General features: G+C 39.1%; 1 protein-coding gene across 1 annotated transcript; it reads left to right on the top strand.

Moving 5' to 3' along the window:
- Window positions 1–33,153: 33,153 nt before the first annotated feature.
- Window positions 33,154–126,073, top strand: DPY19L1 (dpy-19 like C-mannosyltransferase 1). Its single transcript, XM_027539509.1, has 23 exons — window positions 33,154–33,532; window positions 51,114–51,138; window positions 51,761–51,848; window positions 54,569–54,706; window positions 57,552–57,672; window positions 58,355–58,448; window positions 72,142–72,199; window positions 84,416–84,507; window positions 86,725–86,824; window positions 89,057–89,134; window positions 94,673–94,759; window positions 96,886–96,945; window positions 97,486–97,566; window positions 100,829–100,930; window positions 104,728–104,799; window positions 106,157–106,206; window positions 110,602–110,626; window positions 111,454–111,573; window positions 112,257–112,431; window positions 113,231–113,330; window positions 114,701–114,826; window positions 123,279–123,460; window positions 124,803–126,073. Exons 1-22 carry the CDS (start codon window positions 33,235–33,237, stop codon window positions 123,433–123,435), a joined length of 2,247 nt encoding a protein of 748 aa, XP_027395310.1. The 5' UTR covers window positions 33,154–33,234; the 3' UTR covers window positions 123,436–123,460; window positions 124,803–126,073.
- Window positions 126,074–135,718: the final 9,645 nt, after the last annotated feature.

Genomic DNA, 135,718 nt, shown 5'->3' with positions numbered 1-135,718 from the left:
TTTAAAAAAAAAATGTTATTCTTTAGTTGGAGGGAAATTGCTTTACAGTATTATGATAGTTTCTGCCATACAACAATGCAAATCAGCCATAATTATACATATATCACCTCCCTCTTGAGCCTCCTTCCTGAGCCTCCCTCCCATCCCCAACTCCCACCCCTCTAGGTCGTTACAGAGTGCCTGGCTGGGCTTCCTGTATTATACAGGAACTTAGCACCAGCCATCTGTGCTACACATGCCAGTGTATATGTGTCGATGCTACTTTCTCCACTCACCCCACTCTCTCCTCCCCGCACTGTGGCCACAAGTCTGTTCTTTACATCTGTGTCTCCATTCCTTCCCAGTAAATAGGTTCATATACTAATGCAAATAGTCCTACTTTTCTTTAGTGTCTGTAAGTAAGAATACTGGACCACTGCTTACTTTTTTAATATAAATTAGGTCATTACATTCTTGTCTGTGTACATTTTATTATCTGTTCTTTGGAAATCTAAAAAAAATATGCATGAATGCTGTTCGTTGAGTAATGGGTAGATTTTTCCTCAGTGCAAGGAAGCATTTTCCTTAGTTTCCTATGGTCATAGTTTTGCACACTTACTTGAAACCATGATAAAAGTGAGTTGTGCACAAGTTCAGCAATTCCCTCCACCATCAAGTTGTCAGAAGCTGATATACAGCTTCAGTGAATAATATGTGTGTTATATGCTAGTCTTTTGCTGCTAAGAACACTACATCAAAAATCATTGAATACTTTTCATGGGGGATTCCCTGGTAGCTCAGCTGGTAAAGAATCCACCTGCAATGCAGGAGACCTGGGTTCAACCCCTGGGTTGGGAAGATCTCCTGGAGAAGGAAATGTGTACCCACTCCAGTATTCTGGCCTGGGAAATTCCATGGACTATATATCAAAAAGAGTTGGACATGACTGAGTGACTTTCACTTCACTTTTCATGTTAATTTTAATAATAAAACTATGCTTATATTTTATATGTTTGTATTATACAAGCCATACAAACTCATTATGGAAAATTAGTTTTGAAAAAAACAAAATTTAAAAGGGGAAAATGTTCACCAAGACATTATTAATATCTCATTGTTTTCTTCCAGCCTTTAGGCATAAGTTTTTGTTGTTTTAATGTAAACAGTTTTATCTTTTGTTCTTCATGTAATAAATATGGAAGTGTTACATACAAACTGTTTTTAATGGCTCCATAATGCCCTATTTTGTATATAAATATATGCACAGATATTTGTATCTTAACCATTATTTAGCTGTTTCCACTTTTGCGACTACGTGGATATCATAGTACAATATATAAGATATGTATAGAACACTGCCATGAATTCTTTTTTTAATTTTCAAATTATTTCTTTAGGGTACATTCCCATAAATTTCTTTCAATAAAACACTATGGATACTGTCAATGCAGTTTGCCTCAAATTACCTCTGCAAAAGTATTGTATGCATCACCAAAAATCAGTGTGTGATAATGCTCATCTCACAACACTCGTTAGCACTGGGTTTTTTATTAGTACTTTTTTGCTAATTTGTGACACCCAAAATGGTATTAATTATCATTTTAATTTGCATTTATCCCATGGTTGGTGTGATTGGGCCACCTATTGATGTTTGTAAATGGTTCCATTTCCTCTTGTACATTGTCTGTTTCCATTTGTCTGCATATATTTTATGAAAGCCCAGCCTGGCCCTGAGACCAGCCGTGTTACAGATCCTCACTGTTGGGGATTCTGTCTTGTCATTAACTATTCCATGAAGTCGATAAAAATGCCGTATTAGTTTACCTACTCCTCAATAAGCTGGGCGTGATGCTTCAGCCTGTCTAAAATAGTTTATAATTTATACTATATACTTTATACTATATATATACTTTATAGTATACCCAGGATGTCATATTTAATATTAAATGCCACGTTTAAAAATCTCAGTGCTTCCACTGCTTTTAAATAAGGATTCAATGATCATAATTTCATGCTTGGACACCATTGACTTTGTAAATTGTGTTTTATGTATGAAATTTCTTAAACCATTATTATTGATCTCATCTGAGCTGCTTTTTATAGGTTATAGAAGGCAGAATTATTAAATTTTCAAACCCAAGAATGTTCATGGAAGCCTTATTTGTACCTGGTGGAGGGAGCTGGAAGCAACCTAAAGGCAAAAATAGAGTGAGTGAGTAAAACAAAACAGTTCCATATAATGGAATATTATACAGGGGTAAATCATCTATTCACATGTCAATAGGAATGAATCTCAAATATAAGGTTAAGAATAAAAAGCTTGGAATTTTCCTGGTGGCCCAGTCATTAAGAATCTGCCTGCCAATGCAGGGAACGTGGGTTCAATCCCTGGTCTGGAAAGATCCCACATGCTACAACTACTGAAACCTGCCTAGAACCTGTGCTCTGCAGCTGGAGAAGCCACCACGGTAAGAAGCCCGCTCACCACACAGAGCAGCCCCTGCTCACAGCAAACTAGAGAAAGCCCATGCTGCAATGAAGACCCACGGCATCCAAAAACAGATACATAAATTTTTGAAAAAAGAATAAAAAAGTTAGCAATGGTTGTATGTGTATGCATGTGTAAGTATATGTGGTATTTGTATATAGCCTAAAAGCAAAACAAGAATATTAGGAGATACATGTGTAGCAAAACAATAAAAGCATAGGCAGAATTCACACAAGAGTTAGGCCAGCAATCACTTCTAAGAGAGAGTGCAATCCAGAGGAACCCTGGGTGCTTAAATGTCCCTGTTCTAACTGGGTGTTAAGTATGTAAGTTTTCATTTTGTAATTAAGATGTGTGTATACTTGATAACGTTTGATATATTTTACACCCTTCAAAGTAAGGCATTGATACCACATCAGTGGTTCTTAAGCCTCAGATTTTCTTTTAGTGGTTCTAGGGTGCTTAACGGAGAAGGCAGTGGCACCCCACTCCAGTACTCTTGCCTGGAAGATCCCATGGACGGAGGAGCCTGGTGGGCTGCAGTCCATGGGGTCGCTGAGGGTCGGACACGACTGAGCGACTTCACTTTCACTTTTCACTTTCATGCATTGGAGAAGGAAATGGCAACCCACTCCAGTGTTCTTGCCTGGAGAATCCCAGGGGCAGGGGAGCCTGGTGGGCTGCTGTCTATGGGGTCTCACGGAGTCGGACGTGACTGAAGTGACTTAGCAGCAGCAGGGTGCTTAAACAAGCATCATCAGACTGGAGTACAACTTGTCTAATTCTCAAATTGTAGATGAGCGTACATTTGTGTGATGTATTACTTAGTTTCTTTAAATGGCAGATGATATGACAGTGCCTGTATTGAACAACCAAACTGGATAGAAAGTGATTATTTAAAATTTTTTTTCTATAGAAGTAATTCATGTTCATAAAGGGAAAGTTGGAAAATCCATAATAGTAGTAAAGTGCATGATCTTTCAGGAGTGGTAATAACTTTTTAAAAATTACATTATAGACTGAAGAAAGACATTCGTAGAAATTTTGTTACAATTCAGAATATATATATATATATATTTTTTTTGGAAGAAACCAAAATATTTTATTATAAGGTAGTCACACCTTATAACAACAATAACACCAATAACAAAGAGCAGTTGCCCTAGAGTTTTCAATATACATTTACAACTTATCTACATCCACTTTCTTTTTTTTTTAATTTTATTTTATTTTTAAACTTTACAATATTGTATTAGTTTTGCCAAATATCGAAATGAATCCGCCACAGGTATACCTGCGTTCCCCATCCTGAACCCTTCTCCCTCCTCCCTCCCCATACCCTCCCTCTGGGTCGTCCCAGTGCACCAGCCCCAAGCATCCAGTATCGTGCATCGAACCTGGACTGGCGACTCGTTTCATACATGATATTGTACATGTTTCACTGCTATTCTCCCAAATCTCCCCACCCTCTCCCTCTCCCACAGAGTCCATAAGACTGATCTATACATCAGTGTCTCTTTTGCTGTCTCTACACAGGGTTATTGTTACCATCTTTCTAAATTCCATATATATGCGTTAGTATACTGTATTGGTGTTTTTCTTTCTGGCTTACTTCACTCTGTATAATAGGTTCCAGTTTCATCCACCTCATTAGAACTGATTCAAATGTATTCTTTTTAATGGCTGCGTAAAACTATAAGCAAGGTGAAAAGACAGCCTTCAGAATGGGAGAAAATAATAGCAAATGAAGCAACTGACAAACAACTAATCTCAAAAATACACAAGCAACTCCTACAGCTCAACTCCAGAAAAATAAATGACCCAATCAAAAAATGGGCCAAAGAACTAAATAGACATTTCTCCAAAGAAGACATACAGATGGCTAACAAACACATGAAAAGATGCTCAACATCACTCATTATCAGAGAAATGAAAATCAAAACCACTATGAGGTACCATTTCACGCCAGTCAGAATGGCTGCGATCCATAAGTCTACAAGCAATAAATGCTGGAGAGGATGTGGAGAAAAGGGAACCCTCTTACACTGTTGGTGGGAATGCAAACTAGTACAGCCACTATGGAGAACAGTGTGGAGATTCCTTAAAAAACTGGAAATAGAACTGCCTTATGATCCAGCAATCCCACTGCTGGGCATACACACTGAGGAAACCAGAAGGGAAAGAGACCCGTGTACCCCAATGTTCATCGCAGCACTGTTTATAATAGCCAGGACATGGACGCAACCTAGATGCCCATCAGCAGATGAATGGATAAGAAAGCTGTGGTACATATACACAATGGAGTATTACTCAGCCATTGAAATGAATATATTTTAAAAATGTGCAATATAAAGTGGCTTCTTCATGTCCTTAAGATAGCCTCCATGTGATGAGAATTCTGTTTTTGCAGCCCATCAGAGTATTTGACAGCCTCTGCATATCAAATATTCATGTTGTTTAATAGTTAGGATAAATGCAAATTTGTTTTTGTTTTTTCAAAGGTCAAGATTTTTATTACTCAGCAGTACCTTGTTTAGAACTTAAAATTGGCCTCCCTGTTTCTCTTGTATCGTGCTAAATTACCTCGTTTTCTCCTCCTGTTGTCAACTACAAAGATTAGAAAAAATACAAAATGTACACAGTTAATAGAATACTGTATATATCCATTAGATATTTTTTCAAAAGCAAAATTTCTATCATGTTTCACTAATATTAATAGGGTACACTGCTTTTCTTTGAAATAAGATCTAATCAAGTATTAATATTTGCTATCTAATACTCTTGGTATGCTCTGTAGCTCTTAGAGTCCTGTCTTTGATCTTTTCAAAGTACATTGTCTGCCAACTGTACAGATACAATATACAAGAGTCTGTTCAGATAGCAGGTGATAATCATCGCACTGTGATCAGTGCTGGAGCGCAATGGAAGGAAAGACGACTGGGTCCTTTCATAAAAGATATCCTAGCAGACGTGCTGCTTGATTTGATCTAAAAGGGAAAACAGGAAGTAACCAAGGGGGACTGCAGTGGTGGTGGGGGTCTTTCCAGGTAAAGGAGGCAGCATGGCATCATTAGAGGACATGACTCAATCTGGGCACTGCACTTTAGTTCAGTGAGAGCACCCGGGTGTTGAGATATTTACCGTAAGTTGGAGAGATGGGGAGATCCTGAAAGCAGCAGGGTCTTAAGGAAAGTTAGGCCTCTGGAGTGGTAAGAATATGCATGCCTTACTTTCCAGTCTGTTACCTCTCAGGCTCTGTTTCTTCATCTGTAAATTGGTTATAACACCTTCCTCACCTAAATACTTTGAATTGTGTGCATAAATAAGATATTCCATGTGGAAGTGTGTTAGAAAGCACCACCCATGAGATTCAGACACTGAGTCAACACTCACCTAGATGTTAATAAGAAAGATCTAAGAATTATTAATCCAAAAGAGCAAATATGTAACAAAATCACTTATATTGACTTTGTCTTATGTTAGAGGAGCAGATGGTGATTGCAGCCATGAAATTAAAAGATGCTTACTCCTTGGAAGGAAATTTATGACCAACCTAGATAGAATATTCAAAAGCAGAGACTTTACTTTGCCAACAAAGGTCCGTCTAGTCAAGGCTATGGTTTTTCCTGTGGTCATGTATGGATGTGAGAGTTGGACTGTGAAGAAGGCTGAGCGCCAAAGAATTGATGCTTTTGAACTGTGGTGTTGGAGAAGACTCTTGAGAGTCCCTTGGACTGCAAGGAGATCCAACCAGTTCATTCTAAAGATCAATCCTGGGTGTTCTTTTGAAGGACTGATGCTAAAGCTGAAACTCCAATACTTTGGCCACCTCATGACTCATTGGAAAAGACTCTGATGCTGGGAGGGATTGGGGGCAGGAGGAGAAGGGGACGACAGAGGATGAGATGGCTGGATGGCATCACCGACTCGATGGACGTGAGTTTGAGTGAACTCCGGGAGTTGGTGATGCCCAGTATGCTGCAATTCATGGGGTCGCAAAGAGTCGGACACGACTGAGTGACTGAACTGAACTGAGAGGAGCCTTTGCAGATACTGACTTCCTTATTATGCTTGCCTGATACTAAAATTCATCTGTAACTTTTAAACACAGACAGTCTATTTTTTTTTTTAATTCCATAAAAGAGGTACGTATGATTCACGTATAGACATTGAGATTTTTCAAATGAAGCTGAAGGGCCCTTCATGGAATACTCTGGATTGAATCATAACCCAAGAATGTAGGAGTTAACATCGTACAGAAATAGCACCTCAACTACTGGAAAAGAAACAGCCTGTTCACATGCCTTCATCTGCGAGAGACCTAAAGAATACAAAGGGAATCTTCACATGAATGGAGTTTGTTTTAACTAGGTTAGTGTGGCAGCCTCAAAGGTACACCAGCGCTCAGACCTTCTTCTGGGAAAAAACTAACTGTCCACCTACAGTTTACTGACGGCCTCCTCCTGCAGCCCCTTCTGCATCTGCCACTACTGTTCAAGGAAGGGTCACACTCTCCCGGGAAGTCCTCAGCCAGTGACAAGGCATAGCAGGGTACCAGGGCCTGGCCGTCTCTGCCCAGTGCTGGACTTTGGAACTCCCTGCTGAGTAAGCCAAGACCTGGTTGGATCCCCCTGGCTCTCCTTTCTTGCTCCTTTTGTTGTAGGTATCAGATCCACCTCATTCCTAAAATCTTCCCTAACCAATCCAGCTCCCTCCTCTAACAGCTGATCCCCCCTTCCAATAAGCCTCTTGTCCTCTCTCAGCATCTGTTTCCTGGAGAATCTGAACTAACCTAGGTGGATGCCAGCCCGAATCCCAAGCAGAGCAAGTTCAGGGTTTTTGTCTCAGTCTGCCGGGGATTCTGGAGAGTTGTGCTGTTCTGTGTGTGTGCAGGGCTTATAAATACAAAACAAAACAACTCTGTAGGTAAGTCAAGTTTTCCATGAATTTTCCTGACCACTCAGAGATGGTGCCTCCAATGAAACTTCTTTTTAGAAGTTCACTGAGGCCCTGAAGGTAATCCCTTTTCTGGCTATATCGTGGTAGCTGTTGTCAGGAGAGGGGGACTGCATGACTGTGAGATGCCCATGCTTCTCACACCCTGGACCTTAGTCAAACCTCAGAGTTTCCAGAATAAAGTGCTATGTGAACCATAGAAGCCAGGCATTCAAACCATCAAAGCTTAGTAAATACACATGCACGCTTCTTTGAGGATTTAGACACTGAAATTTGATCACAAATTACTCTAGCCAAGTCCAGTTATCTTAAATGTAACAGCTGGGCTTTATTAGACACTCTCTGCTGCTGCTGCTGCTAAGTCATGTCAGTCGTATCCAACTCTGTGCGACCCCATAGACGGCAGCCCAACCAACAGGCCTCTGTCCCTGGGATTCTCCAGGCAAGAACACTGGAGTGGGTTGCCATTTCCTTCTCCAATCATGAAAGTGAAAAGTGAAAGTGAAGTCGCTCAGTCGTGTCTGACTCTTGGCAACCCCATGGACTGCAGCCTACCAGGCTCCTCCATCCGTGGGATTTTCTAGGCGAGAGTACTGCAGTGGGTTGCCATTGCCTTCTCTCTAGTATACTGAAAAGCAAAGCTACCATAATCTGAAACATAGTTCATGTTTATTCCCCATACATACAAAGATAATTTGCTGTATTATAAAAACAATTTCTTTTTGTAATAACTAGGAGGGAATGTCCACTAAAGTTATAGTGCACAAAATGTTTATTTTATATATGCCTAGTGCCATCTGCTGGCTGTGACATATTATAACATTTGTCATGAAATTGTGTCCTACTCTTAGTGACTCCAAGGGCTGTATTCCCCAGGCTTCTCTGTCCATGGAATTCTCCAGTCAAGAATACTGGAGTGGGTTGCTATGCAAACTGGTTCCTTGGCACTTTTATAGGTATGTTATTTCAGCAAACTGATTCCTTACCACTTTTTGTAGGTCTTGTTATTTTGTGAATGAAATGTGTTTCATGTTTGCATGTGTTTTAATAGAAAATAGAGGGCGTCCCTGGTAAAGAGTAAGAGTCTGTCTGCAATGCAGGAGACCTGGGTTTGATCCCTGGGTTGCGAAGATTCCCTGGAGAAAAGAATGGCAACCTACTCCAGTATTCTTGCCTGGAAAATTCCATGGAGGAGCCTGGCAGGCTACAGTCCATGGGGTCTCAAAGAGTCCAACATGATTGAGTGACTAACACTTTCACTTTCACTTTAATAGAAAATAGGAAAAATCCAAAGGAGAAATGAAGAGAACTCAAGGACATGAACTGCACTCTTTTTTTTTTTTTACATTGTGATTTACTCACAGTGATAGAAGCATAATTACTGCTTCCCTCCCTTGCCCCCACACCTCTGCTATTTCATTCATCCAACTCCCACCTCCCATGCCTTAGAAGGTTCTGTTTGATTTCGTCCCTCCCTCCCTGTCCAGGACCACGGATACACTGATACTCCCAACACAGCACTTTCACTGCAGCAGCAATGAACTGCTTGAAATGGCCATGTCCCTTTCTCTTGCCTGTGCTCACACTCTCCCCCAAGTCTGTCAAGGCCTTAACTGTTGTTCTCCTCTTGCTCATCTTTCACGTCTCTGCTCAGAAGCCCCCTCCTCCTGGAAGCTGGGGTCCTGCCAGCTCCTCTGTAGTCCACTAATGTCACTTCCCTTTGCCATGTTGTTTGACCATTTAAGTTGTCTGACTATCCTTGGGAGTCTTTAATTGAGCTGTGAGCTACTAAAATACAAGATTCATATTTATTTCTGTTTTCCACCCACCTCAGTACCTGGCACTGTACTAGATACACTAGGCAATCCCTAGTAAAATTTCAGTAAATACTGCGTTAAGGAATAATGTGGAAAATAACTAGAAAAATTGAGTGGTGAGTGATCCCTTTAGGTCTCTTTTCCTGTTTGCTGCTGTTGCTGCTGCTGCTAAGTTGCTTCAGCTGTGTCCGACTCTGTGCGACGCCATAGACGGCAGCCCACCAGGCTCCCCCGTCCCTGGGATTCTCCAGGCAAGAACACGAGTGGGTTGCCATTTCCTTCTCCAGTGCATGAAAGTGACAAGGGAAAGTGAAGTCGCTCAGTCATGTCCAGACTCTTAGTGACCCCATGGATTGTAGCCTACCAGGCTCCTCATTGCCTTCTCCACCTTTCCTGTTTACTGTCCCTCTTATACAGTTATTACTAGTTTGCTTGTGTGCCGTCATTTCCAACTCTTTGCAACCCCATGGACTGTAGCCCACTAGACTCCTCTGTCCATGGGATTCTCCAGGCAAGAATATTGGGGTGGGTTGCCATTTCCTTCTCCAGGGGATCTTCCCAATCTGGGGATCAAACCTGAGTCTCCTGCATTGCAGGCAGATTCTTCACCTGCTGAGTCAATTATCCCACAGATGGATCAACAAAGTCTTAATTATTTTCAAGTATCCAACACTGTATTAGGTGCTCTGAGGATCAAGTTCAAAATATCAGTATCTAAATTAAGACTGAGTTTGGATCCCTGCTCTGTCACTCACTAGCTGGGCACTTCATTTAACATTTTAAAATTTTACCATCTTCAAAATGGAGGTAATAAAGGTATATCCCTCAAAATGGCCTTTTGAAGAAAAAGAAGTAACACATGTAAAGAGTACGAAACAGACTTAAGAGTCCAGTTAAGCTGCTTGTTGTTGTTCTTTTGAAAGTCCAGGAACCGACTGAAGATCAGCACAGAGAACTGCTGCCTAGGTGGGGGTTCTTTATTCCTTAGGGACTCTCTGCCCCCTCTAGAGTCTATTGTCAGCATTTTGCTATGTCAGTTTGTAGAAGCTTTGCTACTGTGTTGTTTCTCTGATCAGGGCTAGCTAATTTCATATCTTTAATTTTAAAAAGCCATTCTGCTAAAAACAGAAATGTGCACAGCCTAAATATGTGACTGTATTTGGCTTCCCTTGTGGCTCAGCTGGTAAAGAATCTGCCTGCAAGGCAGGAGACCTGGGTTCAATCCCTGGGTTGGGAAGATCCCCTGGAGAAGGGAAAGGCTACCCACTCCACTATTCTGGCCTGGAGAATTCCATGGACTGTATAGTCCATGGGGTCGCAAAAAGTCATACACGACTGACCAACTCTCACTTAAGGCTTATTCTACAAAAGCTGGTAACTATAGTGTGGCCAGATCACGTTGCCTTTAAAATAACTTAGAATTTACTCAGTTGGCTTTCCCTTTAGGTATAAAATAAGAAACCCAACCATCTCAGGTCTCCAAAGTGTAGCTTCTGATTAACTTCTCACCAGTAAAGGCAAGGCAAATTAAAACAGAAAAATAACTGCTTTTAAAAAGGACATGAATACCATCAAGGGAGTTGATTTCCTGTGTACAAATTTTACCTAATGTCACAGGCTCATTGGGTAGAGGTTGGTGAAAGTGGCTGTCTCAGTTTACTTCTAGATGGAGTTTGCAAATATTTTTCTAAATTTCGGTTCTTATAGATGACTTAACCTTAAGAGAGTCAAATAGGAGAAAGGGTAAACAGAGGCAAGGGTTTGTGGCTTGGTTCTTTAACAAGTCATTCTCTCTCTTTTCTCTACCTCTCACTCCTGCTACTGGAAACAAGGTTCAGAGAAAGAAAGGGATGGTAGAAGAGGGGAAGATGTGGAGGGAAAGGAAGGAGGTGGCTGGTGGTTGAGGTAGATGATAGTAGCTATCTGGTTTGCCTGGAGCAGCTTCCCAGAAGCTCTTTTCCACATAATTGGATAAAGCCATGATGGTGGACAGCCATAGTATAAAACTTGTCTTGTAAGACCAGTCTCTCAGATTATCTACTTAGGCTGGGGACTCAATCTCAACCCAGCCGACTTTTCCACACTCTGCTCCCCTCAACAGGTGATTTATTTTTTTTCCCTAGGCACTATTTTCCTACTATTACTAGGACCCAAGAGAAAATAAACATTGATTTTACAACGTTTTAGCTAATGCCACTTTCTCAGCTTAGGTGGTTTTTAATTATGGATTCATACACACTTGTATGAAATTACTTTCATACTTAGAAATCTTCTGACATACACACAAAACCATCCTCATATTGGGTGTATCCACAGCCCTCCTGAGTCAGAAGCAAGGTCATAGAAAGTAGGAAGAGATCCTCGCTGAAGAAACATTGCTTTCTCTAGAACTACCCCCTCCTGTAGGAAAATGAATGTAGTTATTATTAAGGCAAGAAATTTTGGGCATAACAGTTTTCTTAACTGAGTCTATTTCAGAAGATAAATATGAGAGTTCGGTAAAAGTATACAAAGACTTTTCACAAGGTCACCTATTCTGTTCTCCAAAACAGAAAAATAGGAATGAAATTTCTGCTTCCTCCTTTATGCCTCCACCCTAGGATAAAGACTTCCATTGCAGGATCAACATTTCAGTGTCTTTCCCTCTATTAACCTTCATTTGGTTTCCAACCCTTTTGAGCTGGGGCCCAACAAGGATTCTCCTGCTCAGTGTTGCTTGCACCAATGGAATAAAACCAAGTTTGGTGCAGAAGCAAAGGAAAGCTTCATCCTTTGATCAGAGAATGGAGAGGTATGAGCTTGTGTTCTAGACTCATGCTTTCCCCAAAGGGCTGCTTTATAGAGTTTGGAGGTGAAGAGTAAGGGGCTCTCCGGGGCAGGCACAGTCGTGTTGCTCAGGGCTCCAGCTCGCAGCCAGGTGCAATGTCTCCGCAGGCAGCCCATCAAGTTGAGGTGTCAGTGCAGTGGCTCACACTGGGAACTCTAATCTGATGTGTTAGGTTCCAGGCCTCTGCATACACCCACCTAGGTAAGTGGAACTAAGCACAAAAGAGATTAGGCCTTATCACCTAGATTACATCTTACTAATATTTTTCCTGGGTATCCAGTAAGCTTTGCTGGTGACAATTTTCCCTATGAGTACAAAACAGGCCTTCATAGAAAAGCCTTCCTTTGCATGCCCAAGACCTAACTCAATGCCTGATTTTCATAAGTACTTGGTAAATATTTTCAGGATGAATTTATATATACAAACAGATTCTGTGTGCATGGTTTCCATGGAGAATCAGACAAGGCAAATTAGGGAAATCAATGGGTCTTGAAATTTAAAAAAATAACCAAGCATATTATAATATTGCTTAGATGAATTCTCCTCTTTTATGATGGATATCTGTCTTTCTGTTTGAAGCTACTCCTCGCTTGCCTGACCAGCAGAAGTCTCTTTTGCAGGCAACTCACTCTAGTTTGGCTTCCCAGGTGGCACTAGTGGTAAAGAATCTGCCTGCCAATGCAGGAGATACAAGAGACATGGGTTCAGTCCCTACGTTGAGAAGGTCCCTCGGAGGAGGAAATGGCATCCCACTCCAGTATTCTTGCCTGGAGAATTCCATGGTCAGAGAAGCCTGGCAGGTTACAGTCCATGGGGTTGCCAAAAGTCAGACATGACTGAACACATGCTTCTTATCCCCATTCCACTCTTAATTCAGATGATCTGTAAGGCCTTTGGCTCTTAAAAGCCCATTATTTGTGAAGACTCATTGCCACTGACACCTTAATTTCAGGAGGAGGGGAAGAGCAAAGCAGTTTACACCAAAATGTGAAAATGGCAGAAACTTTTAGATTCAGGTGAGAGAGATATAAACACTGGAGTTCTAGAGTTCTACCTTCACAAGAAATTTTAGAAATAGATGAAATAATTTAAATATTATTGTTGCAAAACAAAAGTGAAAATGGATAACAAATAGACTGTCTCACAGCATATGCTATCAGTCATTTGAAAGGTAAGGAAGTTTCCATTCAATATGTTTTCAAGAAAGGCCTTCCAAAAGTTTATGTTGATGATTTTTCTAGTAGCACACTTAGACCCTGAGTTCAATCCAGTTTAATTCAGTTAAGTACTTTGTAAGCATTTTTTCGTGGCTGGTGACAGAAGGAGCAGTGGTAGGGTTGGTATAGCCTGGGGGTGCAAGGCAAGGCTGAAACTGGGGGTGGGGAGCCAGCCTTGGCTGGTGCAGCAGTGGAGAGGGAAAGGGAGGCAGGCACACAGGTCCTTCTGTAAACCCAGGGACTCCAGCTCACAGCAGGACCCCTGCTCTTTCTATTCTCACAATAATAGGTCAATTATATCTCAATAAAAAAGGAAGAAAAAATTTTTAAAAAGTGATTCAGCGGGGAGCTACAGAGACACTGAGTTGCACAGCTGACTCAGCGCCAGGCTCACTGGGAGACTGAGGGACCCTGTTTGTTCTTGGGGAAGTTCAGGTTTCTGCTGTCCAGACTACAGGTTTCTCTGCTGAGTCAGCACATTAGCCTTGAACAAAAGACAAGGGCACAGGCCTTTGCAGCATTTCCTGTTTTGTTTTGTTGTTGTTTTTTTTAAATAGAGCCCATTTGCTGGAATTTAAAATGCTGTGGAGGAAATCAAATTCTCATCTGAGGCAACTTTGTGATGGTGTGAGTTGTGTGTGCAACTCCGTATAGCTCCTGAGGGTGTGGAGCTGTTCCCAATGATATGAATGGAGCATTCAGCCAGACAGGGTAGGCGCTCAATTTAGAACATGGAGGTGAATGGCTGATGTGACATCTTGCTGATCCCTCTCGAAGGCAAAGTTCCCCAAGTATGTAAAAGACTTGAAAAATAACATAAAATTGCCTTGCACTCATAAACCAGTAGATTGTAAATTAAAAAAAAATGAGAAAACATTTTTAAGGCTTTTGTTCCACGAGAAGAGGGAAATGATATGGTGGTGGGGGAGCACAAGGATGTGGGTGAAGCATGGCACGCTGCTGCATTTGGTTGTTCACGCAGCCAGATACAGAGGAAGTCAGAAAACCTATTAAGTGACGTCTTAATACAGGAGTAAAAATGAGTGTAAGTGTATATCGAGCTGCCAACTAGGCATCTGAGGGCAATTGAGATCAGAACTGCTACAATGAGTCTGGGTTGACCCAGATTCTCTATTTCAGCTTCTTCATGGTGATCAGTAACTTTAGGGTGAGTCCAAAGACACTTGGCTGTGCCATGGTTTAGTTACCTGTGCCTGAAGTAGAGCATATTCAGTGTGACCATGTCCGACAGCTGAGAACACGGGTGTTTGTGAAGTGTTGACCCTCTCTCAGGGAGCAGAGCCTGTGATCACAGGATAGCTCTCAGAGACGGGTGACGGGTTATCATCCTCAGACGTGGTTAACAGACAAGAAAAATGCCGGCACTCATGCCAAGAATGTCACTTTCAAGGCAAAATCAGACAATTTTTAACAAATGATCACCAGCCTGCCATGCCTCTGAAAAAATTCTCTGCCCTCGAGGACCCTCAGGAGGAGACAGACAAATAAACCGACAGTTACGCCCAGTATTACAGGCACCATATATTTCCAGAATGTGAAAATAAACACAGAAACACGTATGAACACTGCCTGGACACTGGATCATAATGGCTCATGGGAGGTTGAAGTTATCAGTTTGCGAAAGAGCTGCATATGGACTAACAGACACCCCCCTTCCCCGCTATGAAACGCTCAGCACTTCTCGGTGAAAGCAGAAGTCAGATTCCCACAGCATCTCCAAAATCCCCACAAATTCAGCATTTTAAAAAGCCTTCCCAGAAAGGGAAGGACAGGAAGATGCAAAATGTATATAGAATTCAATAATTGTTAGGTTTCTAATATTACTGCAACTGCTGTTGTTGGCCAAAATGAAGCCCTCTGTACCCTCTTTCTCTAACTAGGGCTAAAACTGACACAATGAAACTCAGATACTTAAGGAATCTGAAAAGTAAGCAGAGGAAAGTAAAAAATTGAAAAACCAGTATTTGGGGTCATTTTTCTTCCTTTATTTCACCCTTCTCTCAGGAAAGTGGCCCCAGTTATGGAACTGGACAGCAGTCAGAGACATCAGGACTCTGAACCTACCTTTGTCAACCAAAACAAGAAAGGGGGCCCCCTGCAACCTGAAAAGTGTGGGACACATCCCAATTTTTTCCTCTTCTTTTTTCTATTTGTAACACAAGGGTGGCCCCAGTCTGGAACTTCATGGCAGTGGTTGTGGTATGAATACCTAAAGCCCTGAGGGAAAAAAATTGAGTCTCTCTGGTCAGAGAATCAGGCAAAAAGCATTCTCTGTGTCCCAAAGATGATGGGGGAAAGCTCCATTATTGTTTCCTCTATTTTATCTCACCACTCTGCCCTGGATGTAGTGCCAGTCACATAGAACTGTAGAACAGATCCAAATAAACTCTACGAGGAGCCCATTTTTCTGGCCAGAGGAACCAGGTACCAGTGGCCCTGGGAACTGGAGAGTGTGTGGGAAACCCTGGAGAGGCCAGAACTGGAGAAACAAATGCTCTAAATTGTACAAACCAACACGGCTCTGGGCTCACTGCCCAGGCTGCACATGAATGAGTCAGACCTAAAGCTGTATCACAGTCACTTTGAGACCTGACCTGAGGTGAAACCAGTTCCACAGAATTTTTTATCTGTATCTAATGAGGTTAGTTGCTAAAGCAAACAAACAAAAATCAATATTATCCAGGAATTTGAGGAGAGAAAAACTCCAAAAATCTCCAGCAGATCTGAACAGATGACAATCTTCTCCAAAATAGCAAAAGTCACATTCTTTTAAAGTGCCTATGTGGGCATGTTCTGGGTCATTATATAAAACCTAAATAAAAAAAAAAATTGAAAGCACTCAGGTATGTAGACAGTAATAAATATGTATGACCATAAAAGAATTTTTAAAAAATCAAAAGCAGAAAGATAGCTAGAAAACATCCAAACATTTAGGAACTAAACAATATAAACTTACTATACAAATAGTCCATTGGTCAAAGAGGTAAGGGAAGTTTGAAGGGAAATAAGAAAATATTTTTAAATGAATAATAATAAAAGTATAACAATTGGAAGTGCTTTGAGAAAAAATTCATAACATTAAATGCTCATATTAAAAAAAGAAAGTCTCAAATCAATAGTCTAAGCTTCCACATTAAGAAATTGGAAAAGAAGAACAAATTCAATCTAACGTATGCAGAAGGAAGGAATAAATAGAGATAAGAGCAAAAATCAATGAAAGTGAAATCAGAAAAACAATAAACAAAGTCAATGAAAATATCAACAAAATGCATAAAACTCCAGTTAAATTAACAGACAGGGGTGGTGGGGGACCAAAAACTACCAGTATCAGTAATGAAAGAGGAGACATCACTAGGAATGCCACGAGGGGCCCCATGTTCTCAGGGGACCCAGGTCCCTTGGAGACACTGGAGGAAGATATCAATACTTCGGAGCTTAGGATGACTCTCAAGGAGGGGCTGTGGACAGTAACTGCAGACCCCAAGAAAGGTGCTAGCGTAACTAGTGATGGGGATTGGCCCAGGGCTAGTTTAGGGGCCATGTGGGAGGAACGTGGTGGTCAGAACTGTTACTCCGAGTCATGTTCAGCCTAGCTCTTGAGGGGCTTTTAATAACTCTCATGACACCATGAAGTGTGACCATTGACAGGCAAAGATTCCTTCAGGGGACGCAGAGACTGCCAAGTTCTGGGAAGCATGAACTTTTGATTCAGCCAGAGTTGGTTTCAAAGTCAGGCTCCTGGCTACGGCAAAGTAAGCTTCTCTCACTCATGCTGCAAAAGGGGAATCCTGGACAGCTAGGAAAGATGTGGCCAGACACCCTGACATTTAGTGGGGTGCTCAATGAATACTGGTTTCTTTCCATCCACCTGAGAGGCCAGGCTTCTCATTTGCCAGAATTGTCACTTTGGGACAGGAAGAGCCAAGTCCAATGGGAGCTGGACAGAACCTGTGGCAGCCACAGCGGCCATTCCTTGAGGAGGATGGAGATGCAGGAGGCAGTGCTCCACAGAGCAGGTGTGAAGCAGCGGTGGTGGGAGGCTAAGCGTGAATGACCAGCAGACGAGACGTGGACCTGCAGCAGCCTGTTTGCACAGGCAGAAGAGCATGCTGGAAGAAATGCTGGTTGGGCCCACCATGGGCTGACTCTGTAGGGAGCTGAACAGACCCCCAGCAGGGAAAAGACCTTCCAAGAGAAGAGGTTTGAGGGCAGTAAACTGGCCCTAACAGCACAGCCTTCAGTGCTGAAGAGAGTAAAGAATCCAAGTCTGGTGTAAAGGTAGCTATTTGTTCCCACCCAGCCCAGCCCCTGGGATGCAGGTGCTTGTCTGTTTCTTGGGGAAAGGAAAGAAAACATCAATGCCTATTTAAAAATGATCATTCTGTCTGTAAATTTCTAACACAGAAGGTCACAAGGCACCCTGCTCAGCATCCCTCCCACAGCTGTTAACACAGAGATGGTTCTCTCCCCACACTTTGCTGTCAGCTTTGCTCAGGTCATCAGAGCAGATAGGTGGCAGAGAAACTGGACCTCTCTTCTCCCATCAGGGGAAGCTTCCAGGCTGTGGCAACTGAAAGCAGGGTATGCTGGTGACAGGCAAGGCACAGGCAGATGTGCAGGGTAGTCAGCAGGCTAGTCCTCATACACCTGATGGACATGTCCAGAGAGTCCCAGAAATGATGGTGTGGAACTTACAGTGCAGGATGCTCAAAGGTCCCGCAGATGTGAGCCAGCCAAGCAGTAAAAGAAATTTAAATAGCCCTGTGAGTTTGACATCATTTGTATCTTCCTGGTGAAGAGGACTTGGAGAGACAAGGCAGAATAATAAAGATCTATAATCGCATTTATTGAGTATCTATCATAGGCCAGGCACTGTGCATAATATTCTAAACATAATATTTACTCCTTATCACAATGCTGAATTCTCCATCATTTTCTTCCCCTCCCCTTTCTTCTTCTTCTTTATGTTTAGGAATTCTTTGATTAAAGGAGACCTAGAAAGCCGCAATATAAATTTGGCAAATAAATTTTAATTGGGCTTTGATTGTATGACAGGCAAAAATAAGCTAGTTCTCATTTTTTAAACAAAACTGATTTGATATCTAATCACGTCAATACTTGATCAATATTTGTTGATTTCATTCATGAAACGTGAAGATTAAATGAAAATACACTACATATACCTCAGAAATGAAAAAGAGTACAGAATACCATAGGACTGCTGTACCCCAGGGTTGGGGCACCATTCCCTTGGTTTTCGCTGTAAATGCCTCCCCCTTGACTCACAGGACGACCTCAGGAGTCTGAGTGAGTGCTGGCCACCCAACAGCCCTGAGTTCATTACAAAATAAAAATGATTTTTATATATTTTATGCTTTTATACCAATCTATTTTGAAAAAGCAGTTGAAAGTTTATAATTTTAACAGAGAATGTTTATGTTAGAACAGAAGCTAGATTAAAAGATCAGCTGGGGCCCGGAACACACGTATTTTTCCTGCAGATCCAGCCAAATGTGAGACCAGGGACTGGACATAATTCATGAGAACCAAGCTACACTCTGCAGGCAGGCTGTGTGGTAACTACCTACCTTTGCAATGCTGTCTGCTTTCAATTGTAAACACAGCCAACCAGCTCATCAGAGTACGGCTGGAGGGAAAGCCAAGGCTGGTGGCAGGCTTGGCACCTCTTGGTGCCAGAAGCCACCTGTACACAGCATGCTGCAGAGAAACAGCCAGAATGCCCTGGAGCCAATTCCTTCTAGAAACCAGTGACAGTGGGGCTCACCCACTCCACCCACCTCCAGCATGGAGGAGCTGCCTTCAGGAGGAGGCGGAAATTGAGGCCCTGATTGCAGAGGGTTTGGGCAGTATCTTATTCTTGTCTGGCCCCCAGGGGCCACGCCTCTCTGGTTATTAAATACTGCATTGAATGGAATGATTCCAGCCTCAGCTCCATTGGGAAGTTCCTTAGTGATCTTGGAAAGTGACTTCTCTTAGAGCCTGCTGCACAGCAAATCATTCCTAACTTGGTGGCATAAAACAAATGAGCATGTATTCTCTTTCACTGTGTGGGGGTTGAAGGAGCCCAGTGAGGAACTTTTTGGTCCTTCTACAAAGTTGCACAGTGGCCGGGCTCCAGTTTTCTTGAACTCCACTCCATTCATTTGTCTGATCGCTGGCCTGGGGAGTCCTAGACAGCTAGGGACTAGAACATGTCATCTGGGGCTCCTCAGGATACTCTTCCCTAACAGTGTGATCTCGCCATATGGACTCCAGCAAGGTGGCTTCAGGGCAGCTAGACTTTTTATACCAAGGCCCAGGCTCCAAGGGGACTTGTCCCAGGAGAGTGGAAAGCAGAAGTCGAGGGCCTTTTGTGACCCAGCCTCACAGGTCACAGTTCATTGTTTTCAAGGAGGTGTGGAAAGTCATGCCTTTGTTCTAGGGGAGGGAATGAATATAGATGTCTCGTCTTCATGGCAAGAACGTCAAAGAATTTACAGTTTTGCATTGAAACCTCCACAGAGCTTGAGTTTCTCCTTACACTGAATGGGAATAATAATACTTCTTGGCTAGATTCTTTTTGGGGGAATGGAGGTTAAATGGGGCTAATGCAGATGAACTCATGACCAAAGTCACCTAACTGACCTGGTGTCAAGGGGCCAAAATGCCCAAATAGAAGCTTCCACATGTCTTGGGAGACATGCTTATTTTTCCCCCAATGCATGTGTGCTCAGTTGTGTCTGACTCTTTGTGACCCTATGGACTATAGGCCCCCAGGCTCCTCTATTCATGGGATTTTCCAGGCAAGAATACTGGAGTGGGTTGCCACTTCCTGCTCCAGGGGATCTTCCCAACCCAGGGATTGAACCAGGTCTCCTGAGTTGCAGGCAGATTCTTTACCAACTGAGCCACCAGGGAAGCCCCCCAGCATCTGTCACTTGCTGTGTCAAAGGGGAGAATTCTCAACCAGGAGTGATTGTATCTTAGACTATAAATACTGTGGCTTCTGGGGCTTCTGTCCTGTATTCTTGGCAGGCGGCAGGACGCCCCGAAGCTTATCTCTGCAGGCTCAGCTGCAACAATGTGATGTGTATGTTCCAAAGCCAGCTCCTTTACTTGCCCACTTTTCCAGAAAGCACTGTGCTGGGAGGCCTGACACAAACTGCTGATATCTAGTTTCACCCACCTTCCAGCTACCTTTTCCAACTCATTCATATAAACATCTTCCTCCTTAGGTCTATTTTCCAGGCTGGTGGTTCCCACAGTGGTGGTGTCACAACCCACTGGGGTGTTGCAGTAGGCTGTCAGCGATGGTGCAAGTCATCTGTTACTAACAATAGGGTTCCCAAGTCTGCCAATGACTTATATTGAAAACAATATACAAATTAAAGAGAGCTCAAGTTAATCCCCATGATCTGCCACACTCAGCTGCCCTGAACATTCTTTCTTGTGAAAGCCTGTAATTGTTGGATAGCCTTTATTTGGAAGGAAGCAATTTTTAGCTCTTAAAGGAAACCGCATTTCACAGTGTCTGTCTTTTAAGAATGTTCCACCACACAAGATTGCATGGACTCATGGGTGAGGCAGGGTGACCCCATGGGGTCCCTACCCCAGCTCCCTCTAACTAGCTCTGCCCCTGGGCAAGTTACTCAGCCTCTCTGTGATTGCTCCCCTTCAAAATGGGGATAATAAAAGCATGAACCCTGTAGGCTGCTGTGAGGAGGATTAAATGATGTATATAAAAGACACAGAACAGGGCCTGAAATCTAGCCAAGGCTAGTTTTATAGCAGCTACTATTATTTGTTATTGTGAGCTTTTTCCTTTTTTGAGGGTTTTCCTCAATGTTTTGTATGTCATATTGTTTTGGGATGTAAAGAACAAATATATCATTACTGTGTTGCTCTGTGCCTGAATATAAATACACTGGACATCTCAGCCTGGATTTCTTTTGTTTTCAAGATACTTAAAATTCCATGGGCCTCTTCTTTGGCTGGCTCCAGAAATATGTCTTGGGCTTGGGTAGCTCCAGGAAAAATTAGATTTGGCACAAGGAGCTTTCCTCCAAAATACTTCATGACTCTCTTCATTGGCTCTTCATACTTGTACCTTGATTCATTTCTCCTTCCCTACGTCCATCATTTTCAGGCTCTTTTGTTTCTGCCCAGTCCAGGGAGTGGGCAAGGAGAAGGGGAGATTCCTGGTCAAGGTTTCCAAACTGAAGTAAAGCCAAGGCTGGGCTGAGCAGAGGAGCAGGAGTTTAGCAGATGAATCCCTGGATTTCCAGGTTGAATTTCCAAAGAGTTTTCAAACCAGTGCTGTGTACTACTGTGCTCTGCAGATTAAATGAACATTTGTGAGCTGATCTAAGTGTTGAAGAGGGACTCAAGTAGAGACGAGTGCCGTGGACAAGATATGCCTCTGATGTGGGAAAGCCCCTTTGTTTTGATCAGAACAGCATCTTGCATTCCCTGAATGTCCGTGTTTTCTCCTTTAGTGCATAGACCCTGCAAAAAGATAAATTAATATATGCTAAAAATCTGTCATGCAGCTAAGGAATAAAAACCGAGATCAATTTCCTCTTTCCCTAAAGTTTTGGATCTCAGCCTCACTGTTTGGCAGAGTCACCAAGGAGCTTCTAAAAGATACAGATGCTCATCCTTTCTGATTTCATCGATCTGAGTCAGGTCTGGGCTTTGGCATCATTTCTTAAAGGCTCCCAGGTAACGTTAATGTTGCCAGAGCTCCAGGGTGCGACCTGGCAGGCCTGTGGATCCACACTGAGTGCCTGTGGGTATTCCCTGTACCTTCTTCCTCCGACCTCATGTTCCACGAAAAGGGTCAGGTGATATCATAGATGCTTCTGACAGGACTCAGAATAATATATTGTGTAATCTTTTAGCAAAGTTTTATTAATAGTACATAGCCTATTGTTACCTACTCATTTTCCAGGCAGTATTTTCAAGACTTATTTCCAAGATCCATCTTAAACTACTAAAGAAGAATTATTATGGACATTAATAGCTATTCATCCAAAATATAACCCCAAAAAGAAGGATGAAGAAAAAACTTTATGAAGATGAATCTCTATTGCTTTGTCCATTTTTTTTTTCTATAGGCACAATTTGTTTGCTTCTCCTTCTCAAATGTACAGATTATTAAATACTAATAGTAATACTATTAGACTAGTATTACTATTAATACTAAATACTACTACTAATAGATTATTAAATACTAATAATATAAATATTAATAGAGGGATTTGAGAAAAATCTTTGTCTTCAAAAAATGCAAAATAGAAGCAAAACAATCTTCATTTACTGGGAAGTGTGACCGCCAAACACTCAGAATGAACTCATATAAAGTAACTAAGTCTTATACTATCACCCAGGCCAGGTTTTATAAGATGTTGTCAGAAGCCTCCTGGCTAGACACACAGGCTACCTGTGGCTTCAACTCCAACTTCTCATTTTCTAGGGGCATGAGCCAGTCATCTGCATTTTAAACAAACTTCCAGGTTTCACTGGTGGCTCAGCGGTGAAGAATCTGCCTGCCAAGGCATGAGTCCTGGGTTCGATCCCTGGTCCAGGAGGATCCCACATGCCACAGAGCAACTAAGCCTATGGGTCGCAACTACTGAGCCTGTGCTCTGGAGCCCTGGAGCCACAACTACTGCGCCCATGGGCTGCAACTATTGAAGCCAGAGTGCTAGAGGGCTCTGCAAGAGGTCACCACAATGAGAAGCCCATGCATCACAACTAGAGTGTAATCCCTACTTGCTGCAACTAGAGAAAAGCCTGTGCAGCACCGAAGACCCATTATAGCCAAAAACAAAAACAGAAAACAAACTTCCTAAGTATTTTGCTTGACTCTACTTTTTAAGGCAGCAATGCTATCTCTAAAACAAAATTGTGCACTTAATTCCAGTAAATAAATTGGTAAAGGTTAACTCCTCCAGTGAAAGTATTGATGAGGCAGGTCTGGAGTTCAACAGCTGGCCTGTCCTGGGGGTTCAGGGCAGCTTCCCAGAGGTGCAGCATCCAGCTGCTTGAAGGGCCCCTAACATCAGCATTGTCTCTGTCTCTGTGCTTCTACTGAGCTGTCTGTTCCCTGACTTGTCGCTTTCTGCCTCTGCCTCCTCTCCATTCCAAGGATCATCCTCCTTAGAACAATTCTTGTCTCACCATACTCTTTATTCCTCAACCAACCAAATTCACTCAATGGCTTCTGAAATACATGCATTGGTCCAGATAGTCACAAAAGAAAAGAAATTTAGAACATGGTAAGGTATTAGTAAGATGAACTAATTTTTAAAAATATTTAATTTAACTTGCTGAATTGTAAAAGGTTTCTTTTTAATTGAGGTGTAATTGATATACAATATTATATTAGTTTCAGGTATATAACAGTGATTCGATATTTTTATAGATTATACTCCATTTGAAATTATTAAAAGAGATTGACTCTATTTCCTGTGCTATACAATGCATCCTTGTAGCTTATTTATCTTAGCTGTAAGGAATAATAAAGGTGTTTAACTTCCCAATGTTCTCATTTCATTGTGCATCTAGTCTGGCTGGAGTAGACTTCAAGTGTGCTCAAGCATTGCTCTGGTTGTCCATGACTGTTATGGAGAGCTGATCTTGTATGCTTTCATTCTCTGTGTTTTATCAGGTAACTTGTATCGGACTTACCATGCAAGTTTCACTCCCATGAACAAAATAATACTGCAGATTAGAAGTCTGAAGATGGCAACGAAGGAGTTAAGTACCTGCAGATAATCTTAAAGGACTGATTGTGTTAACTCATGTTGGGAAATAAAGAAAGACAAGCAAACATCTAGTCTAGTGTGTGAACCAACTGTGCTGAGACAAACTGCCAAAGGAACTGCAGAGTATGCCGTGCAAAACTGCTTACAGGGCTGTACTATACCCAAGGGTGATGAAACTCTGCACAAAGCAAGATGTGGCACTTGGGCCAAGCACTGGGTGGGTTGCTGTGGCATCTGTTCAGGGGAATCTGGACGCCCAGCTTAACCCTCTCTGACTTTCACATTTTGAACAGTGTCAGGAAAAGCACTGGCCCCAAAGCATCACGAACACCACTGCACCTGGTACCAGTCAATGCCCCTAACCCTAAATTGGAAACTCCTCAGATATGTATAAGAGTTCATGGAGTGTGCAGTCACAGGCCTGAGGATGGAATCTGGGGCTGTGTGCTCAGTCATTGCCACTTCTTGCTCCTTTGTCCGCTATACCCAGCAAATAGGCCATTTGGGACAGGTCAGTAAGGATTGGGATAAGCTCTTTCTCACTCTGCCCCTATTCTCTCGGTACCTTGGGGCCAATGACAACTGGATCTTGATTCCTCCTGAGGCTGCACAGAATCCATACTGCAGACCCTCCCAAAGCTTCCAGGAACCCAGCATGATGTGTACCACCTCTCCGGCAAGGTGCCAGGGCCAGTGCTCTACTTCACCAAACTTTGCACTTCAGCGCTCGCAAGAGCAGTCTTGAGTCCAGACACAACATTCCTTGTCTGGTTGCAAAATCAGGTGCTGGAACCCATGCCACTTTCCTCTGAAGAGCCAAAGGTTCCTTACCTGTTACTCCTCCCTAAACTGTTGCCTGGGACAAAATGGACACCATAGCAACATGCAGTTTCAGGTAGGAAAAAATAAGGAATTTCCAACATTGCTGAGTATTGTGGGCTTCAGGTCATTTTGAGATGGCTACAAACTGTCTACAGCTATTGCCTTTAATGTTAGTTTCTGAAAACAAGCCAGGATTAGTGGCAAGAGCTGAGATGACTTGAATTAATAGCTGCTCGGGAAGTAAAACAACTAAATATTTTAGTTTTTTAACATATCTACAAAATAGATCCAAAATTATAGTTTAGAAATGTACAGTGAATACCTTTGAAAGATAGACTTACATCCAATTTATAGTCCTGACATTTCAAATGGTGACTCTCTGCTTATAACTAATATATGAGATCAAGTATACCTAATACATGTGGTAACAGTGGAAACAGTGAGAGACTTTATTTTCTTGGGCTCCAAAATCACTGCAGATGGTGACTGCAGCCATGAAATTAAAAGATGCTTGCTTCTTGGAAGAAAAGCTATGACAAACCTAGACAGCATATTAAAAAGCAGAGACATTACTTTACCAACAAAGGTCTGTATAGTTAAGCTATGGTTTTTCTGGTAGTCATGTATGGATATGAGAGTTGGACTATAAAGAGAGCTGAGTGCCGAAGAATTGATGCTTTTGAACTGTGGTGTTGGAGAAGACTCTTGAGAGTCCCTTGGACTGCAAGGAGATCAAACCAGTCAACCCAAGGAAATCAGTCCTGAATATTCCTTGGAAGGACTGATGCTGAAGCTGAAGCTCCAATATTTTGGTCACCTGATGCCAAGAGCCAACTCAGAAAAGACCCTGATGCTGGGAAAGATTGAAGGCAAGAAGAGAAGGGGACAGAGGACAAGATGGATGGAAGGCATCACCGACTCAATGGACATGGGTTTGAGCAAGTTCCAGGAAATGGTGAAGGACAGGGAAGCCTGGTGTGCTGCAGTCCGTGGGGTTGCAAAGAGCTGGACATGACTGAGTGATTGAACAGCAACAACAAATCATAAATATCTTCTAAAGAGTTAGTGTAAGATTTTAGCTAGTCTCATATTTGCCCTGTTATGCTCTCAATATCCTCTTACAGCCCTTCTATACTTCACTGCCCTGGTTACAGGTGCAGAGTCTCAGGTCCTGGGTTTTGTCTTCTGTCCATCTTCCTACTATCTTCTCAGCCATCCCTACCATCCACACGCCACAAATCCGTATCTTCACAGCATGTCTGCTTGCTATTTTTTCAAATCTTATTTACAACCCATCAATCTTTTGAGCATTAGAGTTCACTGTTTTCAAATAGAAAATGTCCTTCTGTAAGGCTCTAATCTCAATTTATTTAATCTACTAACCTTGTTTTCTGCTAGTTTAATTAATTCATTTAATCATACATTTGATGATTTACCTACAATAAGAATGAGCACCTCTGGTGTGTCAGGCCTTGAGACAGCATACAGCAGAGGGGGCTTTGGTAGGCTACCCAAACTTCCCCAGAGTTAATGCCACTGGTGTAGGTCACTAAGAACTCACCATTGAATCCTTTTTGGGACTGGCTTTTAGTCATACAGATTCTATGGAGCTGCCTGCCCACATCTCTCTCACTCCTTGCAAGAGGCCACCACCAATAACCAACTGGTGTGGTGTCACAGACCTGGGACCCTTGCCACAATTCAGAATGGTTGTGAAGGGCCATCCTAGCTCCAGGGCTCCCTGTTGGATTGATTGAGGCTCCTGCTGCATTTGGTCTGCAGTTCAATTTCTCTTTGTCCAACTCCACTTTCTTGACTCCCTGAAAAGCTTTGTTCTTGAAAGTACCTCCCTGGACTCTGGAACCACCGCATACAAATTTTTATCTTAGAGATTCTTGGGGAATCTGACCTAATACAGATCTTGCCCTCAAGAAAATTACAGTCTAACAGAGACATCAGACAAATAAACAGGCAAATTGACAGCAGTTAGTGATATGACAAGGGAAAGTTGAGGTTATTAGATGTATGGCTAGGATGTGAGGGGAGAAAGGAGAGGAAAGTTCCTGCAGGAGATGATTTCTAAGTGAGGGGTTGAGAATGTCAGTTATCTAGAACTGCCAGGGGCTGGACGGAACAGAAGTGTGACAGTTTAAGAGAACAGTGTGTGAAGAAGTTCAGGGGGATAGAGGGCAGAGAGGACTGGGGAATGGAGAGAGATAAGGCTGGGAAGTCTAAGATCAAGGTGCTGGGAAATTCAGTGTCTGGTGAGGGCCTCCTTCCCCATTCAAAGATGGCCCTCTTTTCACTGTGTCCTCACGTGGTGGAAGGAGGAGAAGGAATTCTAAGTCTCTTTCATAGGCACTAATCCCTTTCCTGAGGGCTCTGCTTTCAGGTTCTAATTATATCCCCCCAGCTCCAAGTGCCATCACAATGGGGATTTGGTTCTAACCTATGAATCTGGGGAGCAGGGATTATACATTATACATAGAGCAGTGAACATTTGCTGTATCTGCTCTGGAGAATGGGACCAGGGGCATGTTGGAGGACTTCAGGGCAGCACTCAGGGCCAGTTGCCAATGGAAACTAAGAATTCACAGGAGTTCCTTCCAGGCTGTGGGATTTCACCAGCATTGCTCAGTAGCATGGGATCTGAAGTCAGACAGTGGGATTTTGCCAGGTGAGTGAGATGGAAGGACCATGCAGGGGGCAGGGGTGGGGATCTTGACAGAGAGAGTTGCAGTGATGCACTGGGGTGGAATAACAAGGAGACTTAGAGGCATTGGAGGTGGGTTGCTTGAATTTTAACTGCAGGAGTAAAGCCAGATTGGGGTGATGACAAAGAGCAGGGTGGGACTATAAGAGTGGGGGATCACATAGGAGTGCAGGTCACCAGAGACGAGAATATCAAGGAGCTGAGAGGTTCAGTGTTAGAAAGGTGCTCAAGTTAGTTGTAGCAATGGTAGGAATTAAGAGGACTGGGGACCAGGACTAGAGTAAATGGTGCTGCCTGAAGAGAGAAGCAATGATGAAAGGTAAAGATGGCAAGGGCCCCGGAGGAGCTTTCCAGAGGCAGAAAGGAGATCCAAGGAAAGAAGCGGGTAGAGTTAATGAGGGAATGAATCTGTCATAGGAGAAAGGACCTCTAGAAAGAGCCAAGATTTAGAGACTACTGAGATGAGCTGAATGTATGAGGGATGGATTGTTGGCCTCAAGGAGCACAAGAGAAGGTTGGGTCAAGGAAACAGTTTAGCAGGGAGCAGATAAGTTGTGTGATACATCCAGTTGCTTATCCTGGAGAATGGGCTCAAATACTGACCATTCAGTGTCCAAATGAAACCATCCCCCACCTTATCTGCATCCGGAGGCAGGTGAGCATGAGGCTCAGGCTATGAGTCATCAAAGTCCTGCTGGATACAAGCAAGTCTCTGCCCAAATTAGAGGCTAATGGTGGAATTCATTGGCTTCCAGTGTTTCTAAGTCCACCTGGGTGTGTTTGTGGGGCACTGGGGTGGTGGAGTGGAGGGTAGATGGGGGCAGGTATGCTCAGCATCCTTTAGCAAGTAGTCTGCTCAGTTGCAGAGAGATCTGGGGGCTATGAGACACAGAATCCATGTGTGAGCACTCTAAGCATTTCATGCTCCAGTCTTTTTAATCTATTTATTCCTTAAATTAGTTGTTTCTTCCCTTTCTCATTCTGAAAAGGATTTAAGGTGTTCCTATTAGCACTTACTATGGGCCAGGCACACAAGGGTTTCAGAAACATGCTGTTCCCTCTCTATAATGTGTTTTCCAAGCTTCCTTCTGTTTAAGAAAGATCTATTGTTCCAATAATGCCTAGACAAGTTTCATCTCCTCCCTGAAAACTCCTAAATTGTGAGAGATGTGGTCTCTCCTCTTTGTAACTCTTTCAGTACTTAGGCTCTGAAACACACATTCTCCTGCACAATCAAATGTGCTCCTAGCTTACCCTGCCTCTCCATCTAAACTGCAAGCCCTTTGGGGATGACGACTTTATCTGAATTTTTAATGTCTCTAAAATCCACTAAGACACCAAGGACACAGTAAGCCCTCAGTAACAGGAACTGCATTTTAGGGAGACATGCCCCTCTGTAATGGAGTGTTTCTTGATGATGCACTAGAACTAGGACTAATAATGAACTTTCCGAGTTTCTCAGGAACACTCATTGGAGTATGAACAGTTTAAATTACAAGGTCAGTTAACAGAAAGACAGAAGATAAAACTTGAAAACCAATAAAGCAGCAACTTACATTTGTTCTCACCAGAGCCTAAAGGAATACATTATAATACAGTGACAAGTTAATGTTGGAGCTTTGTAGAAAGTTGAATGTTATACAGATGTACTTTGTTGCACCCATTTAGGCTTCTGTAAAGTTCTGTAACCTTGGTTACACAGGTTCCTCTCTTTATATGAGCAACCACTGAGGGACACAGCTGTCAGAATCTAGAACTTGAGCCCCAGACACTTCTGCAAAAGATCAAGTGACTTGCTCTAAAGAAACGAGAAGTAAATGCCACACTCAAGATTCTCCTTTTGCTCTCTGCGGGTATGAGAGGGAGTGAGAGGAAAAGGGGGACATTTGGGACTTTTAAATAGGGCTTTGAAAATGTCAATGGAAACAAATAAGAAAATTGGTTCCCAGCAGCCTTCCTTTGGCCAAATTTTACTTTTTGTGGTTCTTTTAACAGTATTTCCCTGGTCTCTATAATATTGCTAAACTTTATTTGGGGGCATTTACTTGTCTTTATTATTCTATGCTCATTTCCTTCTTTTAATCTCTTATTTCTCCATCCCCAACATTTTTCACAAAATTACTTTTTTGATTAAAAGTTTTTATTTCAAATGTCCAAAATGTAGCTTTTAGTAAGAAAAGGATTGGGCTTGTACCTTGGTGACCAGATGAGGAATTCACGTGTGGTTGTTCTGTGGGGTTTCTTTTTCTTAAACAAGAACAAAAACTTATTTTTTATTCATTTGGCTGCATCAGGTGTTAGCAGCAGGACGTGGGATCTAGTTTTCTGACCAGGGATTGAACCCAGGCCCCCCTGCTACTAGACCACCAGGAAGTCCTGCTCTGTGGGGTTTCTCTCAGAATTGGTCTGCTTTGATCCAGTATTTCTATAAGGTCACATAAGGAAGCACTTTCCTGGTACATCTGGAACTCCTGGGGAAAAAGGCATTAAAGGTGGTCAGTAAGTGTAATACTTAATCTATATTCATTATAATCTTGAGTTAATTCATAGGATCATCTGCCCACAACACACTTTTTTCTTTTTAAGTGCAGCTTTCAGTTCTCTGTCTCTCTCTAGCATTCACCACTATGTGGCAGTCCTTAGCCTAAAGATATGAATACACTGCACTGCCTGCTCTTGTGCATCTCAACAAAATGAAATCTGGCACATAACCTTCACGACGATTCCATTTTCTGCTCTACCACCCTCCCTGTGTGAAGCAGCCTTCTTTCTTGGGGGAGGGGAGAGAGAAGTAAGAGGAGTTGCTTACCATTTTATATAAGCTTAACGATCCACCAGATGGTCCTTATTTTTAAAGATGGTCCTTATTTGTAAAGCATGTGTGGCAAGCAGGGAACTTCAAGGGGAGGAGCAACTGCTCAGGCAGCTGAGAAACTTGCAGCCCAGAGAGGGTGGGACTGGTTGGAAGATCACACAGCTGTCCCTGTTCAGCACTCTACTCCCCTGCATCTTCACATCCATTTTGGACTGTCAGCCTCAGGCTTTGGGAGGACAGAGGACTTACCATCCTCCATATACGGCATCCACTGCTTTGGACATTTACTGAGCAGTTACTGTGATGGAAGACGGTAAAGCGTTTGCCTACAATGCGAGAGACCGGGGTTCGATCCCTGGGTCGGGAAGTTCCCCTGGAGAAGGAAATGGCAACCCACTCCAGTATTCTTGCCTGGAAAATCCCATGGACAGACGAGCCTGGCAGGCTACAGTCCATGGGGTCGCAGAGTCGGACACGACTGAGCGACTTCACTTTACATACACTGTCATATTTATTTCTTTTTTACAGATCTGTAAGGTAGACATCTTTATTACTCTTAGGGATAAGGAGATGGAGACTCTAAAAGGTCTGGTAACTTAGCCAAGGTCACAGGGCTGGTACATGTCAGACCAGAGGCTGAAATATGGCCTATCATTAGCCTGTGTCTTGACTGATACACTAGACTGCTTTTCTCTGGGATTTTCCACTTGGCAAAGGGACTCAGCACTGGTGGAACTGCTCAAAACCCACTGCGTGTGTCTTAAACAACAGGTGTTTCTCTTTTAATTCAGTTTAACAAACTGTCACAGTCAGGCTCTGTGGGACAATATGAGGCTGATAAGTAGAGCTTCTTTGTCCTCTAGAAATTAAGAGACCAAGGGAGAGGAGGGCTGCTGCTGCTGCTGCTAAGTCGCTTCAGGCGTGTCCGACTCTGCGGCCCCATAGACGGCAGCCCACCAGGCTCCCCCGTCCCTGGGATTCTCCAGGCAAGAACACTGGAATGGGGTGCCATTGCCTTCTCTGAGAGGAGGGCTGGAACTAAGTAACTGTCAGGTGCACTGCAGAACACAGCATAATTCATCTTCATCTGGTTGTTATTCCCTGCATTCATTCCCTCAATCACTCATTTATTCATTCAACAAGTGTTTTCTCTGGCAAAAACGGTACCAGTTGAATCCAGAGGGTAACACACTGGATCATCTGACACATTATTTCAGAATCTAAGATTTCTGTAATATCACTTCAATAATTTTTTAAAAAAGAGTCTAAAAATAGTTGTTCCCTGCTTCGATGAAAGACAAGTGAAAATTTAAACTCAAAAAATATAGAATATGAGGGATTACTAATTAGCATGGTGATTTTTTTCCCTTTACAAAATAATTGCCCTTAAAAAGGCATAACAGTGAATGAATGCTGATATTAACTTCCTTAAATAACGAAATCACTGGACAAAAACACTTAAGGGCAAGGATCCATAGCCACGTGAAGCACCTGGAATTACAACGGAGATAATGATGTGGTTTCATTTACAAAACTGGAAATTGAGGACAATTTTTTGGAACAAGTCCACTGGACACTGCAAGGAAAGAAACTTATCCACGCGGCTGTAGGGTTTTGTGCAAAGAATGCAAACGTGGGGTGGCGGGAGAAGGGTGACTGGGATCTGCCTAGTTTTCCTAGTCTTCCTAGGCTCCCTTCAGTCATGCCTTCCGCTTGCGACGGGAAAGAAAAATGGGTTTTCGACTAGTTTTGTGTTTTAACGGCAAGTAAAGTTTTTCTGCTTTCTTTCAAGCCACAAGGTTACAGCATTTGAAACTAACAGAACACACTTGTTGATAACTTTTTCTTCTCTGTCCATTAAATTTTGTCACTTCCTACCCCGGTTCTTCAGTTTTAATGTCAGGCACACACTTGCGTCTCGATCCTTATCAGCTCCCCTGGAGGTACTCTGATGCCATTTTAAATCAGGGTGCCCTGCTTGTCGCATCCGTCAGCGCGGGAGCTGCTTTCAGCAGCATTCTAAACTGAGAGGCCACACGTCGTGGAGTAACGTGATCCAGTGGCTCTACTTTGTTAGGTTCTTTTTCCAGCGGCTGAGCCACCGAGGCGCCAGAGCGCTCGCACAGCGCCCCCGCGCGGTTATTCCCGAGCGTCTTCCCGCCCCCGCCCCCGCCCCCGCCCCACCCCGTCCAGCCGCTCCCGCTACGAGCTGCTGGGGCCACGCGGGCTTCCCCGGGCTCCACTTTCAGCCTTAATCGGGTCCGAAACTTCCACCAGCGGCCCCCTCCCCCAGAGGGCCCTTTCTTCTTCCCGGCCGTTCCCAATGGGAGGGACAGCTGCTCCCGGAAGGCGGTTCGTGCCCTCGCCTGGCCGAGCCCCGTGCGGGTCCGAAGAAGGGCACGGGTCGCAGGGCGGCCCCAGGTCGGCCCCCGCCCGCGCCGGAAGTCCGCGCGTGCGCGTTGGCCGGCCGGGAGCGCGCGTCCGGCGCGGAGGGGCGGCGGGAGCGGGGCCGCGGCAGCTCACAGTGTCCCCGCCCCCGCCCCCCGGCGTTCCGCGGTCGCCGTGACAACCGGAGCGGCGGCAACGGCGGCAGGCGCTCGAGTCCGGCGCCGCCTCCCGGCTGCACCGCCAGCAGGCAGCCGCCGCCCGGCCTTGCAGCTCTCCCCGCCTCCCCGCTCGCGGGGAGGGACCGGCCCGCCCTCCGCCCGCCCGCCTGCCGGAGAGTGAGCGGCGCCGGGGCCGCCCCGCCAGCCCGGCGTTTCCCGGCCGCCGTCCGGGCGCGCGCAGCGAGCGGGCGCGACTATGCCAAGATGGTCCTGCAGGCGCGGAACAAGCATCGGGAGGCGGCCCCTAAGCCGCCCCAGCCGCCCCGCGCCTCGCAGTCACCGCTGAGGGGGTCGCCAGATGTCGGCGCCGGGGAGCCCGGGCCCGAGCGCGCGCCCCCGTCCCCTAGGCGCAAGGGCGCCGCGGGCAGAAAGGGGCCCAGAGCCGAGTCCGCCGCGCCACCCGCCGGGGGCGGCCTCGGGGGGCGCTTGGCGGCCGGGCTGCGCGGGGCGCTGGGCCTGCGGCGCTCGGGGCGCGGCCGAACCTGGACCACGCTCCTGCTAGGTGAGCAGCCCAGCGCGCGGGCGCCGCCGGGACGCGGAACTTTGAGGCGCGGGCCCCCTCTACCCTTTCTCTCCGCTCTCCTCTCGCTTCCGCGCCGCCGAGCTCCGCCGGTCGGTCTCCGCCAGTTTGCAGCCCTCTTCGACTTTTCCTGGGACGTCCTTACCTCTTCTTTCACTCCCCCTCCCTCAGGCTCAGCCTTCCTCACTCCTTTTCTACTTGCTCTCTGTCTCTGCTTAAAAAAAAATGGCCCCGAGATCAACAGCTGCCCGGCCTGGCTGCGAACTGGCAGGTCTGCGCTAACCAGACTCAGGCGCTGTTGATTGGCGCGGACCGGCCGCCTTCCCGTTATCTCGGCCCCTGTCCGGGAGGACGGTTTGCTTTGGGTTGGAAGCGATTCTGCTGAGCTCAAAGCAAAAGCTCGTCCGCTGTTCTAGAAAGTTGCTAAACTTATCATTAAATTTTAGCGTGCCTTTTTCGTCTTGACTGCAAACACCGCCGATGGCACTTTGTGATTCCCCTCCGCAAGTACTTTTCAGGTCGCGTTGTGTTTGGGGCGCCCAAGCTGGGACCCTGCTGACCTAGCAATGATTGGTATGGAGGGCTCTCCTCCTCATCCACTACGTTGACCGAACGGATAATGTTGTAATGATGTGCTGAAAAAAATAAAGTTGAAACATTCGCGTGTTGTGGAACGACTTCAGGTTTCCTTTGTTTCCTGATTGACATTCTGATAAGGCAAGTTATAGCAGTTTGAATGATAGGCCTGATTTTTCTAAGTCGGCTAGTAAAAAGATGTAACACTGCCTTTCCTATATAATGTCATTAATGGACTTTGGCTACTGAATTATTTAATTCTTTGTCCTTTCTAATTCCCTTAGTGATATCAAAGAATTTGGAGTTCAGTATAGATCAGGGAATAAAATATAGCATATCAGCCTCCCCTGAGATCACAGGCACCACCAGAAGCCACTCAATTATAAAAAGCCACAGTCATCACACACACATTTTAATGGATGCAAATAGGTTGATATTACTATAGGGGTACTTTTTTTTTTCTATGATAGATTCAAGCTTAGAAAAATTCAGTATTTTCAGTATATTTCTCTCTTTTTTCAGTAGTGAGCGTGAAAAATCTTGTCAATGTGCAGGTTAGATAAATTCACCTTGGGGAGGCAGCATGGTACAGTGGATGAGACAGAGGCTCCTGATCCAGTTCAAGGTGTTTAAGTTTGGTTTAAGTTTGAAGTTATTTCCTTTGTGAGTGTTGCCTTCTCTATGACACAGGATTATCACCTGCCCTACTTACTCCAGGGCATGTCCTGAGGAGCAGAACCCAAAGGAGCTGGGGTACAGCATGGCTAGACAGTTTGTATCTAAGCATTTAATAATTTCAGTTGCTATTATAAAAGCACATGCATAATACTGATTTGATATCTGGTGACAGGATGAAGGGGGCTTCCCTGGTGGCTCAGTGGTAAAGAATCTGCCTGCAATGCAGGAGCCCCTGGAGACGTGGGATTCAATTGCTGGATCTGGAAGATCCCCTGGAGGAGGAAATGGCAACCCACTCCAGTATTCTTGCCTGGAGAATCCCATGGACAAAGGAGCCCGGTGGGCCACAGTTCATAGGGTCCCAAAGAGTAGGGCAGGACTGAAGCGACTTAGCATGCACCCAGGACAGGATGAAATTGCCCCCCCCTCCTCCCCCACTATCTGCTGTAAACATTAACCACTTTGTAGCAAAATATGGAATGGTATCACTCCTTCAGGGAGGTTACGGTAACAAACCATAGAATATCTGTTGCCATTTTTGTCCATATTTTCTTTGGTCCTAATTGCATTTCTTTTGAATCTTATATTGGATGGCTTATATTTGGATCTAGTAATGCCCAGACCTAAGTACAGTTTTGTATTACTATCGCAGTGTGGCACTTTGGGTATTAGAAGGAGGTACAGTGAAGGTCCCACAGTTTTGGATGTACTTTGGGCATTGCGGCCATCAGATGGATGGAGGTTGGATGACCAGATCAAGGTCTAGAGACTTTCTGTCCTTGATAGCTGTTTACGTGGGGCCATAAGGCAGCTTGAAAGATGGTTCTGGAGAATACTCAGACCTGGGATGTTTAGTTCTTTCTCTGGATCTGTACTTTCAGATCCATGAAAAGGAGCAGGGTTTGGACATTTTTGAAAGCTGCCTCATTTCACTCTTCTTTCCCCTCCACAAATCAGTGAGAGTTGAGCTGACATGGTGTGGTTTTTTACTACAGTATTTTGCTATGACAAAAATTGCTTCATTTATGTTTTGGAAGAAATTTTAACCATTTGGTTCTCCCTGACAGAAGCACGTCTTTTAAAGAGAGACTAACTTGGGGTTCCTAGTCTCTCATCTCCTCCACATGTGCAGAGCAGTGGTGGGAAACTCACTTCTTGTCAAAGTGGCCCTTTCCACTGTTTAGCAGTATAAGCTCTGTTAAAAAAAAAAATCCGTTTTATTAAACATGTCTTTCTTTTAGGTACTGTTTACTATTTAATGGTAACAGTCATAAGGTTTTTGAAATGTTTATTTTTAGAAGTTTCAACTCAGTAGCTCCCTTTATCATCCAGGGGAGGCAATGGTGTAGTAGAAAAAACGGAGTGTTTCTCCAACTTTTTTGACCACAACCTTCAGTAAGCAACATAATTTCCATTAAACCTGCTCACACTTGTGAAAATCCAACCCTGTACATTTATGCGTCTGTCTGTCAAGCTATTTGTGTATGTCAATGTCCTGGCAGGAAACGGATTTAATAAGTGGCCTGTTTTCAGAAGTATGAGCAGGTTTAAGAAACCCACAAAGGACACTGAAGCACCAGGGATTGTCACCAGTGGGAAGATGCTACCTCTTCTGGACTTGAAGTGGAAAGGGAGCTCCCTCCAGAGCTGAACCCAGGGAAACCTGTGCAGTGGGGGCAAGATCACCCAAGAGGAGGGATCCCAGACACTCCTGCCCACCCTCTGATCTCCCACTGGTGCCTCTCACTGGCTGACCTTTGGCAGGAGGCCCAGCTGAATCATTGTGTAAAGTCAGCCTCCTGGGGCTGGGAACAAGACAGAGAGGGAGGAGAATGAATCTGAAAAGGGAAATGGAGACTAAGGATCAGTATGTACACAATATTTAAAGTTAAAAGGTCATGTACTGTACTCACCCTGTAATATACGGTACACTGTGATTTTCTGTTCTGACCTTTTTCAAAAATGCTGTTTGTAAACAGCCTTAGAAGAACTATTTGCTGATTCTGTACCTGTTTCAAACTTGTTGGTGCCTGAGCTAAGCATACAGCTTCTCTGAGTCTCAGTCTGTACACTTATTAAAATGGGAGGCCTGGACTAGACTAGTTCTCAATCTTGCTTGTACACTAGTGTCACCTGGAAACTTAAAAAAAACCCTGACAGCTAAGCCACAGTTCAGACAAATCGGAATCGGGTGGGATGACGTGGAAGGAGGCATCAGTAGCTTTAAAATCTGATGTTCAGCTTCCCTTAAGGAACAGTCTGTCCCTCATCACAGGCTTCCCTGGACAGAAAAGCCTGGTGGACTATGGTCCATGGGGTCACAAAGAGTTGGGCATGACTGAGCATCTGGGTATCTATGTCCTTCATCACAGAACTGACATTCCTACTTGGCAGCAGTCCCCTGGAACTAGTGTAACTGCCCCTCCCCTCTTTTAAATGTGGACACAGACAACAAAGTTTGCCAAGGTTTCTTTTAATTTCTGTTGTTTTCCCAACATGGACTGTGGGCTGCCGTTTATCATCTGATATGTCTGTTGTGTTAACTGGAGATTCATGGAGATGGTGAAGACTAGGGATGTGGTGAGGGGACAGATTTAAGGGAGAAGGTCAAGAATTCATTCTATCTTGGACATGTTACCTTTGAGACATTGTGAGAAGTCCAAGTACAAATGTCAGGTAGGCGAGGGACATAAAAGGGCTGAGAGGGAACCTAAAATAGGGAGTCTTCAGTAAATGCTGCTACTGCTGCTAAGTCGCTTCAGTCGTGTCCAACTCTGTGCGACCCCCATGGACTGCAGCCCACCAGGCTCCCCCGTCCCTGGCATTCTCCAGGCAAGAACACTGGAGTAGGTTGCCATTGCCTTCTCCAATGCATGAAAGTGAAAAGTGAAAGTGAAGTCACTCAGTTGTGTCCAACTCTTAGTGACCCCATGGACTGCAGCCTACCAGGCTCCTCCGTCCATGGGGTTTTCCAGGCAAGAGTATTGGAGTGGGGTGCCATTGCCTTCTCTCTTCAGCAAATGGGTAATACTAAATTCTTGGAAATTGGTGATAGCATTTCTGCATATGTGTGGTTCACTGTGTACCAGGCATAGTTCTAGCTACTTTAGATTAACTGACTTATCTCAAACTCATTTAACTACTAACTCAGTCTTTACCATGACACTGATTGTCATACCCATTTTACCAAATGGGGGATGTGAGGCACACAGATGTTAAATAACTTGCCCAAGGTCACCCCTGCTGCTGCTAAGTTGCTTCAGTTGTGTCTGACTCTTAGCGACCCCATGGACTGCAGCCTACCAGGCTCCTCCGCCCATGGGATTCTCCAGGCAAGAATACTGGAGTGGGGTGCCATTGCCTTCTCCAGGTCACCCCTAGAACGTGGAAAGGTCAAGACTTGAATCCAAGCAGTATGGCTCCAGAGTTCATGCTCTTAAACACTACTTATAAACATTATAGTTAATCCCATAAAAAGCAGTCCTCTTTCATAGGAAAGATCAGTTCTCCATGGATGATCTTTCATTATTCAAGAATCATTAAGCAGGAACAAGTTTAAAAACCAGAAGAATTAATTTTTAGAGTACATAAATCTACAACTATTGTAAGTTTTATTTTTGGTTTAATACTAATTTTTATTTTCTTAGCATTATTACTATTTCCCCCCACCCCCCCTCGTAAGTGCATTTAAGAGCTCATATATCTTCATGTTGGCCTGGCATATTTCCTTATATTTGATTTCCTTTCCAAAGTAACAAATTTATCAAGTGTGTTTTTTAGTACTTTGACTACATGTAATTGATTCTTGGATGGCATTTTGTAATTTTAATCATAGCAGCAAATGTTAACCTACTAGCATAATCACCAAAATCAGTCACAGAAATTCTGAGTGATTCATTGTGGTGACCAAGGGTTTATCTTCTAGTTTACAGTAGCACCAACTATATCTTAAAATGAAGTTTATAAACCATTTGGCCAGTAACTTATGAAAACTTGCCATCTTGACAATCTTCTCAGATTTTTAATTTGAGAATATTGTTTTAATTGAGAAGAATGAGGATTTATTCTTATTTTCACACCAGCTCCAATTTGCCTAATAAGCTATTGCTCTACGTTGTGTTTTCCCGTTACTTCCTGCAGTAACCACTGCTTTTTGTTGTGCAGCCTTTCAGTGCTGCAAATGTCACAGATCAGACTCTTTTCCCCATGTTTTCATACTGATCATAAAGTACTTACATAACTAGCAGAGTGCCACTGTTTTCTAGTATGTTTAAAAGTTTTTTGTTTTTTTTTTAAATAAGACTGTTTTGCCAAAATTTTACTTTCATATTGGATTCAAAGGATTCATTAACAAAAGAAACCACTCGTTCCTCACAAATAAACAGTTTCAGTTTTTTTATAGAAGATTATTTGACTTAATTTAAATGTATAATCATTAAAAGAAAAATAGAAACAATAGAAAGAAGTAACAGCGTATACCTCACCAAATTGGGCCAACCTACAACCCAGGCTTGAACAGTGCTGGCAAGTCCCAAATGACAGCAATCTGGAGTCCCAGTTGGGAAAAGGTCCCAGGCAGTGTCCACTCCACCAGTGAGACTTCAAATTGCAGCTTTGGGAGCTCTTGCTTATAATCTCAGGCTGCACACTGATTTCATGCAAAAATGCAGCTCTGATTTAACTTTTACCATGCTGTTTTACCTTGTGAGTCATAGGATTTTGTTAGACAGTGAGGGGTTGGCCAGACCTCCAGGGGCTCAAGAGTTCTAAGACCTACTCCCTTTCTTATCTAAAGTGTTTCCTGACTCACTGTGCTTGCAGGCAGGCATGGAATCTGGGCAGTGTCCAGGGAGGTCAGAAGAAGGTCTGAGGCCTGGTCTCCTTCTGAAGCCTGAGCTTTTTAATGTCCTTCCTCCATTTTAATGTCCCTAACAAAAGACCTGATTTCTCACTCTTCTCATCTTTGATCTCCTTGGAAGTTTCATGAAAATCTAAAAAGTTAACTGCTGGAATTTTATATACGAGGAAACTTAAGTGAGACAGGTGAATGGCCTGACATCTCTTGTGAATTCACTGAGTGAAGTCAGAGATTAAAGTTAAGGTATGTTGGCTTCTTGGGGCTTCCTGGGTGGCTCAGTTATAAAGAATCTGCCTGCCAGGCAGGAGACTCAGGTTCAATCCCTGGGTCAGGAAGATCCCCTGGACAAGGAAATGGCAATCCATTCCCGTATTCTTGCCTGGGAAATCCCACAGAGTCATCTTGTGGGCTACAGTCCATGAGGTCACAAAGAGTCAGATGTGACTTAGCAGCTAAACAACAGTTATCTTGACTTGTTTGATACATCTGTCAAATTGTAGGTTTCAGATCTATAATCTAAGGCAACTGTCAAAGATACTGTAATGGGAACATATTTAGTAGTTCCAAGACCTAATCATATGTTCCAAGACCTAATCACTTTTTTAGCGAGAGTTCTACTTTGGTGGCTTATGCTCATTTAGGGAATTGCTCTGTTTGTTAAATCCTTATGGTCAACCTGTCAGCCTCTGTTTTGTCTTTGCATAACTATTTTTTTTTTTTGGAAACTACTAAATTTTGAATTGTTTTTGATTGGTTGGTTGGGATTGTCATTAAAGAAAGCAGAGCGAAATATTAAAAATCAGTGTCATAGTTTTCTTAATCGTTTAAGAGATAAGCAAAACGTGCTACCCAAGAGCAGTTTGAAATTTGGAGAGAATACATAGCCTTGAGAATCCATAGCTGTAACCTTAAAACTTAAGTGGCTTATTGATTAATGAACTTGTTAAAATCTCTTGCTTCATATGATGGGCCTGGGGGTGTACTGTGTATATATGGATCTTTTTTTTTTTTCTCTAGGGAAGAGATGCAGCTTCTACATTTTTTTCCTGTTAGATTTACTAAAGCTTTACAGTTTCACTCTGATTGCTGAGAAGCATTTAGTGAGCCTAGCATGTTATTTCAGGTGTATATTTTATCCTGCTACTTGTTCTTTAAAAACTGAAATGCATTTTTTTTCAGTCAAGAGAAAATTACTTTATTAAAATTGCTAATGTAAGTTACTGTTAGATTTCTGAAATATTTTTGTCCATGTTATATGAAGATATGATTTTAAAAGGAAGCTAGAATTTATTGCTTTAAAAACACATGTATTGGGTAGTTGTATTAAGATTGTCTACTTTAATATGTGTATATACATAAATATTTTTAATGTTTGGCTTCTTCCCTGGTGGCTCTGACAGTAAAGAATCTGCCTGCAATGCAGGAGACCCAGGTTCAATCACTGGGTTGGGAAGATCCCCCAGAGAAGGGAATGGTTACCCACTCCAGTATTCTTGCCTGGAGAATTCCATGGACAGAGGAGCCTGGTGGGCTATAGTCCATGGGGTCACAAAGAGTCAAACACAACTGAGCGACCAACACACTTTAATATATGTGTATACATAAAGATTGCCAGGAGAAATAGCAATAACCTCAGATATGCAGATGACACCACCCTTATGGCAGGAACTAAAAAGCCTCTTGATGAAAGTTAAGAGGAGAGTGAAAAAATTGGCTTAAAGCTCAACATTCAGAAAACGAAGATCATGGCATCTGGTCCCATCACTTCATGGCAAATACATGGGGAAACAGTGGAAACAGTGTCAGACTTTATTTTTTTGGGCTCTAAAATCATGGCAGATGGTGACTGCAGCCATGAAATTGAAAGATGCTTACTCTTTGGAAGAAAAATTATGACCAACCTAGATAGCATATTGAAAAGCAGAGACATTACTTTGCCAACAAAGGTCCATCTAGTCAAGGCTATGGTTTTTCCAGTGGTCATATATGGATGTGAGAGTTGGACTGTGAAGAAAGCTGAGCGCCAAAGAATTGATGCTTTTGAACTGTGGTGTTACAGAAGACTCTTGAGAGTCCCCTGGACTGCAAGGAGATCCAACCAGTCCATTCTAAAGAAGATCAGTCCTGGGTGTTCTTTGGAAGGAATGATGCTAAAGCTGAAACTCCAATACTTTGGCCACCTCATGCGAAGAGTTGACTCATTGGAAAAGACTGTGATGCTGGGAGGGATTGGGGGCAGGAGGAGAAGGGGACGACAGAGGATGAGATGGCTGGATGGCATCTTTGGACTTGGGTTTGGGTGAACTCCGGGAGTTGGTGATGGACAGGGAGGCCTGGCGTGCTGCGATTCATGGGGTCACAAAGAGTCGGACACGATTGAGCAACTGAACTGAATTGACTGAACTGATACATAAATATTTTTAAAGTGTGAAAATTTACATTGTATAATTCTCTGTTTAGAAGTCTAATTTTTATACTCTTTTGGAGGGGGTGGTATTTACTTTCCATGTTGTTTTCATTCACTTCAAAGTAAACCTTTGTCCTTGATTTTTAAATTATTTCTCAGGAGTTTTCTCCTTTATGCCAGTACATCCTTTTGGTTAAATGTGCTTATTAGCATTTTTATTCTGCTTGAGCTTCCAATGAGAAGAAAACCAGAGTCATGAAACTCAGGCTTTCCTGGAAGCCTTGGTTTATCCTAGTCATGCGACCTTGGGCCTCATGGGAAAATAAGAGCCATTTTTTGCCTCAAAAGGAAGTCTGGGTCTTTTTGCTTAATCTTTGAAAGTGCTCAGTGAACTACAACTGATAAATAGGTTTATTCATGATAATTGAAATTTCTTAATTTTTCCCTAACTGTTGTAAGATACTATTTTGCTCAGTGTCAGATATATGGAGGAGATTCAAATTAACTATGGTCAACCTTACAAGTATAATTACGTAGACCACTGTGAATTCTTGATCTTATCTAGGAGCTATATGGTTTTCTTCCAGTCATGACTGAATTTTAAAGTAATCCTGCTTCTCACTTTGGGAGTCAGTGTCTTATTAATCAATTGAGTATGTTTTTTGCCTACTGAAACAAGAAAACAAATTAAAAGGGTCAAACCTGCCAAGGCTTTTTTTAGTTTGGGGAGCAGAAATATCCAAAAGGAAAACAGAAAATAATCATGGAGGCCCTTTGGAGAATCTGAAGTCCTTATTAGTGTTAGTAGTTGTAGCTATTGTTGTTATTCAGTCGCTAAGTTGTGTCCGATTCTTTGCGACCCCATGCACTCTAGCCCACCAGGCTCCTCTGTCTGTGGGACTTCCCAGGCAAGAATATTGGAGTGGGTTGGCATTTCCTTGTTCAGTGGATTTTCCCAACCTAGGATTGAACCTGTGTCTCCTGCATTGGAAGGCAGGTTCTTTACCACTGTGCCACCAGGGACATCCCCAGTTGTAGCTATGTGGAGTTATTAAATGCTAGGAGTAGAGATAACCAAGTAAAAACCCTCATTTCACATTTGATGAAAATTAAACTGAGGCTAAATAAGTCATATGAAATCCCAGGAATATTTCTTCTTAGAATGTAAAGAAGAATTTGATTCTTAATTTTAATTCTTTCCCTTTCTTAATTATAATTCTCAGCTGTCAGGATTTTGACAATTTTTTCCTTCAGAATACCTTTTGAATTTGTTTCCCTTTTCATAACAAAAACTGTTAAAAATGTAGCTTTCTAAGCCCCAAGTGAGATCTATTGCATCAGGATCTCTGAGAGTGGGGGCTCAGGGATGCAGTCTTAACATGCCCCACCGCCATCAGTGTTTTCATCCGCGGCTGCACGTTAGAATCATCCCCAGTACCAGGTCTAGCAGTGTCCAAGCTCCGAGATGATTCCAGTGTGCTGTCAGTGTTGAGATATTGCCCTTAGAAGTGTTTATAAATCAGCTCAGGGGTCTGGGGATCTGGAATGGGACCTGAGAGTCTGAATTTCTGATAAGCTCCCAGGTGACCTAATTATTGCTAGAAAACATGTGGAATACAAAGCAGCCAATTCTTACATTTTGTGAACATGTATGAATATTTTGCTCCAGCCGTTTCTGTACCAGTGATCATTAACCTTGACTGTAGATTAGAATCATTCAAGTATTAAAATAAGAAAACCTGGAGTTTCAGATTTAGGCACCCTGGATTAATACTCAGACATCTCTAGTTTTATTTAGCAACACTGATGATTCTAATGCAATCCCAGGGTTTAGATCACTTTTGCTCTATGTTGCTGCTTTATGATGTTCTTTCTAAATCTTGCTCTGTTTCTTTACTGACTGAAAGTGCTTCTGAACCTTTTTTTGTACATCGTGGCGCACAGTAAAAAATGGTAATGTTTGTGTGGTGTGAGTGTGAGAGTAAATGGTCTCTTCAAAATGCAGATATTTCTGGCCCAGGGGGCACTCTGCTGGCTCCGGTTCTTGGTACCACTGGTTGAGGAGCTATGACAATACCCGCGCCCCCACCCCCTCATCCCCGGCGCCACTGGTGTTCATAGAGCTCTGAGAGCCAGACACGCTGTATATATAGTGAGTGAGCCTTCAGTTGACACCTCATTATTGTCAGTATCATGTGTATTCTGTATCGTCAATATTAGTGATGGGAATTCTTTTGCTATGTTGGATCAGAGTCCACATCCAGCTTTATTGTAGCTGTCTTTTGGCTACTCAACATAAATCCTTACCTAAGTTGTAATCATGTCCTGAAATCCAACCTCTCCCCCTCACTTCTGCCCACCCAGTCCCACTTTAATAAACCCTGCCCTGAGTGGCCATTATTGATCTGCCTTCTCAGATTTCTTACGGTTCATAGACTTTGTGCTATTTACTTGGGTGCGGGTGTTCTCTCATTATTTTATGTACCTAAATCTTATCTCTCAAAGATTTTATCTTTAAAGGTCCAGATGTTGGCTTATATTTCAGTCTCAAGTACTCCAGCATAGGGAACTGTGATAAAAGTAATTTTGGTGGAAAGTTTTTACTTTCGCTTTAGGTTTGAAGGATTCATGAACGAAAGAGTGCCTTACAAACACATAAACAATTTCAACCTTCTATAGATTATTTGACTTAATTTAAATATACAGTCATTAAAAGAAAAAAATTAGAAACAATGGAGAGAAGTAATAGCATTGTTGTTCAGTCGCTGTTGTGCTTGATTCTTTGAGTCCCCATGAAACGCAGCACACCAGACTTCCCTGTCCTTCATTATCATATATGTGAAACATACATGTGTAACAGCAATACATCACCAACATCCAGACTTGAACAGCGCTGGCGAGTCCTGAATGAGAGCAATCTGGAGTCCCAATTGGCCCAAGGTCCCAGGCAGTGGCCAGACCGTGGGTGAGACTTCAAATTGCAGCTTTGAGGGATCCCGCTTATAATTCCAACATACAAACTGATACCATCATTAGTTTGCATACAAAAAAGCAGCTCTGGTTTACTGTCTTTTACAATGCTGTTTGTTTCATCTTGTGAGTCATAAGACATCTTAGACCCTGGTAGCAGGGAAGAGGGGGTTGGCCAGACACTTAGGGGCTCAAGAAAATTCTAAGACTTACTCCCTTTCTTACCTAAAGTGCTTCCAGACTTGCTGTGCTTGCAGGCAGGCATGGATTCTGGGCAGTGTCCAGCAGGTTAGAAGCAGATCAGAGGCCTGCTCTCCTGCTTCTGAAGCCTGAACAAGACTTCCTCCATTTTAACTTCCCTAACAAGGTATAATGAATTTTCCTGGTGTCTCAGCGGTAAGGAATCTGCCTGCCAATGCAGGTGACACAGGTTCAATCCCTGGGTCGAAAAGATCTTCTGGAGGAGAAGATGGCAGCCCACTCCAGTATTCTTGCCTGGGAAATCCCATGGACAGAGGAGCCTGGCGGGCAATCTGTGGGGTCGCAAAGAGTCAGACACAACTTAGCGACTGAACAACAGCAATACAACAAGCAAGGTTTAATACCTATTGGCAGAACAGGCTTCTCAAAATACCACTTTTGAATTCCTTTAACTTTGAAGGATGAATTAAGAGTTTCAGGCATACTGCATAATTAAAGTGAAAGTTGCTCAGTCATGTCCGACTCTGCAACCCCATGGACAGTAGTCCATAGAATTCTTCAGGCCAGAATACTGGAGTGGGTAGCCTTTCCCTTCTCCAGGGGATCTTCCCAAATCAGGAATCGAACCAGGGTCTCTTGCATTGCTGGCGGATTCTTTACCAACTGAGCTATCAGGGAAGCTATCAGGAAGCATCATTAAAATACTAGGTGTTTCAGAGGATCGTTGCCCTATGCAGCCTATGTGAAGGGTGTGTGGTGGGATTAACCAGAAAAAGGCCAGAATGTGGGCTCCATGGTATGAGCCACGGAAAAGCCAGTGGGACTTCAGACATGGGGAGGAGATGCTTAAATCTTTATGTTTAGAAATCAACTTCCTTCTCTAGGAAAGACTGTTGGTGTGAAACAGGTAGACTACTTCCTAGTGACTTCAGCTTCTGAAAAGAAACTTTTAAACTCTGAATGGTCCCTTGAAAACAACTGTTATAACTAATTAGAAAGAGGTTGAATATGGAACTTGTCAAGATTGGTTTGAAAATCTTGTCCAGTGGATTTAAGAAGAGTTCTTAACTTCTTTTTATGTCATTTTGTCACTTGGGCATTAGGGAGGCCAAAACTGCAGAGTGCTTTAAGTACGGATTAACCTCAATTTAGGAATAAGTTGTATTTTTAAATTTTGCAAGTCATTTTGGACTTAGAATGTATTTCTCCATATAAATATTGTTACACGATGAAGTCATCAAGTGCATGAAGATTGAAAGGGAGGCAGCTCTGTCACTGGAGAGAAACTGAGGCTCTGGAGGGAGGCTGCGTTCAGGTTCTTGCTTGGAGGGAATACCCTTTCAGAGGCCCAGTTTTTCATCTGTAAAATGAGAATAAATACAGGATTGTTGTGATACTCAAGAGAGCTTGTGAAGGTATCTGAGAATTAAGGCAAGTCCTAGTTATGAAGCCCACGTGTAAGGGATTCAGTGTAGGGTAGGCGGGCAACCGTAGTTGTGGCTGGAGTTCTGTGGCCGGCAGGTTGTCACAGAGGGGTGAAGGGAGCCACAGCACCCTGGCTCACAGCTTTACAGTTCCTGCTCTCTGCCTTGAGAAGGAGGAAGAGAGAAAGGACGGTGGGTGTCCAACTTTAGTGTGCAGGAGACTCGGCTGAGGAACCTTAGGAAAGCGGGTCGCGGAGCTCTACTTCCGAGGAATCCTAACTGGGTGGGTGGGTGGGAGGGTCTGTGGAAGAGACCAGGACTTCTGAGTCACCTGCTGGGGCAAGGCGACCTGGAGGAAGGGAGAGACTGCCAGAGCTGGGGAGAGAGATCTGGGGGATCTGCTGGTTGGAGAGGGGATGGGATTTAGGAGCCCTCGAGGACTGAGTAGAACAGCATGGAATAACCTCCTGTCTGTTTCTTTCTCCATTCCTTCTGCCCTCTTCACAGCAGTGAAACGATACAGGCCATGCATGCGGTGGGGAGCAACGAGGGGCACCCCCTCCGCACTTTCTGAGCTGTGGCTGGACAGAGGAGTGTCAGTGGGAGCAGAGCTGGGGCAGGCCTCTGGAACTCCACTGTGCTGGGGTTCAGGACTGAGAACCTGGAGGCTTAGGCAGCAGGCTGCACCTAGGCAGAGGGTCTGATTTGCACTGATCACAGGGACTCCATTTTTGAAAACAAAACAATTACATGCACACTGTGTTTGTGTGTGTGTGTATAGCTAACTGTCAAAGTACATTCAACTTTGGTTTATTATGTGGACATGATTTAGGATTATTTAATTTTCCCCCTTAAATGCATTAATTCAGCATTTGAGTCGGCCTTTGTTTTCAGCTTCTTGCTAAGTACTACTATGGTAGAATTCAGTAAAACATTGTTTCTCCCCTCAGGGAATTGCATTCTATTTTGTTTAAACAAGATTCTAATAACTGGAGAAGAATAATTTTCAATGAAGAAGCAGCTCAAATCCTGTAAGGCTGAAAATTGATGTAATGTGACATATAATCTGGTACGAAATTTCTTTAATCATAAAGTGGAAGGAGTGGCCAGTTTAGTTTCAGAGTATTGGTAATTTGCGTGCTTCCAGCAAAACTTAAGAGCCTTACAGAATTCTCAGCCACAGGATTGCAGTCTTTTGAGTTAGATTACAAAGCAAACCTTCACTCTTTGAACACCATTTTTCTCATAGAATAGTTTTGGAATTTTTGAAAGCTTTTTTTTTTTATGTTCTGATTTTTAGAATGACAAAAATAACATACGAGTTAAACTGGAAAAATTGGTTATCAACTTTGTGACACTCCCAAAAGACTATACACAGGATTAATAATCACCAGAATATATTTAGAGAAAATCATAATCTTTTCTGTAGGCAAGAAGGCATGAAAAGCTCTTTGGGGATGTTTTAAGAAGTTTTTGTCATTGTATGTCTTTATGCTTAAATTATGTGCTCACAAGGCAGTATCTGCTTTACTTACTGGGGTTTTCATTTTCAGATGACATATACATAGAATTTACCTCAATTGAATAAATTAAAGCATAATTCTATACTTTTATATAAAAATAGCTTCTATAAAATACGCTGCCTGTATCAACAGATGAATTGTAGCCTTTTTTTTCTTTTTTCTTAAAATAATAAAAGAAAGATGGAAGGGGAATAAGATACTTTAGGGTAAGGAGGCCTTTGTTGCAGCCCTTCCGTCCTCCACAAGAGGCCACACAGAACAGGGGTCTTAGGTCAGAATTCCTGCTTCCAACTTCCCTTTCTCTGTTTATCCGCTTTGTTTCTTGGGCTAGTTTCTAAAGTTCCCTGAGAATCAACTTATTATCTATATGTGTGCTGGATGCTAAGTTGCTCAGTCCTGCCCACTTTCTGCAACCCCATGGGCTGCGACCCTATGGACTGTAGCCCTCCTCTGTCTGTGGGATTTCCCAGCAAGAATACTGGAGTGGGTTGCCATTTCCTCCAGGGGATCTTTACCATCGAACCTGCACCTCGTGAGTCTCCTGCATTGGCAGGTGGATTCTTTACCACTGAGCCACCTGAAGCCCTTATTATTTGTATACCAGGGAAGTGTTGGTACTTAACACGTAGGATGCTTGTGAGGACTTACTATGTTAGTTCAAGTAGAGCACTTAAAAATGCCTGGCAGGTAATAAGAATTCAAATGTTAGCTGCTTTATTACTACTACTGCTACTAATTAACTATTGTTATTGTTAAATTGAAATGAAAACAGAAATTTAAAACATTGGACAGTTTATGAATCAACATTGGAAACTGAAAGAGGGTCATTCAGATGCTGAGAAATCCAAGAATTGACTAGTGTTGCAAGGATTGAATTAAAGGAAGGCACCAAAAGGACTTTGTGTCTTCCTTCTGAGAAATTATAGTATTCTGAGGGAGCAGAGAGCTGATGATCTTGAAAAATCATATGTATTACTGCAGAATTGTGAAGGTCAGAGGCTAATTTAAAGGCATAATGTAAAATGCCTTTCTGTTAAAGTGCCCAGAATAGTTTGCCCTCTTTTGTCAGAATTACTTAGTATTATTCTAGAAGTTTATTATTATTGTCACATGGGAAGAATAAACTAAAATAGTAAAATTATTAAACAGGAACAAAATTATCTTTTAAAAATATTACTTAAAATGGAGAATTAGAGATGATTAGAAATAGAGATGAAAAAAACCCTAAAAGAATCAATTGTATAGCAAAGGAAATACATTACAAATAAATACACTTCAAAAATAAATACATTAACAATATCCAGTGAAGTATAATGAAAACAAAATTTCATATTTATTAGCAGGAGAAAAAGTGTTAAAACTCCCAGGAAAGACTTAATAAGAAATATGAGTTAAGTTTATATTATTAGCTCTACTGATAGGAGTTTTGTCAGGGGCAATTGAAAAGAGAGTTGGAATAATTGAATCTATATGTTTATGGATAATAACATATATGTGCTGTAAACATGTAGATTCTTCCCATATTTATTTATCAATGCTGCTGCTAAGTTGCTTTAGTCGTGTGTCTGACTCTGTGCGACCCCATAGACGGCAGCCCACCAGGCTCCCCCGTCCCTGGGATTCTCCAGGCAAGAACACTGGAGTGGGTTGCCATTGCCTTCTCCAATGCATGAAAGTGAAAAGTGAAAGTGAAGTCGCTCAGTCCTGTCCGACTCTTAGCGACCCCATGGACTGCAGCCTACCAGGCTCTTCCATCCATGGGATTTTCCAGGCAAGAGTATTGGAGTGGGGTGCCATTGCCTTCTCCGATTTATCAATGATGTCAAAATTATAATCTCTAAAGGATTACCAAAGTATAAGTGTAACAGTTCTTCAGCATGATAAAGGTGGTATTTACATTCTATAACAGAAGAATGATTTATTCAGGACATAATAGTTGAGACATTAATAAAATAAAGCCCAAATTTTATTATGGTGGTATGACATCTTTAAAGGAAGTGGGTAGTAGATTGCTCAACAAGAAATCAAAGTTTCAAAAGATCAAAGAACCCTTTACAAACAAATGTCAAATGACAAACCTAGTTAAATATTTGTAGTTTCAATGATCTAGAAAGAGTAACTCTTTGTCTTTTGTAACCATTAGTGTCTTCTAGGTAAAATGAATTTTAAAATTTTAAATAGAAATACCTCTATAAAAATAAGACAATAAGATCTGAGCTGTTTGTCTTTCATTTCTAAGAGTATTTCATACTTGGTTTCCTTGTAGTTATTTAATCAGAAGCCTACAATAAGATGAATCTTGTGATATGAGAATACTGTTTTCTGGATTCTTTTTAATGTGTTCTTTGTACTTGTATAGAAGGCAAACTATTGATTCTTGTATGAGACTGGTTTTATTACCAGTTTTTCTATTTTCTTTTTCCACCTCTTTTTCTTCCTTCCTGTTTTGTTTTAAATTTGTTTAAAAATATTAAAACTTACTATAAAAATTCAGATATTGCAGCATGTATCGAAGTGATAGTTCCTTTTTTCTATCCCTCTCCAGTCCTGTTCCCTGAAGTTACCATATCTTTATTCTTTTGCCTCTCACCATTAGTTCTGTCCTTCTTGCAGTTGAGTTTGTGGAACTTTCCATCCAAACATTTCTTGTATGGTTGTTGGCAAATAATATTAATAGCTCCTCGTTTATTTTGTTGAGTGAATGAAAATTATAGCTATATGCTTAATTCTTTTATAATTTAGTCCATTGGTATTTTAAGCAGAGCTCTGGGACTTTTTTTGAAGAGTCCCCATTCTTTATCCGCTCCCTATGAGTTCAGGATCTACAGTTCCCAGACTTTATCATGCTTATCTTTACAATGTTTTTCTGTAAGGTGAAAACACTTTCAATGCTAAAATAATGATTTACGTTTCTTTTTTCTTGCAGCTGCCTTTGCAGCAGTGTTGCACTGGTAAGAACGTTTTTCTCCTATGGTATATTTTAGGCAGATGTTTACAGCCTATCATCCTATTTCATATATATATGAATAATTCCAGTATAAGGATGAATATATATTACATGCAGCACACTAGTATGAAAATGTAGTTTAATTGATAAATCAGAGCCAGAATAATGCAATTTTTAATAAAAAAGAGATATATTATTAATGAGGTTATATTTGAAACTGTTTAACATTAATATAGTGTTCACATTGAGAAGATTAAGTTTTTTAATCTTCTGGATAAGAAGAAATATGAATTTCATAAATCAGACATTTCTGAAATAGTAACCCAATGACATTTATAGTTTAATCTATAATTTTATTGTTTTTGGCTTATAGTATCATTATTCTGGTTCATTCTAATTTTAAAATCTAATTTGAATGTGTTTTCTTATAGAGAGAAATTTTAGTGGAAATATAAGATATATTGAATGAAAGAGCAAATATGGAGACTGTTGTGTTTGAGTTTTATCACAAAATTAAGTGCAAATATGTAGAGTATTAATATTTTATGTTTGCTTTTAGAGTTTCTTTTAAAATTATACTTAGTATAAGTTTCAACACAGTTGCTTTGTTACTGTTTGTTTTACAGGAGTCATATAACACACCTCTTTGAAAATGATCGTCATTTTTCTCACCTCTCAACATTGGAAAGAGAGATGGCTTTTCGCACTGAAATGGTTAGTTTTCATGTACTATTTTATTGTAGTAGTTTAATAATCTAAATATTTTAGGCTTCTTATCATGGAAATTTTCAGATATTTTAAAGCAGAAAGAGTAGACCCAAGTCCCCCTACCCATTCCTCTAGCTTCAACAACTGAAGACACATAGCCATTTTTCTGTCATCTACATTTTCATATACCCATCTCTTTTTAAAGGAAACCTCAGATACCGTATCATTTCATCTGTACATATTTTTCATGTATGTCTCAAAATAAAGGACTTTTTTGTTAACCACAGTATCATTGTCATACTTGAAAATATTGAAGAACAGTTACTTAGTATCATCAAATATCAATCAGTGTTTAAATAGGCTGGGGGAATGGGCATTTACTAACCATAACAACTCCATAAAGAAGAACTTTAGATGTTCTTCTTTATTTGGCTTTTTTCTCTGAGCTACACTTTACACAGGAAAGACAGGAAAATGCTTGATGCTTTCCTTCTATTACAACTTTTCGGAAAAATGAGTTGCTTCCCTAGCATCTTTTAATGGTGACAAGCAGAGTTTTGTCTTTGGGTGTATGTTTACGGCCTGATAGATTTTAACAGATTTCTTAAACTTACCTGTCTTTTGCTGGTGAGAGTCCTTGCAGTTGGCTCTGTGATTCCTTGATTTGGGATTCCCAGATGGCTCAGTGGTAAAGAATCTGCCTGCCAATGCAGGAGACGTAAGAAACATGGGTTTGATCCCTATCCCTTCCCTCTAGGGAAGATCCCCTAGAGTAGGAAATGGCAACCTGCTGCAGTATTCTTGCCTGGAAAATTCAATGGACAGAGGAGCCTGGTGGGCTATATGTAGTCCATGGGGTTGCAAAGAGTTGGAAATGATTGAGTGTGTGTACACACACACAAACATGTACACACACACACCCTCCTTGATATGACCTCACTAGTATTATGTAGCTTCCTTAACTTTCTGGTACTGGAAGACATTTCCTTTCCAGACCTGGAATCATCCAGTATTCTAAGGAGCCCTGATTCCTTCCAGTAGCAAATGGTATTTAGAGGCCACAATTTTGGTGATAGAGGTGCTCATTGCTAGTATTTTATGCTAGATTGGCCATTGTGCCTAGGCCTTTTTAGTAGATAGAATTAGGAAACAATTTTTTAAAAAGAAAAAATAAATTATTTATATTTATAAATTCAAATTTAGATTAATTACTTTTTTGATATTAAATTTGTATCTCTTCTGTTAGCCTGAGAATCTTGGTTTCACATTACCTATATTTGAGGAATAAAAGTATCAAATATATTGTTAAAAATGATTACTAGAAATAATTTAAAACTTGTTTGTGGTTTTATTTTTGACTTTAATGTATATTCAACTAGGAATGTACAATAAAATTACTATATCTTAAATTTGTTTGAAATCCTTTGCCAACTTAATAATTCTTATATATTTTTTGGATATTTAGGCATATAAACTTTTTTGTTTTAAATTTTAGTTATATAAGATATTTACGTGATTCCAAAATCAAACCTATAAATAAGGTAGGTTGTAGTTTCCTGGGGGGCTGTCATAACAAAGTACTTGTACCTTAGAAGAGCAGAAGTTTATTTTCTCACAGTTCTGGAGGCTAGAAGTCTAAAATCTAGGTGATGGCAGGAACATGTTCTCTCTGAGACTTCATTCTAGCTTCTCATGGTTCTGGCAATCCTTGGCTTGCATTGTAGGTACCATGACTCCAATCTCTGCCTCTGTCTTCATGAAGCATTTCCCCCTATATCTCTGTTTAAATTTCCCTCTTGTTATAAAGATACCAGTTATATTGCATTTGGAGTCAGCCCTTCACATCATGTGGCCAAAGTATTGGAGCTTCAGCTTCAGCATTAATCTTTCCAATGAGTATTCAGGATTGATTTTCTTTAGGATTGACTGGTTTGATCTCCCTGCTGTCCAAGAGACTCTCAAGAGTTCTCCAGCACCACAATTCAGAAACATCAGTTCTTCGGTGCTCTGCCTTCTTTATGGTCCAACTCTCACATCATACATGACTACTAGTAAAGCATTTTTTTCCTCAAAATGGGAGTACTACCATGGTCCCTCTCTTCTGTCTTCACAGCTCCAGTTCTGCAGGGTTCTTAACTTATGCTGAGCTGAGAAGAACCCTTTCTAACACTGAAAGAAGCCTTTTCTAACTCTTCAGTTAGTGTGGGTTATGCTGCTGCGGCTGCTGCTGCTAAGTCTCTTCAGTCGTGTCCAACTCTATGCGACCCCATAGACGGCAGCCCACCAGGCTCCCCGTCCCTGGGATTCTCCAGGCAAGAACACTGGAGTGGGTTGCCATTGCCTTCTCCAGTGCGTGAAAGTGAAACGTGAAAGTGAAGTCGCTCAGTCGTGTCCGACTCTTAGCGACCCCATGGACTGCAGCCCACCAGGGTTTATAGGGGTTTCCTAAATGAGCATGCTCTCTGAGTTATATGACTTTTTAAATGTTAAAGCTATTTTTTAAGCTGTTTTGAGATCAGTTGTTCAATTAAGACAAGGTTATGCTAAAATATGTAAGTTTTTTGCAACCTGAGCATTTATTAGTGACCAGAATCCTGTGAAATTAATTGTAGCTGTTATGTGCGTGATTGCTTTGTTTTTAAAAAACAGTATATTTAAGTTTTATTTTAAGCTAATACGAGGCATAGTAATTATGTACTTTTTATTATAACATGTGCTTGTTTCAGGGACTGTATTATTCCTACTTTAAGACTATTGTGGAAGCACCCTCATTTTTGAATGGAGTATGGATGATTATGAATGATAAACTGACTGAATATCCCCTTGTTATTAATACATTAAAAAGGTTCAATCTTTACCCTGAGGTAAGATACTTTTGCAATTATGATTTTTTTACTTTATAAAGTATTACTTATATTAAATGGTGATTCTAAATCTAAGATCTAGTTCAATATATTAAATTTTATCTTTTTTAAAAATAAATGGATATCTTTTCTTAGAAAGGAATATGAAAAAAATCATGATTAATTTTTGGGGTCTTTAATGATTTTATGGAAATGAGTATTATGATTGCATGGTTTAGAAAATGTGGGAACTAGATTTGGTGTGTTTATAGGTATTACATTACCTTTAACGTGTCATTTGCCGAATACTGTTTCTTCCTTACCTGAGATTCTTCATTTAATCGGATGCGCTTTTCCCCTGGTGGGAATGGAAGAAAGGAGCTGAGATAGGAAGGCAGTGCTATCAGTAACTATTTAATGCATCCCTAAGGCATTCTCCAGGACCTACCTGGGTGACTTCCTGGGTGACATCCCTCTTGGGGCTCTCCTGTTAAGCACGCTCCCCTTGGCCCCCCTCATAGCATGCTGATGCTGCCAGAAGGGGTGACTTCCTGGGTGACATCCCTCGTGGGGCTCTCCTGTTAAGCACGCTCCCCTTGGCCCCTTCATAGCATGCTGATGCTGCCAGAAGGGGTGCTACCCGGTGCAGCGGGCCATGGCTGCCTTGGTGCTGAGAGATCTCAGGCTTGGGCTCAGTGTCAGCACTAATCAGGGCTCTTGGTCATTTCCCTTTGAGTGAGAGGAGTCTAACTTCCAGATGAACTGAGTTAGCCTGCTTAATTATGGAGGAGATAGAGACCAATAAATAACCACCAAAGTGCTTATTGAGTACTTTCTGTGCATGTCTGCATTTACTTTTCCAGCAATGGGATCACACAACACTTTTTTTTATAAATACTTTTTGTCTTTTAAGAATATTTAAAACCATCTTCCTAAATCATCTTTTTTCAACAGCATCATTTTTTATGGCAGTAATACAATCTGCCATTGTTTATTTAGTTCATCTTTTATGGTAATTTTGGTTGTTTTCAACTTTTAAAATATCCTAAAGCTTCAGTAAACATTCTTGAAGCAAAATCTTTACAAATATCCATGTTTTTTTTTAAACTCTAAATTTGTGGATGGGGATACACATATACTTATGTTTTTTTAAACTGTAAATTTGTGGATGTGGAACTATTTAGTTCAACAGAATATAGGCTTTAATGATTTTGGTACATGTTGCCAAAATGCTTTTTAGATAGGATTTATTAATGAAAATTACCATGGGCAGTGTTTTTAAAAATGCCTGTTTCTCTGCATCCTTGCTAATTTAATGGCTAAAAAAATTAAGATCATGTGATGTGTTTTGTTCATTGCTATATATTTGTGTATGTACATGTATATTTTCAGTGCTATGTATTAAATGCACTTTCACTTTTTAAAATAATTGCTTATTCATGCCCTTTGTCTATATTTTTATTGACATTTTGTAAGAGCTCATTATATGCAGGAAGTTAATACTATGCTATACGGATATGACATTTTCTCCAGCTTTTTGTTTGCCCTTTAGCTTTGTACAGTATGATGTGAATGTATTTTTTCTTGTCAGAGCTATCATGTCTATGAATCTTTTAGATTTATGTTTTTTATTCATTCATATATGTAAAAAAAAACTTATTCTTAATTGTTATAATTATGTTTTTGAGATTTACAGTTTTAATTTATATGAAATTTGTTTGAATACTCAGTTTTGGGGCAGGAATCTAACCTTTTATTTTTTCAAAATGGTCTTCTATGTAACCCAGCACTTGGGTGAGTAGTCCATCTTCTGCCTGCTTCTCTTATTATTTCCAAAATTATTATACACATATGCTTTCAACTACTTTTGGACTTGCTGTTCAGTGTTACCTTAGGTTGAGGTCCTGAGAAATAGGCTTTAAGATGGAGATCTGTACCTGAAGTATATAGGGGAATACCCTTGAGGGCAATATCTGAAGGGGGATGAAAGAATTAGGAGGAGGCAGGCGGAGGAGTTGAGCTGTGATCCGGTCATAGCAGAGGCCTCAGCCAATCTCTGGGGAAGCTCTGGAACTGGGATGACCCTACAGAGTTGTCCTACCTGAAGCAAGGGCCTCTGACCTTTATATTCCCCCCTGTTGACTAGTTATGGCTGCAGTTACCCTTGGGGAGGGTGACCTTTAGTGAATTTACTCTCTACTGCAGAGGGTAGTTCCCAGAGAGAAACCCAGCTGAGGGTTGTCAGCCACCACCCCTCCCCACTGCTCAGGGAATGAGTGCCTCAGCCCCGAAGAGAGACCTGTGGCATTCCACTGCCTCTGCCATAGTTACTTTGATCTGTCTGACTATTCTTGTGCCAGCATCACACTATTTTAATTATATAAGTAGCAAATTTTATTATCTGTTAGGACATTTTCTTCAGTTATCTCCGTTTTGTCTTTTCCATATAACACATCTCAGTAGGCACTTGAGATCTTGCTTAGCTTTGTTTTATGTTTATGAATTAATTTGAGGAAGAATTCACATCTTGAAAAATTAAATCTGTTCAGGAAGATAGAATATCTTTCTGTTTGTTCAACTCTTGTTTTGTATCCCTTAGTTGAATTTTATAGCTTTTGAAGATTACAGATTTGTATATCTTTTGTTATATTTTATTCTTAGCCCTGGGTGAACACATGAAGACTGACCAATGAAGAATCTACATACAGGACTGTGAAGCTCCTTTTACTAGATTTAAAGAGACCCAGATGAGAATTGTACAGGAAGGGAAAATTTGTCAATTATCAAAATGTCTCAAAAATATTCTAGTAAGGAAACTGTTGAGGATACTTTTTTCTTAAAATGTCTCCCTGTCTTTTCCTATTAGGTAATCTTAGCCAGCTGGTACAGGATTTATACCAAAATAATGGATTTGATTGGTATTCAAACCAAGATATGTTGGACAGTTACCAGAGGAGAAGGACTCAGCCCTATTGAAAGCTGTGAAGGCAAGTTTCCATGATATTGTCCTGTTGTCTGTTGCAGTATAATAAATTTACGGCAAACTTAGTGGTTTTTATTATGTTTATGGTTTCTGCTAGTAGGGAATTTGGGCGGGATATAGAATGGTTGGTTTGTTTCTGCGATGTCAGAGGACTCTGCTAGACTCAAATGGCTGGGAACACTGGAATTAACTTGGAGCTACTTCACTTACATTCTGGCTGCTTGACTGGGGTACCTGCAAGGCTGAGCCCAGCTGAGCCTCACTGGAACACCTACAAGTGCCCTTTTCATGCATCTTGTGCTTCTGTATTAGTATCTCAGGGTAGTTAGGCTTCTCATGTGGTTGCTCAGGGCTCCAAGTTGGATACTGCATGGCCTCTTCCATATGGCTTCTGCCATGGTCTGCTGAAGCAGTCACAAGCCCAGCCAGACTTAAAAGCAGGGGCACAGACCCCAGACCTCTACAGGAGGAGTATCCATGAATTTGCAGCCCTGTTTCATAACCACTACAGCTACTTCTCTGGTCTTACCTATGTTTCACATTAGTGTCGTGTGTTCATATGGGAGCCAAGGCAACCATTAAAAGTATCTGGCAACCATTTTCAAAATAGTCACATTTTAATGTGAATTGTCGGACACATAAAGTAATCTGTAGTTAAAGCATTCTTTTTTTTTTAATTTTTAAAGGATTGGGAGATCCTGCTTGCTTTTATGTTGCTGTAATTTTTATTTTAAATGGACTAATGATGGCATTGTTCTTCATATATGGCACATATTTAAGGTAAGACTACTCATTTTTAATATGTATGGTTTATACTGTATACTAGAATAGTAAGAACAGTGAGATGATTGACATAGTTCAGTTTTATGACAATGTCATTTCTAATATATCTATTAGTAGATACAAAATTATTTCCCATTTGAACGATTTCATCATTGGCATAGTCAGCCACATTTAAAATAATTTTAAAGGCTTAAGTAGAGGAGGGTGGGGATATTTGATAAATATTAAATATTCGTGGGCTTTTGTACATAAGCAGTATATATTGGTTACATAAAATATTGGGAACATAAGGGAAAGGACCATTTATTGTCAAATGGTGTTAGTGACTATTCTGCTAATTTTAAATAGAAATATAGTCTCTACAGATATTTAGTAACTGACTTCATTTACTTCATAGTTGAGCAACATTTCTAAAACTAAAAGATTAACATATTTTCTGAGTTTTGTGTTTCTATTTCTCCTTTTTTGATCCTTCCTTCTACTACTTGTTTGAATTATTTTAGCTTCAGAGTATCTTTAGAATTTTCTTTTTTGACTTCTTCCTGATTCGTTGAGGTCCAGGAGTATAGCGTATATATGTAATTTTCAGTTTGGGTTAATGCATGTGAATCTGCTATTATCCTGTTGTTTTCTTTGCTTTGAAAGTGTGGCATTTACAGTTTAATACCTCAAAGATCTCTTGCATCCTAGCTCAGTATCTGAGTATATACCAGTTGCTTGATAATATTTGTCAAATGAGGAAGCTATTAGAAGATCAACTTAAAATATATTTGCATAAAGATTTAAGATACTTTGATGCTAATATTTCTGACTTTGCTCTAAGTAAGTTCCTTGAATTATGTAATTAGGGGAGACTGAAATGAAAATTCTTGATTAAAAGATGATGTGAAAAATTTTGTTTTTGAAACAAGATACACAGAACTAACTTAACAGAAGTATCTGGTAAGCAGGAGAGGAGGCTGACTTTTGAAGGAAAGCAAAGCCAGGGTGCTTTGTCTCATGAGGAGCCAAAGTTAGATGAGTTTGGAGGGAATCTATTCATTTTGCTGAGTAGTACCCAGCTGTCTTTATTGCATTTGGGAAATCAGACTTTAAAAGAAGTTAAAACATGGAACATGACATTCTTACTAAATTGCTAACCTATAGTTATACTGTTTTTTTAATTGAAAGAAGAATTTCTAAACACTAAAAGTAAGCATGCTGTATCATTTTCTTATAATGCTTACGATGACAATTATTTCAAAGGTTGAAGACACAATATCTGCTGCAGAGAATGTGAGGCTCTGGTTTTGGCTGAGGGATTCTTGGTGCTTTGGGCCCTGGCCAGAGATTTTTCAGTCTGCAGAGAGCAGTGTTCTCCCTCCATGTTCATTTGTTCAGTCTGCACCTGGAGTGCATACTAAGTGGTCTCTTTTTGAGACCGCATGTTTGGGTTCTGAGAGCATGTTGGTGGGGTGAGGTTGGAGATGGCAGCGGTGGTGGGCGTGTGTCAGTACGAGATAGACAGCAAGGATAAAGTGCTTTCAGTTCTGGAGGCAGGAGAAATTTGTTCTGTTTGGAGCAGTTGATCTAGCTCTGTCTTGGAGGATCAGAGCATTTTGGATAGGTGGAGTCGAAAAGAACCCTGGGGAGAAGCAAAGGTGGACATTTTGGGATAGGGAGGGGGTAGAAAGAAGATCAGTTTTCCTGGGATACAAATGACTGAGGAGGCATTGTGGAAGATCAGATTGGAGCAAAGAGTTGGGCTGGTTGATGAATGAGCTTAATGCCAGACTGGTTGGAAACCTCTTCCAAAGCAAGTGAAGGAAATCAGAAATGTGACCAATAGAGGGACAAGATTCAAAGCTGAGCTATGAACTCATGTGACCTTTGACAGTCACCTCACCCCAGAGTCAGCCAGTGACTGCTTCAGTAGTCTGTCAAACAGGAGGGCGTTACCTCGTAGGGGATTTTAAGATCAGTTTAGTGAGTTGGGACCAGCAATTCCTACTTACGTGAAAAAAAAAATGAATAATAGGAATATGAATATATTGTATATTCATATATTATATATATGTGGTATATATGGTATTTTATAAAGTATGGTATGTGTTATTATTCATATTTGTTATTCATATATATTCAAATACGAATAATAACACGTACCATACTTTATAAAATAGGTGTTATTTAGAGAAACTTCTGTTTGTTGCTTATTGTATATATGTATATACATGTATGTGTGCTGAGTTGTGGTGTAAAGTCTTATTTCTTACTGTTGTTTTAGGCTAAAAAAAAAAATCTGTAGACCACTCACTGGTTGGGGCAGCAGGAGGGAGTGACTTTACCTTAAGGGGATTTGGGTCTTTCCGAATAGCTGTCTCTGGTTCTTCTCCCAGCTCTGAGCACCGCGTCCTGTTTCAGCCGCACCCATTTTACTGCTCTGAGCCCAGCCGGCCCCCTTGGTGTTGTCTGACTCTTGTACCTGGTGGCCGACCCTCTGGAGCTATGCTTGGGTAAAGAGACCACACTGGTGTCACACATTTTCATTTCCCTGCACAATCTCTGTAGTCCTGTCCAAACACATCCTAATGTCTAGACTCTTCCTAGCCTCACCATCCCCAGATGAGCACTGTGGAGTCACTTCTGTTCTCTTGGCAGTTGTACTGCACCCTGGGGGCCCAGGTGTGTAAATTATACTCCAGCAGGGACCGTGGTTTATATTACGGTGAATCAAGTCTTCCATCACTTTTTCTATCATTTTTTTTTCCTTCCGTTTTTAAATGTTCTTGACATGAATATTTTTAGAAGTCTCAGATTACTAGGTAGTTCTTACTGTTTTCTTCCCTGGTTGTTAGGTTTGCCATCCTTCTAATTTTATAAAGTGGGATAAAGCTGCAGACTTCTTAACATGTGGGTTAAGAATAAAGAGGAGGATGTCTTCAATTGAATTTAGAATCTGTTTATAAAAACTATGTTTCTATTGAGAAATGAAAGTTGAAATTTTTTGAGCAGATTAGAAATTTATAGGCAAATTGAGTATGATGTTTTTAAATCCAGAAGTGTCTTAAAATAATACCTGTGTTAAGTTTTCTGAAGTCAAGTAAGCCAGTTCATTTCAGCAGAAATGGAAGTGGAAGGGAAAACAAAACATACACAAACAATGAAATGGGGCTGGGCTGCCAAGCTCTGACTTGAGGAGATGAAGTAAGACATTTTTGCAAACACGACCTATTCATAATATACCTTTTTGTCTGGAATTCTCAGTGTTTTAGTATTTCTTCAAAACACCTATTGTTAGTTATTTTCTACAAGCTGTGTTGTTAAGTCATAGTTACAGTTATGTATTTCATAAGATAATCTGATATTTCTCAGCTGCAGACTAACAGTTTCTGGGGGCCAGTTTCTCAAGACCCCTCATGTCTCCGTTCTGCAGGGAGGTTGGAACATGTGAGAGTAGTTAACAGGCAGTTAGGAAAGTCCTCATTGCTTCTTGGGGAAATTCATTCATTCCTGAGAGATGGAATTCTCTTATTGATAAATGCCAAAAGCTTTTCTTGTTGGACCTGAAGGGCAGATGTCATGCAAGTAATATTAATCCTTTTCTTCTTTGTTGTTTGATTTTAGTATTATTCTGGAAATTGAGATTGTTAAGTAAGAATAGATTGGATGGTACATATAACTATTTATTCACCCTGAAGTTATGGTTTGCTGGTAAATGTTTAACAGCCAGCTCTCTGGAAAAAAAATACATATTAAACAAATTTATTATAAATTTTATTGATATAAAAGATGTATACAAATAATAAGAGAGTTTCTAAACAGGATTTCTTTTTTCTAAATAGCTCACCAGAAATACTCTGACTAGTTCAAATAAAAGAGGGATGTGGTCCTGGGATACAGAGGTATTGTGGAATTAGGGAACAGGAAACCAACTATTTGGGCCTCATAAAAACTGAAACTGGGAATTTGAAAGGCCTTTTACCCAAGGAGGCCTAGCCTCTCCATATCACCTCACTCTCCTTTTCACTCCTGTTGGACTTGTCTGTCTCTATTACTTCTCTGATAGAGGTGTCTGTCTGGGGGTGTGTGTGTCTGTCTGGGTGTGTGTGTGTGTGCTCCAGAAGTACATCTGTTTCACAAGTTTGTTGGGTTTAATCATTTTGCCTTCCTTTGAAATTTAGAGGAATTCAAAACAAACCTTGAATGTTTCTATTAGTGGAAAACTAATATAGGACAGAATTAGCCCTGAAAGAGGGATGTCCCTTAGAAGATGTGTTTTTATTTTAGGGCTCATCCCCCTGTTGGTTTTATAGAGTTCGAAGGAGTTATTCTTTATTTGTCACTACCCTTCAGTCTGTCTGTTTTTCGATTCCTTCCCTTCTGCCAAGGAACATCTCTTCATTTTCCTTTCAGAGGACAAAATGGAAACAAGATTTTTTGATTGGACTACTGCTTGGGTGTCCTTGTCACCCCCAGTCTAAGCTGTAAAACTCCTATTCCTTCCTCTACTGCAATCTGGTCGCACCAGTGGTGAGAATGTGGTCCCATCCACCTGTACCACCAGCCCCTTCTATGGAGATTATCTGGCAGCCAGGCCAAGCCATTCTTTTGTCTGGTTTTAGTCTAAGGATGGTAAAATAATGACATGAAGCCATTCAAGGTTTTCACAGAGAAATGCGATGCCCAGCACTTTTGTGCTTAGTTTTTTCTTTCGTCTCTCACTGATGATTATGGCTGCCACCATCTTAGAGTTTCTGTAGAGAGGTACAGAAACTGTAGCTGAAGGATGGATAAAAATCCTTTCCCCACAGTTAATAAGACAAGAAATAGAATCATTACAGCACCTAATTTTGAGTAAGATTTTTAGATCATGTCATAGAATCTTTGAGTCCTTTTCTATTCAGTGTTCTCCAGGGTGCCCAGAAAATACCTCTTCTTGGTTTTGAGGCTCCTTCAGCATTTGGCTTTCCATTCTAGATTAAGCATCATCTGAGTAGATCTGTAGAAAACAGTGTTGTTGCTGCTGCTGCTGCTGCTGCTACATTGCTTTAGTAGTGTCCGACTCGGTGCAACCCCATAGACGGCAGCCCACCAGGCTCCCCCGTCCCTGGGACTCTCCAGGCAAGAACACTGGAGTGGGTTGCCATTTCCTTCTCCAGTGCATGAAAGTGAAAAGTGAAAGTGAAGTCGCTCAGTTGTGTCCAACTCTTCGCGACCCCATGGACTGCAGCCCACCAGGCTCCTCGGTCCATGGGATTTTCCAGGCAAGAGCACTGGAGTGGGTGCCATCGCCTTCTCCGAGAAAACAGTGAGCAGTGAGTAAAGTTGACTCTGAGTCCACCTGTGCTGCCTGTTACCTCTCCAGACCCTGCTGTCTCCCTGGGCTTTTGTTTGTTGTTCTCCATGGAAAATACTTTTACTGAACTTTTCTTTTAGGGCTTTATAAGAAACAGTTATATGAAACCCCTTATTTTATGTTTCATGCATCTCTGTGATTATCTACTATAGTATAGTACCCACTATCCTCGCTTAAAAAATAATACAATGTAGTATTTTATTTCCTTTGGTGATGAATAAGAATGTCTGTTTTCATGTTACCTGGAAAATTTTTATGATTGTTTTACTTATAGTTCTTTCTCCAGAGAAAATCAGCAAGTTCCCAAATAAGTTTATTCAGCTTTTTTTTTTTATCCTATTCTACAGCTGGGTATGAGACTTACTAGAGTGATTTTAAAGTTAATTGTCATTTTCTGTGTTGGCTTTTGTGATGAAATGAAGCACCAGTCCGTTGCCCTGTCTGTCCCCATCGCCCATCCGTTTCTTTGTCCAGAGAAATGACTTTCAGACAGTGGTCCATATTTATGTTGTTAAGACCAAATAAATATTGCGCACTGCTTAGTCGAGTGCTGTGCTCTGTGCTTGGCCCACTAAGTCGTGTCTGACTCTTTGTGACCCCGTGGAACGCAGCCTGCCAGGATCTTCTGTCCATGGAATTTTCCAGGCAAGAATACTGCAGTGGGATGCCATTTCCTCCTCCAGAGGATCTTCCCAACCCAGGGATCAAACCTGCATCTCTTGTGTCTCTTGCATTGGCAGGCAGATTCTTTACTGCTGTCCCTCCTGGGAAGCCCTGAGTCTAGTGGGGTAAATAATTGTTTATGTGGAAACATTTTTTTTCTTGTAGTTAAGAGTCATCTATTATTTTGTTTTCCTTCACTTTTTGTATACCAATTAATTATAAACCACAAGTAAGCTGTAAAATAATTTATATGTTGCCAAATATATAAAATTCACCATTTCAGTTTTCCCACTCCTAAACCTTGGGGCCTCTCTCCTGGAACCCTATGTCTTTTGGTTCCACACTATACTGGTCACTAGTTTGACTGGTTTTAGAAAAGTTCATTTGGGTTTTTCCTTAAAAACCTGAATAAACTTTTTGGCCAACTCAGTACTTTAGTTTTCTTCAGACTTTATTCCACTGTCTTCTAAGATTCACTATGGCTTTTCAAAAGTTAGGTGCTGTTCTGCCATCAATTCCTTTTGTACCTGGTTCATTTTTTCTCTGGCAGCTTTTGGATTCTTTTTTCCATGTCTTAAGTAAAGGTCATGATGTAGTAGATTTTGTTTCATTCTTTATATCAGATATTCTAAAGGCTTTGTTCCTCTGGACATGTGCATTCTTCTGGGGAAAACTTTCTATATTATTTCTTTGATGACTTTCTCTTCTCCATTGTCTCTCTTTTCCTCAAAATCCTATTGTTTGGATAGGGGACTCTTGGATTGAAATATAATTTTCTGTTTTTTTTTCCCCTCTCCCTTATTTTACCTGTTATGTTTTACTGTAGTTTCTATGAAATTTCCAGCTCTTCTAAAGAGTTTTGAGCTTCAAGTTTTATTTTGTTTTTTGCATTGTCTCTCACCTGAAGATCCTCCTTCAATTTGTATTGTGAGAAAAGCCTGGCCATTCTTTTGTAGACCATAGCTACTCATCAGAAAATGCCTTTCTTTCACATGAGGAACCAACCAGTCACAGAGTGCAAAGAAAATCCTCTTTCGGTTTTGTGTTCTTCTGTTGTCTTCCTTGGCCATTGGAGACTCATAGTGGCTTCCTTGATACTAGAATTTTTTTTTTTTTTAACTACTTTATTTCTAAATAGGTTCCAGACACTTTGAGGACCTGGAAGATTAGTCTGTATGTCAGACCTCCCTTTTAATTTTGCTTAATGCCCTCCTTTCTTCCCCTGTAGCTCAGCTGGTAAACAATTCGCCTGCAATGTGGGAGACCTGGACTCAATCCCTGGGTTGGGAAGATCCCCCAGAGAAGGGAACGGCTACCCACTCCAGTGTCCTGACCTGGAGAATTACATGGACTGTATAGTCCATGGGGTCACAAAGAGTTGGATACAACTGAGCGACTTTCACTTTCTGTCCTGAAGTGAATAGTCACAGTTAATATAACCAATTTTCGTACATGTCCTTCTCATGACCCAACCCAAGTCACCTATGAACTGACACAGTGGTTTTTTTTTTTTTTTTTTTTCTTTTTAGGCTCTGTGGCAGAACTAAGTTTTTATATCAAGATTTTACTTCTCCCTAGCCCTTCACCTGTTCTAAGGAAAAGTTGAATTTCTTATCCTTTATGCTAATTTTGCTTTCATTATTTTACTTGACTTTTTTGTTCTTCATTAATAAATCAGCATTTACTGTTTACACAGGCTGGATTTTTGGTTAAAAACGTGTCTTAAATAGGCTGTGAATTGTATCAGCTCAAACTTTTCCAGCTCCATGTTTTTTTGTTTTTGTTTTCTTTTCAAATGTTCTATTAGCTTGGTGGGCTAGCACATCTTTAATCATTTGGTATAACAGTTGTATATGAATATTTAAAAGATAAGTATTTCTCTTCAGCATGCATAAATTGATGAAAGTTATTAGTTGAAAATATTGGAGTCTTTTCTACAAACTCTGCCTCCTCTTGTGTCATTATCTCAGCAAATGACACTAACCACACTGTTTGTTGCCCAAGTCTGAGCCTGAGAAGATATCCATGACTGTCCCCTTTTGCTACCTCTGATGTCCTAGTAGTCACAAAATCCCATTGGTTTCTTTCTTCAGAATATCTCTGGCATCCCTGTACTTCTTTCTTTGTCCCCCAGCATTCTGTCTCCCTGGGATAGTCCGACATTCTCTCTCTCTCTCTCTCTCTCTCTCTCTGGGACCCCCAGCATCACTCTTTACTAGGATACCATGGTTTTCTCTCGTAGGCATCTCTCTTCCTAGAATCTCTTCTTCTGCCATCAGTGCTGTTCCCCACCAGGCTATTTTACTCACTGCAGTCATTGTGATTTCATTTGAGGGACTGTAACAATACAGTGCAACTGGAGCACAGGTTTTGGGGTGGAAGGAAGAATAGTGAAAGGGATCTGGAGGTATATACACAGCCAGATCCCACGCAGCATCCTAGACATGTTTAGGTGTTTGAATTTCCTCCGGAGAACAATGGAATGCCAGTGAAGGATTGAGTGGGTAGTTCGTGTTATTGTATTCATTTATTTGTAACGATGGCATAATGCAGAGAATATTGTAGGAGGAGTGAACATGGACGCACAGCCTAATGAAGCTGTGCGGGAAGGTGTTGCAGTTGTCCATGGGGAAGGGGGTGGTGGCCTGAGCTAGTTTAGTGGGGGTGGGATGGAGAGAAGTGGACGGTCTCCAAGGTATTTGGGAGGCATAGTTCATGAGGATTTGTGATTGACAGGTTTTTAAAATTTTGTTTTATAATTTTAGGACAGCACAGGTTTGCACATTGGTATAATTTTCTCCAGTGGTGCTCAGCAGAGGGTTAAGAAACTCGGTGTACCTTTGAGGTAGGAGAAAGCTGTGAATATTGGGAATGAGCTGGAGTGTTGGGAGATGACAGCTCTGAGGAGAGCATGTGAGAGAAATGAGCTCTGATGAGCAGGGTTTAATGAAGATGACAATAGAGGAGGCTGCTGGCCTCATCTCTGGGCCTAGAACTATGTAGGAGCCTGACAGAGTGACTCTCCCAGCAGAGTGAGGTTTCAAGGCAGGAGGGGAAGGAAGCATCTGGGTAAAGGCTGAGCTGATGGGGAGGAAATTGTGCATCATGGAGTGGAGGTCCCAGTACCAATGACAGGAAATGTATGTTTAACCACAAGGTTCCCCAAAATGAATGCCAGCAGTGTTCTGATTGAAGACTTTTCATGTTTTCACTTACTCTAAAGATACCTTTTGAATCTCTACCTTAGGAGAGGCTCAGTATTTGGCACTATAACCATTGCAGTGATGTATCAAGAAGTTCACAGTCTTGTAAATAAAACTCTTTTTCTTGGTCCTAGCAGACAGAGAGTTAAATTAAAAGCATTGATTATTTGCTTATAACAGAGTGGCAGGACCATGCTGAGAACTTTTCTCAGCCCTCCTGATTCTCATTCTCTTTCTCACCTTTTACTTTCTCTTTTCTTGATGTTCAAAGTATCCCTGCCCCTAAGAGAAGGTTTCCCTGGTGGATCAGTGGTAAAGAATCCGCCTGCCAAACAGTAGTTGCAGGTTCCATCCCTGGACCAGGAGGATGCCCTGGAGGAGGAAATGGCAACCCACTCCTGTATTCTTGCCTGGAGAATTTCATGGACAGAGGAGCCCTTCGGGCTACCGTCCGTGGGGTTGCAAAGAGTTGTGCACGACTTAGGGACTAAACAATTAAAAAGTTCAAGGGAGGATGCTCAGCTCTCAGTCAGGTCTGGTGGTCTAGCAGGTGCTGAGGCTTACATCTCATTAAATTTGCAACTTGAAATCCTCTCGATTGATTTGTTTCTAAATTACTCTTTCATATTCTTTTTCTTAAGCATTTACACAAGGGTAATTTAATACCAGGCTTCCCTGGTGGCTCAGCGGTAAAGAATATGCCTGCAATGCAAGAGATATGGATTTGATCCTTGGGTCGGGAAGATCCCCTGGAGAAGGAAATGGGAACCCACTCTAGTAGTCTGGCCTGGCAAACCCCATGGACAGAGGAGCCTGGCAGGCTGCAGTCCATAGGGTCGGAAAAGAGTTGGACACCGCTTAGTGAATAAACAACAACAATGATTACTTTTGTTTCTGTGTTTATTTTGAACTTTGCATGTTTCATAATTCTTTGGTATATAGAGGTAAAAACTGCAATGATTAACAGAGCCTACCAAAATGTGATGACTGGTTTAAATCCACTTTACAGAAAGATTTGGGAAAGAAGAAAATTACAAGATTATTAAACATTAGAATTGATAAGTATTTTTAAGATTTTTTATATTCTTATCCCCTTATTTTATATCTAAGGAAATTAAGGTCCAAAAGGTTAATTGGGATGTATGAATAACTGTGGCAAATGTTTACCAAGCTTAGAATGCTTTAAAATTTGCACAATAGGAACTTTCATATTTTCTGACAGTTGGTGGTAATATTGCAGAAGAAACTTTTTTTTTTTTTAACCACTAGGGAATGCTGAAATATCAACTAATCAACTGTAATGGGAAAAAAAATTAATTTTAAATATTCTGGTTGCTACATCTTTTCTGTTTAGCAAAATAAAATGACCTATGTGATAGTCTTTAAACACCAGAGGGTAGGAAGTTAAATGCTGGGAACACTGTTTTGGATTTATTGCAAGTCATATCATTTCCTAATGATTGGAACATAGAACATTCCTTGTAGATAAGTAAGGTTTTTTCTCTGCTCTTGGCTATGCGGAGCCTCAATATACCAGAAAATCTGCCTCTCTGCCTGGTTAAGCAAAACTGTCTGTAATCAAAAGATGCTGCACTATAATCTAATTATAGGAGAACACTGTATAATTTTGAGATGGGGAAGACCTTCACAGACAAGCCAGGAAATGCAGAAGGAAAGAAGAAAAAATATTGATATTTTACTATAAAATTAGCTACATAAAGTTAAATTTTTTATTGTAGAATAAACCATAAGTTATACCAAAAGATTCTGTCACATATATAACAGTAAAAAATTTATGTCTCTAATCTTTAAATAGGGAAACAGAATCCAATAGAAAAACAGATAAGAATGTGAACAGAACAATTCACAGAAGAGTAAATGAAGAAAGCAAAATGACACAACCCACTGACATAATGCTTTGTACAAATAGGCAGGAAGAACAAATCAAAATAACAGTGAGAAAAAATCTCCACCCTTTCTATGGGCAAAATGTAAAAGGGTCTGGGCACATTGGGTTCTGTGTTATAGCGAATCAACCCCTCACACACTGGTGAGGGTGTGGACTGGAGTGGGTCTTTTGGAAAGTCCGCCTTCTTTGACTCGACAGTCTCACAGGTCTATTTGATAGAAGTAAAAACACTATTTTTTACATGTGCAAAGATATTCTTTTATCATTTAAAAAATTATAACAAGGAACTGAAAAACATCTGTATGACCAATAACAGGGAAAGGGCAGAACAAATTGCAAAGTGTTTGTACTGTGCAATGTGTGACATCTGTTGAAAAGAATGCTTTGGGTTAAATTAGGAATAACAGATTAATTAGGAAAGGAACATTTTGGAGGGATGTTAATAGTATAATAACATTAAAATATGTGTTTGTATGGTTATAGAGAAGGATTTGGAAGGATGGACACACAACAAATGTTATTGCTTATCTTTGGTGAATAGGATTGGAGGAGGGTTGCTGGCAGGAAACCATTTTTTAAAAATATATAGCTCTATGGCTTTTTGTCTTGTTAGAATATGTTCTAGTTGTTAAAATATATTTGTCTCTTTAATACCTAATATTTAAGCATCTAATTATTTAAATCCATAACTCATTCTTTTTCTTAAAGGTTTTCTTTTCAGTGGTGCTTCATTGCCGCACACAGGCTCTCTCTAGTTGCAGCGAGCAGGGCTACTCTAGTTGCAAAGGGCTCCAGAGTGTGCACGTTTCAGTAGTAGCAGGGCACGGGCTCAATTGCCTGTGGCATGTGGAATCTTCCTAGATTAGGGATCAAACCCACATCCCCTGCATTGGCAGGCAGATTCTTAACCACTGGGCCATCAGGGAAGTCCCCATAATACATTCTTAAGCTTCCTAAAGTCTCATCACTTACATTGAGCCTAGAGTTTGCCTGTTTGCTGGTCTTTTGAAGTAGCCACGCTATGCCTCTTGAGGAGAGAACCCCCAACTTCCAACCCCTGTCCTGTACCCTTTCTAGCTCCTTTATCTGCCTTTCTTATTTCTGTAATCCATCACTTCAATACTGTCTGGCCAGCATGCTGTTTCTTTGCCCCTTTATATTTCATTTGTGCTGGTCCAAGTTAATGACCAGTGGAGAAAGATCACACAGCCTTACTGTTAGTGTCTCTGTGACAATTTGTGATCTTGAACTTCTATTGATCCCTTAAAGAGGGCTCTACAGCCCTTCTGTTTTCCCTCCTTACCTCTCTCCTAAGTGCAAGTGGTATTTCAGATACCTCCTCCTCCACTTTCCTCAGACCTTTAGCACTGCTCCCTGTTCTCTTGAGCAGCAAGTGGCTCTGTGCCCTAACTCTATGGGGAAAATAGCAACTCTGTAAACTCCTTGCCACTAAACATGTAGACTCCACTTCCCTCTTGAGCCAAGGCTGACTGTCCCTATGTGCTGGGGATCCCAGCCCTTCCTGTTTGCTTCTGGGGATGTTGGGGAGGGTGTATGTTCTCGGTACATGAATTATCCCTGCCATCTCATGTATCTCCTCTGTGTTTCCTCATTCCTACACCCTGAAGAATAAACATAATGGCCTAGAATACCTGTGTCTGATTCTTTGTTGCTTTTCTGTGATATACACATATTTTTGGGTGGATAGAAGGAAGGAAGGATATCTGGGTAAAATTACAAGAAAGCAGCATGAGCTAAAGAGAACTCAAAGACCTCAAGAGTAGAGATGAAAGAAATGATGAAACAGATCTGAAAACAGCCTTCCTTTCCCTTGCTCAGATGCTTTTGGTCACGGTCAGAGTAGAATGGGGACGTAATTCACCCTTACTGAGCAAATGAAGCTTTAACTGTTGGGACTGTCAAACTACACCATTGTGGTTTCTTAGCTAGAGATATAAGCCAGATTCTTATATTTTGATGTTTGTGTTGTGTTTCCCAATTTTCTGAAAATAAACAAATGATAAAACTTAATCTGTAAACGAGTGTTTCACAAGCATGTATAAAGGTAGCTTGGAGATGGGATTTGGGAAGTACTGAATTAGTTAAATCTTTAACGTGCTAACACACTTTGTGAATTTCCAGGAGCAGGAGGCAGTATGGAGATTTCCAGCTTTCTGATCATAAAGCACTTTTCTGTACTAGCTTCCATCCTCTCTCCTGAATGTATATTATATGCAAAGAAAAATAGTTGGTACTAAAGAAGTTTAAAAAGTGAAAAAAGATCAGGTTGCATGGTGCACAGTAACATGACGAATAAGAATTTTTTATTCCTTGTCAGTTTCTGTTTTTCTGTACACTTTGAGCATGGAGAATGTTTTTTTAAAAAAACAAAACTTTTTTTTTTTTTAAACTAATGATACATTAGAGGAAATAAGCTGTTTTGTAAATAATAGAGTTCTAGTGTGGCTAAAACTTTTTGTAGTACTAGCAGATTATCATGTTATGTTATTTCAGGGTTTTATTAGGATTGACCTGATTTCTGTTACTGGAGTTACATTTTCTTATATTCTTTTCCAGCGGCAGCCGTTTAGGAGGCTTGGTTACAGTGTTGTGCTTCTTTTTCAATCATGGAGAGGTAGGTAGTAAACAAATATTTTCAAACTGTTCGGGGGTTTTACTTCTAGAAACAATGTTTTTCACTTAAGTATTTTTAAAAATTTTAAGACATTTTACCAATACAAATTTTACCAATATAAAATATAGAAATATATAGAAATTTAAATATATATTTAAATTTCTTTAATTTCTTTAAATTTAATCTGTAGTTCAGTTCAGTTTAGTCACTCAGTCATGTCCAACTCTGCGACCCCATGAATCGCAGCACGCCAGGCCTCCCTGTCCATCACCAACTCCTGGAGTTCACTCAAACTCAGTCCATCGAGTCAGTGATGCCATCCAGCCATCTCATCCTCTGTCGTCCCCTTCTCCTCCTGCCCCCAATCCCTTCCAGCATCAGAGTCTTTTCCAGTGAGTCAACTCTTCGCATGAGGTAGCCAAAGTATTGGAGTTTCAGCTTCAGCATCAGTCCTTCCAATGAACACCCAGGACTGATTTCCTTTAGAATGGACTGGTTAGATCTCCTTGAAGTCCACGGGACTCTCAAGAGTCTTCTCCAACACCACAGTTCAAAAGCATCAATTCTTCGGCGCTCAGCTTTCTTCACAGTCCAGCTCTCACATCCATATATGACCACTGGAAAAACCATAGCCTTGACTAGACTGACCTTTGTTGGCAAAGTAATGTCTCTGCTTTTGAATATGCTATCTAGGTTGGTCATAACTTTGCTTCCAAGGAGTAAGCATCTTTTAATTTCATGTAGTAGCAGTCTTTAAAATCAGAGAAGACAATGGCAACTCACTCTGGTACTCTTGCCTGGAAAATCCCATGGATGGAGGAGCCTTGTAGGCTGCAGTCCATGGGGTCACAGAGTTGGACACGACTGAGTGACTTCCCTTTCACTTTTCACTTTCGTGCATTGGAGAAGATTGAAATGGCAACCCACTCCAGTGTTCTTGCCTGGAGAGTCCCAGGGACGGGGGAGCCTGGTGGGCTGCCGTCTATGGGGTCGCACAGAGTCGGACACTACTGAAGCGACTTAGCAGCAGCAGCAGTCTTTAAATGTTTAATCTTATTTTGATTCAAATTTTAAACACTAGCATTTATCTTAAATTTTATAACCATTGTATCTTTTGATATATCTCTTAGTGGCTTAAAGAAATAGTGGGTCTGTGTTAATTCTGTATATAATTTAAAATTGTGAAAACTCTTGTTTTAACTGTAATAAAAATAAGCTAGCCATGTATCCATTAACTTCTTGTGGGGGGTAACTTTTTGATGTAGGAGCTATTGTATATGTTTCTATTTTAATGCATTTATATTAAACTTTGTTATACTTTTAAGGGTCCTTTGAAGAATGTTTTATTGTATCTATAAATTTGTGCATGTATCCAAGTTCTTTCTAAAGAGAATAACGTTGTAAAAAGCATAGACTCTGCATCCAGGCTACCCGTGTTCAAATCCTGACTCTGCCATTTAGTGACTAAGTGACCTGGGCAAGCCCTTTAATCTCACCCACCCTAGTTTTCTCTTTGTAAATGGGCATAATAATGTTATCCATCTCATTGGATTATTGCGAGATTAAATGAGCTCATATTTGTAATGTGTCTCGAACAATGTTTGACACATAGTTGCTGCTAAGTAAGTATTAGCTGTGTAATTGTATTATTATTGGTAACATTTTAGGTTAAATGTTAATATAAATTCAAGATGCCAATGAAATCCTTCCACTAACTTAATTATAATTGTAAATGAATTTCTAGTAATATATATGTATATGTTTGGTTTTCTTTCATGAAAGTTTTCTATGAGGGGAACTCTCATATAAAAGGTCAGGTTGTTTTGTGTGAAGTAACTTAATCCTTTTAAGTGTTTCTACACTGTCTACAATATTTGAATATATACATGTTACAAAGCTTTGAGGGTAGTCATACAAAAACTAAACTGTAGACTCAGGGTTGAACTTACTTTTCTTATCATTTAGTGGATTACTAGTGAAACTTAAACTAGCACATGCGTAGTATTTAAAATCACAGAAATTTAAAGCTAGAGTGACTTTATAGATTAGAGTTATTTGACAATTGATTGCAACATGACATCAATTAATTAATTTGGTCTGAAGTTTAAACAAAGAAATAAAAGAATTATTTGGCTCTTTTTGACTGTGGATGCTGCTTAGTGCCTTGGTGTGGACCATAAAACATTTGGAAGCACAGATCTGTGAGAATGCCCTAAGAAATAGGAAATAATTGCTTAACAGTGGAAGAAAGGAGCATTGGGTGTTCACAGTGAGATGTTGAGAAGAAAGAGATTACTGAAAATTTCGAAGCCAAGGCACAGTTTTAAATATTACTATCTCTTAAGCAGAAAGGTCTACTGTGTTATTCTCAGTGTAAATTCAGTTCAGTCGCTCAGTCGTGTCCGACTCTTTGTGACCCCATAAACCGCAGCACGCCAGGCCTCCCTGTCCATCACCAACTCCCAGAGTTCACCCAAACCCATGTCCATTGAATCGGTGACACCATCCAACCATCTCATCCTCTGTTGTCCCCTTTTCCTCCTACCCTCAATCTTTCCCAGCAACAGGGTCTTTTCAAATGAGTCAGCTCTTCGCATCAGGTGGCCAAAGTATTGGAGTTTCAGTTTCAGCATCAGTCCTTCCAGTGAACACCCAGGACTGATCTCCTTGCAGTCCAAGGGACTCTTAAGAGTCTTCTCCAGCACCACAGTTCAAAAGCATCAATTCTTCGGCACTCAGCTTTCTTTATAGTCCAACTCTCAAATCCATACATGACCACTGGAAAAACCATAGCCTTGACTAGACATTCAGTTCAGTTCGGTCACTCAGTCGTGTCCAACTCTTTGCGACCCCATAAATTGCAGCATGCCAGGCCTCCCTGTCCATCACCAACTCCCGGAGTTCACCCAGACTCACATCCATCGAGTCAGTGATGCCATCCAGCCATCTCATCCCCTGTCGTCCCCCTCTCCTCCTGCCCCCAATCCCTCCCAGCATCAGAGTCTTTTCCAATGAGTCAGCTCTTCGCATGAGGTGGCCAAAGTACTGGAGTTTCAGCTTTAGCATCATTCCTTCCAAAGAACACCCAGGACTGATTTCCTTTAGAATGGACTGGTTGGATCTCCTTGCAGTCCAAGAGTCTCTCAAGAGTCTTCTCCAACACGGGGTTATTAATTTTTGATCATACATTTTTCTAATAATTTTGATACTCTTGTAGCATGAACATCTTTCTTAGCAGTCTTTTCAGTTTTTAGCAATGAAATAGACAGTTCAGTTCATTTTTAAGGGTGATAGATTTTTTTTTTTTAACACTTTTCAGCTACTTGGGATATTGAAGCATACCTAGGGATTACTTTCTACTTAGGAAAAGATTAAATGAGATTAGAATTAAAACTGTAGTTTTCCTGAATTAGTTAAGTAAATAATTGTACTTATATCAGTGACTGTAGCTTTAAAATATATAAGTGACCATTTTGAGTAATGACATTAATTGAGAACATAAACTGTAGTTTTGGATAAAATAATTGTGAGATCACAAGTAACTGAAAATGATTTTATTATAATTTTTAATTTATTTTGGTTTTCAGATTGTAAGATTTTCAGACCCTTGTTCTCTTCTCATTTTTAAAAGTGTTGTTTAAAGTACATAGTTTTTATATTGGGGGGGCGGGGCACAGCATCTACTCTGGTTGTAATTATTCATGTATTTAGTGAACTTTTCCAGAGAAGCACAGTGTGTGTCGCACTGGAATATCTGGCCGTTTTCTAACTGGTACCCTTCTTTCTTAGAAGAGTTATTTAAATCATGTGAGTGAGTGGTTTATGTGCCAAAAAACAGTTGTGAATTGTTTCCTGCTTTTAAGTTCTATTTGCATTATTTAATTTGTTCTGTAATTGAGTCTAAGATAGTATTTTTGTTTTCATTGTTGTGTCATTTAGTTTCTAAGTCACGCCCAGCTCTTTTGCAACCCCATGGACTATATAGCCCACCAGGCTCGTCTGTCCACAGGATTTCCCAGGCAGGAATGCTGGAGGAGGGGGTTGCCATTTCTTTATATGATGTACTTTCTGAAGCATTCCTTTCTCAGATGGTTTTACAAGGGGAAATTTTTGCTCTAATAGAAGAACTACAAATTATGTAGCATAAATGATTAATCAAATTATTTAAAAGGGAAATTTTAAACCCTCAAATCTGAAAAATGTGAAAACATAATAAAGAAGCTATTAGTGGCTCATAGTAATGATCAGTAATATTGAGGCTATATATAAAATTATTTTATAATAAAAATTATGCAGATGTTTTATCAAACTTTTTAATTAAATGTTAATTCTGTTCCTATTGAGAATTTTTGCTAAGATGAAAACTAACAATTTTTCTTTGCTTTTAAAATGTTTTCTTATTATAAGATATTTATAGCATTGGTTGATTTTTAGCATGCTAATTGAAAAGCATTTAGATGGATACATTAAAAAAAAACTAAATGCAGTACTTTTCTCCAGTTTTTGACTGTTAAAAATTCATTTTATGTGAAATAGGTTTGTCTAGCTTTTTATGATGAGATCTTTTCTTGCCAACTTAAGGAACCTTTTCTCGTTTCCTCTTCCTTCCTCCCTTTCATTTCTAATGATGGTAAGGACATTTGTTCTGGGTCTTGTGTTTATTCAACTCATTTAAAACAACATATATAGTCAAATCACTTTGCTGTATAATAGGAATTAACAACACTGTAAATCAACTATACTTCAAAAAAATAAATAGGGAAAAAACAACAGCAGCATATACTGAGGGCGTACCCTATGTCAGGATCTGTAGAGGCTGCAGATGTTTCAGTTAGTAAAACAAAGGTCCCTTGTGGATGTGAAGGTGGAACAGTCTTCTGCTAAAGGTGGGGGGTTGCGGGGGTTTCCTGATTTATTTGGGGAGAAGCAAGGAGGCCATTTTGGAGGAGCAGAGAGTAGAAGGTATAAGGCCAGACAGTGAAAGGTGGAAGGTGGGATGTGGAAAGAGCTGATTCTGTAGTCCTGTCAGTCATTGTAAGGTTCATTTGGAGCAGATGGAAAGGCCATGGAGGGTTACCTGCAGACGAGTGACATGATTTAAATATTTTTTACATTAATTTCGTGGATAGTGTAAGTGGAAGATGTATTATTTATTCAGGCAATTGAGTGCTGTGTGTATTTGTGAGACTTAACTCCAAAAGTCCATAAACAGAGTGTGTGCTAGTCTTAGTTGGAGATGAATCTGTTGATGTAGTTTGAAGACTAGTAATAGCTTCTAATGTGGCAGAAAACCAGCCTCCTGCATCTTTCACGCTCTGGCCCTTTCTGGGTCTCTCTGCACTAGGGCATTTTCTTCTTGCCTCAGCCCTGCTGTCCTTCCTTCCTCTAGTTCCCAGAAAGGACTGCTCCTTTTCCTGTCTCAGGGCCTTTGCACATGCTCTCTCCTGTGTCCTGCCTGTTTCCCTCTCCCTGTGTCTCCTAATCTATGCCTGGTTAACTCCTAGTCATCTTTCATAGCTGGATGTTTCAATTTGGGTTTCGGTGGTGTTCTTCATTTCTTCCTGCAGATCTGGGTTTCCATCTGGTGTAGTTTCTCTTCAGTCTTAAGAACTTTATTTAGCATTGTGGTGCAGATCTGCTGCCAATAAGTTCTCTTAGCTTTTGCCTTTCTAAAAACATCCTTATTTTCCTTCATTATTTTTTAAGTGCCCCCCCCCCTTTTTTTTTTTTTTGCTGGATAAGAATTCTGGGTTGAAAGCTTTATGTTTGAGCTCTTTAAATGTCATTCTTTGTCTTCTGGCTTCCATTGTTTGAAAAGTCATCTATCACACTTACTATTGTTTCGCTGAATGTAATATGTTTTCTATAGTGGTTTGAAGTTTTCTTTTTTGTATTTGATTTCTCTTAGTTTGATGGTGATGAACTTAAATGTGGTCTTCTTTGTATGTACCCTGCTTAGATTTCACTGAACATCTTTGTTCCGTGGGTTGATTTTTTAAATTGGTTTTTAGAAAACTTTAGCAAATATCTTTTGTTCAGATACTTTGTCTTCCCCATTCTCTTTCTTACTGTCTTTGAGGATTCCAATTCCATGTATGTTTAGCTTTTAATGTTGTCCCACAGGTTTTTGGTACTCCCTTCACCTTTTGGTTGGTTGTTTGTTTGTTTCTCTTTCTCTATTTGGATATATTATTTGTCCCTGAGTTCATTGATACTTTATTCTGATACATTGTCTGCTTTAATGCCCATCTAGTGAATTTTTTATTTTAGATATTATAAATTTAAGTTTTTCCCCGAGCTTCTATTTCTCTGTTGAAAATTCCTATCTGTTCACCCATTTTATCCATCTTTTTCTGTAAATTTTTAAACCTAATGATTATAGTTAAATTCCCTGTCTGCTAATTCCAACATTAATGTTCTCTGTGGATTTAAATTTTCTGACTAGAATTTACCTTTTAATTGTGGGTTATATATTTGATTTTACATGTCTCATAGATTTCTATTTAACGCAAGATATTTTGTATAACAAAATGATAAAGCCCTAATTAAATAATTGTTTTTGCTTGTTTTTTTTTTTTTTTTTCCCATCAGAGAGGGAATATCTTTTCCTGTGTTGAGCATGTAGGGTAAGGGCCAAGCGATTGGATCCCGCCATGAGTCTTGCCAAGCTGGGGAGTGCTGTAGTTTTAATTTAAATTTTCCTCCAGTTTCAAATGAATGAAGGAAATTTCTGCCCTGTGGCTCACTCTCCAGTTTCCCAGATGCTCACTCCAGGGTATGATCTCTTTGGTCTTACAAGCAATTGAATTTGGAGGAGGTAAATTTTTAGCTTTTTAGTATCAGTCCATCACTGGATTCAACTTCAGCAGTTTTCTGGAAGCTAAACACAACATGAGATTGTAACTTCTCTCTGCCTCCTGACTGTTCTTCAGTGCTTCTTCTCTTTTCAAGTTTTTTTTTTTTTCATGTCGACCATATTTTAAAGTCTTTATTGAATTTGTTATGATATTGCTTCTGTTTTATGTTTTGTTTTTTTGGCCACGAGGCAGATGGGATCTTAGTTCCCCAACCAAGGACAGAATCTGCACCACTGCATTGGAAAGTGGAGTCTTAACCACTGAACTGCCAGGGAAAGTTCCTGTTTCTCTCCTTCTTCACCCTAATCTGAATATTAAATTAATTTAGTACTGTTTGTTGAAAAGACAGTTCTTTTTCCTTTGAATTGAACTGATGCTTTTGTCATTAATCAAGTGACTGAGTATCAGTAGATTTGTTTTTAGACTCTCAAATCTGTTCCAGTTTGGCTGTTTATCTTTAAGTCATTATCATGCAATCTTAAATATTGTAGCTTTAAAAGTGTGATATCTGGTAGTAAAAGTCTCTAACTCTGTTTTTTTCCAGTGTTGCTTTAACTAGTCCAGGTTCTTTGTATTTTCATATGAATTTTAGAATCAGTTTTCCATGATTCCTCCTTCCCTCAGCACATATACAACCTGCTGGGACTTTAGTTATTGCCTTGATCTCTAGATCAATTTAGGGAGAAGAGGCATTCTAAATATATCAAATCCTCCCATCTGTAAACATAACTATTCTTCATTTATATCAATCTTCTTCAGTTGTTTCAGCAGTGTTTTTTATATCATAATTTTTGTTAAATTAATTCCTAAGTTGTGTGTGTGTGTAGGCACACATGTGTATTTTGGTACTATTCTCTGCCCTTTTGATGTGTCCAGTGTTCTTTATTTATTTCCCTCAGTGTTCTTTGAACACTTACTTTCTTGCACAAAAAGTTGTTTCAAAATCACTTAGTACTTTCCTGTCCCTAGATTTGGAATCAGCTATTTTCCAAGGAATCTTAGATCCTGCTGGTGGAAAATGGTATTTAGAGACCAAAAGCAGGGTGCTTAGTGTGCTTATTACTGCTTGGATGTAATCACTTTTAGCTTCTTTCAGCAAAAATCATTAATTCACACCGATTCCTCCATTAATTCTGATCTAGTAATCCAGTGTTATAAACTCTGCCTTCCCCTACTCCATATTTGTATCTTCTGCCTCCCCATAATGTAATTGTATTTACTTATTTGCTTTATTCTGTAGTATATGCAAAATAATTTCAGAATTCGTACACTAATACGATTACTAACAACAAACCTACTAAGTAAAGCTTAAGATTTCTTTGCTGTTCTTTGTTTCCTAAGATCATATTCTGCTAAGGAATACAGAGTTCAAAAGCGAAATAGCTCGATATATACCTAAATTATTTTTGCTTCTCTGTTAGGTTACCATTCAGTGCAGTTGGAATCATTTGTTTCATTTTATATTTATATTGTTTTTGTGTCATGACGAATACTTTAATACTGTATACAGAATATTGAGCATGTTGATAATAACCTTGAGTAGTTTAGTTTACAACCACATAGTAAAGGTGGTAGAGTTGATAACACCTTGTCAGGCATTTTTTCTATGTTTAAATAAGTAAGGAAAGGTCAGGTTTGAGTTATTGGTACAAAGGATGGAGTCATGAAGATGTAAGTTATTGCTTATCCAACAAAGCTGACTCACTTCACAGAAGTTTTTTTGCAAACTTTATGGTAGGATATGCTGTTATCCTGGAAGATCAGAGACAAAAATAGATAAACATTTCTTTCCATGGAACCAGTAGAAGTACTTTATTAAGATAGTAAGGGCTTCCCCGATGGCTCAGTGGGTAAAGAATCTGCCTGCAGTATAGGGGACACCGAAGACCTGGGTTTGATCCCTGGGTTGGGAAGATCCCCTGGAGGAGGAAATGGCAACCTTCACCTGAAAAGTCCCACAGAGGAGCCTGGCAGGCTACAGCGCACAGGTTCTTAAAAAGTGGAACATGACTGAGCGACTAAGCACACACACAAGCACACAAAGCTTGTTAATAGCAATTATATGTCACTGAAGCATTAATTTTTGTGTAAGCAAAAATTGTATTACAAATTCAAATTGATGTATGTATCAATAACTGATGGTTCAATTGGGCAGTGTATCAGTACATGGTACAGAAAGAGATAAAAGCTCCAAGAAACCTACCTGACTTATAAAGTTGCAGTCCCACCAGCCTCATAAAGCCAATGCCAAGCTAAGGGTCTGCCTAAACAATGGGGCTGCCCAGGTAACATCAGCTAGATGATGTTGTGTGGCTGTTGCATTTTTTTGTTGCATCCAGCATTTTTATGGTTGACATCTGGATAGTTGAATCCTTAAACCTTTACTGTTCTTAGAAAAGGAGTAGCCAAACCCGTGGAGGTCAGGAATCATTTTGGAATCACTTGTATAGTGTTTACTATTGTAGCTAATACAACAGTGCAGCAGTCAAGAGGTAGGATCGTTGTTTTAAGCTCAAACCTTATATGTTAACTCTAATTAAAACTCTTGGAACAAGCCTTAAACATGATCTATTTGATACTAATACTGACTATAAGTTATAATTGACTAGTCAGTTCTATTTCTATTTTTAAATTATGAAAAGAAATCAGTTAGATTATGCTCAGATCTCTAGTAGTATAAGTCAACTATTTGAAAAGAGAGGTTGAAAAATGAAGCTGTTTATTGCTGACATTTCTTTGTTTTTGATTCTTGAGTACATGACTAAAAGATTTAGCCCTTACCAAGCCAAATAGATTAAAAATTATGTAGTGGATGAGGACAGTTTGAACAGTGCAAGATTTTTTTTATTGAATTTATTTTCACAATTAAAGAATTTCTTATTCTTTGTCAGAGTGCAGAGTACTTTTCTGTAATCCTTTTTGAAGCAGTTCACGTGTATATTTCCTCCTTTCTTATATTTCAACCTATAAAGAGAATTATAGATTTTTATTTTCCACTTAAAATTATAGTTAAATAAAAATACCTATTTATTGTTACTTAAGGTATGATTAAGACACATCTTTTTTAAAAAAATTTTCGTATTATATGCTATCATTTAGATCAGCAGTTATGTTTGTTTCAGATTTAGAAAAGCACCCTGTGTTATTGGAGAAACAATAAGAAACATGTTCACATATATTTGAATTCATTCACTCAACATTTTAGGAGAAAACCTTGCTCTTTGTTATAGTTTATAATTGAGCTTTCTTATCCATACTTTACAGAGGATGTAATTGAGTTTTAGCAAACTGAGTGACTATTGCTATTAAGAGAAATGAATTTCTAAGAGATGACAACATAGTTGAATTTAGTAATGAAATAAATGTGGGTGAACAGTCTAAGGAAAATTTTCAAATTGTGTATTATATAGTTTAAATATTTTCTTACTGGTTTTTGCATAGAGATTGGTAGCTTTATAAATTTTGGTTATATATTTCTTCTATCAATCATACTGAAATCTCTAATAAACTAATTAATTTAATAAACTAACATTTTTTAAAATTGTATCTCAACAAACATGCATTTTTAAAGACTTTCAATCTTTTCATATTATCTTGCATGTAAGTTCATTTAAAAATATATATTTATGTTAATTTCATAGGGAATGGTGACTTTTGGTAGAAAAAGAGAAATAAGTTGACTCAAACTTTCTATAGGGGTAGTAGAGATATCTAATAGTCTAAGGCAGAGCTAAAATAAAGGCTTGTATCCATCACGATCTTTGTCATTCTATATATTCCTTAAATTTACCCTGCTTGACTTGAAAGATGCAATGATTTCTTCTAGTGTGACTAGCTTAGTAGTAGTGATATCAAATTGCTTTACATTTAATCCAGGGCTGTTTTCTTCAAACTGAAACATGGACTTATTAATATATTTAATATATATGCAGAAACATGATAGAGTACTAAAACTGGACTATTATGTTATTTAATCAAATCCAAAGTTAGCTTTCAGAAAGGCTGATAACTATTTTAGAATTTCTGTTATTTTATTTGATCTCCTGTACCACTTTTTATAAATACTTGGCAGCTCAGGTCAAAGAAGTAAAAACAAAAATGGAGTGCTCCTTTTAAGTGGTATTGTCGATAAAAATACTAACAGTGATGTCCCCAGAGAGTTTTGAAATATTAGCTATGAATCAGTTCAGTTCAGTCCCTCAGTCATGTCTGACTCTCTGTGACCCCATGGACTGCAGCACGCCAGGCTTCCCTGTCCATCGCCAATTCCTGGTGCTTGCTCAAACTCATGTCCATCGAGTCAATGATGCCATTCAACCATCTCATTCTTTGCCCTTCTCCTTCTGCCTTCAATCTTTCCCAGCATCAGAGTCTTTTCCAGTGAGGCTGTTCTTTGCATCAGGTGGCCAAAGTATTGGAGTTTCAGCTTCAACATCAGTCATTCCAATGAATACTCAGACTGATTTCCTTTAGGATGGACTGGTTTGATCTCCTTTCAGTCCAAGGGACTCTCAGGAGTCTTCTTCAGCACCACAGTTCAAAAGCATCAATTCTTTGGCGTTCAGCTTTCTTTGTGGTACGACTCTCACATCTGTACATGACTGTTGGAAAAACAATAGCTTTGAATACACGGACCTTTTTTGGTAAAGTAATGTCTCTGCTTTTTAATATGCTGTCTAGGTTGGTTATAGCTTATCTTCCCAGGAGGAAGTGTCTTTTAATTTCATGTCTGCAGTCACCATCTTCAGTGATTTTGGAGCCTAAGAAAATAAAGTCTGTCGCTGTTTCCATTGTTTCCCCATCTATTTGCCATGAGGTGATGAGACTGGATGCCATGATCTTAGTTTTTTGAATGTTGAGTTTTAAGCCAGCTGTTTCACTCTCACTTGCACCAATAGGCGCTTTAGTTCCTCTTTGCTTTCTGCCATAAGGGTGGTGTCATTTGCATATCTGAGGTTAAATCTGAGGTTATTGAACTAGTTATGAATAGTTTTGCTGAAATTCATGTGAAAGAAGACAAACTATGGTTAATTTTCATAGTCAACTCAAATGTAGTGTTTTTAGTTTTGGCAGAACATTTTCTTGCTGGTGTTTTCCCTCTGTTCCTTTTAAGCTGCAGGTGAAGCTTTTTAGGACTTTGCTGTTGACAATTCATGATGTTACTGTTTCATAAGGTCTTATGCCATGTGTGCCTTCCTCCTAATTTGGCTGTTGATAAAAATGTTAGTATCAATAGTTTGTTTTCTGGCACACTATTACATTGTGAGAAAAGCTTAATAGCAACTTTCAGTTGGTATGTCTTACTCAACACATTTAGCAAAGTTACCATACACTATGAATTTGTTTTTTTTTTTTTCAGTGTACCCGTGTGATGTGGACACCTCCTCTCCGTGAAAGCTTCTCATATCCATTCCTTGTACTTCAGATGTTGCTTGTGACTCACATTCTCAGGTAACTTTGACTTATCTTTAGAGGTTGTTATTTGCTTTGCATTGAATACCTTAAGCTGGAATTTTTAAAACTTCCGTTATGAAAACAATGTAATAAAATAATTAAGATGATGCTGTTGCTAGGTTGCTTTCATAAAGGTATTTTAAGACTATAACTTCAAAATATATTACTACCCAAAATGTTTTCTTCATCTGCCTTCTAGTCTTCTTTCCTTTAATTAGTGATCCACAGATATGCCGGAGGAGCAACAGGTCTGCTTCTGCTTCTGCCATCTCTGCTTTCCCAGGTCGTTTTCTGCCACCACAGCAGCCTTCCAAAAATAGGAAGAAATGGGGAAGCTGGTGGCAGTAGAGTGTACCTACACAAGAACAGTTCATAGAATACGTGTGGTCAGGAACTGTCATATGTGTAGTTCTTTCTGCATTTGTTTAGCATCCCTGAGAACTGAATAGCAGGGGTAGAAAGAAACCTTCTGAGTAGATAAAGATATGCTAGGAGAATTCCTGCTAGAAACGCAGGATTGGATTGGGCTCATCCCTGTTTCTCTGGCCTTCAGTTAGAGACCTAATAGAGATGCAGGCACCACACTGGTAGAGAGTTTAAAGGAGAATAGTTTCCTCCCCTTCTACTGAAAGATACAGAATTTAGACGGATGCTGCCTTGTTTCAGAGGGTGACGATAAAAGAAAATGGAGTGTAGGAAACAATAGAACAAAGCATGATGAAAATCTGAAGATGACTCAGACTTGTCTAACTCTGTTCAATGCAGAATTCAGAAGAACTGGTTGACGTGTGTTACATCAAACCCTTTGGGTGATCCATTTCCCCATGATGAGCTTGGCAGGAATAGAGCCATTATGTGGCTTTGTCTCTTAGTGTTTTTAGACCGGCCTTTCACAGAATATGGGATGGGTGGCAGCTTTTGTATTATCTCTTAAAGTCTTTGCAGCTCCAGTCTGATTGCTCTGCCTTAAATTCCTCTTTTATTATGGAAATTAGAGCTTCTTTAGCATCTTCAAGTAAGCTGACCTCTGGATTCAGCTTTAGTTCTGGCGCACCGTGATAGACCTTCCCTTCTCAAACACTTTGGGAAGAAGTGATGTGCTGTATGAACACCTGAGTCTCCACTGCACGTGTTGTGTCACCACAACCACACTCTTGATCTTGGTTTTTTTCTCTAATACAGTGCACACAGTAGACTGCCCATCAGTCTCTATTTTCTGCTTTTCACCTACTTTTCTGCTTCTGTCTTAAATCCAGTGCTGGCAAACTTTTTCTTCCTCTGATTCCCTTGCTAATATGCTCTGATTGTCCACAGCTGCTCAGATCAGAGATCAAATGCCCCCTGCCTTTGCCTCCTCTTCTCTTTTCTGTGTCCTATTCATGCAGGACCCAGCTTTTATCTCATCTCCTCCAGGAAACGTCCATCAGCTGCTCAGCCCATATCCTAAACACTTGCTTGCTTGTCTGCAGAATACTTATTGCTTAGAATCTGCTACTTCTGTGATTTTTTTTCATAGGCATCATCTATCTCTCCAAATTAATCTATTGAATGCAGCTTTACATATATATATTTGGTTGTGAATTCACCAAAATATAGTTTGAAAAAACTCAGCAGATACACTGACTGATTTCCCCCTCTCCCCTTTGGAAACTTTGTTTTTTTACAGTTATTGCTGTTGTTTAGTCGCTGAGTCTTTCTGACTCTTTTGCAAATCCATGGACTGTAGTCACCAGGCTTTTCTGTCCATGGAATTTCCCAGGCAAGAACACTGGAGTGGGTTGCCATTTCCTTCTTCAGGGTATCTTCCCAACCTGGAGATTGAACCCGTGTCTCCTTCATTGGCAGGTGGATTCTTTACCGCTGAGCCACCTGGGAAGCCCTTGTTACAGTTATACTGGGTATTTACTTTTCATAGTAAGTTGTTGTAATTGGGTGTCAGTAGGCATAATTTTTAATCCATTGGCTCATTTTATATGTTACAACCAGATTGTGTTTAGAGATTCTAATTTGTAGCGATTTGGAGCCATGCTAGAATGTTTTCTGATTTGTGTGTCTGTTAATCACTCAGTCGTGACTGACTGTATGTGACCCCGTGGACTATAGAGCCTGCCCGGCTCCTCTGTCCATGGAATTCTCCAAGAATAATACTGGACCGGGCTGCCATTTCCTTCTCCAGGGGATCTTTTCTGGTTAAACTTATTTTATCTTTTTAAGGGCTACGAAACTTTACAGAGGAAGCCTGATTGCACTCTGCATTTCCAATGTATTTTTTATGCTTCCCTGGCAGTTTGCTCAGTTTGTACTTCTTACTCAGGTAAGGTGCTTATATTTTTAAACTGAATTAAGTTTAGTATATTTGATTATAAGAACTTAATTATCTAAAATTATAGAACTGGTATGTTACATGATTCTAAGTCCTAAAATGTTCTTTTCAGTTGATATTTTGAAAGAAATTTCAAGATAGGGCAATAAATAAGATTTATTTATTAGTGGATATTGAGAGTGGGGAGTAGAATGTGTGCTCATTTTTCCCTGCACCCACTACTTTGATTTTTTCTTATACTGGCCTTATTCCTATTCATAGAAAGCAACTTGAGTTGCTTTTAAATGTCCTTTGAAATGTCTTGCTTGAGAAAGGAAGTCAAGCCTGGATTTGAGACCTAACTGTTCAGTAGCTTCTTAGTTGGACAGATAGCCTAACTTTTCTTAGTTTCAGTTTTCTCATATATGAAGTAGAGAAACTGAAATAACCTACTGTATTGGGTTGTGATTAGGATCAGATGGGGTCATGTATGTATTATAAGACTCCTAACACATTACCACTACTTAACAGGATGTCAGGTTAGCTGTTTCTTTTTTTTTTTTTATTAAGAGAAGCTTTGAAAAAGTGAAAGTGTTAGTCGCTCAGTCGTGTCTAACTCTTTGCGACACCATGACTGTCACCTGCTGGGCTCCTCTGGCCATGGAATTCTCCAGGCAGCAATACTGGAGTGCACAGCTATTCCCTTCTCCAGGGAATCTTTGCAACCCAAGGATCGGACCTGGGTCTCCTGCAGTTCAGGTGGCTCTATTTGTACTTAATTCTTTATTTGATGTTACCTTTTAGACTCTCTTGTCTTCTTTAGTTTGTTGACATTTTAAATGTTTCTGGTTTAAAATGTCCCTGAGGGTCACTTCTTAAAACCTAGTAGGCCTGTTGTGTATTGCTTAACCCCTGGAATGGAAAGGGAGAGCTCCTACCCTCCCGTTGGTGGAGATGGCCAGCTTTATGTTTTTTATCTGGGGGATGGGGAATGTGGGGAGTTGCATGGAGTGAGAGGAGGAAGTAATGTGCTTCTCTGTGGGGCTTACACTGAATAACAACACGCTTGCCCACAGTTGTGTCGAATCAGTCACCCTTCAGCAATGATGTGTTCCCCATGGAGAAATCTGGGTAAAGGGAAGCATTGTTTTCTTGCTTTTAGGAAAATTTATTGTAGATTACTTGGAGATTAAAAACTTGATGAACATAACTTAAGATACATGTTTATAAGTATTCAGCTATTTTGCTGTTTGTTTAAAATGTATTTGTGTAGTAAGAGAAGCATGGAATTTAATTTGAATTGCTTTTTCCATGAAGAAAGATGGAAAGACACTGTTTGAATACCTCTCTATTTTACTAAAAAACTGAAAGTGAAAGTTGCTTGGTCGTGTCCGACTCTTTGCAACCCCATGGACTATACAGTCCATGGAATTCTCCAGGCCAGAATAGTGGACTGGGTAGCCTTTCCCTTCTCCAGGGGATCTTCCCAACCCAGGGACTGAACCCAGGTCTCCCGCATTGCGGGCGAATTCTTTATCAGCTGAGCCATTTTACTAAGAGGTACATTATTTAATCAATTTATTCATATAATCAATTAATTCATATGAATAACTCCAGTACTCTTAGAATTCTTGGAAAATACATTCACAATTTTCTTCAAAACTGTTAAAAAAAAGTTAATACCTTTGTAATACAAGTACTTGTAGCTTGAAATTTGATAAATTTAACTATAGCCAACACTGGAATATTTGTATAAGTATAAATGAGAACACTAATGGAGATACTTTTTAAGTGTGACTAACAAGCAGAACCTGATATATTTTTACACACACATGCATTAAATAATTATTTTTTAGCTTTTAATGTATCTTTCCCAATTATGTATTAATTGTCACATTATAATTGCATTTTCGTATTATTTGAGCAAGGCACTTTGTAATTCTACATGTCGGCAGTAGAGTCACTCTGACATTAAAAGGAGTATTGTTTTGGATAATCTGCAAAGCAGATAATTTACATGGTTAATTGAGAGAGAAATGAATGGAAGAGAATAGTCAACCAATATTTGCTATATTAATGTATTCACCATGTTTAATCATAAATTAGCAGGTAAGAGGGAAACTAAAGAACTTTCTATATAAATATAAATTTGAGGCAAAATAAAGATAATTCCTTTCTTAATTTTTTAATCTATTCATTATATATGTATAATTTTAAATTTTCACATAACTTTTTAAATTTCAGATTGCATCATTATTTGCACTCTATGTTGTGGGATACATTGACATAAGCAAGTTACGGAAGATCATTTATATACACATGGTAATGATTTTTAAATTTGTTTTTTCCCATATATCTTGACCTTAAAACAAGCTCCTGATTAATATTGATTTATTCATGGCTGAAACTGGTTTTAACATAGTTCCATAACTAAAACAAGTGTTAGTCAAAAACTGTGATATAATTAACAGATCTTATTTTAAATAGGCCACCCTGAAAATTTTATCTTGGGTCATATTACCTGATTTGAGTTTGTGTCCAACTTATACATTATCAGTAAAAAAGATAATTCGTGAAAGAGATCATGGAATGGTATATTATCCAGGAACCTTCTGTTAAAATAAAGTGGTATATCCATTTATTGAACACCAGCTATTGAGGCACATGGGACATATCAGTGAATAGAATTGCAAAGATCCCAGCATGTATGTGGATTACATCCGAGTAGAGTAGAGGAAGGATAGAAGACAGAAGATAAATAATAAACATAGTAAATTGGTAAATTATATAGTATTTTAGAAAGTGGTATGGACTATAGAGAAGGATAAGCCATGAGACCCCGAGGAGGTCAATAGGGCCAGCTGTCAGTGGATGGGAGATTGAGAAGTCAAATGAGGTGGTCAGGAGAGGTCTTACTGAGAAGAGGGGAGGGTAGTGCAGCAAAGACTGGAAGGAGGCGAGGGAGTCAGTTAAGTAGATATCATGGAGAAGAATATTCCAGGTTGATGAAATAGAGCAGAGATCATAAGGCTGGATGGTTGATTTTGAAGAATACTGATTTTTAAAAAAAATATTTGCCTTCTCCATCGTTAATCCTTACAATTTTGTTTTCTTTTTCCTATAATTTTAATGTAAGTACAATATGCCATGGGTTTGTGCCAGTCTTAGCCTATCAAAAACTGATTTTGTGGTTTGACAGGTACTTGTGGTTCTTATTATCATGACAAGATGCCTTTTAGCAATAATTACCAGGAAATTTTGAAAAAATAATCAAGGTTTATTACTTACAGGACCTGGAAATTACACAGCACATCTGGGACCATGAAGTTAGGTCATGGGGACAAGGGGAGGTATAGGAGAGGTAGGGAGCAAGTGTGCATCTGGGATTCTGGCTTTGTTGGTGTCTAGGATGAGGGCGTAGGGTTTTGAGGGCTCATTCTCTTTGGTGGATTTAAAACATAAGAGTGGGAATTTAAATCACAGGAAGGGAAAAGACTGGCCCAGAGGTCAGGTATTGAAATTAACAAAGATCTCTAAAACAAAGGAGCCTCAGTAGGGGCAGGTGACCTGACTTTATCTAGTCCTGTGGCTGGCAGTATGTTTATTCAAGAGATAGCCATATTTGAAGTGGATTGCAATAAAAGCTTAAGTCAGGCACTTGTATTACTAAAAAGAAAAAAAATCCCAACTATCAGGGTTTATACTACAGCCATATATTTTTTGTTCTCTAATAATTGGTACATATAAAAGGACATTTATAAGATAAATTATGAACAGAGTTATAAAATGAACAATAATGTGCCTACCCTCCAGCTGAAAACTGGAACCATCATTACTTTGAAGCCCTTGTGTCCTGAATATAGCCGCCTCACTTCTCTTGGAGATAACCATGAGCCTGACCTTTCAAATTATAATTGTTTTCCTTTATGACTTTACCATATGCATATACTTATGCATAGATAATAGATTTTCATAATTAAGTTTTTGTATTGTTTTTGAGGTTTATAAAATGGTTTCCTTTTTGTGTGAAATATGTTTTCACTCAGATTTCTGAGATTTGTATGTTACTGGAGTTCGGGCATTTTCTTTATGTTTCTTATTGTATAAATTAAGCACAATTTATTTATCCATGTTCTTATTGAAAGATGTTTAGATTTTTTTCCCTCTCTTTTTCCTTTTATGAATAGTGCTTATTTCCACATACCTCCTGGGACATAAATATAGAATTTCTCTAAGCTATTTACCTTGTAGTAGAATTTTTAGGTGGTAAATTAAATGCATATTCAGTTTCACAATTTAATATTACATTGCTTTTCAAAAGTGATTAGACTACTTTGAACAATAACATGTCCTTGTTATTCGGTATCTTTTTTTCTTTTTTAATTTTGTCAATCTGGAGAATATAAAATGGTGTCTTATGACCTTAATTTACGTTTTTCTCTGGTTTTCAGTAAAGTTGAACGTGTTTTGGTATGTTTATAGGCCCTTTGTCTTTTCTCTTTGTGTCATTCCTATTCAAAATTTTCATCAGTTTCTCTCTTATGTTCAAGAAAAAACGTCATTTGTTTTATTCACTACAGTGTAATCCACTACTTTCATTATTAATTTTGATGCTTGCATTGTTCCTGATTTGACCGGCTACTTTCTGCTGGCTTCTTTGTCCTTTGTTCTCATTATGCTTTGAGTACTTTTTTGAAGAAATCAGAAAGGCTGTTTCATCAAATGCTTTTCTACATCTGTCTAGAGATCCTGTGTATATTTTCCTCTTTAATATGTTGCTATGAAGAATTACATTGATTGATTTTCTACATTAAGCAACCTTGCTTTTCTGAGCTAAGCAAAACTATATATTCCTGGATTCATTTACTATTATTTTGTTAGGGTTTCAAATCTGTGCATGAATGGGATTAGAGAGTACTTATCCTTTTTCACACTTGATTTTTTTCCCCCAAAGTGTTTAATATGCTTTTTCTATATTGCAGTAAAAATTAGAATAAGTGTTAAGCCCTTAGTCTGTATAAGCAGCTATGGATGAGGACTTTGACTTAAAGTTACAGTTTTAAAAGTACTAATATGACACAGGCTTAGTTTATAGTAGAACCTATCTTGGGTAAATGATATATGCTTTATCATGTCACTTACTGACTATGGAATCAGTTACATACTATGGGCTATCTTTGCTTTACAAACTCCTAAATCTCCATAGTTACATAAAGGAAAAAAATATGAAATTTCCTCCAAAATGAATTTTTTCCATTTTTTATTATGATAAAATAATATCATACACATAAACTTTACCATCTTAATTGTTTTAGGTGTACACATCAGTGATATTAAGTACATTCTTATTGTTGTGCAAACATCACCACCATCTATTTCCACAAGTCTTAATCTTGCAAAATGAAGCTCTATACCTTATTATAAAGTTATAACTTCCTATACTCCTTCCCCTCATGTCCCCCCAGTGCCCTGGAAACCCTCATTCTGCTTCCTATGTTTATACTTTTAACTACTCTAGGTACCTCATATAAGTGGAATCATGTGGTATTTGTCTTTTCCTGAATGGGTTATTTCACGTGGCATAACTGTTCTCAGGGTCCATCCATGCTGATGCAAATGGCAGGGACTTCTTTTTTATGGCTGAGTTTTGGTCTATTGTGTATATGCCACATTTTCCATATCCATTCATCCATCAGTGGAAACTTAGGCTATTTCCATGTCTTGGCCATTGTGAATAATGCTGCAGTGGACATGGGAGTGCACATATCTCTTGGAGATCCTGTTTTTGTTTCCTTTGGGTATATGCCAGGGGTGGGTTTTCTGGGTCATATGATAGTTCTATCATAGTTTTAATTTCTTAAGGAACTTCCATACTGTCCTCCATAGTGTACCAACTCACCAATAGTGGGGAAAAGGGCTTTTTATTCTCAACATCCTCACCAGTACTTATATCTTGGCTTTTTGATAATGGTCTTTCTAACAGGTGTGAGATTATGAGGTAGTGTCTCATTGTGGTTTTGATTTGCATTTACTAATGATATTGAACACCTTTTCCTTTGATATTATAATAGCATTTGATAAAGTCAACATCTGTTTCTGATTTTTAAGATCTTAATTAAATGAAAATAGATGGGTGTTCCATTGAACTTTTGATACATACATGTACTTGAAGCCAAAAGCTAGTATCATGCAACATGATGAATCAATAAAACTATTCCCATTATGCCAGAAATTTAAGAAATATGTCTTCTGCCGCTCTTAACATTGTTGCATAAATATTAACTAATACAACTGACTAAAAAATAAGAGTCTCGAATAGAAAAGGAAGATATAAAAATATCATTGTTTGTAATTGATATACTTCTGAATACGTAAAAAACCCAAATTAATAAAGTAATTACTACTAGAAACAATGGAAGTTTATATTCATTTATTCATACTTAACATAATTTTTCTAAATATAAAAAATCAGAAAATATGAAAAGATTTCTGATATAATAGCAACACAGATAATATACTTTGAAATAAACTTAATAGGCAGGATCTATATGAAGAAAACTTTACACCCTTGATATATATAAAAGAAGACTTAAAGAAATGGAAACAATGTGTACTGTTTTCAAATCTAAAGATTTGATAGTGGGCAGATGTAGCTGAAATATAGTGTAATGTACATTATAGGATAAAGCAATTTTAATACAAATGTCTTTTTCAAATTTAGGCTGATTATAAAATTTTTATATAAATTTTATGTATGTGGATCAAAAATAAAACCACTGAAAGAAAGCATGGATTATTTTATTTTTAAAGGCTTTTCTTATAATGGAGGTAAATTCTCAAGTCTTACAGGAAATGAATGATAAACTGACTAATGTAAAAATTTAGGAAACAGTTATAATAAATATCACAAACAAAGATAAAAATGAACTGGGAAAATATTTGTAATATGTTTGCTTTGTAAGGGGCCATGCTGTATAATATATGAAGGAGTGCTTAAGAAAATACAAAAACCCAATAGAAAAATGGACATTAGGAGTAGGAAATTCATACACACACAAAACAATGTAAGTAGTAAATAGAAGAAAAGAAGCTGTATGTCTCATCCCTAAGAATGGAAAGGTGCATAGAAAAAAATGAAACAATGAAGCAACCTTTTTTTTTGTTAGATTGGCAGATATTTAAAAAGAATAATGCATGATATTGGTAGGAGTGTGTATCGGCAGGAACTCTCATACCCTACTGGTGGAGAGTATGATATTTTTGTATGGAAATTTGTCAGTATTTTCTCAGATTTTAAAATGTTTGTATCCTTGACGCATGATAGTAATTCATCCCATAAATGTGTTGACATGTACTAATATATAAGATGGATACATAAGGATGTTTTCTCAGCAGTGTTTATAATAGGAAAAACAAAACTAACAGCAAGACAAAATTGGAAAGCACTTAAGTATTCAGAGTACTGGTTGCATAAATTATAGCATATCTCAAGAGTAGAGTACTTTTTTCAGTTATTCAACAGAATGAATTAAATTGGTTTAAATTGATATGTACAGCTCTTTGAAACGAACTAAGAGTAAAAGCAAGCAGTAGCATAGCTTCTGGGCCAACTTTTCATTTGTGGTTTTAAAAAGTTATAAACTAGAATTTGTATATGTGAATGTAAGAATACACTGGGAATTGGTGGTGGTGGTGATTTCTGGGGTTTTGAAGTGGGGCATAGAATGCGGGCTCTTTTACTTGTATATTCCCTTTTGAACGGTTCAGATTTTGTTTATCATGGGCATGTGCAGTTTTCAGAGTAAAAATCATTTTTTTGGTTTTCTGTATGTTAATTATATTTTTCTTGGATTTTTTCAGATTTCTCTTGCACTTTGTTTTGTTTTGATGTTTGGAAACTCAATGTTACTAACTTCTTATTATGCTTCCTCTTTGGTAATTATTTGGGTAAGTGTTCCTTAAGTAAATGTCTGTTTTTGAAACTAATGGTTTACCAGTTTATCATTGGCTTGAGATTCATGAGGGATTATCTTTCAAGAACTGTTTCAAGTGTCTTACTAAATACATATAACGTGATAATGTATTTAAGTTCTCACTTCCAAAGAAACACAGCAAAAATTAACGCCTGAAAACATAGTGCTTTGCTTTGTATTCTCAATCTGTCCTTTCTCTCTAATCTTTTATGTCACCTAAATTTTGGCCCAGGGTTTATTTTAGAATGATTTCTGTGCTCTCCTCTTTTTCTTGTTTTCTCCCCTTTTCAGTTTGTTCTCTTCTTTCCCCACTCTGTCACCCCCTTTCCTCGTTTTGGCATCTCACAGCAGTCTCTCCTTCTTGTTCCACTGTGATCAGAGAGAGGCTTGAGGACTTGTTTGTTTACTTTTTTCCCTTCATGTCTATTTGTATGACTTATTCAGATAATTTAAATCAGGTAATGATTCAGTTATGTTTTTCTACATCATTAAGAGCAGATGTAGATTATGGAGAGACAGTCTTACGGAGTTAGGGTAACAGGTCATCTAAAACCTTCTGCCACTTTTGTTAGAATGACTTTCTAAATATAATATGTCTCTCTAAATTTAAAGACTTGCAGAGGTGGTTACTCCTTTTTTTTGGTCAATGGATTTCTCTGTTACAATGTTTTGCATACCTAAGAGGAAAGAAAATATTCCTTATGTTTAACATACACATGCTTTAGTTTTAGACTGGTTTCTTGGAGATGAAAGCATACTGCACTGTCTTAACTGAAATATATTCTACTTCTTGAATAGTCATTTAAGTAAGTCAGATCATTTTGTCTTTCTTGATTTCTAGAACCCATTAACAAATTTGGAATCTGCTATTTCTGTGTCCAATTTTACAAGTAAATTTTTTTTAAAGATTCTGTTTTCCAAATGCCTCTTCCCAGTCTAGACCACCATCCCTTTCAGGTTGGGTGACTTGAGTATACTCCAGCACTCCAGAAATGAGCAATTAGCATGTGGTTGACGCTTTGTTCAATCATGACTAAAAAACACCCCTCATTAACTGAATTGCTGTGCTTTGCCATTACTGATAGTTCTTACAGTCGTGAATTCTGCTTGTAATTAGGAAATGTGACAGTGGACCCAATTCTGTTTTTACATGCGTACACGGAGAAGTCCTGGTATTACTCAGGGTGAAGTACATGACTGTTGGTAGTTGTGTACAGGAAAGCCATTGAATGGAAGATTGCCTATCAATAAATCTAATCTTAAGTACATGTTGCAGGAAATTCTCTTCAGTTCTGTTGAACACCTACAGTGTGTTAGGCTTCCTACTGGGTGCTTGATATTGAGGTGTCTCTCAGGTATAGATTAAGCATTATGCATATTTCATGTAACAATATTTTGATGTATAAAAATAAATGATGGCAACAGGTACAAAATGTAGCATGTTTTTGTATATTTAACTATAAATGTATATTTAACTATAAACATGTCTATTTTTAGTTATCACTTTGAAACCTTAATTGTAACACATTTTGCATTCTCAGATATTCAGAAACTTCTGAAAAGATTTAATTTGGGTTCATGTATTTATGTTTCGATCTCTAACTATATTTTTGCCAAGTTGGAGGTAGATTTAGATCTTTATAGATACTATGCTTTGGAAGTTTGTTATGTATCTGGAAAGAAATCAGATTTGGTTGAGAAGTATTTAGTTGGTTCATCAAAAACTCATTTATAGTTTATTCAAGGAGTTAGTAATATTTTAACTAAATGAAAATCTTATAAGACACCTATCTAAAGTTTGGAAATTATTATATATTTCTTGGTTCTTAGGTAAATCAGAACCAGCCATAGAAGTCAGTTATAGAAATTTACATATAGAGATTTTTCTTCCAACTTTACAAAGTGACTAACTGACCTAAAATATTCTGGACAAAACAGGGCTTCTTGAAATCAAATAAGCTTGTATTGATTCTATGTGAAACAATGAAAATTGTGCTAAATTTTAGATTTTGAGGGTCATGTTATTTATAAGTATTTTTTTGGTACCTGAATTTGTGTCTGTAATTGTTAACTTTATGCTATGTTATTTTCTCCATGCAGGGTTTACTGGCAATGAAACCATATTTCCTGAAAATAAATGTATCTGAACTTAGTTTATGGGTAAGAATCAATCTATTTGAATGTATACATTCTTCCTTCTCTAAAATATATCATTGGTTTTATGTTTTACTTTCAAGGAATTGATCTATATAATGCAGGAAGTCTAACAGTTTTATAACATATTAGGGCTCAATTTTAATGTGCCAAATTACTCTTTTCATGAAGCAAGATTAATATTGGATAGGTAGTTAAAGAATTTCAATTTTTGTATTTTATTACCTGTGCTTTTTCTGAGAAGCAGTACATGTGTAAGAAACTTTTAGTAGAAGGGGAATTTAACTGCAATTGCTGTGTAAATCTCCTCTAAAATATTAACTTTGATAAGAAGATTGTATATATTTTTCTTTCTGGTGACAGCCCTTGATTTTGAAGTAACATTCTTTATTTTAAGGTGCATGTGCTTCAGCATTTTCTCTTGGCTGTAGCAATAATTACTTCACATGTGATTAAAGCATTTATTTTTTCTTCCTAGGCTATGTCTATGCAGTGGCTGTATGATGCATTGGTTTAGTTTTGTTTTGCTATATTTTTCTTTTGTAGGTTATCCAAGGATGTTTTTGGTTATTTGGAACTGTCATACTAAAGTATTTGACATCTAAAATCTTTGGTATTGCAGATGATGTAAGTATATTTTTGCTTAAACTTGAAAGACTTGAAGTAAACAGGCTTAGAATGAATTACTAGAGTTGCCAAGTGCCACTATTTAATCTAAATTTTAAGGTGGGGTCTATTCACCTGTTATTTTATCTATCTAATAGAAAGTAAATTGACTAAATATATAGTCTATTCTTCAAAATTAATTTTTGACACAGTCTCTTATTTTATTGGTTTTTCTAGATCACAAAGGTTTTAAAATTTTAAAGAAAGCTCTAGAGTCTTAAGCTCAAATTTTAAAACCTATGCAGTTATTTTCCTCTGGTTTCTTTATAATCCCCTTTTGCAACAGACAAAGACACCACCTTCAGAGCCTCTTAAATAATAAATTGTATTATAGACTCATTCTTTTTTTTTTCTTCCAGTTTTCTGATTAGTGCTTATGAAAGGTTTATTTATAAGCTTTTATAGATGATTTAATCCAAGTCAGTCTTGCGAGAGACATTTTTATTTTTGTTACTGGTTTTACTTTCTTTGGTATTTGGGAAGGAGAGATAATAAAATGAGAAGAAGTCTGTTTTATAATTGCAAAAGATTCACCCTATCTGTAATTTGTCTATTTTATTTTGATATTTTGGTGAGCACATTACTTAAAAGAGGACACTGACCAACGTGCAAAGAGTAACGTAAACCACACTTTTTTTTTTCTGTAATTTATTTTAATTCACTGTCTTTCTTGCTCCTGTAATAGATTTAAGTTGTGGTTTTGAAACTGAGTTCTGTGAAGTTGTGGGACTTCACAGGCTCTTTGCATCCAGGATAGTCTAGCTTTAATCTCTTACATAGTGGACATCTATACAGGTTTTCATATGAACAACAGAATTGTTTGCTTAAAAAAGATTGAGAACCACTGGACTATTAAAGGGGTAGTCTACAATCTGTGGAAAGATATTTTAAAAGTTTAAAAGCATAGCCTAAAATGCATTTATTCAGTCATTCAGTGTACCTGCTCTGGGCCTGGCAATTGAATGCATCCGGGGGATGATGTTTTTGCCTGGTTTTGGTTTCAAAGTAATGCTGTGCTTGCTAAAATTATTGGAAAATGTTCAATCTCCTGTTTTCAGTGAGAATTTATATAGAATTTATATTATTTCTTCCTTAAATGTTTGTTAGAATTTGACCATGAAGCCCTCATGATCTGAAGTTTTGTTCATGGGAAGATTTTCTACTACAAATCCACTGTCTTTAGGAAGTTACTGGTAGTTTACATCTTTAGTAGAAACTCACCCATTGCATATATATCATCAAATGGATCATGTTTTTTAAAAATTATTATAGGATTCAGATAGTGAAAAAATTCTTATTGAAATTTTTTACATATATGTGAAATTGTCTTTTATGTTCTTTAATTTTCCTTCTTTGGATTTAGAATCAATATTATATTAATCTATAAAGAGGTGCTTTTATTTTTTGCTATGTTTTCTACTTGCTATTTATTATATTAATATTTCCAAAGTACCACTTTTTAAAAACTCCTCTTTGATTTTATTGTATTTTTCTTTGTAACTGAAATCTCTTATTATATTAATATTTCCAAAGTACCACTTTTTAAAAACTCCTCTTTGATTTTATTGTATTTTTCTTTGTAACTGAAATCTCTCATCCTCATTTCCTTTATTCTTATTTCTTTGGGATTGCTCTGAATCGTTTTCTGATGCTTGAGGGAAAGTGCTTGGCTCTTTTGTTTTCACTTCTCTTATATTATGATAAACACATTTCAAATCTATAAATTTCCCTATAAGTAGTACCTTTTTTGCATCTTACAAGTGAACTATTTTGTGATTTTCTTTTTTAACCCAAAGATAAGTTTTATGTTATTCAGTTTCTAGCTGAAAGGACTTTTAAAGTCTTTCTTAGTTATTGTTTTCCAGTTTTGCTGCATTTGTGATTAGAAAAAAATAATTTGCATTGTAGAAATAAATTCACATAACCAACAAATATTGTGAACTTATTTTTTCTTCCTAGAGACTTTTCCAGTTGTGCTTTTATATACTTTGAATCTATACCATTCAGTGAAAAGATGTTTATGATATGTATAATCTTGCTTTGTTATTTGTTTTATCAGCATATAATGTCATTTGTTGTCTTTTTCATGTGTTTTTGTTTGAATTTAGTTTTGTGAGACATACATTTGCTAATGCAGGTTTCTGTGGTTCATTGTATCTGGTATATCTTGTTCTCTTTTTCTGCTTTTAGCCTTTCTGCAAACATGATACTGAATTTTTTCCCTTAACTCTAATTGAGCATCTGTCTTTAATTAGTGAACTTAAGGTCTTCACATTTATGGCAGTTATCATTATTTTGGGACTTCTTTCTTTCATTTTATTGAGATTTTCCAACCATTTTGCTTTTCTTTTAGATTCTTTTCCCTTTCCTTGGATTGGTGGTTTGCATATGCATTGTGTACTTTTAGGCCAAGGTATTCTCCCTATTGGTTTCTTAAACTTATTAGCATACATTTCTTCCCCTACAAGACACAGCATTTGAGATTCTTCAGGATATCCCATCGCCATTGAGTTCCTATTCACTCCCCAACCACCCCCCAACACTTCGTTTATGTATTGTTTAGCATTTTAGTCATGATTTGCTTTGGATATAATTTATCCCCTTTCCTACGGTTCTTGCTCTTTTAGACAATAATGAATTGAAACTTTGGCAAATGTTTTCTCATTTGTTAAATGAAAATAATTCTAGCTTCCTCATGTGGCTCGTTGTGGGAAGTAAGTGAGGTGATGTAAGTATGAACTTGGTGATACGTGAAGAATAGACAGATGCTAACTGTCAGTCAAAAGGTGTGTTTTATTCCAAGGTCTGCCTGTTGTCTGCTTCTTTCAAAAAGTCTCTTCAGTCTGCCTTTCAGAAATTCTGAATTATGTTTGTTTTTCTTTACTCAAAAACATGATGTCCCTTTGTGATTGCTGGATGTTACCAAGCCCACTGGATACCTTGTAGTGTATTTCACAAGGTTTAACACCTTGAGCAGGGAAAACTCAAGGGTAAAAGCCTGTGGAATGTGGTTGATGGTGCGTGGAAGGCAGGGTGTTGTTGGAGCTATCACTTGTCAGCCAAAGAACGGAGACTGTGAAATTGGAGGGTCCAAAAACAGCCGGGTGTTAGAACAGCAAGTTCTGCCGTGCAATGGAAGCTGTTTTTAGGTACTGTTAAGATTGAAATGAGTTACAGCAATGTATGGCATAATCTAATGGTGCCACCCTTTATTCCTTACTAGGCTCATATTGGCAACTTATTAACATCAAAATTCTTCAGTTACAAGGATTTTGACACTTTATTGTATACATGTGCAGCAGAGTTTGACTTTATGGAGAAGGAGGTAAGATGGGATTTATCCTTTTCTTTCCTTAGGTTTTGGTCCATTCATTTTTCATAAAGGTGCTCCTGTTATTCAGATTCTTACCGCTGTGCTCATATCTCAGTTTGAAGGAAAAGGAAAACCTTGCAGCTTAAACCAAGATGTTCCTGTTTACATTAGCACAGCCTCATGAAATATATGATTTCTTCTGATTTTGATAATTTAGAAACATGCATTCAGTCTAGCAATAGTTTTTAGGATGAGTAAACACAGAAGCATTTCAAGTTGCTTCCTTTCAAGGGTAGTATTGATTCAGTGAAACTCTCAAGCTTTTCAGTTTCCACTTGCTTTGTGATTATTTGTTTGAATAATCTCAGTGATTTGAAATATCATTGAATACAGGTTTTTCATTCCAACAACATTTGTCTTTCTAAAACTGTACTCGTGTGTTTAGAAGGAGATCTGAGAGTAGTTGAGTGGATTGTGAGACAGAAGTCTGCAGTATTACTTATGTTGTTGAGCAAGTGACTCTCATTCTTTGAACTGTAGCTTACTAGTTTCTGGTAGTATGCTACAAACAGATATTGTGAGAATGAAAGGAGATACATAGGAAATACCGTTGATATTTTAAGATGTTTCACATTAAATACTATTTTGTAATACTTTATGAGCTAGTTTGGTTCAACAGTATTTATATATATGTGCCTTTTGTGTGTGTGTATGTGTGTGTGTGTGTGTGTGTGTGTATACACACACCACCCATGTGGTCCTGATTTATGAGGATATTTAATTATCTCTGAGACATTTTTCTTCAAAGCTGTGTGTCTGTGTGTGTATGGAACTGGCCAACAGTCCTCTGCTGACACATTCATTTTCCCTGATCCCCACTGGGTCAAGCCACTGAATCACAGACCAGTTGGAAGAGAGTATGCCACATGGCAGATGACTCTTTACTCCAGTGACTTATCAGTCTTCATTTCCTGTGTTCTGGCAAGTGGTTTTGACACATAATGGCTGATAAAAAGTGTACAAGTGATAATGTTGAGCCTGCTGAAAGAAAATAGGGAAAAGTGTCTTGCCAAACATTAAAATGCATGCCTATAGCAGATCAAGACTCCTTCAAGGAGATGGTAAAGGAAGTATAGGCATCAACAGAGAAATTAGGGCTCAGTGTAAATCCTTTAACATTATTGAAAATAAACACGCCACTACATAGCCTTGAGAGTATGAATCATCAGTTATGTAACAGAAGAAATAGTTTACTAAGGCATAGCATGGCTTCAGCCAATTTGAAGAAAATGGCAAAGCCATGTCCAGCCGGCCATTCTTCATCTCCATAGGTATCTTCACAGGGACTGTGCTGTAGAGACAGAGCACAGTGCAGGTTCAGAGAGAGGGCATCTGCTGCATGGTGGGAAGAGGGAACAATTTAACACAGTATCATACTGGTATGGAAAGACACTTAAGATGTATAATAGGGTAAGCAACATGCTGTGATCTTATTGAGCTATGATTAGCACACATAAAGTGTAAGCAAAATTTTAACACTGGTTTTCTTTTCTTTTTTCTGGTGAAGAGGTAATTAGTGATTAACTTTATTTTGTAATTTGCGTTTTCTAAATTTTCTATAGTAGTCATATTTTAATTGAATTGTACTATTGAAAGGTAGTAAAAACCAGTGAGGGAGATCTTTGCCTTTTAGATATGAAAATGGAAAGCAACAGTATTTAAAGTACAAAGACATCAAAATAGGAACGTTATGGCCAAAAATAAACAATGCTGGACAGACCCCATGTGTATGTACTTAACTATGTTTTTGTGTATGTACTTGGTATGAAATGAAGAGAGCAGAGAGCACCATAGCTAAGTGATAAAAGATGCATTGTTTCATGAATATTATTTGAAAAATTGAACTGGGGTGGGAAATCAGGTTAAAGCTTTGTATCATATGCCAAACTTCATTTCAGTTGATGTGTTAAATATAAATGAAGCTTGAAAAATTAGTTTGAGAAACATTTCTTAACTTCATATTAGTACAAAATGCATATGAGAATGATTAATAGATTTGTCTGCATATAATTTAAAACTGTTATATGTACAGTTTTGTACATTAAATGTTATAAAAATTACAATCAAATGACTAACTGGGATGATTCTTGTGATAAAATCACGGAAACTAGAGATTAATTAGTTTAGGAGTGTTCAAATCAATAAAAAATTATCAAGGACCCTCACTCTTTCTCAGCACCAAAAATGTACAGCCCCACACTGTTCCCCTACCCACCTATGCAGAAATGGGCAAAGGACGTGAACATATACAATCCATCAGGGAGGAAATGCTGATAACTGATTAAAATGTGAAATTCATTGTCTGCTTCATTTTTTCTCCATTTTCTAGTGCTCACAATGAGCGTCTGTAACTTTTATGCTTAGAATAAAATCAATAATTATGAGAAATATTAAAAGAATTTATAATTCTAATAGAACAAGCGTGTACACATATCTCTCACTATGGTTTTTTTCCTTTGCATTTGTTTTTTTTTTTTTAAATTGAGGTATTAGTGCTTTGCAACATTGTGTTGGTTTCTGCTGTGCACCAAAGTGAATCAGCTGTATGCATACGTATATCCCTCCCTCTAAGACCTCCCCCGACAATCCCACCCCACTAGATCACCACAGAGCACTGAGCTGAGCTCTCTTCACTATTACGGCAGGTTCCCCACCAGCTATCTGTTTTATACATAGTGGTGTATTACATCAATCCTAATCTCCTAACTCACCCTGCTCCCCCTTCCTCGCACCCCTGTGTCCACATGTCTGTTCTGGACATCTCCATCTCTATTTCTGCTCTACAAATGGGTTTTTAGATACCATTTTTCTAGATTGCACATATATACATTAATATATGATATTTGTTTTTGTCTTTCTGACTTACTTCACACTAATAAACTTTTGGAATATAATGTTAAAATTGTTTGAGCTCTATTAAACTTTGTTAAGTATTTTTAACACAATTTTTTAAATACTTCCTTTTTAAAGAAAACAATCTTACTACTTTTCTTATATTTATTGTTATTATTAGCAAATGTCTAATTTTTGAAATAATAAAATAGTTATTATAAATTATCAAAATTGCTTGTCTAATACAGAATAGAAAGTGAGAAAATTGGACTAAGGAGAGAGAAATCAGAAAATGCTACTTACCTTATGTTTTGTAGAATTAAAATGTACCAGTATTTTTAATATGGTTGAATCTAGCCTTCTGTTTATAAACATATTGAGGAAAGCATGCATAATTTCATGTAATGATAAAAGATTACTTTTGTGATGGAATGTGTTGATAACAAGCAAATCGATTGCAATTTAGAAATTTCAGGCGGAGAATTGTTTGAGACTGTGATCTCAAATTATTGAGAGGTGTATAGGATTGCAATGTGTAGGGCTTTTTTAGTTTAAAAAAAAAAAAAAAGATTTTTATTCCAGATAAAATGCACAGTAAAGCTCATGCCATTCTGCTGACCCTCACTGAATATTGGGCTCTCTAGTTAGAACAGTACTGTGCAAAAGTGAATAGTAATCTTTCTAGTTGCGTTTTACACTACAAGTGTTTGGGAACTGTATCTGTTAGTGTTTTCAACTCAGCATTTTGGGGAAGTTCATTTCTATGAAAATGTATCTCCATTTTTATGATGGGAATCAGTGGGTAGATTGGTGAATGCATAAGTTTCTTAACATGTTTTAAAACTCACTTGGTTCATGATTGGCAGTTTCATTTGAAATAACATTCTTCTCTAATGAAACACTTCTTTGAATTTCAGACTCCCTTGAGGTATACAAAGACATTATTGCTTCCAGTAGTTCTTGTTGTGTTTATTGTAATCATTAGAAAGGTAAGTCTTTTCTTTACCTTACGAGTACTTTCTCATAATAAAACATGTTCTTATTTCTTCATAGTAGTTACATGTACTAGGCTACATGTTAATCTAACACAATACTTACATAGATTTATTGAAGCACACTCTGTATTTTCTTACTAATAACCTTTGATGAATATTTATAAATCTTAAAAAATATTGTGCTAGTTACCAACATAAAGTAAACCTAAGAAAAGGACACTTACATTTTGATAGTCATGTATTTTGAAAGATAGGATCAGAGAGATCATGTTGACCCACATACAATTGTTTCTGCTCATGTAAATTATTATTGACTCACTTTTAACTTTTATGTAACATTTTATTAAAATATTTAACATATGCCTTTCTAAGTCATTTGTGTAGTATTCATTAAATTCTGGATAGAGTTTATTATTAATCAAAAGGAAAAATAGAATATTAACAATGTTTTACTAAACTCAATGAAATAGACTCCCAACTTAGCTTTGATAATGAAATCTTAAGTCCAGATATAAATCAGGCCAAGGAAGTTCTAATCTTTAGCAAAGAGTGGTATGATATTCTTTTTTCTTCTTAAGAGTTAGTGAACTTTATAACTACAAATGTTTTAAGTGAATGACTTGGGTTTAGTCTGTAATTGAAAAATAAATGATAGACCCTAAAGGTTTTCTAATTCAGAGCTATTATTTCTATGTTAGTACAATGTCATGTATTTGTGGAATATTCTGTATTGTAATTATTGTTCATATCATATATTTATAATCTAACTATTTCACATACCTTATTTCAGTTGGTTCTTCAGTAACATTCTAGGGTACAGATACTATTATTACCATTTTGGCAAATGCAAAATTGGAAGGTCGGAGAGGTTGTTACTGGCCTCACATCATCTCCATTAAAAAGCAAGGGAAGAGTGAGAATCAGATGGCCCCTTTACCCTCCTGTTTGGACATCATAGTTATTATTCCTGTATAGTGTATAGTTAAGTAGAGGCACTACCAAGAACCTGAATGTGGTGGAATTCAGTAAAGGTGAATTAGAAGCTGAAAGGTCAGGTTTCAAGACCCTTCTTAGTTGTTGTCCACCTTCAGGAAGATCATTCAATCCTTCTGAGCCTGTTGCTCATTTATAACATATTTAATAAAACCTAATCTGAACAGGGTTGATTATAGATATGCTTAAGTACATATACAAATGTAAGATTCTGTTGTCATAATTACTATTTCTGAGTTACTTCTTATCTCCATACTTCTGTATTTTAAAGTAAGTAAAAGTTTGAAAGTCTAGAAAATGTTACTTGAATTTTTTTTCCAATACAGCTGTTATAAAGTGTTTAAAAATCTATTTGCAGGTTATTAGTGACATGTGGGTTGTCTTAACTAAACAGCAGACACATATAAGGTAAATATGGCATTAATGACTTTGTTACTTCCTCCAGTTTATTAAGTAGGTATTTACAGGGTATTAATTTTATAGTTATGTGTTGTGCACGCAACATTTGATAACTGATGTTTCAGTTGTTGCCATCCCCCTTCTCTGCTTTTATCCTTATTCCCTCTCTGAGCAGAGCTAAGCACATCACTTACTTGTCTCTAAGCCCCATCCAGTATGCTCTGACAGTAGCCCTACACGTATTTCTACTTGAAGGACACAGCTTTGTGCTTCAGTTTGGCAGGTAAAGCAAATTACTCTGTTGATGGTTTTAGGACCAATGGACAGCCTTTTGACAGAAGAAGAGGGAAATGTAAAAGTGGATCATACCTCAGTTTTTACATAAAATAAATTCCAGATAGATCAAAGATTTAAATATAGAGAAAAATGAAACTCCCAAATAAACCAAGAGTTTATCATAATGTTAGAGTTAGAGGCCTTGTTAAGAATGGCATAAAACCGATAAGGTAGAAGGAAAGGTTGATATGGTTGACCAGATAAATTCTATGGTAAAATACCATAAGCATTATTCAAAGCAAATACAACTTGGGGGAAATATTTGCAGATCATAACAAGGTAGTAATGACCATCACACATAAAGAACTTCTATAAATTAACAAGAAAAATGCTAAAAACCCATTTGAAAAATGAGTGAAAGGTACACACAGGCAGCTGAGAAAACACATTCCCATTTTCGCTTTCCCACTACACTCATGTCCCACGAATCTCTTTTGTGCTCTTTGACCAGGAAAATCAGTTTCCTGCCCTTGCAGTGGTTGTGCGCTAAGCCTGTAATTGTGCCCCAAGCCCGTAATTGTGCCCCCTGCTTCCCACAGCCTGTCTTGGCATGACTCACTTCTCTAATCTTTGCCTAAATGTCACCTCCTGTAAGAAGCCTTTTCTGCCTATCATCTCTGAGTAGATCCCTTGTCTCCTTGCTTGTTATTCTCCACTGTCACACCCTTTTTCTTTCTCTCAGCATTTTTCACCATGTGTTTACAAACTGCAGTGTTGTTGCCTGTATCTCCTGAAAGGGGGGATGGCCATTTCTGTTCAGTTCAGCAGTTTATATGCAGTGCCTGGCATATGAGGAAAGAATAGTAGTTGAGTGATAAAGGCTTATGCATGAGTAAATAGATACATGAAAAAAATGCTCAGTCCCATGATAATGTGGAAACCTTTTTACTTGCCAGGTTTGTAAAAATTAATACCCAGTGCTTGCAAGGGTGGTAGGGCAGTAAAGCAAAACATATGGTGGGCCTGTCCTTTAACCCAGCAGTTTCACTGATGCAAATTTGTCCCCTAGAAACGCTCATAGAAATGCAGAGGTGATGGTACAGAGATGCCCACTGTGGTGGTGTGTAAATGTGAAAGTGAAAACAGCCAAAGTATTCGGTAGTACAGGATTGGTTTAATTATGAGCCAGTCAGAAAGTAGAATTCTTTATGGATATTTCATCATACGTCTTTGAATTAAAAATTATAAAACATATAAAGGATGATTATACTTTTATTTTAAATATGAAGATTTTATATGTTTATTTGTACATAGGGATGTGGAAAGATAAAACTTATTAGTAGGGGATAGGATTAGAGGATGGAGTAAAGGAAGTTTTAATTCTAGTTTCATTCTTTTGTGAGTTTTTTGGGGGGCAGTAGAGATTGTTGAATTTGTGTGTCTGTATATTTTCTTTTATAACACAGCCTTATGTATTGTTCTTTAACCTCTGCAGTGATAAATTATTGCATGCACTCTGGTTCTCATTTAGAAGCAATTTATTGTAACTGTACCCTTGCTTCTACCCGACACCTTTGAGGGCTGAGAAAAAGGAAAAAGCTTCTAGTACATAAAGCCAAAATTTATTTTCGATTGAGATGAAAAATTTTTAAGAGCTCAGAAAAGGGCTAAAGGTTACAACTATAGTATGCATCTGGAAGAGAAAGGTGGAACTTTTCACAGAAACAAGAGAGTCTTTTCAATAATAACTCAACTATAGAAATAATTATAGAAAAACACTGAGCTTCCCGGGGCTCTCAATCTAGGTAGGATCAGAGCTTTTTGGAAAGGAGAAAGGCACATTGACATTTCATTTTGCATTAAGTACCAAAGTCATATGCCAATATAAAAAGGGGAGGGGTAGGATACACATTTTAATTCTCAAGATGTGAGCACGAGTGTCTCCTTTATTCAGGGACCTAGGGGTTAAAGGAGGATAAAGACAGTATGATGAGGTAGAAAATGTATTGATTCTGAAACCAGTCAATATATAGACCTGACTTTGCTGCTTACTAGCTCTGTGACTTGCTTTCCTTAGCTGTCAGTTGGGATAATAAATAGTTGTAAGATCAGAGTTAATGTAATGGTCATATTAATGGTCATATTAACATTAATATAATGGTCATATTAACATTCTAGGTGCTTAATAAATGGTAATGGATAATTTGTACTTGGAATGAAAGAAGAATAAAGGAGGACCCATTCACTTCCTTCATTTGCCTAATATATTTACTCTTTGCTAGTACATCAGTATTTTTGAAACCAAATCGTCCAATCAGATACTATGCTACCCAGATTACCTAGATTAGGGGTTAATTGAATCATTTGTTCATTCATTCAAAAAAAAAGAATTGAACTGTATTTGCTAGGCATTGCTCTAGGTCTTAGGTCTTGAAATATTTCAGTGTTTAGCATAGAGAAGGCATGTGTTATCGAGTTGTATATTTGTATCTCTGATCCAGACTTCTCCCTTGAACTTAAGATTTATACATAGACTCAGTGTTTGTCATCTCTATTTGGGTGTCTGGTGAGAATCTCAAATTCTGTGAACGCAGTACTGAGCCTCTGAATGTGCTTCCCTGTCAGCACACTTCTGCTGGATCTTCTTCAGCTCATTTTCCTTCTGGCTCCCTCTTCTCTAATCATGCCGTCTTTACTGTCAGCCTGCCAAGGAGCCAGCTGCCATGAGTTAGTGAGTGAGTGAAGTTGCTCAGTCGTGTCTGACTCTTTGTGACCCCATGGACTGTAGCCCACCAGGCTCCTCCGTCCATGGGATTCTCCAGGCAAGAATACTGGAGTGGATTGCCATTTCCTTCTCTGCTACCATGGGGCTTTGTCATGTTTGTTCTCTCTGCCTGAAGTGCTCTTCCACCGGGGATCCTCAGGCTCCAATTCTCAGGTCCTCAAGGCTCTGCTAAGAGTTACTCAGTTGGTGACCACACAGATAAATTTATACCACCCTGGACATCCAGTACTTCCTGCATCTTTTCCCTGGTTTCCTTTTTTCTGCATGGTATTTATTGCTATGTAATGTTTGCTTATTTGCTTCTGTTTGTCTCCTTCAACTTATATGTAAACTCTGGGGCACAGTTTCCCCCCCACCCCATCTTATTTACTGCTGTGTCTTCAGTGTTCAGTGAAATTGAGTGAATGGATGGATTTGTACCCTGTCCTCCTGAAGGGTTCATTTCAGTAGGGGGAGTCAGAGGATACTCAAGTAAACCTATAAGTGAACATTTTATTTTCTATGAGAAGATAAAACAGGGAAATGGAGTGTGAGTGATCAAGGTGGGAGGCACTGAATATGGGAGTCAAAGGAGCTGTCTGATGTTTTAAGGCGTAAAATGAGTCTAGTGTGACGGAGCACAGTTGGTCAAGAGGGAACACGGTAGAAGGTGAATTTCAAGGGTGAAAGATGGGGACCATCTAAAGAAGACTATGTGTAAATACCAAAAAAAAGCAAACCCATAACCAACTAGAAAGTCTTAAGAATGGCATATCTGGATTCCCATTTTTGAAATTTGCTCTCAGTGCTGTGATGAGACTCAACACAGGGTTGGGGTGCTGGGAAGGGGACCAGCGTGAGATGTGGGGGGGATAGGCCTATAAAGATGTATCCTTTCTTAGGAAATTAACATCAAGCAAAACTAAAGGTGGCATTTTGTGACTATTTTTTGTTTCAGAACTGCTGCTGTGAAAAAGTCTTGTGTGTGGCTTCCTATATTGTCTCTGTGGCAGTTATAGTTTATGTGGGAGCCAAGGGACCGCTGGGGACAGGAAGTAGGGCTATGGGACTGTGAGGGCTCCCTGCTTTGTCAGGATATTACTTGTGAGGTATGTGATACATGGCAGCCAGCAAGTCTTGTTGGCCTAAAAATACCCATGTAGTCAGATATGTGGGATGTGCAAAATTGTTTTAAAAGACTGTAGCATCTGTTTGGTTTATAACTTTTAGTTATTTTGGTTTACATGTATGTGTCCTGAGGGAATATTATAGAAGTTGTAAAACTCATATTTGTCAGGTAAAAATGCACATGATTGAAGTGCTTCAATGGTGATTCAATGGTAGTATTTCTTTTTTCATTTCAGAAAACACCAGTTTGATCATGGAGAGGTAAAGACTTAATATTACCAAAGTGTGCCTTGTTTTAATGTTTGTATATATTTGGACTTTTCTTTCTATTCATTTTCTCACTTTAAATAGGCCTGTATGCATTTTTATGAGAATACTACAAATATGACCATTCATTTGTTAAAGTAGGTAGCTAGGAAACTCACTTGGTCTGTTCTGATCATCATCAAGGTAATAGCAGTTCACTGCTGGGGTCCATTTAGGCACTGTTGCAGAGTATCTTTGACATGATTGGAGATCATTTTCCTCTCTGCTCACCTTGCCCAGAGGCCTCAGAGATGTGACTGGCTGCTGTTCCCATTTCCTGGTGATTCAGCCTGTTTCTTTTTAAATAAGGGATAATTGACATATAATGCTAGTTTCAGATGTACAGCATACTGATTTGAATTTGTGTACCTTGTGGATTGATCACCACAGTAAATCTAGTTAAAATTCTTACTATACATAGTTACTAAAAATTTTTTTCTTGTGATGAAGACTTTTAGGATCCTCTTTCTTAGCAATGGCATGGTGACTATAGTTGATGATACTGTATTTCATATTTCCACCTGGTTCAGAAGTGTGGGCTTTATTAACCCCAGACTTGATTCTGAGTGGAATTATAGGTCCACTTGCCTTAAGGATTTTATAATTTTAGCCCTCTAATAAAATGGAGAAGTTTGAAAGTGAATTTTAAGACTTGTTTATTTCAGAAATCAAAATATTGTTTCTAAGAAAAAGTACTCTTTTCTAGTATATTCACCAATTTAACAATATATTCTTAAACTTCACAAATATTAGGAGTAAAAAATATATTCTCTGTCTTTCAGCTGGTTTATCACGCATTGCAACTGCTAGCATATACAGTCCTTGGTGTTTTAATTATGAGACTAAAGCTCTTCTTGACACCACACATGTGTGTTATGGCTTCCTTGATCTGCTCAAGACAGGTGAGATGATTGTTATGTCGGTATTATAGATGCTGTGATAATTTTACCCCAGCCTTTGTTACTAAGTGGCTCTAAAATAATATTGAATTGCCCAAAGTTCTTTAAATTGTTATAATTAAAGTTCTTCATGGTTTTGTTATAATCTTTCCAAAGGTTAAGGGCCACAGCAGATCATTTATCCTTTTAACTTCTAAAATGGTCCTAGGCATACAACAAACACTCATTCAGTGCGGGCTAAATTCATGAATGGTAACTATGTAGATATTGACAGAAAGCAGTGATCGCACAGGGGCCCACACTCAGAAGGACTCTGCACCGAGATTGATGCATAGCTATTTCGCTGCTTTGAATGTCTTAAAAATTGTCAGTCAAGGAACCCATGTTTTTATTTTGCACTGAGTTTGGCAAATTATTTAGGTAGGCCTGACCTTACTGGAACCTGGAAGTAGAGAGAGCAAATTAAGAGAAGAATTTCTTAAACCATGTCCCACCTATATAAAGCTAATGGTAGAATTCTTTCGACCCCTCAGGTTATTGTTTCTGGAACTTTTCCTTCGAATTATTAGTCCTGTATCTGGGATGCTAGCAGAGACTGTATTCTTCTCTGGGAAGAACTTTTGCTTATTTCAGGTTGCAGGCTGCTTGTACTAACCATTGTCAATGTGTTCTTTATTTGATTTCAGCTATTTGGATGGCTCTTTTGCAAAGTGCATCCTGGTGCTGTTGTTTTTGCTGTGTTAGCAGCAATGTCAATACAAGGTTCTGCAAATTTACAAACCCAGTGGAATATTGTAGGGGAATTCAGCAATTTGCCACAAGAAGAACTTATAGAATGGATTAAATATAGTACTAAACCGGGTAAAAAAAAGTCTTATTATTTAGCTGTGGTTTTCCCTATGGTTTTATATACAAGTGCGCAACCTTCAACTTAGTTACTTCCAGTGGTTTTAATCTTTCTAAGAAACCCTGTTTCTCGATTATCTAGAAAGAGAGAGATGTTAATCTTGCTTATGAAATTTGCTAAAGAAATGTTGTAAGTATTTTCTTAATAATTTATTTCTCTGTTTTCCATAAATTCTAATTTTTTAAAAAATATATCCAAAGTTTTGCATGGCACAGTTTAAAATGATTTATGGTATGCTTATTTTCCTGATTAATTTTTAATCTCAGTCCTTCACATTCCTTCTTGAAATGAACTCAAGGAATATGATACTTGATTCATGTATCCAAAGGGAACTTTTTGTTGTCATAAGGGAGGCCTGGCGTGCTGCAGTTCATGGGGTCGCAAAGAGTCGGACATGACTGAGCAACTGAACTGAATATCAAATCATCTTTCAGAATTCCTTGGTGCTGTAAAACTTCTCTAGTCAATGTGTTACTTCTTCTTAGAATCAGGAAAAGACACTAAAAACAACCAACCAAAAGAAACAGAGATCTTCAGTGATGAGGCTTTGTCTTGCAAGGAAAATATTTTATCCAGACTTGGTTGCTGACCACCATTTTATCAGCTACCCAATTCATTCTGGTTCTGTTACTGAATCTTTATGTCACGATTCAGGCCTCAGCTTTTTCACCTGGGAAGTAACGGAGCTGACCAGAGGGGGACTCCTTGTCACGTCCCCCGGGTCTTCCTAAGCCCTTTGCTCCTGCTTTGCAGATGCAGTGTTTGCGGGTGCCATGCCCACAATGGCAAGTGTTAAACTCTCCGCACTTCGGCCCGTTGTGAATCATCCACATTATGAAGATGCGGGTTTAAGGTTAGTACACAATTATCGCATTGTTGAAAACAAGTTTTTCATACAAATAGAAAATGAGTGAGGGAACCAGCAGCATAACAAGAAGTGTTTCAAAAAGGATATGGCGAACTGGAGTATATAGAGGCTGGGGACAAAGAATACTGAGATAACATGGTTAAGTTCAGTGCAAACTGTTAAGGCCCCATAGGACAATAAAGCTGCAGTCTTTGGGGTTCTCTTCTCTCCTTGGCAGCATAAAGAAATCACACAGTGTCTGTGTTATACAGGGCTCCAAAACACCCAGGTCCTTATTAGTTATCATCACCTTTAAGTTCCTCCAGAAAATTCATTAGCCTATAGTTTTCATTAAGGTTTTCTCATAGGATATTTTTCTTGAATTTTGAGGAGTCAGTTGAAATGGAATCTAATTCAAGGAGAGGTTTTATTTTTTATTCTCTAATTTTCACCAATATAGTTCTACTGAAATGATCATGTGTTTTTTTTCTACTATTTTTTCATAAGTTAGAATGTTGTGTTCTCTTTGAAAATGTTTGTCGCTCAGTCATGTCCAACTCTTTGTGAGCCCGTGGACTGTAGCCCACTAGGCTCCTCTGTCCATGGAATTCTCCAGGCAAGAATATTGAAGTGGGTTGCCATTTCCTTCTCCAGGGGATCTTCCCAACCCGGGGATTGAACCTGGGTCTCCCAACATTGCAGGCAGATTCTTTACTGTCTGAGCCACCAGGGAAGCCCATGTTCTCTCTGAAAAGGAAAAAGATTAAATTTTCATTTAATTTCTAGGTTGGTCAGCTAGTCATTTCCTAAGTGATTGGTGATCTTATTAATATTTTATGTAACAGTGGGCCATACCTTTTATAAATAAAAAGCTTTTTCATTAAAAAATCAATTTTAGCAAACTAATTTCTGGAGCAACTGTGTTGAATAAACTTAGTTTTTTGTTTTAATTATGAATAAAATGGAGAGCCATTTAATACTAATTGTTGGTTATCAAAGTTAGGACTGTCGTACCTTTAAAGTTAACAACAAACCTTTAAAGTAGTCCTGTAGTTGTCTTTGTGTAGCTCATACTCGTATCTGTGATAGAGTGATGGGAAATTTAAATCAAGCAATCAAACAAGCCAAAAGACTGAGTTTGGCGATGAAAAGATTCATTAAACTGAACTTCTTCTCTCAGGACTCTTGTGCTGCCTGTGCCTTTTTTGGTTGACGTCCCCAATGCCCCTGAGCCAGGAGCTCTTGTGAAGAATGTCCTCTTGACCTGATTTTTCTATAGAGTCTTTCTTCTAGTTCCATTCAGTACTTCTGTCCAAATAGGTTGATTGCATTCTTTTGATCTTGAAAATCTTCTGCCCAATTAATTTTCTTTACAGAGCCAGAACGAAAATAGTATATTCGATGTATAGTCGGAAAGCAGCTGAAGAAGTGAAGCGAGAACTGATAAAGTTACAAGTGAATTACTACATTCTGGAAGAATCGTGGTGTATAAGAAGATCCAAGTGAGTACTCAGCAACAGTACTTTATATTCATAGGACATTAAAGTTAATTCAGTCTCATGGCAAGTGCTTTACTAGTTGTATGTGTGAAACATATATAATATTTAGCAAAGTATAAGCCAAAAAACCTTTCTAATAATTATTTGGAGTTTTTTTCTTTTCAAATCATTATAAATATCTTTTTAATTTGTAATGATCTGCATGTGCACATTTCCTTTGTATGTGCACTTATTGATAATTTCCCAAATTGTTCACACTTGTCTTTGGTGTTTTTTTAAAAAACTCTAAAGTTGGATGTATTTTCTTTCAAAAGACTTGTAGAGTTGAAGCCAAGTAGTGGAGAGTCTCACTGTAATGAAGTCCAGCAGCTTTATCTGTTCCACATCTCTACAACTTATGTCCTGGGATAGAGGGGACCCTCTCCCAAATTCACCTTAGAGCAGGGATCCCCCAACATCTGGGTCTAACACCTGATGATCTGAGTTGGAGCTTTGTAATAATAGAAATAAAGTGCACAATAAGTGTAATGCACTTGAATCATCCTGAAGCCTTCCTCTGCCCCGCTTCTTTGGAACAATTATCTTCCGTGAAACTGGTCCCTGGTGCCAAAAAGGTTGAGGAACTTCTGACTTAGAGTGAAGCTTCTGTCTTACTGTTTGTGTCTTATTTGAGTGGGCAAATGATTAACATTACAGCAACCCCTATTCTCCTGGGTTTATATTTTAAATTTTTTCTATTTCCACAGAGAAGTTCACTAAGCACATTAGAGCAATAAGAGTTGGTAAGATTTCAAAGCAAATATGAATTCTAAAGGTGGGCTGCAGTCCATGGGGTCGCTAGGAGTCGGACACGACTGAGCGACTTCACTTTGACTTTTCACTTTCATGCATTGGAGGAGAAAATGGCAACCCACTCCAGTGTTCTTGCCTGGAGAATCCCAGGGATGGGGGAGCCTCGTGGGCTGCTGTCTGTGGGGTCGCACAGAGTCGGACACTACTGAAGCGACTTAGCAGCAGCAGCAGCAGCAGCAGCAAAGTAGACTATTTAGAAATGTTGCACTTGGGTGAAGTGAAGTTATGAAGTGAAGTTGCTCAGTCGCGTCTGACTCTTTGCGACCCCATGGACTGTAGCCTACCAGGCTTCTCAGACCATGGGATTTTCCAGGCAGGAGTACTGGAGTGGGTTGCTGTATCCTTCTCCAGGGGATCTTCCTGACCCAGGGATCAAACTGAGGTCTCCTGCATAGTAGACAGACACTTTACCCTCTGAGCCACCAGGGAAGCCGAAAGCAAATGATAGCTTACTATTAAAATACTGAAGCGTCATCCCATAAGGAATATAGAAAGTAGTTTTTATCAGAAATCAAGGATATTTTATGGAACACTATTATTTTTTTTTTTAATTTTCATTACTCTAAGTAAACAGAAATCTTCAGGAGGTGCTATATCTGTGGCTTAATCAATCTCATTCACCATGTATTTCAGTGATACACGAAGGTGCTAAGATAAAATGATTAAATATTGACTCAGGAGTAAAAGTAGTTCTGAGGCAGTATCTATCAAGTGTTGCCCACAAGGAAACTCAAATAATTGTTTATTGTTGAATGATTTTCCAGTGAGTATGTCCCAAGTGACTGGAATTTAATCAAGATCTACAGAAAATGTTACTGAATCATAATTGAGAAAATGCTCCACGTCTTTATGAACATAAGGATATGTATGAAACTTATATACATAACCTTTAACTTTGTTATATAAATTTAGGACAAAAAGTTGTAAGCATCTCTCATAACAATTTGATGAAGACATTGTAATAAATGAATGTTGGCCTGACATTTACAATCAGAAGGACTCAGTTTCTTGGCAGATTTCTGGCAGCACTGGGGTCTTTACTGTCTCAGGGTTTACTTTCTGACTCAGTGATGCCAACCTGAAACACCTGTAAGTTACTGGAACATAAAAATTGTTTTGTGAGCTCTCTTCCCCAAACAAATGATGAACCTTGATTCAAGAGTCTTCATTTTTCCCTAGACCCATGCATATTTGAATATGTGAAAATTGCAGAGGCTGGCGTTCTTTATTCTAAGATGTTGATAGAGCTCCTTGGATTTGCATAGTTGTAGTAGTCTCATATTCTGATGGGCAGAGCACTGGTTTTTGTACACAAGAAAGGATCAAAAGACAAATTTAGGAAGTATGGCAATAAATCTTGGACACTGCACAAAGTCAGCAGTGAATTAACTGGCTTCTGATCCTCTTCATTTGGAGCTCACCTCCAGGGACAAGGCTGAGAGTTGGGTGGGGTGGAGGTTTGTGCTGGATTTCCCCTGCTGCACTGATTGCCCTTGTTGTGTTTGGGCAGCAGGAGTGGAGAGAGAGGAAAAAGAGGAAGTGGCTTCCTCTTATCTGGTTCCCCCTCAGTAACGACACTCTCCATCTTCTACAGGATTGTAAGTCTCAGAAAGTCTTAGGCAGGTGCACTCTGCTCAAAGCTTGAAACAGAACACACCTGTGCTCTCTGTTCTGACAGAGAAGCAAATGGAGGGCTCAGAAGAGGAAAGGGAAGAAGGACTAATATTCAGTACTCTTACTTTCACAGTAGGAAGAACTGAGTTTCTGGCCAGAGCTGTCAACCAGAATTGGAACCTTCCTTACTGCTTTGGCCCTCACTTTCCAATTCTGTCATGCCAGCCTAAGACAGTTGTATGTGATTGGAAAAGAAAAATATGCCCGAACAGGGGGAGCAAATGGGGAACTAGTATAGGAGAAGAAAAGGAAGAGGCACTAATCCACCTGGAGCTTAAACTGATATCTGCCACGGTGGGCCCTATATATGTGCTCTCATTTACAGAGTGGCTTAATTGTGCACTTGATTATTCTTGAAATACTTAATACCCTGTGTTCAAATACAAGTAGGAAAATATACTCAAATACAAGTTACAGATTCAGTTTTTAATTAGCTCCTTTTTTATTCTCAATTCTCTGCTCCTTCTCATTAATTCCCATAATAGAGTTGACATAAAAGTAAAAAACATCAATTCAGAAGAAAATTACTGAGATTTTCACTAATGCTGTTTTAAAGACATAGCTGACTGGCCTCAGGAAACTTTAGAAAACTCAGACAAGAACTAAAAGATGTTACACTTAGAGCTCACAAAGGCGGCTCTTTGTCTCGTCTTTTCCTGAAAGCAGTTGAACTCAGTAGCTGGTGCTTCGTGTGTGTTTCACTCTCTACTATCACTGGCCTGCAGTGTAGTAACAGTTTGGCCTTGGTATGTGTGAGAAAATTAAAAGATGGAAAACCCAAGCCCAGTCATATCTTCATAGGTTAATAGAATCTCATATCAGCGAGGGTGTGAAGAAAAGTGTGCACTGAACACTCTTGTGGGAACACTCACTGGTAATACCTTTTTGGAAGATAATTTGATAGACGCATAGTGAAAATTGAATAGCGTTTTGACATGGTGATAGCACTGCTTCTAAAAACTTAGCTTATAGAAAGATAAAGGCACAAAATTATTTATATCAGCATTGTTTTATAATGACAAAAATGAGAAACAATTAAGATATCTATCCATGAAAGAGTGATTAAATAATACATAAAAGTACTACACCTATGAAAAAGAATAAGGTAGGTCTTCATGAAATTGGACAGTGACCACTTTCTGTTGCTAAGTGAGGAGTCCCAGGTTAATCTCAGTTTTGTAAAAGCAACCCGGGAGCACCTGTGAATATAAATGTCTGTGCCTATGTTTTTGTGTGCTTGTATGTCTGAACGTGAATAAAAAAGGTCGAACAGAATGCGTGCTGGATTGTTTATAGAAGCACCTCTGAGGAAGGGCATTGGAGGTGATAGTGGCTTCTACTTATTTATTTTGATAGGTTCATATTTTGACATCTTTTGAGTGAAGGTTCCCTTTAAATTAAAGATGTTAAAAAAAAATAAATTAAAGATGTTATGGAAAAGGAGAAAGCATGTGCATTCCTGTCTAGTGCTTGCCTCGTGGTAAATAGCAGGGTCATGGGGCTGCCCTTGGTAATTAAAGGGACTTGTTGGAAATGGTGTTTTCTCTTACAAAGAAAAGTGAAGCAGCTATGACAAAACACAAGCTGTTGTCAAATCTCTATAATTTTTCCTTGGTTTTTCTGTTTTTTAGCATTTTAAAAATGTAAAATTTGTGAAATCCCTTTCACTTTTTTTGTTTTTAATTGATATTTGGAAGAGTCCAGGCCAGTTGTCTTGCAAGAATGTCCCACATTTGAATTTGTCTAACTTATTCCACATTATTAAATTCAGTCTGGCAAAATTTGGCAAGAACACTGCATAGATGGTATTGTGTATTTTCCATTATGTTACTTTTGGAGATACCTGTCACTTTGTTCTGTTATTGCTGATGGTAAGTTTGATAACTTGATTAAAGAATGTCCCAGCTCTCGCCATTTTAAGGAGACAAATGTCCTTTATAATCAAACCTTTCACCAGGTAGTTCTTGCATCCACTCATCCACTTCTTACACTTTCCTGAATCAGTTATTATTAATACATTGGTGATTATAAAACCAGTAATATAATAGATTTGAAAATAATATATCAGTTACTGTTTAGTGGAAGTAAGAATGGATTTGGTAAATAATAAAGGGTCACCTTGTGTCTCCATGTCAGTTCAGTTCAGTTTAGTCACTCAGTCGTGTCTGACTCTGCAACGCCATGGACTGCAGCACGCCAGGCCTCCCTGTCCAACACCAACTGCCGGAGTCTGCTCAAACTCATGTCCATTGAGTCAGTGATGCCATCCAACCATCTCATCCCCTTCTCCGCCTGCCCTCAATCTTTCCCAGCATCAGGGTCTTTTCAGATGAGTCAGCTCTTCGCATCAGGTGGCCAAAATATTGGAGTTTCAGCTTCAACATCAGTCCTTCCAATGAACACCCGGACTGATCTTCTTGGACTGGTTGGATCTCCTTGCAGTCCAAGGGACTCTCAAGAGTCTTCTCCAACACCACAGTTCAAAAGCATCAGTTCTTCTGGCTCAGCTTTCTTCACAGTCCAACTCTCACATCCATACATGTCTACTGGAAAAACCATAGCCTTGACTAGATGGACCTTTGTTGACAAAGTAATGTCTCTGCTTTTTAGTATCCTGTCTAGGTTGGTCATAACTTTCCTTCCAAGGAGTAAGCATCTTTTAATTTCATGGCTGCAGTCACCATCTGCAGTGATTTTGGAGCCTCCCAAAATAAATTCAGCCACTGTTTCCACTGTTTCCCCATCTATTTGCCATGAAGTGATGGGACCAGATGCCATGATCTTAGTTTTCTGAATGTTGAGCTTTAAGCCAACTTTTTCACTCTCCTCTTTCACTTTCATCAAGAGGCTCTTTAGTTCTTCTTCACTTTCTGCCATAAGGGTGGTGTCATCTGCATATCTGACGTTATTGATATTTCTCCCGGCAGTCTTGATTCCAGCTTGTGCTTCATCCAGCCCAGCGTTTCTCATGATGTACTCTGCATAGAAGTTAAATAAGCAGGGTGACAATATACAGTCTTGATGTACTCGTTTTTCTATTTGGAACCAGTCTGTTGTTCCATGTCCACTTCTAACTGTTGCTTCCTGACCTGCATACAGATTTCTCAAGAGGCACGTCAGGTGGTCTGGTATTCCCATCTCTTTCATGTCACATTTTGATAATTCTCAAAATATTTCAACTTTTTTCATTTTTATATCTATCATGGTGATCTGTGACCAGTGATCTTTGCTGTTACTATTGTAATTGTTTTGGGGCACCTTGTACTGTACCCATGTAAGATGGCAAACTTGATGAGTGAATGTTGTATGTGTCCTGACTGTTCCACCAACCAGCTGTTCCCCTCTCTCTTTCTCCTTGCGCCTCCCTATTCTTTGAAACATAGGCCAATTAATAATTTTTCAGTGGCTTCTAAGTGTTCAAGTGAAAAGAAGAGCTGCATGTCTCTCACTTTGAAACAAAAGTTATAAATGACTAAATTTAGTAAGGAAGGCATATCAAAGGCCAAGATGGGTCAAAAGCTAGGCCTCTTGTGCCAAACAGTTAGCCACATAGTGAATACAAAGGAAATGTTCTTGAAAGAAAAGTGCTACGCCAGTTAATACATGAATTATAAGAAAGTGAAACACCCTTATTGCTAATATGGAGAAAGTTTTAGTGGTCTGGATGAAAGATCAAACCAGCCACAACATCCCCTTAAGCCAAAGACTAATTTAGAGCAAGGCCATAACTCTCTTTAGTTTTGTAAGGGTTGAGAAGGTGAGGAAGCCACAGTGGTAAAGTTTGAAACCAGCAGAGGTTGGTTCATGAGGTTTAAGGAAAAAAGTCATCTCTATAATATCAGAGTACAAGATGAAGCAGCAAGTGCTGATGTAGAAGCTTCAGCAAATTATCCAGGTCTAGCTGAAATCATTATTGAAGGTGGCTACACTAAGCAACAGATTTTCAATGATGAAAGCCTTCTATTGGAAGAAGATGCCATCTAGGACTTCCATAGCTAGAGAGGACAAGTCAATACCTGGCTTCAAATCTTCCAAGAACAGGCTGTCTCTCTTCAGTTAGTTCAGTTGTGCAGTTGTGTCCAATTCTTTGCAGCCCCATGGACTGCAGCATGCCATGCTTCACTGTCCATAACCAACTCCTGGAGCTTGATCTCTCTTATTAGAGGCTAAAGCAGGTGGTGACTTGAAGCTGAAGCCAGTGCTGCATTTATCATTCTGAAAACCCTAAGGCCCTACTGAATTATGATAAACCTACTTTGCCGGTGCTCCAAGCCTGGATGATAGCACAACTGCTTACAATGTGGTTTCTGACTATGATAAGCTGTTAAGACCTGCTTGGGGAAAAAAAGATTCATTTCAAAATATAACTGCTCATTGACAATGCACCCGGTCACCCCAAAGCGCGAATGAATGTACAATGAGATTAACGTTGTTTTCATGCCTTCTAACATAGCATCCATTCTGCAGCCCCACAGTTCAAGTAATTTCTGTTTCGATGTCTTATAATTTAAGAAATACACTTTGTAAGGGTATAGCTGCCATAGCCAGTATTCTTCTGTTGGATCTGGGCAAAGTCAGTTGAAAACCATTTTGGGAAGGATTCACCCATCTAGATACCATTAAGGGCATTTGTGATTCCTGGGAAGAGGTCAAAGTCTCAGAGTTAGCAGGAGCTTGGGAGAAGCTGACTGCACCCCTCCTGCTTGACTTTGAGGGGTTCAAGACTGCGGTGGAGTAAGGGACTGCAGATATGGTGCAAGTAGCAAGACAGTTAGGGTTAGAAGTGGGGCCTGAAGATGTAACTGAATTGCTACCATCTCATGATGAAACTAGCAGATAAGAAGTTACTTCTTATGGATGAGCACAGCACGTGGTTTTTTGAGATGGACTCTACTCCTGGTGAAGATGCTGTGAAGATTGTTAAAATAACAACAAAGGATTTAGAATATTACATAAATTTAGTTGATAAAGCAGTGACAGGGTTTGAGAATATTGATTCCAATTTTGAAAGAAATTCTACTGAGTAAAATGCCATCACACAGCATTGTGTGCTACAGAGAAATCGTTCATGAAAGAAGGAGCCCATTAAGGTGGCAAGCATCATTATATTGTCTTATTTTAAGAAATTTCCATAGCCACCCAGGCTATCTGTAACCATTACCTTGATCGATCAGTAGCCATCAACATTGGGGCAAGACCCTCCATCAGCAAAAATATTATGAAGCCTTATCACTGAAGACTCAGATGATGGTTAACATACTTTTTAGCATTAACGAATTTTTAAATTAGGATATGTAATTCTATTGCACACTTAATAGAACTCAGCATAAACATAACGTTTACATGCACTTGGCAATACAACTCAAAAATTTGGGTACTCACTTTAATGTAATATTTGCTTTATTGTGGTGGTATGGAACCAAAACTGGGATCTCTTGGAGGTATCCTGTATAATTTTCTGCATCAGTATATGCAGTATATAATCTGCATCAGTATTCCTCTTACTATGTGCTGGGCACCATGCTGGATGCAGTCTCTACCATAGTCCCTTACATCATGGGTCTGTCCCATTTTACCTATGTGGAGAGTGAGATTGAGTGAACTACCCAAGACCACATTTTTGATAAGTAGCTGAGGCAGAATTCAACTGAGATCTTTTACCCCACCACCTGAATTCACGTATATTATATGTCTTTTTCTTTCTTTATTGTCACCTTTGCTGTGTTCACCTTGTTCTAGAAAGGATTTATGCTAGCTTAAATAAAAATAACTATGATAGGGTATTTTTGATTTTTTTTTTTTAAAGAAAGCTAACTTATTTTAAGTGAAAAAAGAAATGAGGGTAGGAACATGGAAAATGTGTTCCTTTATCTTCCAATATGTAACGTACAGTGTTTTTTTTTTTTAATCTGCACATTAATTTTTCTAGGCCTGGATGCAGTATGCCTGAAATCTGGGATGTGGAAGATCCTGCTAATGCTGGGAAACCTCCCTTATGCAACCTCTTAGTAAAGGAGTCCAAGCCTCACTTCACCACTGTATTCCAGAACAGTGTTTACAAAGTCTTAGAAGTCATAGAGGAGTGACTGCTGCCTACAGAGAATTCCACCAGTAATGGTTTCCATGTTTTGCTAATAACTCATGCCTTGTTTTTAATTCAGATTCCCAAAACTTTTGTAGGTAACTGTTTTCAAATAGAAAACGTCTTATTTGCTCAGTCTGAATGTAAAAATACTTAAACCTTTATCAGTTGGTTACTATATCAATGCACCCCTTAAAATTTGCTATGCAAATGAGTATATGCTTGTACTTGACTTAAATATTTGTCCTAAAGTGAGCAAAGCTACCTGTATAAAAAAATATGATGGGTCATAACAAGGTGATGTGAAAATATAGTCACTTCTGAACTGTGTAGGGGCTGATTTTACAGTTTGTGTACTATTGATGCCCCTTGCTTTTTTCTCTGCCTTTTGCTCTTGTCTTTCGAACATTTCAGTGATTACTGTAAGCTCCTCAGTCATGTCAGCCCCTGTCATCAATTTCAGAAAGAATAGCTGGGGCAGACATGGATATTTGCTGTGTAGACCTATAATTTATTTCCCTTCTTCACACTCTTTGTTCTCTGTTGCTCTTGTTAATAAAGCATTTCCTGCCCATTGTAAATCCAAGTTCTTGGACCTAGTCTTTAGGACCAGATTCCTACAACTGCCAACCACGTGGCATTAGTATATGTTGGCTTGTCTGTTTCTTTCTCAATATTCTTTGTCAAATAAGTGCTATTTACTCATTTAATTGCTTATCAGTTACTTATTCTTGGTTTAAAAAGTTTAATGACAATTGCGTATTTTTCTCATTTTTAGTAGTATTCGAATGTTTATATTTTAATAACTTTAAACCACTTAAAATTTTTCATGTATAATTGTTTAAGAAAAGCTATTTTGAACAACCACAGATGCATCTAGCAACTAATGTATATGTGAGTAGATATAATTTATAGTGGAAGACTGTAGTGTATGGTAATTTTTCTTTTATTATTAAGATACCATAAATATGACTAGTTTTTTGGTCACACAGTAAATAAGTAATGATAAGTGAATGGAGTTTTTATATTTTACTTTTAAAATTGCCTGTCTTTAATAAGACGAAGCCTTAAACCTTATGTTATAATTTTGGTTTCAAAAACCATCACTTCAGTATGAGGAACTAATATATTCAGTCTTCCTCTTTACTTTTTTCTTATCTGTTTATTTGTATCTTGAAACTTTTCCAACCTGCTTTAAATTCCTAGTATGAATTTTTGCTTCTTAGAAGTTAATTTGTGTGAAATGAGATTCTACAAAACACTGAACCCTCATAGTTCTGAGAAATGGTTTTAAGATTTAACGTTCTAAGCAAACCATGACTCTGGCAGACTACACATTTAATTACACAGTGTTCTCTTTATTAACTGCAGGCAGATTAACCTCATTGTGGACTGTCCTTGAGACCTGAGTCCTCAGGGCTGGTTTCCGGTGCCTGCTCCAGGAAGCCACTGAAGAGCTGTTCTCTTTCTGCCTTCTCTCCAGAGCCCAAGGACAAGCCTGGTCTGGGGGAAGCACTAGCTTGCTTAGAACAGACAGCTGCCGAGACAGCCCAGGCTGAGGCACGTGCAGCCCCGAGCCTGCCCCAGAGCCCGTCTTTCCCAGGGAGCCTCCTTCTGGCCGAGATGGTCAGTGACTTCAGGTGCCTCTCCCTCTTTCTTGCTCACTGGGTGACTTATTTCTTGGTCTTGGTCTTTAGCCAGTTTTAGAAAACAAGGAAGCATCTGGGGAGTTTGGATTAGGAGTAGAATTTAAGCAGTGATGCAGCAACGCAGAAAAATGGGAAGTGGGCACTTGAGGCCTGGGAGGATGAAAGCCACCATGGGTGGGGAGAGGAGAAGTGTGTGCTCCGTTTTATTTCCCATTGTTTCTCACATAAATGTGTTTTGTACATCCAGCATTTACTATCTTTTTAAAATTTTACTTTTAAAGTCATTCTCTATTTTTCCCACCTTTAAATAATTCCCTTCCCAGTAAGTTTACATGTAATTATTTGAAATTCCACATAGGAAAAACGTTAAAATGGTGTTATAACTTTTATATGCTGGGAAAAGATAAAACTAGTCAAATTAGGGGTTTTTTTTAATTATTATTTTTCAGAAGACTCCTTTCATAGCAGTATTTATTCATTTAGCTCCACCAGCAAGCTATGATTATGTTTTAGGCCAGTCAGTTTAGAAAAGACGCCCTGGGCTACACTGCACACTCGGCCTTGGTCACATCTGTAGCAGCCGGTGCTGAAGGTTATAAATATCTTTTATGGCAACACAGAGTAGTAGTAGGTTCGATATACATGATAAACAGTATTAGAGCTCAGTATTTTATGCATTTTTAGCATTTAAAAATATTTTTGCTTTAGTGTGAGGAAGGTTAGGATGGTCAAGGCAGTGATAAAAATAGCTATTGCTATGACATTAGGAAAGGAAAAAAAAAGTTGGGGCAGTATTCCTTAAAAAAGATAAGCCTCTTAAAATTGCTTAGCAGAAACAGTGTAGTGTTAAAATAGGACAATGATACTAAGGAGAAAATGAAAGAATGTATCAAGAGTAAATTGATAATGCATAGGGGAATTGTATTTTTATGAATTTTTTGCCAGTTGTTTACATGTACTATGTATGTTAAATAAAAAAGATCATGAAAAATATGGAGAGTGTTTTTTTTTTTTAATTCTTATTTTCATTTCCTTCTTAGCTGTACATATATTTAGCCTCATTCTGTGGTCAGATAACCCCACGAACTGGTCTATGGCAGATTGCAGTCCTGAATAAAGGGGAAGGGGTAAAGGTCCTTGGAGCTACTCAATCCTCTTCATCAGTGGTGGAATAGCTGCTGAGGTTTCCCACACTCTTCTCGTGTTTGTGGCATTATATACACTTACATTACTTTACTGTTTATGTCAAGGGACACAATCATTCTTTAAAGTCATATTTTCAGGGTAATTCCAGAGTTGCTGAAAGCTTTTTTTTCATACATTAAACCACAGTTTGGCCTCATGACATTTTCTAAATTATAAGTCCTTGTGTTAGTTTGATACAAGCATCAACTTAGTTTTTGTTTTTGTTTTTGTTTTTTTTAATCTGCTAGGAGGCAAGACAGGTTAGCTTAATTCATGCCTCTATAAGTTTTTACACAGTAACACCTTCATTCTCTGACATGTTTGAGGAGAGTAATTCTCAAAGATAGTGTGAGAATCAGAATCACCTGGAGGGCTTGTTAAAACAGACTACTGCACCTCACCACAAAGGTTTCTTACTCATAACAAAGGTTGGCCTAAGGTGGTGCTATCATCTGAATGTTTGTGTCCCCAAAATTCATATGTTAAAACCCTAATTCCCAAGGTGATAATACTAGAAGGTGGGGCACTTGGGGTGATTAGGTCATGAGGATGGAGCTTTCATAAATGGGATTAGTGCCCTTATAAAAGAGGCCCAAGAAAACTCCCTTGCTACCTCCTCCATGTGAGATTATAGCTACAAGGGGCAATCTATGAACTAGGAAGTGGGCTCCAACCAAATACTGAATCAGCTGGCACCTTGATCTTAGACTTCTAGCCTCCAGAACTGTAAGAAATAAATTTCTGTTCTTTTTAAGATATCTAGTTTGTGGTATCTTGTTATAGTAGTTCAAAAGTAGTAAGCCAGATAGGACCCCAGAGTTTGCATTCTAACTAGTTCTCAGGTAATGCTATGCTGTTCCTGCAGGGAGTATTCTTGAGAAAAGCTGTTCTAATGGATAGGAAGGGACTATCTGGAATACTGGCCTCTAGCGGGCGCTTCATTCCTGACAGTACTTATCCCACCAGGACAGGCTAGAGGGTCCCTATATCGGGAACTGAATTTTACGGAGTTCTTTCTTTGTCTCTTAGGGAGCATGCTTCAGTGGAACTTGCAAGGAGCAAAGAACAGATAATGTGCTTTTTAACCAAGAACAGATAAGGTAATTTTTAATCAGACATTAATATAGCTCACTTGCACTGTGCTGAACAGGTAGTATGGACCATTTAAGTATTTTGAACTTGTATACTACAGACAGGCTTAGACCTTTCTTTTCAGTCCAAAGATTGAAAAAGAGTGAAATCATGTGAGATCGAATTTACTTTTGTAAAATTACGTTGCCTAAAAGAAAATAGATAAATTCAGTGATGTGTGTGAATTTAAAACTTCATTTTCCACTTCATTACTTTTGTTTGACTTCAGAAATCCTCAGTCTTCTCTCTCTATTAGGGAGCAGTTCAGGATCAGCTGTGGTCCACAGATCACCTGTTTTCTCTCTTTTGCCTGCCTGTTCTCCTTCTCCACAACTAGAAGTTTCTAATTTAAATCAATAAAATTGTTACCTGTGCAAAAAAAGAGGAGGTGCTTTTGAACTTCATTGCAGACTTGAATTGATCTTTATTTCATAGTACTGTCAGTACAAACACGCTTTTACATTCAAAGTTAAAAAGGACATTAAGGTATAGGAAAGTCTTGAAAACTCTTTCATCCTTCCTGTCCTCCCATGAGAGCAATTTTAAAATTCTGAATGAACTTGAGAGTTGAAGACTTTCTCTCTTAAGATTTTGAGTCATTGGAGTATAATTAAAGGTAAGAGATTCAGATAGTATTGATATTGGCTCTGCTTTCAAAGCAATGCTTTCTATACTCTTTATCTAACCCCAAATTCTAATTACTTTAAATAAACAATGAGTTGTCAAAATAACTTGCAAATAAATAGTAGCACTATGGAGTATTCTGTTTATGCAGGCATGTTCTTTTAAATTCAGCAGAATGTAATTTCCTTGATTTTTTTTAAGTATATGGGCTCCCCCATATGCAAATTTAATACCTTGAAAGAAAGTTTAATGTAGCAAAATTCAGCTCATTCAGTTGTGATACTGACTGCTCTTAAAGCTTTAGTGCTTACTCATTTCTAAAAAAAAAAAAAAAATGAAAATAAGAAATAACCATTTCTAAGATTTGGCATCAGGTCATGAAGTTCAGCTCTTCAGCTGAACTTTATAGACACAGCTCACATCTCTGGCCCTGTCCCCTTGGATCTTCACTCTTGGTATCTCCGTATTAACCAGAGTCCAGATTCAGGGACCTCCCTCTTGCCCTAGAACATTATCTTCCTAGGAGTTGTAATTCAGTAATCCTCCCAGCTCTTAAATCTGTGATGAATTTGACTTTTTCTAACACAGACCCTTTATGGCAGTCATCCTCAAGCTTGTCAATACATTGGAAATTATTTGTGAAGCTTGAAAAATACTGAAGCCTTTCCCCCATCTCCACAAATTAGAATTTAAGCAATCTGGGAGGAGTCTTAAGATTTGGACCTTTAAAAAATGCAGGCCTCCCTGCCTTACGTCTGGATGTCCATTCTTCCCATGTCTCTGCCCAATTGAATTAGAAACGGTAAGCAAGTTTCTTTCATATACACTCTTTTATTAATAATGATTGACTGTTTCTATTAATACTTTATTAATCATAGAACTTAGTGTTGAGTAGACTCTCTGAGGAAAGAATTTTTTGTTCAGTTAGAGGTAGTTGCCATGGTGGGTATGAGAGGCGGGATAGTGACAGCATAGGTACCACATATTTATAAACCCTGATTTGAGTGCCTGTGAGAAATGGGAATTTAACAGCCAAAAGCAAAAAAAGAATAAAAATAAACTAATTTAAAATTCACTTTGACAATTTAATATTTGTTGTGGAGAATCTTTCTTCTCTTTGCTGATCTTTTTTTTTTTTTTTCATTTTCCTGGAATATACTTTCTTGATCGGTTTTTATTTCAAGATGCAGTTTAACTCAAATGTCAACTCCTCTGTGAAGACTTCCCTAACTGCCTTCCCCTTGGCAGAGTGAACTGTCCCCACTGTCCACATTGCTATCACTCCTAAATTCCACACATCTAATACGACTTGTACTGCACTGTGTCCTTTCAGACTGGACCTGTGTCTTAGTCCATTCCAAATGCACAGTTCCTCCTAACACAGTGCCTAGGAAGTGGAAATGCTTAATAGTTTTTTTTTTTTAATAAAACATGCTTTATTCAACATTGCAGTAAATTCTAGGTGGCACTGTAATTATTTAAACTAAAAGAAATGGAAGATTATGTATCCTAACTGTGGAGATGAAATAATAAGGAAATGCAGGATCTCTTTAGATTGATATCATATGTAGAAGAAAAATTTCTTTGATAAATAATTAAACAAAAATTAACATCATTAACATACCCTAGCTGCTGCTGCTAAGTCACGTCAGTTGTGTCTGACTCTGTGTGACCCCATAGATGGCAGCCCACCAGGCTCCCCCGTCCCTGGGATTCTTTAGGCAAGAATACCGGAGTGGGTTGCCATTTCCTTCTCCATTGCATGAAAGGGAAAAGTGAAAGTGAAGTCGATCAGTCGTGTACGATTCCTAGCAACCCCATGGACTGCAGCCTACCAGACTCGGTCTATGGGATTTTCCAGGCGAGAGTACTGGAGTGGGTTGCCATTTCCTTCTCTATATCCTAACTAGCTACCTTGATACATTCAGAAATGGCTGGTAACCCAGTAACTATTGGGAAACAATATGGTAAAGATGGATATGTTTGTCTCCAAAGAAAGCACTCTCTTTGGCCTCATTTGGTTTGTGTGGCCCAGGATACTATGATGGCCAGTGCTGTGTACATTCACTGCTGACCAGGAAGCTGGGAACTGATTAGGAGTTCAATTAAAGTGTGGGAGGAGGAAATTTGCATAGGATGGGGAGAGACTCATGTTGTCACTAGATAAGGATATTAGACAAAACATGACAGCAGTCATACAATTCATATTACCATAATTGAGACAACTAAATTAGAATCCTGGGTCCATTGTTTGCAAACTTTGTAAGATAAGACATGTTATTATTTGAGACTCATTCTTACCTTTAAAAAGGATATGCCTCCTAGGGTGGTAATTAAAAACAAGAGAAGTGGACAAATCCACAAACAGCAGGAAATTATAACAAATGTGACAGAAATTGATGTAATAAGCAGGCAAAAAAGTCACTAGTGATATACATGGTTTTAGCAATAAAGGAATCTTAATGTAATGGTCCTTTATAGTACAATTACACTAAACAAATGAAGAATACACCTCCTATTCCAGTATGTGGGATATTTCCAAGAACTGACAAAGCATGAACTCCAGAAAGGCAAACATTTTCAATCTGTTTATTTCACTGATGTAACAATATTGGTTAAATTAAAAAAGTGGTCCTAAATGGGATCACATGGCAATTCTCAAAAGAAGTAATGATTAAAATCCCTTAATGTGAGAAATTAATATAAAATTTAAAAAACAGTTTTAAATAAGCCATAAATCAATGAAGAATCTATGATGAAAATTTGAGGAAAAAATAGAGCAATGATATACTACAAACTGCTTGTGGGGTATATTTAAAGCAAATCTAGGAGTATGTTTTTTTCTCTATATAGTGTAAAATGCACATATTAAACTAAAAATGAATTCAAATATCAATGTCAGGCATATAGACAAAGAACAGCAGACTACCCCATCCCCAAACTGAAGGAAATAAAAGCAGAACTTGATGAAATAAAGATATCAAAAAAGCAAAGTTGGTTATTTGAAAAAATTCTTAATGGAGAGGAAAACAAGACATAAAAATTATGAATGGTGAATTACAGAAGCTGCAGAGAATAGGTGGAGGAGAAGTTATGACAATTTAGTCAATAAATTTGAACACTTAGATGGTTAAATTTCTAGAGAAATGCAATTAATCCAAGAAAAGTAGAAATTAGGAGTAGTCTTATCCCCAGCAAAGAAATCAAATTAGTAATTTTTAAAGATCTCTCTTCAAAGAAAATAATAAATCCAGAGAGTTTTGCAGACTTCTGCCAAACATTTCGGAGAAGGCAATGGCACCCCACTCCAATACTCTTGCCTGGAAAATCCCATGGATGGAGGAGCCTGGTAGGCTGCAGTCCATGGGGTCGCTGAGGGTTGGACACGACTGAGCGACTTCACTTTCACGCATTGGAGAAGGAAATGGCAGCCCATTCCAGTGTCCTTGCCTGGAGACTCCCAGGGGTGGGGGAGCCTGGTGGGCTGCTGTCTATGGGGTTGGTTGCACAGAGTCAGACAGGACTGAAGCGACTTAGCAGCAGCAGCAGCAGCCAAACATTTAAGGTGCAGATCATGTCAATCCGATACAAACACCTAGAGAATAGGAAATAAAAGAACCCCAGCTTTTGGGCAACTGTAACATTAAATAACAAGAGCAGAGAGGATGAAGTCAGGATAGGAAAATCACAGGTCTGTTACATTCATGAACAAAGATGCAAACAAGAATCTAGCAATAAACTGAACTTAAGATATAAAAATGCTGCTGCTGCTAAGTCGCTCGTCTCTGGGATTCTCCAGGCAAGAACACTGGAGTGGGTTGCCATTTCCTTCTCCAATGCGTGAAAGTGAAGTCGCTCAGTCATGTCCAACCCTCAGCGACCCCATGGACTGCAGCCTACCAGGCTCCTCTGTCCATGGGATTCTCCAGGCAAGAGTACTGGAGTGGGGTGCCATTGCCTTCTCCGATAAAAATACTAGTTCACCTTAAATTGACCTATATTTTAATATCCCAGTACCTTGCCTGGAAAATCCCATGGATGGAGGAGCCTGGTGGGCCGCAGTTGAGTCAGACATGACTGAGTGACTTGACTTTCACTTTTCACTTTCATGCATTGGAGAAGGAAATGGCAACCCACTCCAGTGTTCTTGCCTGGAGAATCCCAGGGACGGGGGAGCCTGGTTGGCTGCCGTCTATGGGGTCACACAGTCGGACACGACTGAAGCGACTTAGCAGCAGCAGCAGCAGCAGGGCTCTTTATCTGTCTTTATGTCCTCAAGTAGGATTTCCTCAAAGAAGGACTTCCTAAAACTCTAAAACTAACTGTAAAAGGAAAGGAGTGAATGATTCACTGTGTTGTGGTTAATAACTTCTATTCATCAAAAGACGATGAAACAAGTGAAGCAATCCATGATGTATAGAGGGTATTTTCAGCTTGTCTACCTGATAAAAAAGGTCAGTATCCAGAATAAAGAAATCCTAACAGAGTAAAAAAATACAAAGAAAAATTGGCCCAAAACATCACATTTCCTGAAAAAGAAATGCAGATGGTTATGAACCATCTTTAAAAAAAAAACAATCCGACCTGTTCATAATCAGAGAAATGCAAAATGAAACCATAGTGACAACATTTATAATTCACAACATTGATTAGATTTTTAAAGTACTGGGAAAAGGGTGGGACAACAGGAAGTCTTCACTCCCTGTGGAGGGTAACTTTTCAGAAATATATGGCACTACCTGATGAATTTGAGATTATACATACTATGACTTAGTTTCTCCACTCCTTAGGTTTATACCCCAGAAAAAAACAAACATGTGCATCAGGAGACATATCTAAGAAGTTCACTGCCAAGTGTTCTCAACAGCAGACAACCAGAAGATCACTTGCCCGTGTGTCTGCAGTCAACCATAGAATGGATAAAGACATTGAGGTATAGTCATCCTGCAGTGTCCCGTTGAACATGTAAAACTGTAAAACAGTTGTAGGCAATAACATGCATGACTCTTGGGGAAATATTGCTAAGCCAAAAAAAAATTAATTTGTAGAAGAATATATGTGATATGAGTTCATATAGAGAAAAGTTCAATAACATGCAAAGTTAAACACATTTTTAAGGAACTAAAATGTAAAATATGAAGAAAAACAAGTGAATTTTAAGTAAAATTAGTGACTGTCTTTCAGAGGATGGGAGACACACAAGGGTCTTCACAGTTGAAGGTTATGTGTTCTTTCAAATTGGGTAGTGGGTATAAAGGTGTGACTTAACTGTAATTATTTATACTTTATGCATATATTATAATTATTCTCCATTCAATATTGAAAAAACAAATAGACACTTTCAGATAACTAATACACATGTAAAGAAAGACCCACCATAGATGTAGCAGGTGGTTGAGAGAAAATCCTCAATTTCTCCAGTAATCATGATTTGTAAGTGGTACTCCCCTTGGTGCCTGGCACACGATGGGCCCTCAGTTCAATGTGAAGGGAACAGAGGGAGTAGGGAGACAGGCATCTCATTTAAAAGGTCAGCAGCACCCACTTAGGTTGATAAAATCTGTTACCGATCCCAGGCCTAGCTGCTCACCACTCAAAACTCAGTATCCCAGAGGCAGTTGTTGGAGGAAAGGAAAGTTGCTTTTAATCAGAGAGTCAGCGATCTTGGGAGAAGGTGGACTTACGTTCCCCCAAAACCAACTCTGAAGACTGTACTTGGTCATAAAGCTTTTAAGGGGAAAGGAGGAAGTCATCTCAGTTAGTCTTTGAGAAAGGGGCCAGGGTCATTCCCGCCACCAACCCATTGCATTGCAGGGTTCTCAGCTTTTGTGATCTTCCTCTAGACATTATGTTGTTCACACAGTTTGTTCACAAGATTACTGAAGAGAAAGCTAGGGAAGAGATCTGGTCATCTGTTAATTACTTAGTCTTCATTTCTTTGATCTACAGAAAGAACCAACAGGTTAGGCAAAGTATTGTGTGATCAAAAGATTTGAAAAGTGTGCTGGGGCAGAGGTGAGCAGAGCACAGGAGTGTCTGAAACCATGTTTAGTTCCAGTGAAGCTTTGCTGAAGTGACAAGCCAAAAGGGCTTCTGCTGAAGGCAGTTATAGTATCTGTAAAACAACTGCATCAGACAGTGAGTCTGTGACTCTGTTGTCCTAATCCTTAACTGCTTGAGGCTGCTCTTTTTTGACTCAAGTAGGCCTGGGAGATTGCAGCTTTTCTACAAACAAGAGGCAGGAAACATAGAGGGGTCTTTGTACTTACTCGCAGAGGGTTGGGGCACAGGGTTCTGCTGGGTTCCAAAACCACAGGCTATTAGAAGAAAGGGTTTGCTGACAAGGCTGAAATCAACTTTTTTAATATAAATGGAGACACTGAGGCTTTGAAAGGGGAAATAACTTGCCCAAGTTCATGCTAGTACTCCAGGTGTGCGTGTGCATGCTAAGTCACTTCATGTCCGACTCTTAGTGACCCTATGGACTGCAGCCCGCCAGGCTCCTCTGTCCACGGGAGTCTCAGGCAAGAATACTAGAGTGGGTTGCCGTGCCTTCCTCCGGGGGACCTTCCCGACCCCGGGGCTGAAGTCCGGTGTCTGATGTCTCCTGCATTGGTAGGCAGGTTCTTCATCACTAGTGCCACCTGGGAAGCCCAGTACTTAGTAGTAAAGCTGAAATTAGAGAGTTGCTCTCCAGGTCCTAGCCCAAGCTGCCCCATCCACCTTGGTGTGGTGGAAAGAACACCTCAGGAATAGTTAATCAGTTTGGAATCCAGACTCGGACACTCAGCTCCTACAAGCACAAGCCAGCTACATCTGGAATGCCCAGTTTCTCCCTGGGTAAAATGGGATAAGAGACAATGCCAGTCTCACAGGGCTCTTATGTAGATGACATGAGGTATTGTACGTAAAGTTTTCAGCCTCCACTGCCCTTGGCCCTGCTCTCTGCTGGGCTCCAGGCCTCAGCCCTGCTCTCCCTCACTCTCCTCCCTCTCTGGTCAACAGCCCCCAGCTTGCAAACTCTAGTGACCCTAGATTTGACCAGAAGGTCAAATTCCCTTTCATTATGCAGAACAATTTATCTCCTCATTGTCTTACCACCTCCCCCCTTTTTTTAAAATAAAAAAACTTGCAGTAAGAACACGTGATCTGCCTTCCTATCAGATTTTAAGAGAACAATCAATATATTGTTGTTAACTGTAGCACAGTGTTATACAGCAGTTCTCTAGAGCTTTTCATCTTGTTTACCTGAAACTTTGTTCCTCTTGGTTATAATTCCCACCTCCCCCTTTCACAAGCCCATGGCAACCACCATTCTATTCTTTGTTTTTTTTTTTTTTAAATTCAGCTATTTTGGATACCTTACGTTAAGTGGAGTCTTGCAATATTCAGCCTATGACTGGCTTGTTTCACTCAGTGTAATGTCTTCAAGGTTCATCCGTGTTGTCACATATAGCAGGATTTCCCTCTTTTAAAAAAAGGCAAATAATATTCTGTTGTATGTATATACCCCCTTTTCTAAAACCTTTCATTTGTTAGTAGACATTTAGTTTGTTTTCCCAAGTTGGTTATTATGAATGCAGTGAACGGCAGTGCTAGTATCTCTTTGAAAAAAAAAAAAAACCTGATTTCGGTTCTTTTCTGTAACCTTCTTATCTAGGTTATCTATTCCCAGGGGGCTTCACATCATAATCAAAA

The sequence above is a fragment of the Bos indicus x Bos taurus genome, chromosome 4 (assembly GCF_003369695.1).
Source record: "Bos indicus x Bos taurus breed Angus x Brahman F1 hybrid chromosome 4, Bos_hybrid_MaternalHap_v2.0, whole genome shotgun sequence".
NCBI classification, from domain to species: domain Eukaryota; kingdom Metazoa; phylum Chordata; class Mammalia; order Artiodactyla; family Bovidae; genus Bos; species Bos indicus x Bos taurus.
The sequence above is the reverse complement of the archived record's forward strand: the minus strand, read 5'-3'. Positions and strand labels throughout refer to the sequence as shown.

Bases quoted from the DNA above. Each gene is read 5' to 3' on its own strand.
- DPY19L1 (XM_027539509.1), top strand. From the start codon at position 33,235: ATGGTCCTGCAGGCGCGGAACAAGCATCGGGAGGCGGCCCCTAAGCCG. The intron at 57,673-58,354 runs GCAAGTTTCCAT...TAATTTTTAAAG, and splicing joins CCCTATTGAAAGCTGTGAAG to GATTGGGAGATCCTGCTTGC. The intron at 97,567-100,828 runs GTAAGTATATTT...ATTCCTTACTAG, and splicing joins TCTTTGGTATTGCAGATGAT to GCTCATATTGGCAACTTATT.